Below are 144,179 nucleotides of genomic sequence, written 5' to 3'. Positions count from 1 at the left end.
TATACTCTTTAAAAAAAGAAACGCAAAACCAGATTTGTGTGAGGTAGGAAAATATATTTATATGAATAACTGTACAAGGCATTGAGCCAAAATGTTGTGGAGAGAACACTTGGTGATTGTAGTCATCTCAGTTATCGGTACATAGGAAACGTCCAAGGTGAAGGTCAACTTCCATCAATAACGCGTATGTCCCCCGTTGGAATCGATAGCGGCCTGACATCTCCTGCCCATGGAAGAGACGAGTATGCGAATCACATCCTGGGGAATGGTAGCCCACTCGGCCTGCAAAGCAAAAGCCAGCTGCAGCTGCAACGTCTGGGGTTGTGGTTGACGTCGGCGTAGCCGTCTATCCAATTCGTTCCACAGGTGCTCTATCAGGTTCAAATCCGGGGATCTGGAGGGCCAAGGGAGAACATCAGCGTTGTTGTTGTGTAGACAGGCTCTTGTGATCCGTGCTGTATGCGGTCGAGCGTTTTCCTGCTGGAATACACCGTTGCCGTTGGCTGCAACTGGGAGGACGTGTGGGAGGAATATTTCGTTGATGTATCGGTTAGCCGTAAGATTGCCCTGGATATGGACCAAACCTGTCCTGCCATGATGAGAGATAGCCTTCCACATCATAACGCTACCCCCACCAAACTGTCAAATTCCTGTACGCGGTTTCCGGCGTAACGTTATCCCGGGCGTCTGTAGACCCGTGCTCTTCTATCCCCTCGAGTGAGGAGAAATCTTGATACGTCGCTGAACCAGACATCTCTCCGTTGCAGTTGAGGCCATATTCTGTTTTGACGACACCAATGCATTCGTTGTTGACGATGTTGTCGACTCATGTATGACGCGTCGAACAGGACGTCTTGCTCATAGCTAGTTTTTCTTCTGACGCACATTTTCCTAAGATCGGAAAAGTGAAGGTGTTGTGCGAGAATTGCGCTCACGCGGCACTGGATCTACCTCTGGTTATAAAATTACGCAGAGGTGGAGAATATTAAATTTCCTGTTTGATGGTGTACATTTCACTGAAAATATTAAACACTTCTAAGAATTTATTCTGCGTTGAAAAACATTGATTTTCTCCGTTTTTTATCATACACCGATAAAAGTACTGTGCGACGATTTTTTTTATTTAGACGCTCTACGGAAAGTGTGAGCGAACAAAACACTGCCTAATACCTGAACGACATAAGTCTATATCAGTTTGAGTTATATGCGTATGTATAACGACATACATTCAATGCTAAAAATAGCATGCCGTAAATAACGAAAACTGATTTTTTTCTCTGACGTCATGGGCGACAGAGAGGTTACACACGTACAAAGAAAAGGGACATAGCTCCGCTATGCTTAGCACTGGTTTATTGTAACTCATGTCACTTGGTGAGAATTAGCTGTGGGTAAGGACAATATATTTTCGCGGTGATTTTTTCACGAGGAACCAAACTATTCTAACACAAATATCCATAATGAAACTGTATACGTTTAGTTATATAAAACAACATAAGAAATGATGAAATCGTACTTCTTAAAAAGAGGTAATAGAGAAATGAATGGCCCTATCTAACATTTAACTAAGTCCTTAGATTCCAACATTCTCCTAAATGTGTGAGTGTAATCTGACTAATGTTGCACTATCATTAATTGAACACTAGCCTTATCATCAAATGTAATGAACTACCAAAAAGATAACACCATTCTATTTGACGTCATGACTGGTTTTATGTCTTTGATAACGTCGGAGAAAGACGACACTGGTATTTTGATTAATATATATCTCTCCTGGAAAATCGCGATGTGTAAAACGGAATTTGTCGTTTTTTTCGACACAACATAAAATAACTGCTTTCACCAAGTAAATAATGTCTTGAATATCTAATCAATTGGATATTTTATCGTGTATCTTAATTTGACAAGACACACACCTGTTTGTCATCAATTAACGTAATACAATACTCCAAAAGAATATTTCAAAACAACCAAAATTACATTCAGTATTGTACATATATTTGTTCATTATTATGTTATTATTTCTCATCATTTCGTCTTAGAATTACACAACAAAAGATGCAAAGAAAGCTCTATTGGTATAAAATTATCAAGATAATCGTACATGTATAAAGTTGAACCAACGGGGTACATGGCATGGGTTTTATTTTTATATTTTCTACAGTTCCTGGAGAAATAAAGTAAACAGTCTAATATCCTGTGATCACGATATTGAAAAAAGAATGAACCATTGATTATACAATGCAAAACGAGAGGAATAATTCGTAAATTGTTTGTGACTATGGCGCACCTGTCGAATCGTCAGATATCAAACGACATAAAAACAATTCCAAGACCAAGACAATTCTTTCAGAAATATGTGCATATATTTTAACGAAAAATATTATCCATTTTGTTAAAGTAAAAATTCAGTTTTAAAATGAAACGACTTTTCATGGAATTTGGTGATATGAACTTATAATATTGACTATAACACATCCCGAGAAATACGTACATGCTGCGGTTATATTTACACTTCATCTTGTAACACTTGTCCAAAGGACAGAAATATCGTATTCGACACTATATAAACCTATCAATTCTGATGTAAACAATGTTCAAACAAACAGGAGATTATCAAAGGTTCGTTCATACATATTGCGGCCTATATTTACGTATGATATCATTTTGAACATTGACAAATATCCAAAGTGAAATTAATTGTGTTAAAATATGCATATAAAAGATATGCAAAATCTACATCATAACTGAAACTGTTTACAGCATGGTACAATGATAGTGTGCACTCTCATTCAAGGACCTTCACCTCAAAGAAATTACCAGATATGTACAACAATGTTGACGTATGACTTCACGACCGGTGACCGACTTTTACAAAATAACGTTTTCACTATCAACAGTACGCGGGATTTTACGAGGGGACTTTCGTTGATTCAGGGATCGTATATACATAAGTGTGACATGTAAGTAATCAGAAACATTCTGACAATCAGTGTACTGTTATTTGTTGTTATATTTTTCATTGAAACCAACGGAAATAGTCAGAAATTACGATAAATACCATTGTCGTTGTGCGTCAGTCATGGCGTCACACAGGACGGTAACTTTGACAATTTCTGTTGCCATTTATACAAATTCTCTTTCACCTTAAATTCCACGATCAAATTTATTCAAGAACATTCAGTAATCTGTTTTGCATACACTTATTTAAACACGTACTAGTCGACTAAGAACAAATTAAGAAGAATTTAACACCACCGGGTGACATCTTACACAAAATATCCTTTATTGTTTATAAAACATTAGTTGCCTAAAAACACAACCAGGAGCTGCGCTTCTGCTCGGTCTATTTTTGTCCTTTGAAAAAACCTTGTAATCAAATAAAGCGATAAAACCCTTCAATATACAATAGCACAGTACTAGTAAGTTAAGTATTTTAATGCTTCTGTTGAGTACGAGACGCTCCCTAGTTCACAGACCCGTGAAGATTCCGGGGTAGAATAGGTCTTCATTAATGCCATGCTTGTCCCCCGTGAAGATTCCGGGGTAGAATAGGTCTTCAGCAACGTATCCTTGCCGTAAAAGGTGACTATGCTTGTCGTAAAAGGCGACTAACGGGATCGGGTGGTCAGGCTCGCTGACTTGGTTGATGAATGTAATCGATCCCAATTGGGTGGATCGATGCTCATTACATCAATCACTGGATTGTCTGGTCCAGACTCGATTATTTACAGACCGCCGTCATATAGCTGGAATATTGCTGCGTGCGGCGTTAAACAACCAACCAAACCAAACCTGTTGAGTACGAGAAGCTCCCTGGTTCACACAATGTGTTGTCATGAAAATGTGACCTGTGATTTTGCCGTGTACGTTCTGGGATCTGGGAATTTCAAACGGCCTTGTTCTCTACTCAAAAATGGGTAATAAGATTGATCTGGCTTTGATCTTTGACACAAAGAAATGTGTTAAAACGCACGTTGATGCCATCACTGGAATTTTCCTCGGGATAGAAGATGGATTTCCTTGATCCTATCAATTGATAAATTTGGTCGAATTTATAAAGCAAGTTAACTTAATTAATTGTTGAAAATCTGTTAGTTACCATTTACAGCTGACGACGCAACCCCAATTGCAATCGCAGTACATGTGCCTAATCCCATCAGTTAGCTTAACGTTGTAACGAGCAAAACGGAAACGCAGTATTTGTGTAATTACTCTGATTTTGGCCGCGGATACTTCAGCGGCATTAGTTTATAACTAAGATGTTTGATGTATATTCCAGCGACCTGGAAAGATCAACCAAAGGTTGATATTATGAACACGTAATCAATCAAGTCACCGAGTCTGACCCCTAGTTGGTACTTTGTCCCTAATTACGCCAAGCAGGGCATAAAAATGACCGAACTGATCGGGTTGGTAGTACAATTAGTAGCAGTAGTGGTAGTAGTGGTGGTGGTTGTGGTAGTAGCAGTAGTAGAAGTAGTAGCACTGATGGTAGTAGATTGAGTGACGTTTTACGCCGCTTTTAGCAATATCACAGCGGGCGACACCAGAAATAGGCTTCACACTTGTACCCATGTCGAGAATCGAACCCGGGTCTTCGGTGTGACGAGCGAACGCTTTAACCACATTGCTACCCGACCGCCCCTGATAGTAGGAGAACCAGTAGTTGTAAAAACAGTTCGATGCACCTTTAAGACCAGCAAAACATACAGAGTGTATGAATAATACACTATATCAATCCTACCGACCATGCCCTAATATATTATTGATCCCTTTAATTAAGTAAGATAAATAATGAAGGCGACGATGGTGCTGCTGCTGCTGCTGACTGCGATAATAGTTATGATACATTGATGATGAAAGTAATTGATGTTGCTGCTGTTGCTGCCGAGTGAGTGAACACGGTTTTACGCCGCTTTTAGTAATATCCAAGCAATATCACATCGGGGGACACCAAATATGGGTTTCACACATTGAATCCATGTGGGGAATCGAACCCAGGTCTTCATCGTGACGAGCGAACGCTTAAACCACTCAGCTCCCCCGCCTCCTCTGATGTCGGCCTACTGGTTTAAGCGTGCGCTTGTCACTGGGATGCCGAGTTCGAATCCCTGTTTAGCTTCAATATTTGACACCAATCACTGACGTAACCCGTCGTAAATTGGCTTGAATATTTCAAAACTCCAATACATACTCACTCTTGACAACAAGGTATTGCTGGCATGGAAGCTTTCCCCTACATAAGTGATATTATGAAACCAAACATCGTCACTGATAAGACGAGAAAAGCGCGCTCTTTAAGAATGTATCGTGTATCTCTAATCTTCAATGGGCTTGACATACATATTCTCTGGCGTTCTATTTCATTCTGCTTTAAGTGAGCAGTAGCCTTTCACAACACGCGAGGACGAAAATCATTAAACAGGCTCCGATTTCACTTTCACATTGCTAATTCTCAGTGAACAATGGTTTTACCCAAGTAAAGACAAGGAGCCAGCGCCGTAGCGGTAGCGTCTTACTTGCAAAGTGCTCTCTCGTGATGGGCCATGCAACCCGATAATCAATGCTGGATTGAATTAACGGAGAGTAAGTACTGCTACCTCGCAAATGTGGGATACATCCACAGAAAAACCGGCAAGAGACTGATGACGATAATGGAAATTCAATGATAATGATCATAACAATACTGATGTTTGTGATGATGATGATGATGATGGTGATGATGATGCAATCATGAGCTGTTAAAATGAAATGCTATGTCTAAGGACTCAACCACGTTCCCCATTTTTTCATCATCATCATCATCATCTTCATCATCATCACCATCACCTTCACCATCATCATAGTGAGTGAGTATTGTTTTACACAACTGTTAGCAATATTCCAGCAATATTACACAGGGGACACCAGAAATGGGTTTCACGGCTTGCAACCGTGTGGGTAATCGAACCTAGGTATTCGGCGTGACGCGGGAACGCTTTCAACACAAGGCTACCCCACCGGCACCGATGACAATTGTATTAATGGTAGTGATGGAGATGACGGAATGGTGAACCACGATAAATATCTTGCACCCCTATTGAACGAACCGGACCCATTTCTGGAAAACAAAATGGATTGTTGCAGTAACAGGCACACAATAACCACAAGATGATAAAAACAATAATTATTAAATATTGTGAATAAAGGCACCTTTGACATGACATGTTTATGTGGTGGGGGTGGATGAGGGGTGGCGTGAGTGGGGGTGGGTTTTTTGTTTGTTTGTTTGTTTTTTCTTGTTGTTTTGTTTGTTTGTTTGTTGTTGTTATTTTATTTATTTTATTTTATTTTTAATATTTATTTATTTATGTTTTAAAATTGTGTGTGTGTGTGTGGGGGGGGGGGGGGGGGGGGGGCGTGTAATCAGTAGTCCGTTGTAAGACAGCTGTATTTCCTTTACACTTTAAACAATTAATTCTTAAATCGTTTGTTTCTAACACGAACAATGTCAAGTTTCTTTTCTGGCAAAACATGCTGTTGATTGACATATCAGACTATCAGAAATAGACTGTCCCCTGTTAGATTGACTGTGCTGGTACGTTCAAGCACAGATGTTGTAGACTGAGCGGGCAATGTGCCGATCGTTAACATTGTTCTCAAACCTTCTTTCTACAAATAGAAATTGGTAACGCTGTCGTAGCCAGAAGAAATGGCTGGTGATTTGTATACAAACACAAGGGCCACCTACCCGGGATTCGCGTTACACTAGGTCTTCATCAAGCATGCTGGTCGAAAGAGTCGACTGTGGTGTCGAAACAGGCGACTAACGGGATAGTTGGCCAGGGCGACTAACGGGATAGATGATCAGGGCGACTAACGGGATAGATGGTCAGGGCGACTAACGGGATAGATGGTCAGGGCGACTAACGGGATAAGATGGTCAGGGCGACTAACGGGATAGATGGTCAGGGCGACTAACGGGATAGATGGTCAGGGCGCGTAACGAGAGAGATGGCCAGGGCGACTAACGGGATAGATGGTCAGGGCGACTAACGGGATAGATGATCAGGGCGACTAACGGGATAGATGGTCAGGGCGACTAACGGGACAGATGGTCAGGGCGACTAACGGGATAGTTGGTCAGGGCGACTACTGGGATAGATGGTCAGGGCGACTAACGGGATAGATGGCCAGGGCGACTAACGGGATAGATGGTCAGGGCGACTAACGGGATAGATGGCCAGGGCGACTAACGGGATAGATGGTCAGGGCGACTAACGGGATAGATGGTCAGGATGACTAACGGGATAGATGGTCAGGGCGACTAACGGGATATACAGCCAAGCCAACTGACGTGTTACCTATCATCGTATATCATTTGTGTAGATCGATGCTCATGACGTCAATCACTCGATTGTTTGGATCAGATTTATATAGCATATAGCTGGAATATACTTGAGTGCGGCGTTAAACAACAAACAAACATAACGTAACAAATGTTATATTTTGGATGTTCATTACAAACAAACACACAAACAAACAAAACAGACACAACGGTCACCTGATGCAATGGTCAACAGGCAGGCGTCAACAAAGAGCATGGTCTCAGCATAGGAATTGAAGGTTCCGATTAAATGTATGAACATGTGTGTCTTTTTTACATTCAAACAAGTACAAATACACGCACACTGCGTCATTATATCAATTAGAACTTTTTTCCGTCAATAACGCTTGGGCACTAATTGGTGGCTAACCTTTATGGTAGAGTATTAAGTGGTCTCTTTAGAACCTAACATACAGTCGTACATAACTAAATAAGGAAGATAATGCATTGAAGCGAAGTGAAAGTACCTTGTCCTTTTAATGCCAAAGGACACATTCACACCAACAACAAACGCTAATAACTTCGCAAAGCTTACTTGCTGTCGTAATCTCTTTGTATTTCTGATTTTTTATCATTATTCATACAAGTGCAGTCATTATATATAACTGCGATCTTCAGTTGACCTCCTTTGACGTATATGAAGGCATATCAGTTGTTGTTTGTTTGTTTGTTTGTTGTTTAACGCCGCACTCAGCAATATTCCAGCTATATGACGGCGGTCTGTAAAATAATCGAGTCTGGACCAGACAATCCAGTGATTGAAATCAAGCGCATCGATCCACGCCAATTGGATCGATGACATGCAACAACCAAGTCAGCGAGCCTGACCATCCGATCCCGTTCGTCGCCTCTTACGACAAGTATAGTCGCCTTTTTCGGCAAGTAAGGGTTGCTGAAGACCTATTCTACCCTGTATTTTCACGGATCGCCTCATGTAAAGAAGGGGCGGCAGAGTAGCCTAGTGGTTAAAGCGTTAGCTCGTCACACCGAATACCCGGGTTCGATTCCTGACATGGGTACAATGTGTGAAGCCCATTTCTGGTGTCTCCCGACGTGATTTGGCTGGAATATTGCTAAAAGCGGCGTAAAACCATACTCACTCACTCACTTACTCCTGCAAAGAAGATTACGTCCATAAATTCTCTCTGTTCTGTCTTTTGGCACGTTATTATAACTACAGCGTGTAAACTGTTTGGGGAGTTGGAGCGGCGAATTCTATGCCTACAGCAGACAGGGTCACAGGGCCAACTGATAGTGTGACTCAGTGCCGACTTGCCCGCAGATACACTTGCAATGGTATGTGGTGTCACTGCGGGCGTCTAGCTTTGATCGAAAGTTAATTTTTTAAAGCAACTAAAAAATGAATACCCAGTAGGAAATAAAAGTCACGTGACAGTCAGCGCTCAACGATGCAGGACTTGTATTCTCCCAAAGGAGTCGAAAAAGACGATACGTCGTGTGCAATACCAGGGCTTGTGCTGTAGCGGAGTAGCAGGGTAGCAATGCTATTATTCAACAACAAACCAACAAGCAGATAATCGATGATACGCAATTAACAAATACAGTTTGTAGTAAAAATAGAATAATTCACACAGGAATTATATCATGTGTTTTTGTTGGACTACATGATGAGATGCGTCATGTTAACGCTTGTCCTGCATAAACAATCACTTCACAATTCAAAGTTGCAGTTTGTAATTAAAGTGAAGGCACGCCTTCTCAGACTTTGAAAATCCTTCCTATTAAACCCATTGACCCTGCCTCCTGTTTCTGTCGTTTGACGAACCATCTTATTGACCTCGGTTGTCAAGCCAGTATTAACGTCCGGAACCACCGATAATAATTATTTTAATCGGTTTATATCGTCAAATAATCGATTAGATTTGAGCATTGTAAATAACAGCATAAAAAGCAATCAGTTATTACAGATTCAATGGTGTTTTGTTTGTTATATCATATTTTCCTTAAATTGTATAAATTCAGCATGACGTTTACATCAGAGTCCGGTCCAATAGTAGATATTTACAATTATAACATTGCTAACTATCATAATAGGGACAAACTGAATCAAATATACCCGTAAATTAAGTTTGTGAAAGGGGGATTGATTTGGAGAGACACATAGAAATATAGATGATTGAATTTAAGACGATGCCGATGAAGTGTTTCCGGACGGAGTGTCAAAGAGCGAGACGGCCTGACAAATGAAGTGTTATTATTTTCTATTCTTACTGCAACAATTGCGTTAAGGGAGACAAGCAGACGTAGGAACGTAGACAAACGTGTTTATGTTATGCGGCAGATCTGACAAACACGGTCAGCAGTATTAAGATGATAAATTACCCCCAGAACAGCATCGTCAACCGAATAGAACTCCTGGCACAGTGAGCGAGCTGATATTTCATTTTATGTTTTGAGTGAGTTGGTGATTTTGGTTCGCGCCGCTTAGAATTGTAGTTCGGTTATGTCCCGGCGGGTCACCGAATGCAGGTGAAAACCCAACGGGAGATTGATAGACATTAATCACTTTCGAAAGCCCCAAAGAGGATGTGGTACTGGCAAAGCAATCATCTAAGGCGCCGCGATTCGCTGTGCAGAGTTGCGTCCCGTGGGGACGCCAGAAACCTATGGTTGTGGGTTCGAATCCCGGTTCGCCCCGATTATGTTTCTAGGTTTGTCAGCACCGTACCCGTGCTCGTGGGTTTTACCGAAGTGGTAAACATCTGACACCTGCATCAATCTGGGCTTTCCTCCCACATTAAGCTGACATGCCGTGATATAACTGGAATAATGTTAAAAGCGGCGTTAAACCCAACTCACTCTAATATACGACTCCAGTTTATGCATTCGGATATTTCCCTGATAAACAGGTCCGATAGTGTATACGCAGAGATGACGACTTAACGGTGGACAAGGTGAAGGTCCCGAGTATAGGGGTTAGTTGAATGTTTATAATCCATCATTATCAAAATATCTACATAGATTACAAGTATGGAGTTGTTTGTTTCATTAGCTATAATGCAATAACCGATATTGATTTCGTCTGAACAATAATCTGCATTATGAGTTAATAAAAGGTCCCGAGGTGATGTGAATGTGTACATATCCTGCGGGTATCGAATAAACCAAACATAGTAACATGCATTAAACACAACAGGTTTAAGTTTGCAACTAACTGAAGCATCATTATCATCAAAGAGCAGCGGCAATATTCTTTTTATGCGCAAAAATGAAGGAGAATCCTTTGACCATCCTAAGTCGATATTTGTGAATCTGCTGGTGATTCAGACTCTTATTATTTATTCATTTTCATTATCCCAACACATCAAGCGAACATCAACCAAAATATTGATACAAGCATTTTGTCATTTACAGCCATTCCATAACCCCGTTTTGAGACAATGTTCTGAGAGCCATCACTTATTACTTATACACAAGCTCAGATCCAAAATTGACCAAACGATTCCAATTCCCCCTAGAATTAGACGTGGCATTTTCATAACTACAATCAAAGTAACGAAAAACACGACATGTGAACATCTCACACCCATAACTTCATTTCAGCAGATGTCCCTTCATCACCGTATTCTAACCATGTAGCAATCCAAAGCGTTCGACTGCTTCTTAATTGCAAAGGTTCCCGAGTTCTGTTGGTGACATGAAATTGGTAATTCTTGTAGACAGCTGGAATCCCTATACAGAGGTAGGTGTATTCCCAGGATGTCTCCACGTCACGCTTCCAATCTCCATTGTCCTGAATAATAATCAGCGCAAGTATTGAAACCTTTTTGGTATATGCCACTAAGTGATGCAGACGCTACAAGCTTGCATGCAGGTGATAAATAGGCTTGGAGTTCTATAGGAAATGAACCTCGCCATTCCACGGTCTTCCTTACGACACTGTGCCGTTGCTCTAAAAAGTTCGCCTTCGTGAGCAGGGTAATAAACGCGTTAACGCTCCTCTCTAAATGGTAACGAAATAAGCCCCATCGCCATGCCCTTGTTCTGTATAAGAACAATTTGCCCATCCGTCAGTGCAATTTACTCCTACAACCAACGAGCACTTTACGATGAACATTTTTAAGATCTTTCTAACATTAGCTCTTAAGGTAATGAATAATGCATCGTTTTTTCAACTTCATTTCGGAGTCTTTTAGGACAGAAAAAAACACAAATATTCCTTTTGATGGATTTATGCTAAATACCTGAAGCAGATGATGTTAATAACTCTTCTTATAACTACTTGATTGTTGCATATCAAATAGGCTGTTTGAACGACGTTTGTGCAGGAACACATTAAAGTTTTTTAACATGGGGTGTTATGACATATAGTGTATCCGATTCATATGCATGACCGAGAACACGAAATGTATTCATGGGTCGTTTCATGTAAATTCAGAAACAGACTGAGATTGATATTGCACCGTCATGCGAACCATTAATTCAGTATGCCAATACCGTGGATATCTACACGTACTGTATGCCAGTATGCCACTTTCGGAATATCTACATGTACAGTATGCTAATGACAAGATTCCTACACGTACGGTAAGCCCGTGTCAGGATGCCTACACGTACAGTAAACCAATGTCAGGATGCCTACACGTACAGTATGCCAATGTCAGGATGCCTACATGTACAGTATGCCAATGTCAGGATGCCTACACGTAGAGTATGCCAATGTCAGTATGCCTACACGTACAGTAAACCAATGACAGGATGCCTACATGTACAGTAAACCAAAGACAGGATGCCTACATGTACAGTATGCCAATTACAAGATGCCTACACGTACGGTAAGCCCGTGTCAGGATGCCTACACGCACAGTATGCCAATGTCAGGATGCCTACATGTACAGTATGCCAATGACAGTATGCCTACATGTACAGTTTGCCAATGACAAGATGCCTACACACACAGTATGCCAATGACAAGATGCCTACATGTACAGTTTGTCAATGTCAGGATGCCTACACGTACAGTAAGCCAATGTCAGGAAGCCTAATGTACAGTAAGCCAATGTGAAGATGCCTACACGTACAGTATGCCGATGTCAGGATGCCTACACGTAGAGTATGCCAACGACAGGATGCCTATATGTAAAGTATGCCAATGTCAGGAATCCCTACATGTTCAGTATGCCAATGTCAGGATGCCTACACGTACAGTATGCCAATATCAGGATGCCTACATGTACAGTATGCCAATATCAGGATGCCTACATGTACAGTATGCCATTGTCAGAACATCTACAAGTACATTATGCCAATATGTCTGTAACAGGTTGGGTAAAATATGATTTGCGATTTTTTATGTAAAATAACATTTAAGAAATGTCAATGCCAATATGCATGTGACAGAGGGCTGACTGACGGAAAATGTGACGTCACGCCGGGATTCTTGCGAGCTCAAAATTATAGCATTCAGTTCAGCGTTCAGTGTTCCGAGGTAAGTGATCTAATATGCTCAGCAGAAACGAATGGATACAGTTAAAGACCGACAAATAAGCGTATATATCTGTGTTTGTGGTGATAGTGTTTAACGGCTATCCTTATCAACCAGTTGATCGAGGTAAGAATCGAGAAAGGTGCAATCTACGCATTGAGGAAGACAAGATAATATCAATTGGTCGCGATCGGTCCCTGACGTCACGTACATGTTATCATGAACGAATTCCAAATCATCTTCCATAAAATAAAGTACTCTGTTTATTAACACATTGCCCATTATAAACCAGACCAGTGAGAATATTAGAATTGATAACAATTTCATAACAGAGTTATTACAAGCTAAAAGCGGAATGAATTAATAAAATATTGCACATGCCCACACACAAAAACACGCACGCACGCACGCATGTACACAATAACAGCTTTCAAAACGTTTTATAGTAGATATGTAGGGTACATTCAGTGACAAACATACGTCCGATGCAATTCCCTATTTTGTACCTCTGTTGCTGTTTTTTAGTTAGGTGAAGAGTTGTCTGCTTTTTTGCATGTGGTTGTGACAGGATGTGCTTAACATCTTGCGAGCACCTGGTATCATCACTATCTGATAGTGTTTCATAAATACAGGCTCATGATATAGTCGGAATCGTACAATGGACTTTTTTGTTAGCAAAGAAGGTTCAAAAACATGGAAATGGTTTTGTCGCTTAGATCGAAGATGCGAAAGTAGATCGATTTGACATTATATGTACGCATGAGCAAGTAGATTTATGTAATCGTATCATGTCGGCTTGGAACGTTGTTCATACTATCAATCACTGTTTTGTTTGATCCAGGCAGGAATATTTTCAGACCGCTGCGATAAAGCTGGAGTAGTATTGTCTCCGGCGTAAAACAACATTCCACTCACTCACACAAATAAGCAATATTTAAGATGGTGAGGTGAGGTGAAATGGGGTTTACAGTCACGTCCAAGATTATTGCACTTATATAGCAACGTGCATGCACGTGTGTGTGTGGCTGCTTGTACTAGTCTGGACTGATACCGATTAATAGTGCTAGCTCACTGAGATACCATGCCGCAGTTTAACATGAATACCCCACTCAGACACAGTATACTGACCCCGAGCCGACCAGTCCTTGTTTTAGCCCCTTAATGCCGAGCGCAAAACAGGGTAACAACAAGTACCATCTTTTAACGTCTTTTGGTATGACGCGTCCGGGGATCGAACCCCGGACCTTCCGCTCTTCGGGCGGACGCTCTACCACTAGACCAATGAGGCGGTCGAATATGTAAGAAATTGCAGCAACGTGAGTGAGTGTGGGTGAATATGGGTTTACACAGCTTTCAGCAATAATCCAAAACTATCTTTGGGCTTCGAACCTCGGCCTCCAGCGTGAGGATCGGACGCTTTAGCCACACGACTACTCCACCACCCCAGCAACGACTGAGTGTGCCTGCATCAGATTCCATGTAATTGACCATTAGCCTCACAGTCGAACAACGCGATCTCAAATATCGGTCCTCACAGGGGGCCCGCAGTCCATATTTTCTGCGAGACCCGGACAGACCTCGGACACGGAAATCACGAGAACACATCGTTAAGTCATCAAGTGTGAACACGGCAGTATTGGGCAATCATTGATGGTAATGAAGTCTCTCATGACACGTCATCATGTTTGTTTGTCAGTGTGGAATGGGATGGTATCAGGTGATCACACTAAACTGACTTCAGGTGAACTTGTGTTTCTAATTAAGTGTTATTTACATGCGACAGAGCTGTAATAAAAAAGCATTCACAGAACACTTTAAAAATTGATTGTATTTTCTATTCAAAAATTGCTTGGCATTTCTAGCCATCTCATAAAAATATATAGCTTTCTGGCGAATTTGGATGCGCGTTCAGTTAAGGAGACTGCAATGGTTGACATTTTCAGTATTTTACGTTTTTTGGTGTTCGCAAAAAATTAATTTATAAAAGCAAGGAAATATTTCAGAGTAATTGCCCATACCTAATTTCACATTTTTATTTTGAGGCAGAAAAGCATATACCGATGCAGATTAAAAATCAAATATTAAAACATTTAAACAGACCGCGTTGCTTCAAATATAACGCCATGTTTCAAACCAGCATGGTTGCAATTAGTGTCAGAAAGAAAAGTAATAACATGGCTCCATTACCAGAGTTCGTCACCCTGTCAGCACACGCTGTCTAAAAAGGTGTGAAAAGCGTATATTGGCTATTTGGAAGGTGTTTGACGAACAAATGAGAAACCCCCTCACAACACACGACTCGCCCGCCGTTGATGGGGAAACCTAATTAGTGATTTACTCCATCACAAATCTCAATGTGGAACCGTGACTAGAAACAATGAAGACAAGCTTAATATGAAAACAAAGTGACAGATCGTTACGTTGTCATGGTAACCATAGGATGCACTATGACAATTCCTTCTATTGGTAAACGCCACTATTTGACTGTTTACTTAATGTGTTCAAACTGTCTAATTGATGTAACGGTTGGAATTAGTCAACAGTAGACTTTGGTGCTTAATCGATAAAACTGTCTATTGTTAATGGACTCAAGGAAGTGTTTTATTGTGTGTTTTGTGGTTTTTAACTTGTTTCAAGGCTGTAGATTGTGGTTTAATCGATATATCTATTATTAATGTTACTGGGTAAGGTCTTCGTTTGGAATGCACTTCCGATTCTTGGAATATTGATTGCCTTATCTGTATACGGTATCTGAAGATAAGAGTTCTTCTCTTATCACATTATTGGCCATGATCTAGTGCGAGGGTCAATGAACAAACATAAATGAACTTCCAAGTGCTGGTAGAGAGTTTAATAACGAATGTCAAGGCACTGCTTTCCTGTGGCTGTACTTTTCATTGAGTCTTTGTGTGATCAATTATGATCATAGTTGTCATGTTTTAGCAATAAGATGGATAGCCTAGTGGTTACCGTGTTGGCTCGTTGAATACCAAGGTTCAGGACCCCACCTGGACGACATATAAGAAGGCAGTTCAAGGTCATCCGTTGCCAACAATGAAAACTGCCAACAATAAAAATTCAAATTGTATACAACATACAGTTACATGGAGCAGAAAGGAGCCAGAAAGGGATGCTGGGGTTATAAGGATCAAATGCTGGTTAATTTTACCAAAAACCTTCTCCAAGACAGCAGTAAAACCTATGATTCCGTTCCTCACGAATGGACTTTGAGGTCACTGGAATGTATTGACCTCCCCGAGCGACTGCTTGTTTTACTCAAGTCTTTAATGAATTGCCGGTCAACTCAACTTGAGATGTATTTGCAGGGGCAGTTGTTCACTCTGGAACACATTTGTATGTGAAGGGAAATATTTCAGGGCCATTCTTTTAGTCCTTTGCCTTTCTGTTTGTCATTAAATATTTTAAGCTTTTTGCTTAGCAAAGAGGAAGGTTATCATCCTGGACCTCCTCAGCGCAGATCCCAAACAGCCCATATTTTCTGCGAGACCCGGACAGACCTCGGACACGGAAATCACGAGAACACATCGTTAAGTCATCAAGTGTGAACACGGCAGTATTGGGCAATCATTGATGGTAATGAAGTCTCTCATGACACGTCATCATGTTTGTTTGTCAGTGTGGAATGGGATGGTATCAGGTGATCACACTAAACTGACTTCAGGTGAACTTGTGTTTCTAATTAAGTGTTATTTACATGCGACAGAGCTGTAATAAAAAAGCATTCACAGAACACTTTAAAAATTGATTGTATTTTCTATTCAAAAATTGCTTGGCATTTCTAGCCATCTCATAAAAATATATAGCTTTCTGGCGAATTTGGATGCGCGTTCAGTTAAGGAGACTGCAATGGTTGACATTTTCAGTATTTTACGTTTTTTGGTGTTCGCAAAAAATTAATTTATAAAAGCAAGGAAATATTTCAGAGTAATTGCCCATACCTAATTTCACATTTTTATTTTGAGGCAGAAAAGCATATACCGATGCAGATTAAAAATCAAATATTAAAACATTTAAACAGACCGCGTTGCTTCAAATATAACGCCATGTTTCAAACCAGCATGGTTGCAATTAGTGTCAGAAAGAAAAGTAATAACATGGCTCCATTACCAGAGTTCGTCACCCTGTCAGCACACGCTGTCTAAAAAGGTGTGAAAAGCGTATATTGGCTATTTGGAAGGTGTTTGACGAACAAATGAGAAACCCCCTCACAACACACGACTCGCCCGCCGTTGATGGGGAAACCTAATTAGTGATTTACTCCATCACAAATCTCAATGTGGAACCGTGACTAGAAACAATGAAGACAAGCTTAATATGAAAACAAAGTGACAGATCGTTACGTTGTCATGGTAACCATAGGATGCACTATGACAATTCCTTCTATTGGTAAACGCCACTATTTGACTGTTTACTTAATGTGTTCAAACTGTCTAATTGATGTAACGGTTGGAATTAGTCAACAGTAGACTTTGGTGCTTAATCGATAAAACTGTCTATTGTTAATGGACTCAAGGAAGTGTTTTATTGTGTGTTTTGTGGTTTTTAACTTGTTTCAAGGCTGTAGATTGTGGTTTAATCGATATATCTATTATTAATGTTACTGGGTAAGGTCTTCGTTTGGAATGCACTTCCGATTCTTGGAATATTGATTGCCTTATCTGTATACGGTATCTGAAGATAAGAGTTCTTCTCTTATCACATTATTGGCCATGATCTAGTGCGAGGGTCAATGAACAAACATAAATGAACTTCCAAGTGCTGGTAGAGAGTTTAATAACGAATGTCAAGGCACTGCTTTCCTGTGGCTGTACTTTTCATTGAGTCTTTGTGTGATCAATTATGATCATAGTTGTCATGTTTTAGCAATAAGATGGATAGCCTAGTGGTTACCGTGTTGGCTCGTTGAATACCAAGGTTCAGGACCCCACCTGGACGACATATAAGAAGGCAGTTCAAGGTCAACTGCTGCCAACAATGAAAACTGCCAACAATGAAAATTCAAATTGTATACAACATACAGTTACATGGAGCAGAAAGGAGCCAGAAAGGGATGTTGGGGTTATTAGGATCAAATGCTGGTTAATTTGACCAAAAACCTTCTCCAAGACAGCAGTAAAACCTATGATTCCGTTCCTCACGACTTTGAAGTCACTGGAATGAATTGAACCGCCCCCCCCCCCCCCCCCCCCCTCTCATTTTCAAATGATATTGCCATGTCCTTTTGACTCGACAAATGCAACATTCTTCATCTGAAACGTGGCAAGGTAGAAGAGGGGGGATCAGTGAGTTTACTTCGGGGAGGAGTTATTGACCATCTCGTAGAAGGTCAGGCCTACACGTACTTAGGGATGCAGGTTAGAGACAAACTCCAGAATGCCCATATCAAGGGAAAAAAAGAAATGTAGACTTTAGAAAATCTGGAGATCAGAGCTGAACGTTCGCAACAAAGTCAAAGCCACTAATATGTATGCTGTACCCGCACTTTAGTATTCTTTTGGTGTTGTTGATTGGACGAAACAAGACATTCATGGTTTTGACACTCTCACACGAAGACTCATGTCCTGTAATAGATTGATTAACGTGGAGGCTCTTCATTATAGAATTGTATTGTGCTTTTTTGCACACACGTACATGCCTGATGATCTTCTTTGAAAGCATGTCAAGACTCATGATGAAAATATGGCATCCACACTTTTCGTAAAAGAGTCGTGTATGACGGAGAATTAGCTAATGCTAAATGCTGACATGACCGAAGCAATGACTATTGGACCTTCTTATCTATGGTAAAAGGTCCAGGAAGCTTTTTTGAACATAGATAATGCGGATGTCAAGTTTTGTACCCGTTGTCAAAAGTCTTGGAGTGCGTCTAGATGCGTCTCTCCATTTGAAAAAGACAGGTCAGTGATATAGTGAGCAAGTGTTATTTTGACCTGAGAAACATTGGTTCTTTTCGGAACCGCAATATCCTCTACAACAGCAACGCTTATGAGATTGCTCTTATGAAGGCTTGATTATTGTAACTGTCTCCTGGTTGCGGCATGACCACAACAAATAACACAAACGATCCTAAATAATGCTGCACGGACTGTAAGCTGACATCTAAATACTGTCATGTTACACCCCTTTTAAATTCACTTCACAGTTTGCCTATCAGACAGAGAATGAACTTCACTCTCACAGTGTCTTCAAGGAACACCCCCTGCCCCTCTGTGAGACCTCGTCAACAAATTTCGCCCTGCACGTTGTCTCAGATCAAACTCTAAATTCAAACTGAACTTAGGATATTTGGATCTCGAATGTCTCTGTCGACCAGTGGAATTCCCTTACGAGCATATGTTGTATATTTATTGCGCTTTAAACATATTATACATATATACATATATATTAGTAATAATTAAATAAGTGGAGTAAGATTGAACACAGTTTTAATTGGTTAGCGCTTTCAACTCGTACCAAGTAGGCCATGTACATAGAGGTTATCACGCGAGTGTGTTTGGGGATGGTAAATATCCTGCATTAGGAATAAACATTGTATTTAGCGAGCCTTGTTGTGTATTTGTTGTGAATTGAGCATACATTGTATATTTGTCTTGCTTTGAGCATAGGTTGCTTATATATTGTGCTTTCATCATACGTTGTATATTTGTTGCTCTTTGCGCAAATGTTGTATATTTGTCGTGAATTGAGCATACGTTGTATATTTGTTGCACTTTGAGCATACGTTGTATATTTGTTGCACTTTGAGCATACGTTGTATATGTGTTTAACTTTCAGCATACGTTGCATATTTGTTGCACTTTCAGCATACGTTGTATATTTGTTGCACTTTCAGCATACGTTGTATATTTGTTGCACTTTGAGCATACGTTGTATATTTGTTGCACTTTCAGCATACGTTGTATATGTGTTTAACTTTCAGCATACGTTGTATATTTGTTGCACTTTCAGCATACGTTGTATATTTGTTGCACTTTCAGCATACGTTGTATATTTGTTGAACTTTCAGCATACGTTGTATATTTGTTGAACTTTCAGCATACGTTGTATATTTGTTGAACTTTAAGAATACGTTGTATATGTGTTTAACTTTCAGCATACGTTGTATATTTGTTGCACTTTTAGCATACGCTGTATATTTGTTGCACTTTAAGCATACGTTGTATATTTGTTTAACGTTCAGCATATGTTGTATATTTGTTGAACTTTCAGCATACGTTGTATATTTGTTTAACTTTCAGTATAGGTTGTATATTTGTTTAACTTTCAGCATACGTTGTATATTTGTTGCACTTTGAGCATATGTTGTATATTTGTTTAACTTTCAGCATACGTTGTATATTTGTTGCACTTTCAGCATACGTTGTATATTTGTTGCACTTTGAGCATACGTTGTGTATGTGTTGAACTTTCAGCATACGTTGTATAGTTGTTGTTTCTTTAGCATACATGTACGTCGTATATTTGTTACGCTTTGAGCATACATTGTGTATGTGTTGCACACTGAACATACACAACTGCTTAGAAGTTCATTCCCCTTTCACGCATGGGCCACGTGTGACGCAACCCGTGTGCACCCCTCGTGTCACTCGTGTGCAACGCGTGACACACTCATTACAGAGGGAACAGACTTTTTAAGGAGAACCCATGATAAGCTGAAATTAAAACACAATTTATGATATATACAAGCTGATGTGTCCGTTTTAGATGTTATTTTTTAGGAAGATATGAGCACCGTTGTGATCAATCAGATCCATCTGATTTATGCGACGATTGGCTTCTGCGTGATCTATTGCGATTGTGTTAAGCGAATACGTAATTATGTAAATGTTGTTGTCATTGAAAGTTTGTATGATTTGACATCCAACGTCTGTAGTACGACTTCTCATATATTTATGAGGTTTGGTGGAGCATTGTTTTTATTTGACCCTAATCACTTTATGATGGTTGGGTCTCTTTGTCTCAGTTCGGGAGCCGTGACGATGAGAAAGAGCAGCATTTTACTTAATGAGAGTAGGTTATATCACGGAGGATACATCTGAGGGAGAGGATTCTATTCATTGACGTAACGCAGGCAGAGACTTGTTGACGTGAACGCGGGGTTGTGTATAAGACGGCCGTTGCGTAAGGCCGCCAGGAGAGGTAAAAATTGAGCTTGACAATGTCTTCTTGCGTTACTGTCACTACATCTTCCACTCGATCCTTGATACACCATTGTGGCAGTTACAGAATATATATATATATATGTGTGTGTGTGTGTGTGTGTGTGTGTGTGTGTGTGTGTATGTATGTATGTATGTATGTACATGTATATATATATATATATATATATATATATATATATAAACTTGAATATTCTTATCCCTGAACAAGCTGGTTTTAGACATGGATTTCAAACACTGGACAACATCTTTGTTTTAGATACATTGATTGCTAAATACTTTGCTTTGTATAAAGGTCGATTATATTGTTGTTTTATTGACCTTAAAGCTGCATTTGATTCAATTAATAGAAAAAGTATGTTATATAAGATTTGGTTGTACAACATAAAAGGAAGTGTTTTTCACCTTATTAGAAATATGTATTCCAATGTTCAGTCATGTATTTCACTGCAGGGTGGTTTTACTGATTTTTTCAACTGCTTAAACGGTGTGAAACAGGGATGCCAACTATCTCCATTACTTTTTTCATTGTATATTAATGATATTATAGATTTTTTGAATGTAGATGAGGACAGATGTATAGAACTGGGTATTTGTAATATTTTTATGTTACTATTTGCAGATGACATGGCACTCTTCGATAGTACAGTAAAGGGTCTACAAAAAAGACTTGACAAACTATCTGTTTATTGTAAAAAATGGAGCCTCTGTGTTAATGTTGAGAAAACAAAAGTAGTTGTTTTTAGAAAAGGTGGTAGACTTAGGAAATATGAAAAGTTTTATCTTGACAATAGACCATTAGAAATAGTTCCTTCCTATAAATATTTAGGTGTTCAGTTCTCTAGCAGTGGTTCCTGGTATAAAACACAGAAAACTCTGTCTTTTCAAATGTCCAAGGTTTTGAATACAATGCGCTCCCAATGTAATAATTTTAGAAATTTATCATTGCCAGTATTGCTGTATATTTTTGATGTTAAATTGTTTCCAGTGTTGACTTATGGATCTGAAATTTGGGGTTTTCATCCATCGCCAGACGCAACCCGTGTTTATGATACTTACTTTAAGCAATTACTCTGTCTTGGTAGAAACACACCAAATGTTGTTGCTAGAGGTGAAGTTGGATATTGTTCATTAAAAGCTAAGATGTACATCAAAATAATTAAGTATTGGCTGAGATTAATTTATCAACAAGATAATGTGATTTTACAGCAGGCATATTCTTTTCAATATAGGTTAGCTGAATTAGATAAGAGTTGTTGGGCATATAATGTTAAAATGCTTTTATTTAAGTACGGTTTTGGATTTGTTTGGAAAAATCAAAATGTTAATTGTATCACTTCCTTTTTGTCAGAGTTTGAAGAGCGTTGTAAAGAGATTGATTACCAAATGTGGTTTGAGGATTTGTCAAAATATTCTAAATTGAAAATGTACCAGTCTGTTAAGACTGTCTTTAAATTCGAAGAATACCTATCACTTGTCATTGTACATCCTTATAGAAATGCTCTGATTAAATTTAGATGTTCAAACCATAAACTTATGATTGAATACGGACGTACACTTGGTATAAGTGCGAATGAAAGATTCTGTCCATTGTGTATCGTACCTTGTGTCGAAACTGAATACCATTTTTGTATGATATGCCCATTCTATAATGATATAAGAAGTCTATTACCGAAATACTATGTACAAAACCCAACTCTTCTTAAATTCCAACAACTACTGTCATCACAAAATGCCTACACTGTAAATGTCTTAGCGAAATATATTTTCCTGTCAATGAAAAAAAGATGTAAACAACTCAAAATTAATTAATTGTCACTTTGATTGACCAATGTATAATATTGTATGGCGCTCAATTGAATTGAAAAATTAATGAAATATGTATTGTATAATGGGCCGGTGGCCCCTTTACTGCAATAAACTCTCTCTCTCTATAAACTTGAATATTGTCGTACATACGTTGTGTATTTGTTGCCCTTTTCTGCATGCGTTGTATATTTGATGTGTTTTGAAACATACTTAATATATCTGTTGTGCTTTGAGCATACATGGTATATTTGTTGTGCTTTGAACATACGTTGTATATTTGTTGTGCTTTGAGCATACATTGTATATGAGTTGCACTTTCAACATACATTGTATGTTTGTTGTGCTTTAAGCATACATTGTATATTTGTTGCACTTTGAGCATACATTGTATGTTTGTTGCACTTTGAACATACGTTGTATATTTGTTGCGCTTTTAGCATAGGATGATCATATGTTGCACTTTTAGAATACGATGTCTGGAGTAAAGCGATGTACGAGTAACCTCATTATCATGATAATGGCTCTCGTGGAGGTTAGAATCCATGGTTGTAAAGATTACTTGAAAATGCAAAAGATTGGAGAAAGGTAATACAAGAAAATGTCTTTTCCGAGGCCTTCAAATATTCATGGTAGTTCCGCCTCTCGTGACAAACCATAAATGATGGGACACACAGGGACAGGAGTAATTCACCTCCCTTCTGGCGCAGCGTATACAATGAGAATGTATTAAGGTAGTTATTGATTAGTGGTTTGAACAAAACGGATGATGCACTAAACATTTATTAACGTAACAGTTTCTTGTTTAGTATCATCCTCTGGCAAGCTGAAAACCGTCAATAGAGTGGGCTTCGTGATTGGTTAAAAAACATGTTCAATCTTGCCCGTTCTGTTGATGAACGTGTGCTCGGAGATTGGTTCATAAACATGGAAATATTTCAGCCGTTACGAGCACTGAACGCACTCTTCATAATCAGTATGAGCTAAGGGAATGCGACAAGGTACAGTGCGGTTGCGTCATGTTGGAGAGTTCATTAAATGAGTTAAAGCCTGTATACGATGAGCCTAACTTCTATAAAAAATATCGTTTATCTTGAGCACCCTTTCATATAGTTCAATTTAAATTAGTCATTTTGTTTTAAATAGATTCCGGTATCAATTGTTAAAAGAGACATATCTGTTTCCTTTCACAAAATGACATCATGTTGCTAAACAAATCAAAGCCCATCAAATGATGACGTCTTTTGTAACTTGCTTTTCGTCATATGATATGACGTCATGTGGTTTGACGAACCTGTAGAAACATGGTGCTGCTGTACCGACCTTTCATAACCTTTAAGTTGTATCTTAGACAATATGTGAAGCCTATTTCTGTTGTTCCCCTCTGTAATTTGGAGAAACTTTTTGTTGTCGTACCGACCTTTCATGACGTATAAGTTGTATCTTAGACAATATGTGAAGCCCATTTCTGTTGTTCCCCTCCTTTGGGATATAGCTAAAAGGGGCGTAAAACCATACTCACCCACAGTTTAACGTGAGGTCAATGCCATTTGTTGATATTGTCAAAGGATACAAGGACGTTCGGGAAGTAGGAAAATAAATGCATCTGTTTAGACACAAATTGATAGGAAGAGTGCTTTTTCTGGCCAACAAGATGCCATTGATCCCCGGTGCCTAGGTGTATAACCACCAATAGGATTATCAGTGCATTAGTATTGATCATCGTACCCGTGAAGATGGTCGAATAAGTCTTCAGGAACCCAAGGCATGCTTGTCGTAAGAGGCGACTAACGGGATCCGGTGGTCAGGCTCGCTGACTTGGTTGATACATGTCATCGATCCCAATTGCGTTGATCGAGGCTCATGATGTCAATCATTGGATTGTTTGAGACTCTATTATTTACAGACGGCCGTTATATAGCTGGAACATTGCTAGCGTTGAACAACAGACAAACAAAACAAATGTTAATATTCGAGTCTGGACCAAACAATCCAGTGATTGGCATCGTGAGCAACGGTCAATTCTGACGGGTTACCATGATACTCAGTCAACCAGCTCACCGAGCTTGATCAATTTAGTCGCCTCATACGATCAGTATGGTTTGCTTGGACCTATGCTAACCCAGATTCAAGAAGGGGGCTTAGATCGTGAACCCTATTTGTAAAGAGAGAGGACATGATCTAATTGCTGTGAACGAATTCGTCATTATTGAACTACTTTGTTCGTTGTCATGTTCGGGGATGGTAATATTTAAATATTGGCCCTTAACTAGTATAGGCTTAATACTTAAGTCAATTCATTGGGCTAGCCCAGTCACGTGAAAACGTATTGACTCAACGCGAACAGAAGGGCGATGGCGTAGCCTGGTGGTTAAAGCGTTCGCTCGTCAGACCCGGGTTCTATTCCCTACATGGTATAATGTGTGAAGGCAGTTTCTGGTGTCCCCCTCCGTGATATTGCTGGAATATTGCCCGAACCGCCGAAAAGTTCTTAGTCACTCATTCAGACCGGAATCCCCACAGTAAAGTGAGTGAGTTAAAGTTTAACGTCACATCGGAGACGATTACGAAGTGTAAACCTATATATATCACGCTTAATTCGTCCAATGATTTGTTTGTGGTTCTTCCCCGTTTCGCCTCTGAGTGGGTGAGTTAGAGAGATTTAATGCCGCTTTTATCAATACAGTGCAACATGTCGACAAAACGTGTGCTCGAAATGTAAGTCAACATATGGCCAGCTTCCATTCACTGTAGCCTACAACGCAGCTTAATCGCGACCAGGGTCGAGGGTGTGAAACGACTGTGATATAATTATCACTTTTCAATGTATTGAGTTTCAATTAACACGTTAACAGTACATTTGAATGCAGCCGACACCCTAATGGTAATACTCTGAGAATACTCCCTTGGGAGCTGAGATTGCTAATGAATATTCACGGATTCGTTGACTGAAGCAATCATTGTAGGCGATATGAGCATGCGTTATTATTATACAGAATAATGATTATAATAAAACACGCAGCAAAGAGGGCTTGGGTGATCCTGGCAGTCAGGCTGGTTAGGCTCATCATCAGCTCAGGGCCCTTGCCCCTCTACACGCAGCCCAGACAGCGAATGGGACTTCTCCCGGAAGAGCTGCCTAGTCGAACCCACGAAAACGTTTCGGAGATTTTGGAGGTACGAAACCTAGGCACCGAGAACAATTGGGTGTCGGACAACTTGGTACTTAGAATGTAAGCGTGACATTTAGTAAGCGAGGCCATGTTTTTCCCGTATCTTGTCAATCACATCAGTGTCAAAAGGGACAGAAAATTCAGTGATAAAACTGATTTCATTGGATTTATCAAACCGGTAAAGATCAGGTTTGCTGGCCTTGATACGTCTGAGGCTGTATACGGCCCTATTCCAAAGAATTTTAGAATCATCATTTTCCATGACGCACTCTGCATTTTCTGGGTCGTTCCATGGATGGACCTCTGTGTCAAAACCACAAGCATGGCGGGGATGGTTATAAAATGATCCCGCCACTCCATCCTGTCGCAAAACAGATGCTGTGTTTGCGTGAAAGGTGGGCCTCCGCTGACAATGTGTTCGGAAGTTTCATTAAATTCATTGAATATTCTACATTTCATCCCTACATTTTGATGCAAAATCACTCACTGACGTTTTCGCGTGGGAAGTGACAGAAAGCCTTCCGTTTCACGTTTCTTGCCAGTCGACTTCATCCAAGCGAAGGACTCTGGAGGCTTTGCTGAATTATTAGGTCTCCGAGCCGAAAGGCTTCAAGCCCTATTGTAATCGGCCGATATATTTATTATTATTATTCCGCCGATTTTTGTACAAGAGCTTGCAAAGTTACCAGTGGCTCGATTATGTTGAAAATCTGTATGTGTATGAAGTTCTAGATACAACAAAAATTCCAAAGCCGTAGGCCCAACGACCAAGGGCAGATAACTAATGTTTTTGGATGTATATTTTGCCCGATTGCTCCACAACTTGCACACTTTAAGTGCCTGACATTTAATTTTTTTAACTTTGGTAATTGGCTAGGTGGTTTGGCAGCCATATTGGATTCAAGGTTTCCACAGTGTTGTTTGGGTACATGTCTTCAAATTCATACTCCTCTGAATCCACTGTATGAAATGCTTCAAAACTTTCTGAGAATTGTCTCCATACATAACACATCAAGCCCTGTCAGCTGTTTCCGGATATCTATTTTTGTTGTAGCCATATTGGGTTTTGATTTTTATCCTTTTTTTCTTATAAATGTCACTTTAAATATCATATCTTGTAAGGTTCTTCATAGACAGTATTGACAGTTTGCATGAAGTTTTGATGCTATGTGTACCTAATTTTTGCCTGGTTTGCATGCTGAAAGTACCACCGCTTGGTGGTAATATTTGATTTTAGTCAAAAATAGATTCGAGTACAAATGCTGAAGAAAGGGCCCCAGAAATCAACGATAAACCCCCATTCACTGGCTTTCCCGAGACCCAAGCGTTCTTACACAGTCTTGTTGCAAGTGTCTTCAGCATTCTGTACATGTATAATACACTTGACGATCAGGGTTAGAATTGGTCTTCAGGAATTCATGCTTGTCTTAAAAGGCAACCGTGCTTGTCATAAGAGACAATTAATGGGATCGGGTGGTCAGACAATTTCGTAGCGGCGATGTCCTGCAAACGTCTTTTGACGGAGTTGGTAGATGCAAACCCTTTGAGGATTCGAAAATGGTCGAGGTCGGAAATAGGTTTATACATCCTTTGACACTCCAACACACGCCAACTTCGTAGCGACGATATCCCGAAAGCGGTGCCTACATTTGCATGCGTTGGACCAAGCAAACCATGTAAGGATTCCAATATGGTCGAAGTCGGATATGGGTTAAGAACACCCTAGGACTCTCTGGCACGCGCCAATTTCGTAGCAGCGATGTCCTGCGAGCCGTGACTATCTTTTGACGGTTTTGGTACAAGCAAACCTTTTGATGATTCGAACATTATTATTATTGGTATTATTTTTAACGATGATACTCAGGAGCGCGTCAATGACAATAGGATGCACTTTTGCTGACAGGATTAACGCTATAAAGACACTATTCTAACAAAGTAAGGTGGATTCATTGTGTTAGGTTTAACTTGGCTTTAAACTGTGTAACGTGTCAGCTTGTGGGCGCATAGCCAATAAAACAAATATATTTCGGGTTTTTCAAGCTGGTTAAAACGGGCATGGTGCTAAAACAATCGGGACGATTCTCACCTATAATCAGCAGAACCTGGCAAGGCTAAGGGAAGCAACTCTGCATAACTTAAAAATGATATCGCAGGCGCATTTAACTGAAGATGCATTGAACAAATATTTCATGTACAACTGAGAACCTCCACTTTAATTTGTGGGACACTATCTGGCATTATATCGCGATCGTGGTTAACGATGGCGTCTTTGTTTATACAACAATTTTGATTTAGTATATAGTATGTTGTTCTACGAACAACAAACCCTCTGACGCCTGTTTTAGCAACATTCTAGCAATATGTTAAGAACGTTTCTGAAATATCACTTTAATACGAATATTCTTGACACTCTGTGCCACTGTTGGGAATCGAACCCGATTCAAACCATTAGCCTACCTCATCGGCCATTTCACATTACCTTAAGTACGCTAACTATTATTAAGGTCTACCAAAACTACCACGTACGTTTCTCAAAAATATTTCTGATTTCATATTAAGCAAACTATACATATACTGTCTGCCAAAAGAAAGTACACACTTGAAAGAAAGTTTTGCTCGACAAATTACAAACGTTACCAAAACGTTACTAGACTGAAACCAGTCGCCAAAACACCGCAAACCTTAACGCCAAAAAATCAATTATAACATCCGTATAAAGCACACCGCGATAGAATAACCATTTCTTGCTTGTTTCATTTTTAGTCACCATCAAACATGGGCGAATACTTTCTTTTGTTAACCAATTATATGGAGTTACCTCTCATCAAGATCCGGGGTAGAATAGGTCTTCAGCAACCCATGCTTGCCGTAAAAGGCGACTATGCTTGTCGTAAGAGGCTACTAACGGGATCGGGTGGTCAGGCTCGCTGACTTTGTTGATGCATGTCATCGTATCCCAATTGCGTGGATCGATGCTCATGATATCAATCACTGGATTGTCTGGTCCAGACTCGATTATTTACAGACCACCTTCATATAGCTGGAATATTTGCGGCGTTAAACAACAAACAAACGAAGAAAGATTTCTCAAAACGCAAAACTATTTTACGTAAGCGTATGGTTCTGGTGGTGTACTTCAATCGTCAAAACATTGACATCGATCATTATACCGTAGTCCTCAAAAGAGGGAGACTGGCGTGATCTGTAAATATATCCAACGATTCACATCATATGATGTCAGGGGCAGTTTCTACGTATTTTGTGTAGATTATCATAAATAGATACCACTTAGAACACAGCATGCGAGCTGGTAAGCCTAGATTCATACTCGTATGTACTGTTACATGCACGTAATAGTCCCAACAAATGCAATTACCCCGCCAGGGTCTCAGCCTCCACGGACTCTCCGCAGGACCAACTCCAAGCCGTCCGCGAGTCATTGGATTCCTTGTCTTTTCGCCACCTCCTCATGACAAATTAATCGTTAATTTTTCATACCCGAGAAACAGTGACGTCCTATCATGTATGTAATCATACAGCCAAATTCTAGCCTTTGAACTGTTTTATTACCGGTTGTGCTGAATTCGCATGGCTGAAGCTGTGATGCTTTAGTTCATCATCCTCAACGAAGCATTCTCTGCAATCAGGACGGCAACTGAAGTTATGAATTATTTCAACTGCACAGCCAGGGCAATGCCAGGCCTGAGCTAGGCTATACCACAGTTCCGCAGGTGTTCCGCGAAGGCTCCCGTCATATACTCGTGTGATATTAATTACCTTTATCTGCCCCTGCGAATCCACCAGTCACTTTAGTGCCGCTCTCAGGTGCAGGGACGGAAGCCCTAATCAGTTTACAGTAAGATAATGCAAGCATCTTCAGGAGTGATTAGAGGTCGCTTGTGACGGTACGCCTTCGGGCTGCGCTGTCTTTGGCCACACAGGACCTCGCAGATATTGGTCACATGTTGACAGGCTTGATGGATCGTCAGTCACGGAGTACACAAAGGACGTTCTCGCGTCTAGCCACAGCAACCTGAAGACGATGCTAATTTTGGGAAGTTTCAGTTTGGGCCAAAGTACAGAGTTAGGTTATCTTTCGACGAGTGTGTTTTTAAAAAAAAAATTAATTTCATGGCCCGTTGGGTGTATTGAAGATTGAGTACCTTCTCGCGCCTAGCAACAGCACCTTGGATGATGATGTAAAATGTGGGGCGGTTTCAGTAAGGGTCAGTGTACTTTACTCTTGGTATGGGTGGAATCTTTTGAAACAATTTTGTTTGTTTGTTTAACGCGGCACTCGGGAATATTCAAGCTATTTGACGGCGGTCTGTAAATAATCGAATCAGGACCAGACAACACAGTGATGGATATCATTATCATCGATCCACGCAATTGGGATACGAAGACATGCATCAACAAAGTCAGCGAGCCTGACCACCCTGTCTCGTCTGTTGCCTCTTACGACAAGCATAGTCGCCTTTTACGGCAAGCATGGGTTGCTGAAGACCTATTCTACCCAGGATCTTCACGGGTCTGTAAACCAGTTGTTGGCAAGAGTCGTCTACGTTACCTCAATTTGTCTCGCAATGTTGTGTTACTCAACCATGCCAGGAAAGGTTGATCATGGATTCAGAGCCTCAATTATCCCCGTTTATGCTCCTTGGTGTGTATATGCCATATTATCCAATACGCCACTCCCCTGACACCAGTAGTGAATGGGTACCCGGTAGGATTAGATGGTAAAGTGGTGGTGTTAGCAGTAGTAGTGGTGTTGGTAATGGTGCTGATTGTAGTTGTGGTAGTAGTGGTGGTGGTGGTGGTAGCGGTAGTGTTAGTGGCGGTAGTAGTAGACGTGGTGGTGGTGATAGTAGTAGTGGTGGTGGCAGTGGTGTTGGTAGTAGTTGTTGTAGTGGTGCTATCAGTGGTAGTGGTGGTAATGGTAGTAGCAGTAGTAGTAGTAGTAGTAGTAGTGGTAGTTGTGAAAATAAATTGTGTCGGTGGTAGTGATGGCGGTGGTCATGATGTTGATGGTGTTAGTGGTGGTAGTAGTGTTGGCAGTAATAGTAGTCCTCGTCGTAGAGGTAGTGGTAGTGGTATCAGTAATGGTAGTCCTAGTCGTAGAGGTAGTGGGAGCCTTGTCAATAATGGTAGTTCCAGTCCTAGTGGTAGTGGTAGTGGTATCAGTAATGGTAGTCCAAGAGGTAGTGGTAGTGGTATCAGTAATGGTAGTCCAAGAGGTAGTGGTAGTGGTATCAGTAATGGTAGTCCAAGAGGTAGTGGTAGTGGTATCAGTAATAGTAGTCCAAGAGGTAGTGGTAGTGGTATCAGTAATAGTAGTCCAAGAGGTAGTGGTAGTGGTATCAGTAATAGTAGTCCCAGAGGTAGTGGTAGTGGTATCAGTAATAGTAGTCCCAGAGGTAGTGGTAGTGGTATCAGTAATAGTAGTCCCAGAGGTAGTGGTAGTGGTATCAGTAATAGTAGTCCAAGAGGTAGTGGTACGGATGAGTGTGTAAAACAACATGCACTCCACGTTCTACGATCAATGCGACTGCTTTTCATTCACTTCTACTGCTCTGCCCACCCCTCCTCCATCTACAACGTCATCCCCATGCAACGTTATCAACGACGACATCCATGGCGACAACCAGTAACTATCTTGGCTCAATGATGTAGCTTAAAAAATCATCCATGAATGTAAACGACGTTTTATTTCTTGGTTTGGCTTCCATCGGGGTCTGCCGTCAATTGCTTGTTCCCCCACCCAAGGAATCCCCTCGTTGAAAGTGTGGTTTAAAATGCCAGCAGGAGAAGGTACAGCCATCATTTTAAATATTTAAATTTTAAATCACGATTGAAATACCTACGAGACAAGGAAATTTCCATCCAAGCCATGAAACTCGACATTATTCCCATTTTTATACGGATGGGTTTAATACTCAAGAATTCGATTTAATTTTCTTAGTGAACAAATTTAACTTCAGTTGTTAAGTAAAAGACAAAGTAATATTTATGAACGCATTGCATATTGCCATTACGATTACAACTCTTCAATCTGTAGGATGTTTTATTTCTTGTCTAGAATGACAATTTTTCTTAATATTATATGGTACTGAGAGTAATGCAATACACTCCTTCACTCTTGTAATTGTGATTGAGGAAGCGTATGGGTTGGGGTTGGGGTCGGAGTTTGGGGTGGGGGTGGGTGAGGGGGTGAGGTAGGGGAGAGGGGGGTGAGGGTTTAAGCGTGTGTGTGTAGGTGTGTGTGTGTGTGTGGGGGGGGGGGGGGGGGAGTAAGCATCTGTTTAATAAGATCGCATGTTCTTCGGAATAATTTACGTTACCCACAAAGCAAATATAATTGTTGACCTTATCTCGAAATCACTGTAGATGTGATGGACAGTGACGTCATAGTAAATGGCGACGTCAAACAAGATCATCGTCGACGTTATATTATTAGAAAGTTAATTATTTAAACCATGTGTGTACAATCTTGGGTTTGAGAAACCCTGCCAAAAGTCATGAAGTCATTACTTAAATTTGCAATCATTTTAAATATGTATAGCAGATACAACAGTGCTTCAACCTGAGGGGGCATGGGTGGCCCAGTCATCTAAGGCGCGGCGATTCGCTGTGCAGAGTTGCGTCCCTTGGGCACGCCAGAAACCTATGATTGTGGGTTCGAATACCGGTTCGCCCCGATTATTTTTCTGGTTATGTCAGCACCATACCAGTGCTCGTGGGTTTCACCGAAGTGGTAAACGTCTGAGACCTGCATCACTTCGGGTTTTCCTCCCATATTAAACTGACACGCCGCGATATAACTTAAACCCAACGTTAAACACAACTCACTGAAACAAGGATCAGTATGCTGTGTCTGAGAGGGGTATTCATGTTAAACTGCGGCATGGTATCTCAGTGAGCTAGCACTATAAATCGGCATCAGTCAGGACTAGTACAGGCAGCCACACACACACACACACACACACACACACACACACACACACACGTACATGCACGTCGCTGTATAAGCGCAATAATCTTGGACGCGACGTTAAACCCAATTTCACCTCCCCTCACCATTCTCTAATTATTGTGAACGCTTTAAGCTAGTCTCCTAGCATCTCCACAGAAACTGTTAATCCCCTGCAGTATGATGGCAAAGTGGGGATAAAGCACACGCATGCACACATACACACGCACGCACGCACGCACACATACACACATACGCACGCACGCACACATACACACATACACACATACGCACGCACGCACGCACGCACTTACCCTCTGGATGCGCCTATGAATGAAGGTTATAACCTGAATTTCATTGTGAATGTTCTGTTTTCGAATACAGCACTGGTAGGACAACCCTTTTCCACATTTCGAAGCAACTCATGTGCTGAAACGTCCTAATTCTGTAATATATGGAGTTGAAGTAGGCGTCTGTCCTGGCTTACCTGACTCCCTGCTCTTAAAGCTGTGTTCCCTGAAGCATTTGCATAAATATTCAATTACTTGACTTCCAATAACAGTTAACAATTCTGGAAAGAGGTTGTTTAAAATGAAACTCTTTCAAAATGGCAAAAGGGGACGTGCTACTTTAGCAAAGAAACATTAATACTCATTCATAAATCTTATAATACATTCATCACCGATTGAGAGAGTTTGATTATAATACTAAGACCGACATTGAATTACTCGTGCGCTTATTCAGTACTTCCTTGTGTTTTGCCAGTACTCTTAAAACACATCTATGACGTCATTCTATTGTTTGAACGCTCCATTATTTTTCAGGAATTGAGTGTTGTTTGTCAACTGTACATTATCTTGACATTTGAATTAATTCCCACTTGGAATTGACCGAACTATTTTTAACATTTTTTGACATCTGAATAATTTTTTTTTTTTCCGAAAACATGAGTCGCCAGAGGGGTTCGAACAGGCATCGTTTGATTTAAGAACGTGTAATTGTCAACCTCAGCTTCGGCGGCACATGGAGGTATTATATGGAATTAACTATTAAATATTTCCATAATTTTGCATAACGTTTAAAGCTCAAAGTAATATGTATATATTTTGTGTCAGAGTAGGTTACCCACAACAATGTTCGTATTAATAGCAATTAGATAAACCTTTGACGAGAAAAAACAAATCAGGTAAAATATATATCCTTGTTCGGGGCTCTAAATTTCCTATTATTCCCGTCAGCATGTATTAACAATGTGGAAGCGATTGATAAATACTAGTTTAGGACCCAACGAAATTATGAAGAGCCGTGAACCATGCATTGTTAATGACAGCTGGCGACGGAGCTTGGCGCACGTGCAACAGCGGCAGAGAACGCATTCCTCGTGCATCACGCAAGGGCGACTCACGCAGTGTAAATACAGACAACAGAAGCTTCTGGTTTGTTTTTTAAATATTTTCCACAACAGAGCAGTTTGTCAAAGTGTAAAAGTTGGGATGGGTTTTAAGTAGAGGAATATCCTTGTAACTCTCCATTCCTTTAAAATAATGGGCCACGGCACCTGCTCCGTTTTTTTAAGGAATGGAGAGTTACTGGGACATTCACCACAACGTAAACTTGGTTTGATGAAGCTGTTCGTCATTCGATATTTGAACTTTATGACCTTCGGACTGAAATCAGCACAACCTGTTAACTATTGATGGTATCTACTGATGATTGCTTTTTAACCTCATATGATAGGCGGAATACTGTGGTAGCGGTAATGAAATTTCCGAAAGGCCAATTGACCCAAATTGAGGTGGAGAGTTATAGAAACAACTATAGACTCCCAAAGGATTTAGTTTTGGAATTGCCATTTGTTGCGAAGGAATAGCTAGTTACAGAAGGACCTCGCATTGTCATTATAGTGCCCTGGTCGCAAAACGAAAGACCTCGTGGTTCCAGACAAATGGTAAAATGGTAAATTCCCACAACAAACTGCATGTTAACATGTTAACGTATAGCTCTTCCTCTCTTTTATGTGTATCCGACGGCGATCTCTGAATACCAAAGGTGGCAAAACCATTTCCATATCCATACGATATCGCCATTGTAGGGTTTCGATAATATATGGCATTAGCATGTGTTTATCAATCAAAAACTCAGTATATTCCCAACAATATCTACCCGTGAAGATCACTCACTCATTGTCGTTAGAGGCGACTAACGGGATCGGGTGGTCAGGCTCGCTGACTTGGTTGATGCATGTCATCGATCCCAATTGCGTGGATCGATGCTCATGATATTAATCACTGGATTATTTACAGACTGACGTCATATAGCTGGAATATTGCTGAGTGCGGCGTTAAACAACGAACCAAAACCAAAATCAATCAAAATATATAAGTGATGGTACCAGGTATTTGGATAAAGTTGCACGTGGTGTGATAGTTGTAATTTTACAGTGATTGGTTCATTTTTGTACAAAAGATATGACCCGTGAAGATCCGGGAGGGAATAGGTCTTCAGCAACCTATGCTTGCCTTAAAATGCGACTATGCTTGTCGTAAAAGGCGACTGACGGGATCGGGTGGTCAGGCTCGCTGACCTTGTTGATGCATGTCATCGGTCCCAATTGCGTGGATCGATGCTCATGATGTCAATCACTAGATTGTCTGGTCCAGACTCGATTATTTACAGACCGCCGTCATATAGCTTGAATATTGCTGAGTGCGGCGTTAAACAACAAATAAACAAAACAAACAAACAAAAGATATACTCGTAATAAACAATCAAAAATCAGTTTCGCTTACCCACACGGAGGCAGAGGGGGTTATCTTGTGGGTAAAGCGTTGACTCGTATCAAGGATCCAGGTTCGATTTCCAACATTGGAACAATATGTGAAACTTATTTTCGTCGGGTTTTTTTTCATCGAGATACGGCTGACATGATGAAATGTGCGGCGTCAAATAACACTCACTCAAACTACCGCGACCGCACCGCCTGGAGAGCGGATGGTCGGTAGCGTCATACCAACAGACGCTGAATGATGGTACTTGTTGTTTCCAGGGCTTAGGTAATGTAACAGGAACTTAGTATACCGAGTGTCTGAGTGGGGTGTCCATTTAAATTGCGAAATGGTATCACAGCAAGCATCATCACCACACGCACACACACACACACACACACACACACACACACGCAGGTGCATTCACGTCGCTATGTAAGTGCAATTTTACTTTATTTTACCTCACCACACCCAACGAGACATCATCATCATCATCATCATCATCATGATAACAATAACAACAACAACAATAATAACAATAACAATTATTATTATTATTATTATTATTATTATTATTATTATTATTATCATCATAAGTGCATTTTTAATGCGCCAGATTCCATTCACCAAGTGGATGCTCATAGCGCTACACTACTATTACTCCGGTCAATGGATCAGTGAGCATTTGATTTTCATTCTCATCTCCCTGGGGAGTATACAACCCAAGCTGCCTGTGAGGCGCTAGATGGTTAACAGCCATCCTACCGGGTATCCTACCGGGTACCCACTCACTGCTGGGTGAACAGAGGCACATTTCGAACAAAGTCACTTGCCTAAGGAGACACCACATGTGGTACATGTGCTTCAGTGTGGGGCAGGACCGAAGCCCTAGAAACTCTCAGGAGTCAAGCTGCTTAAACGCGGTCACCCATCCAACTACTCTCCGAGACCGACGTTGCTTAATTTCACCTTTATGTTACTTAAACAGGTGTCCGGATTAAAGGAGTCGGGTGTAACGAGGTTTAACTGGTTTTTTGGTCTACTTTACAATCCAAACTTAATCGTATACAACGAATCGCTTTCGACAAATCGGTAAGAACGACCAAGCTTTCATATTGTTATCCGCCCACAAACGAACCACACAGCTCCATCGTCGAAACAGATGTTCAAGACACCACTCTCTCTAGAATTAATACCATACCCTTTGGAACTATGAGCGAACTTTTCTGCGTCGTGATCTTTTATACCATGCAAAAAGTATGGAATTGTCCATGATCGAAGATATGGGAAAATCCCATTTGGATACAACACTTTTTTATTTGTCGTCAGATAAAACACCTCTCTCCGAGTTCAATTAATGCGTTTTCACTTCCTTGTGTAATGGAATATACGATTCCCAGAACGGGTGGTGTCATATTATTCACTGAGATGAACGTAAATAAATCGCCATTTCTGGGGAAAATATTCATCCCTCGCTTTGATCGGCTGGGATAATGGCGGACTCTCTGGGGGCAGCTTTATAAATACAGGTTTTATTCCGGTCATCCAGAATTGAGAACAGGGAAATGTAATCAGTTTCCTGTCTGCGAGGGGGATTTGAGGATGCATTGAAGCCCAGATTTGTTCTGTGGGATTTAGGCTGCACTTTTAGGTATTTATTGGGCCCATTTGGGAAATAAATGAAACAAAATTAATTCCCTTATTCTTCTTTTTTCATCTTTTAGTATAACGTTCATGAACATTAACGCAACCATGAACGCAAAATGACACGTTCACATGCTTGCAAATGCACGCCCAGCCGTAATATTATATAACACTAATTAATAGTTTTCTCATGAAAAAAATGTATATCATATTCTTTGGCTTTTTCTAATAATATTTATAACAGATGCACTCCCCACACCCATCCATTTGTCGTGAAATATTGTGGCGGCGGTCTGTAAATAATCGAGTCTGGACCAGATAATCCAGTGATTGACATCATGAGCATCGATCCACACAATTGGGATACGATGACATGCATCAACCAAGTCAACGAGTCTGACCACCCGATGACGTTAGCCGCCTCTTGCGACAAGCATAGTCGCCTTTTAAGGCAAGCATGGGTTGCTGAAGATCTATTCTACCCCGAATCTCCAGGGTTCCGGTATTTGACATTTACCAATTTGTTGATGGGAGGAGGTGAAGACGTAACACACAAAGATGCTAGCTCATATTTCGGGCAGAACTTTCGTTTGTTAACCAAACATTAGTCCATTAATTTTGTGTTTTTATTAAAAATGAGCGGGTGAGTGCGTTTGGTTAAACGGCTTATAGAGTATGGTGCTGACAAACTTGGACTTACCGGGATTCGAACCAAATTCAATAAATAAATAGTTATGAATGATTTAATTATATAAACTGAAGGGCAAAAGAAAGCACACACCCTTGTTTGATGGTGGCTAAAATGGGAAAAAAAGAAAAAGAAATGGTTATTCCTTGGTGATGTTTGTATTTCACTCCTGTATCATCCTGTATCAATTTGCGGTGTTTCGGCAACTGTTTTCAACCTAGTGACGTTTTGATAACATTTGTAATTTTTGGTTCGAATCCAATTTTCAAGTGTGTACTTTCTTTTGTCCGGTCCTTTACTTTTTATAGGGGTTGATTGGAAGGGTTGATGGGTGGGTGGGTGGTTGCGCCCCAGCCGAATCCAGACATAAAGCTCAAGTCCTATTGCGCCTTTGTTAAGGGAGCAGCTTCAGCATTCGCCATCAACTGATAACATCATCTTTACAGTAGGCAGCACTGCTGCAGCTCGTCCATCCCTTTAATCAAGGTCCGTACCATCTCTTAACCTCATTAATCTAAACCTGTGACACCGAGTAGAAAGATGACCACTGTTTGTTTGCGGTGAGACCGGCAAACCTAATATACTGTTCCTCTGTTGTGACAGGGGTAATGATATGGGAGGATGGAGATGACCTTAATATGTTTCCTGACCATCTCATGTGGTCAACGCCGATAATGAAACTAATAAGTGAACAGACTGACCACTTGCGTCTTGGTCAATCTCTCGGTAATTGGTTATAGTGGACAGAGCTGCCTCGGTATGATAGCGTTATATTATTTTGAGATAACCCATTCTTCTTTGTCATGATGGCAACGGGTTTCTGGTTTGTCTCATTGCGATGTATGAAAGGGAATAACGATATTCGCGCTTAAAAGCTTAAGTTCGTGCAACTCACAGGACTTAATTGATAATAGGCTTGAGGAAACGTGTATTTTTGGAGAAATATTGATTTTTGCATGTCTTGGAGCTTAACAGAATTACTGTATGTTATCCGTGGAAACATTTTGGATTGTTATGTTTAGTGTTTAGGGGTTTCCATTGTAAGGTTTCTTTACAGATGAGATGACGAGGACATGCATACATCAAACCCTGTTTAGATATCAATTTAATTTTTGTTTACAATGATTGGGATTTGTATTCATTTTGTTGTCTCTGACTCAAAACATACAGCTTTTTCTGAAAGATTTTTTTACAGTTTTGCCCGTTCAAAACGTGAACATATTTTTGAAATATTCATTTTCTAGAAGAAACTATTCTAAATGCTAGACGTCACACACGCCCCTATAGGGCATAATGCTGTGTGGAGATTCTGTTTAAAACTCTACAGTGGTAACTAGAAGTCGTTATCAAGACGCAAGTGGGTATCGATGCCTTTGTGATGACTAATACACAAACAGATATACCTCCAATAGGTAAATCGCAAATACATTGTACGTCCTCGGTAACACTGCGCAAGGTGAGCCCCAGTACCTCTCTAGGTTCATTCGGAACATCTTTTTACCAACGTTTTTGCAACGGTTCCTCGGTATTGCTGTCATACGTTCGCCATTCCGGACGGAATATGAGCCATTCTTTGAATTCTGTTGAAATCGATATTACAATGCACTCTTCTTGTGAAGGTAAAATAACACTCTAAATATAGAACCACTTTCAAAACAGGCTAACATCATATGAGTAATTTTCAACAAAATATCGCTTCTGATTTATTACATTCTATTCACTTCACAGGTTTCTCGAGCAACCATAATTACGGCAGCGAATCAAGGCTACCAAGAGCCAGATGTGACCACTATGCTACGACCGGGTGAGCGTATTTAGACTCATTTTCACTTTAATTCAATAATTTTTCTAATATCTAATATTTAATGATTTATAATACTGCTCATCGCACGCTTACGCTTAAGTGGACAATGTATGGGAGGCTGGTGGAAACATAATCATTCATTAACCTTCTCAGAAATATTTCGAAATTTCATTGGGCACGCTTTGTTTCACGGGCCTCCAAGATAGCCATTAGTTTTCACCGAGATGAAAGCGCGGTGATATGGTGTAAGCCCGCGGATGCAGACGCAGAGAGGCTGCTGATGCTGGTAGACGAGACTCTTTAATCTGTAATATATAGACCACGATTCCAGTCAGCTAGAGCTTCCCAGTATGGAAGACGGACACTGGGGATTACACCTATACACATTCACTATTCCTATCGAATTGTATAGAGAAATTACACTCGTGCTTCTCTCCCCAGAAGAAAAGTCCTGTCGATATCGGCTAACTTAAAGCTATCGGATTGAAACGGAGCTATCGGGATGGGTGCCGATCAGACAACTCTCGTTTAAGACGAGATATTTGGACGAGACCGGCGGTGGGGAATCGATGGAGGCACAACTCTCCAGTAATCAATGAGTAAACAAAGCAGGGGAGGTAACAATGGATCAAACCACGGCCACGTTTGGTGAAGCTACTCCAAAATAGGTGACTACTTCAAAGCGAGCTTCCATCGATTTAGGAGTGTTTATTCTGTCAAAATATGCCCCATTACAACTCCCTATTGAAAGAATCGCTTCCGAACGGACAGATTTACCGATCATGGTTCGTTTCAGTTGCCCATTGCCTCCCGTCTGTCTTTTTACAAATATTTGCTACAGAGCTCTGGTTGAAGACGATAAAGACCCAATGGCCCTAGATTGTAACATGGTGCATGAACGCGGAAAATGCCATCCCTACAATTATGTTGGTTAATTCGTCGTAAAATTTCCATTAAATGACGTTTTAAGCGGCAGCATCGTTGTAAGCGGATTGGACAAATGATGGACCGTTGGGGAACCGCATCAAAACACTGAAAGCACTTGGACAAAGCCAGTAAGATGAGTCTATGATTACGCATGGTTCATCCCTTCATTTTGTCTCACTTCTAAAAGGAAAAAATATATTGAAATGAATGTTCCGTGGTGCCGTTCGTGATAGATGACGTGCTATTTTCTGATGCTCTTGTACCAAGTTGCTCGGATGAAGATGATGTATGGGCCTTTCCATTTTCCCCTGTACCGTCTGACTTCAGTAACACTTGCAACACTTCTTAGAAAGAAGCCCAACATGACTGGCTGAGACGGAAATCTCCTGGCGTTCACTCGAAGTCGTTAATCTTACAAATAGCCTTGTACAATTTCGTATGAATATATTAAATATAACTGCAACATCATTTCCATATTTATCATATTGAAACTCATATTTGGCATAATGTTACCGAGCGTTCGATACGTTTTGAAATATAAATACATTCATTTCTTATTCATGCAAATTTTCTTCCTGCTTTTGAAACTAATACCATGCTCCAGACCTATATGACACAAAACAGATTTATGGAGAGCTGGTGTGCATGTGTTTGTGAATTGCTAAGACACACTCTTTCTTTCCTCAGCAAACAGTGGTTTTATAACGGACCATGCGTTCAACTCATGCACTGTTGCGACATTCCGTTGAATTTTTATCCTTATTTAATCATCCCCAGGATTATAAATATGTCAACGGAGGCAGTTAACTAGTGAAAACCTGCAGGAATATGATGGAAAGATACAATTGTAGGATGGTTACGATCAAACTGATGATATGCTTTGTCCAAATGTGGACGTGATTTCGTAAATCGATATCGATTCGGAGTCAGTATTCGCATTTTGTATTTGTTGTCCAGTACAAATAAAATCACACAATTAAGCTCACGGCAGCGTATTCCCTACCCTGGTTTACATAAAACTGAAACTCATGGCAACACGCTTGTACAGATTCCGTACATTCTTTTTCTTTCCAATCGGTCATTTTGACGTTTTCCTTGACCTTGACCCGTTCATTTAGTAGATGACGTAGAGAAGACACCAATCGCGTGCATAAAATTGTCTATAGCCAATCAGTTCGCGTGCAGTTATTTCAGTGCGAGGCCCAAATCCTCTGAGGCGGTCTGAGCATGTCAAAACGCCGACTGACAAGAAGAAATGTACGGAAACTATACAAACGCGATGCCAAGAGTTTTATTGACGCTTATGTAATTGTCGCAACCGTTAAATGGATTCATATCATGATTATGTTGAGGGTTTTGCCTCTTTTATTCACTGAGTAACTATTTCTTTAATTGGTCACCAACGCTACTTTTCCCTTCAACAAATATCAATCTGTGAACCTGACATGTTCACAACTGCACACTTCTACAACGAATTCGTGACCAACTCGTGTTATTCCGGAACAAGCATGGCGAGTGTAAAAGGCTATTTCCATTCGTCACCACTCGCCTTTCCGTAACCTGCAAGAAGTCGCTATTCGGCTTTTCCCGGAATAACACGAGCTGGTCACGAATGGGCTATTTCTTGCGACCGGGTTCCGTCTTAGCGCAAACGGGCATAGCTAAAACAATTGTCAACTCGTTGCGTAATGGTTTACATATATTTCCCTGTATATTATATATATTTCAGATGCAGTTTAAAGCTATCTGGACATGCAGATTTATACAGTATGATTGAACACGTTTAACTGTGTCTTGGGTATATTTTAAGATGCAATACATATGTAAAATCAAAAATTATTTGTGAGGGATTTGATGAACAACTTGAAATCATACGAGCATTCTGATTGGTTTGTCGTATTTTCGCACATAACATTCACCGATAGGGGGGAGAGTCTTCTTGCAGGTTACGGAAAGGGGCGAGTGGTGACGAATGTCCTACAAAGAAGTTATCACCCCTGTTCTGAAAGCTTTACATTGGCTACCTGTAAAAGCCAGGTTAGACAACAAAACTATCTGTGTGACTTTTCAATGCCAGACTGGAATTGCTTCGACAACCTCGTGGAGCTCGTCAACCCATACATTCCACCCAGAAGGCTTCAGAGCATTAACACCTGCTAACAGTGCCTATTAAGAAACCCAGGTCCAATGGTCACAGAAGAGTCGCCCATGCAGCGGCTTTACTTTGGAATTCTCTCCCTGCCGACATCAAGTGGTCTCCATCTTCCATCCTCTTCAGACGTCACTGCTTCTACATCCCATCAGTTCTTACCCTCTAGCTCTGCTTAAATGTTTTATGTACACTCGTGGTGAGATATGGGGAAATAGAATTGTCTATAATTATCATCATTATTTTTAATTTTTATTATTGTTATAATTTTTATTATCATTATAACTTACTTTATTGCTTTTTATTTCCGCAAAGTACATTGAACGCGACACTACCTCGAATCTATCGCGGTCTATCGCAATACTGCTTCCTTCCTTACAATCTCTTATAGTGTATTGAATACTGCCGGGGCCATAGTTGAATGTCAACAAGGCCACACACATGAGAAGGAAAAGCCAGTTTACCGGGTTCACTGTTGAAAGCTGGTTTATGCAATTTATAGTGTGATAGTTACGTTTTTCTCAATCAATAAGGGGGCGATTGTGGCCCAGTGGTCTATGGCACCGAATTCGTTGTGCAGAGTTGCGTCCCTTGGACGCTCCAGAAACCTATGATCGTGAGTTTGAATCCCCGTTCGACCGATTATGTTTCTAGGTTAGACAGCACCATACCGCGCCCGTGGCTTCACCACGTCTGATACCCGCAGAACGGGCTTTCTTCCCACATCAAGGAGATACGCTGTGATATTACTGGAATATTGTTTAAAGCGGCGATAAACCCATCTCACTCACACCCAGTAAATGAATAGTTAGTTGGCTATCTACTTAGAACAACCTGGAAATATAATGGCGCAACTTGGTGATACCAAACGTTAAGTAGGCTGTGGCCGCTGTAGGTCATCTAGCTTCCATTTTATTATCGTGAAGATCCCAGGGTAGAATAGGTCTTCAGCAACCCATCCTTGCCGTAAAAGGCGACGATGCTTGTCGTAAAAGGCGACTAACGGGATCGGGTGGTCAGGCTCGCTGACTTGGTTGATGCATGTCATCGATCCCAATTGCGTGGATCAATGCTCATGATATTAATCACTGGATTGTCTGGTCCAGACTCGATTATTTACAGACCGCCGTCATATAGCTGGAATATTGCTGAGTGCGGCTTTAAACAACAAACCAACCAACCAACCATTTTATTATGTTCTATGCGTCAGTAGTATATATACACTTATATTTTCCAAGTGGTATCATTGTGACGTTATTATGTAAGTATTAACTATCCCCGCACTATCAGCAGATTGTGATTGTTGTATCAGGCATTTCTTGGTCGTTAATGTCAGTGTCTATATATACTTTAAGGCAAAAGTTATAATGACGTAAGTTTGTTAGTGAAAAGAATCCACGTCAAGAGAACTTTTGTCTTTGAGTATATTATCTCTGCTCTTTGGCTATGCGAGTACCATGATTCATTACCCGTGAAGATTCCGTGATTCGATGCTCATGATGTTAATCACTGGATTGTCTGGTCCAGACTCGATTATTTACAGACCGCCGTCATATAGCTGGAATATTGCTGAGTGCGGCGTTAAACAACAAACCAACCAACCAACCATGCTTCATACTCTAAACAAGTACCATTGGCTCGCTACAAATAAACAACTACACTTCCTTCGCGAAATCAAACATTTCATGCCCCGGACGTTTAAGAAAGGACATCATTTGTACACTCATACTCAAAAGAAAATTGCCACAATCACGACCGATATTTCCATTTGTTGTATGCAATATTATATCCCTAGGCTCATTTACACTGTTCGAAAGCTTAAAATGATGTGTACATGAAGCCTGCACTGCGGCAACTAATTGTAAACTAGTATCCCCACAAGTGCCATTGTGAACATCTTGCTCATACTTTGTCATTCTCAGTCAAAATGGATTCTTCAACCATGTCTGACATGCGTCCCGTGAGGTGCCGCTTCACACGTATATCACATCATGACAACTTGGTAGAATGTACTGAATTAGATTACGTGTTCATTACAGGATAATTGAACTTGACACAGAAGATTAGTAGAAGACTTTGTGCAAGCAACACCACGTTCAACACATGGAAGGACTTATACGATTGATGAATGTGTCTTTATTCCCATCACTGCAGTTTCAATCAGATAAAAAAAGTATGTTACTTACTTAATCGACGTTTTTCTTATACATATGTAATATTAGTTTTTTTGTTTGTTGTTTAACGCCGCATTCAACAATATTCCAGCGATATGACGGCGGTCTGTAAATAATCGAATCGACCAGACAATCCAGTGACTGACATCATGAGCATTGATAATAGACCCAAATTAATATATATAATGAATGCCATGTTTTTTCAAAGGACATGGATGATACGAATCTTTTGACCCTCGAGGCATGGAGAAGCGTCAATAAACGAGGAAAAGGTTTAAAAATCATCATGAAACTTATCAGATGTGTTCATATGAATTGGAATTACACTATATTAATCTCAGACATTGCATATTTGGGACTTATAACAACTCCAAATGCATAGGTACGGTCAAAAAGTTCATTTGAGTGGTTTTCAGGTAGTATTTGTCTCATATGTGAACATTATGAAGTCTTTGACCCACTCTGATTTTCTCAGATGCGTGTGATAATCGTACAAGCATATGCTTACATTCATATTTCGTCACGGATAAGATCATGCTTAGATTTATTCACTTGGACAGTTAAAACAAAATAGGCCTTTCTTACGAATGCCTAATGGTACCATTTTGTAGGCATAATTTCAATTATTTCTCGAAAGTTCGATTATTTTCTCGTAATTTCGATTTTTTTCTCGCAATTCATTTTTTTTATCAAAAACTCGACATTTCGTCATCTTTCTCCTTGCTTCGATTATGTTCTCGTTTTTTTCAATTATTTTCTCAAAATTGCGTGTTCTTTCTCGTACTTTCTCAAAATTTTATCAAAAACTCGAAATTTCGAATATTTTCTTGTTATTTTAATTAGTTTCTCGTAATTACGATTTTTTACCGTTATTTCGAGTTGACATGAAAAATAAGATGAAAATAATTAAGATTACGAAAATATGATCGGAGTAACGAGAAAAGGCTGTGCTTCCAAAGTGGCACCATTAGGCTTTCGTACTTTTATCCTCATTTTATACAATGTCATGAACTTGGTGATGCTAGAAGTACCAAACTGGCACGCGGTACAAGAAAAGACGGCTTGTTGTCAACCATTTAGGAATGTTTGGAGAAACGACGTCATCGGTCGATGTGTATATTGGAATGGCTGAACGCCGCGGTATAACTGGAATACTGTTAAAAGCGGCGTTAAACCCAACTCACTCACTCACTCACTCACTGGAATGGATGATCTTGTTTAAACCAATATTAAGCCAACAAAATAGAAAATTCAAAATATTCTTAGGAACATTGACGCCATTGCAATAACTGTGCATGGTTACCATAGGGTATAACTTCCAACAACATCCGATTACTGCACGACACCATATGTCTGCTACTCTTGAACGCGCATTAAAATCCACTTCACCTCACCACACCTGGAACAAAAAGACAATGATACATGAATCATTTTCACAACACATTTCACATAATACAAATTTGTCGTTAACATTTGACAAATTGTTTTTCTAACCCCGTAAACCAAAAAATATATCTATTGTGCAGACATGTAGTTGGTCACGGCCAGGATAAATGTAGGATTCGAGCTCAGGATCAGTTGCCATAGGTCAAAACATGTACGTTGAGGAGAAACCATTGATGCCCCTAAATGAGTGCGATAGTCACCACAAGTTTTAACAAACATTATTTCATGTTTTGGGTAACCTAGTGGTTAAAGCATTCGTTCGTCCCGCCGACGGCCCGGGTTCAATTCCGCACATCGGTATATTCTGCGGAACCCCTTTTCTGGTGTCCCCCGCCGTGTTATTGCTGGAACATTGCTAAAAGCAATAAAAACCACATTCATTCATTCACTCATTTCATGTTTCTGAAGTAACTCCGAAAAGCAAGGACTCGTTGGGTTTGTGACAGTGGTATAATGTTAACACCCTGTTTAGATGCTCTTCGCATTTAATCTTTAATTATGTTTATGATAAAACCGTGTTTTTCCGTAGTACCTGCATGCGATGTGATTTATATTGCCTTCCAGCGTCTGAAACATTCGACATATTAAAATCTTGACTGAGTAGCGAACTACCGCCTTGTCTGAGATCCTTCGGATTAAGGAACAATGCCTAAAATTCCACTCATCCGGCGTAGTCCGGATATTGATGTGTAACAATGCATCTTAATACCTGATTTGCATATATCGATATTCTTCAAGCTTTGAAAAGCTACTAATCAAATTATCAACCACGGAAATATTCTGTTTCCCGTGATATAGTTTATCCCGAAGCTAAAGAGCAGGACCTTTGTTTCTGCAGTCCAGAAGACAATGGCTGCATTTGATATTGTCATGAATTTGACTTGGATGTCCGGGGCATTTGGACTATTTCCTGTGCGCCGCCAGACAAAAGAGCTTAGCAGTTATTAGAGTGGTCTGATCACTCCTTCTCTCGTCTCCATCCGCCATAAGGCCATGTAATCGAGAAATTATTAGTGTCATTTAAATCGGTTATGTACCACGATGTCTGAGGTATTGACATGAAATAACTTACCACGTCTAATGATAGTATTGATTAAAGAGCAACCGACGGGGTCGAGACCGTCCATCTCCATATTTGTGTATTCTTTAGTCCAGGCTGCATGGTGATGCTGGATAGGTACCTTGAAATGACCCCGCTGCACTTATCGTGAAGTATCGCACACATAAATATAATAAGTTAACCAACAAGTCACGTGAATGTCAACCAGGTTAGTACGCGTGTGATTTCATTTTGGTTAAAGTGCTTCGTTCTGTTTTCACACTGGACTGGTGTTATTTAATGGAATTATTTTTAGACAGCCGGGTTATTGTTTTCAGTGAATAATGCGAATGCTTGGACACTGTTTGTACTTTGCTAAATGCTATTGCAATTGAACAATAGTAAGATAACGCGTTGGGGTGAAGTGGAGATTGGAAAAGGAGATTTCAGTGCTGTCTAACGTTGGTAAATATGCTCATCTGAATTTGATGTGTCAGTCAATATCACAGCCTGAAACTATAATGAAAGGTCACTGATCTTTCATTCTGCACCCATGGCTTCCTTTGCCTGTTATCCTCTCCCATCCTGGAACCACAGCTAGCGATTCTCGTTACGGGCTCACATGCTGCAATCACAGCTGGCGATTCTCGTTACAGTCTCACATCCTACAACCACTGCTGGCGATTCTCGTTACAGTCTCACATCCTACAACCACTGCTGGCGATTCTCGTTACAGTCTCACATCCTACAACCACTGCTGGCGATTCTCGTTACAGTCTCACATCCTACAACCACTGCTGGCGATTCTCGTCACAGTCTCACATCCTACAACCACTGCTGGCGTTTCTCATTATAGTCTCACATCCTACAACGACTGCTGCCGAAACTCGTTACAGTCTCACATTCTGCAACCACACCTGGCGATGCCCGTTACACTCTCACATCTACAACCACACCTGGCGATTCTCGTTACACTCTCACATCCTACGACTACAGGTGGCGATGCCCGTTACGCTCTAACATTCTACAACCACAGATGACGATGGCCGTTACACTCTCACTTCTACAACCACAGATGACGATGGCCGTTACACTCTCGCATTCTACAACCACAGATGACGATGGCCGTTACACTCTCGCATTCTACAACCACAGATGACGATGCCCGTTACACTCTCACATTCTACAACCACAGATGCCGATGCCCGTTACACTCTCACATTCTACAACCACAGATGACGATGCCCGTTACACTCACACATTCTACAACCACAGATGACGATGCCCGTTACACTCTCACATTCTACAACCACAGATGACGATGCCCGTTACACTCTCACATTCTACAACCACAGCATGCGATGCCTGTTACACTCACACATTCTACAACCACAGCTGGCGATGCCTGTTACACTCACACATTCTACAACCACAGCTGGCGATGCCTGTTACACTCACACATTCTACAACCACAGCATGCGATGCCTGTTACACTCACACATTCTACAACCACAGCATGCGATGCCTGTTACACTCACACATTCTACAACCACAGCATGCGATGCCTGTTACACTCACACATTCTACAACCACAGCTGGCGATGCCTGTTACACTCACACATTCTACAACCACAGCATGCGATGCCTGTTATACTCTAACATTCTACAACCACAGCATGCGATGCCTGTTACACTCACACATTCTACAACCACAGCATGCGATGCCTGTTACACTCTAACATTCTACAACCACAGCATGCGATGCCTGTTACACTCTCACATCCACAACCACAGCTGGCGATGCCTGTTACACTCACACATTCTACAACCACAGCATGCGATGCCCGTTACACTCACACATTCTACAACCACAGCTGGCGATGCCTGTTACACTCTCACATTCTACAACCACAGATGACGATGCCCGTTACACTCACACATTCTACAACCACAGCAGGCGATGCCTGTTACACTCTCACATTCTACAACCACAGCAGGCGATGCCTGTTACACTCTAACATTCTACAACCACAGCATGCAATGCCCGTTACACTCACACATTCTACAACCACAGCTGGCGATGCCTGTTACACTCACACATTCTACAACCACAGCAGGCAATGCCTGTTACACTCTCACCTTCTACAGTCACAACGAACAAGCAAAGACCCTTTACACTCTCACATTCTATAACCACGGTTGTCGATGCCTGTTACACTCTCACACTCTACAGCCACAACTAATTTGCAAGGCCTGTTACATTCGCAGTGTCGCCATGTCTCACTCTCACACACAACAATCACAGATACCAGTGTCTCCCTGTCTCATTCTCTAACACTTCAACCACAAATACCAGTGTCTGTCTGTCACACTCTCACACACTACAACCACTGATAGCAGCGTCTGTCTGTCACACTCTCACACACTACAACCACAGGTACCAGTGTCTGTCTGTCACACTCTCACACACTACAGCCACAGATAGCAGCATCTGTCTGTCACACTCTCACACACTACAACCACAGATACCAGTGTCTGTCTGTCACACTCTCACACACTACAACCACTGATAGCAGCGTCTGTCTGTCACACTCTCACACACTACAACCACTGATAGCAGCGTCTGTCTGTCACACTCTCACACACTACAACCACTGATAGCAGCATCTGTCTGTCACACTCTCACAAACTACAACCACAGATAGCAGTGTCTCCCTGTCTCATTCTCTAACACTACAACCACAGAGAGCAGCGTCTGTCTGTCACACTCTCACACACTACGGCCACAGATAGCAGTGTCTGTCTGTCACATACTCACACACTAACACTACAACCACAGATAGCAGCGTCTGTCTGTCACGCTCTCACACACTACAACCACAGATACCAGTGTCTGTCTTTCACACTCTCGCACACTACAACCACAGATAGCAGTGTCTGTCTGTCTCATTCGCTAACACTACAACCACTGATAGCAGCGTCTGTCTGTCACACTATCACACACACTACAGCCACAGATAGCAGTGTCTGTCTGTCACACTCTCACACACTACAACCACAGATACCAGTGTCTGTCTGTCACACTCTCACACACTAGAACCACAGATAGCAGTGTCTCCAAGTCTCACTCTCACACACTACAGCCACAGATAGCAGTGTCTGTCTGTCACATACTCACACACTAACACTACAACCACAGATAGCAGCGTCTGTCTGTGACACTCTCACACACTACAACCACAGATAGCAGTGTCTGTCTGTCACACTCTCACACACTACAACCACAGATAGCAGTGTCTGTCTGTCTCATTCGCTAACACTACAACCACTGATAGCAGCGTCTGTCTGTCACACTATCACACACACTACAGCCACAGATAGCAGTGTCTGTCTGTCACACTCTCACACACTACAACCACAGATACCAGTGTCTGTCTGTCACACTCTCACACACTAGAACCACAGATAGCAGTGTCTCCAAGTCTCACTCTCACACACTACAGCCACAGATAGCAGTGTCTGTCTGTCACATACTCACACACTAACACTACAACCACAGATAGCAGCGTCTGTCTGTGACACTCTCACACACTACAACCACAGATAGCAGTGTCTGTCTGTCACACTCTCACACACTACAACCACAGATAGCAGTGTCTGTCTGTCTCATTCGCTAACACTACAACCACAGATAGCAGCGTCTTTCTGTCACACTCTCACTCACGAAAACCACAGATACCAGTGTCTGTCTGTCAAACACTCACACACTCTCACACACTACAATCAGAGCTACCAGTCTCTGTCTGTCACACACTCACACACCGGAGCAACAGATACCAGTGTCTGCCTGTCACACTCTTACTCACGAGAACCACATATACCAGTGTCTGTCTGTCTCACTCTCACACACTACAATCAAAGATACTAGTGTCTGTCAGTCACACTCTCACTCACTACAACCACAGATACCAGTGTCTCTCTGTCACACACTCACACACTACAATCACAGATACTAGCGTCTGTCTGTCACACTCTCACACACTACAACCACAGATACCAGTGTCTGTCAGTCACACACTCACACACTTCAACCACAGATTCCATGGCCAGTGTCTTTCTGTCACACTCTCGCAGACTACAGCCACAGATACAAGTGTCTTATTCTCACATTCTGTAACCACAGATAGCAGTCTCTCCATGTCTCACTCTCTAACACTGCAACCACAGATACCAGTGTCTCCATGTCTCACTCTCTAACCCTGCAACCACAGATAGCAGTGTCTCCATGTCTCACTCTCTAACACTGCAACCACAGATAGCAGTGTCTCCATGTCTCACTCTCTAACACTACAACCACAGATAGCAGTGTCTCCCCGTCTCACACTCTAACACTACAACCACAGACAGCAGTGTCTCCCCGTCTCACACTCTAACACTAAAACCACAGATAGCAGTGTCTCCATGTCCCACTCTCAAATACTGCAACCTCAGATAGCAGTGTCTCCATGTCCCACTCTCAAATACTGCAACCTCAGATAGCAGTATCTGCATGTCTCACTCTCTAACACTGCAACCCCAGATAGCAGTATCTCCATGTCTCACTCTCTAACACTGCAACCTCAGATAGCAGTATCTGCATGTCTCACTCTCACACACTACAACCTCAGATACCAGTGTATCCCTGTCTCACTCTCTAACTCTAAAACCACAGATAGCAGTGTCTCCATGTCTCACTCTCACACACTGCAAGCTCAGATAGCAGTGTCTCCATGTCTCACTCTCACACACTGCAACCTCAGATAGCAGTGTCTCCATGTCTCACTCTCTAACACTAAAACCACAGATAGCAGTGTCTCCATGTCTCACTCTCACACACTGCAACCACAGATAGCAGTGTCTCCATGTCTCATTCTCACACACTACAACCTCAGATAGCAGTGTCTCCATGTCTCACTCTCAAACACTACAACCTCAGATACCAGTGTCTCCATGTCTCACTCTCACACACTGCATCCTCAGATACCAGTGTCTCCATGTCTCACTCTCTAACACTGCAACCACAGATAGCAGTGTCTCCATGTCTCACTCTCACACACTACAACCTCAGATAGCAGTGTCTCCATGTCTCACTCTCACACACTGCAACCTCAGATAGCAGTGTCTCCATGTTTCACTCTCTAACACTGCAACCACAGATAGCAGTGTCTCCATGTCTCACTCTCACACACTACAACCACAGATACCAGTGTCTCCATGTCTCACTCTCACACACTACAACCTCAGATAGCAGTGTCTCCATGTCTCACTCTCACACACTACAACCTCAGATAGCAGTGTCTGCATGTCTCACTCTCAAACACTACAACCACAGATAGCAGTGTCTGCATGTCTCACTCTCACACACTACATCCACAGATAGCAGTGTCTCCATGTCTCACTCTCACACACTGCAAGCTCAGATAGCAGTGTCTCCATGTCTCACTCTCACACACTGCAAGCTCAGATAGCAGTGTCTCCATGTCTCACTCTCACACACTACAACCTCAGATACCAGTGTCTCCATGTCTCACTCTCACACACTGCAACCTCAGATAGCAGTGTCTCCATGTCTCACTCTCAAACACTGCAACCTCAGATAGCAGTGTCTCCATGTCTCACTCTCACACACTACAACCTCAGATAACAGTGTCTGCATGTCTCACTCTCACACACTACAACCACAGATAGCAGTGTCTGCATGTCTCACTCTCACACACTACAACCACAGATAGCAGTGTCTCCATGTCGCACTCTCAAACACTACAACCTCAGATAGCAGTGTCTGCATGTCTCACTCTCACACACTGCAACCTCAGATAGCAGTGTCTGCATGTCTCACTCTCAAACACTACAACCACAGATAGCAGTATCTCCATGTCTCACTCTCACACACTGCAACCACAGATAGCAGTGTCTCCATGTCTCACTCTCTAACACTGCAACCACAGATCCAGTGTCTGCATGTCTCACTCTCACACACTACAACCACATATAACATTGTGTATCGGTCTCACTCTAACTCATTACATCTAGAAATAACCGGGTCTTCCTCTCTCTCACAGACACACAACAACCAAGCGAGCGAATGGTCCTAAAAACGCAAGTAACCGGTTTGGAATTCAAATGGAAATGACATTAAAGGTGTGCCAGAAACAAACAACGTGGCACGTTAAGATCGCTGTCCAACCGGCTTAGACATTGTCAGTGTATATGTAAGCGTCATTAATATTTATTCGACGTCCTTAAAAGTCAGAACAACTAAATCAAACATCCGATAAATATTGAAATTTAAACCAGAAAATGGTTTTGTTCACCGTCTCAGACCACCGTTTTCAAAATACATGTAATCTGACATGACATCCACGGGAATGATGGTAATTGATATGGAGAAACGCGGGGCTGATTGAACAGTAATCAAAGGCTTCCATGTGATTGTGAAGTAGACTTGAAACATGTTATGTTTTGATAGGCATTTAGAAGAATACACGACGCTTTTTTTGATAGTAACTTCTTTTATTCTTTGTCACGACGTTTCAGAGTTACTTCTTGTCGCTTCATCAAGCATTCACCTGATGAAGAAGCAAGAAGTTCCATAAGGGGCGGTCGGGTAGCCTAGTGGTTAAAGCGTTCGCTCGTCACGCCGAAGACCCGGGTTCGATTCCCGACATGGGTACAATGTGTGAAGCCCATTTCTGGTGTCCCCCGCCGTGATGTTGCTGGAATATTGCTAAAAGCGGCGTAAAACCATACGTACTTACTCACTCACTCTTCCATAAAAAGCGTCGTGTATTCATGTAATGTCTTAGTGTCCGTTTCATGATTCCACACCACAAGGTTTGTGGTGGTAAGAATATCTAAGGTTCTCTTCAACTTGTAGCCACACGATGATACTCGCGAATCCAAATTAACTTGACAATGATCTTCCTCTTTACAGCTGACCCTCGTTTAACCGACACGGTCATATTTTTAAAAACGAAATACTTTTAACGAACATAGTTGTACTCCCAAAATAACGGCCTTGATGTATGTATTCCGCTGGGGGCAAGGGTACCCCAGTCGTCTAAGGTGTCGCAATTCGCTGTGCAGAGTTACGTCCCTTGAGCACTCCAGGAACCTATGAGTGTGGCTTCGCATACCGTTTCGTTCGTAAACGTTCTTGGTTTTTCAGCATCCTACCCTTTCTCGTTGGTATATGTTTCACAAAGGTGGTAAACAGTTCTGAGACACGCATCACTTTGGGACCCGTCAAGATCTGGGGTAGAATTGGTCTTCAGCAACCCATGCTTGCCGTAAAAGGCGACTGTGCTTGTCGTAAAAGGCGACTAACGGGATCGGGTGGTCAGGCTCACTGACTTGGTTGATGCATGTCATTGCAAGGATCGATGCGCATGCTGTCAGTCACTGGATTGTCTGGTCCAGACTCGATTTTTTACAGAGCACCGTCATATAGCTGGAATATTGCTGAGTGCGGCGTTAAACAACAAACCACCAACAACAACATCACTGTGGGTTTTCCTCCCACATTAAGCTGACAGCGGCTTAATTCCAGCTCATTCTTTGACTGTGTTTCGCTATGTTCTGGCCTAGCTTATGTTCATCAACACGGTTCCGTTCTATTAATTTCGGGTCTCTGAATCTTGATTAAAATACACAAAATAATGCGAAAAATATCTTCCTTGCACACATTTGACCTGACCTACGTTCGCAAAAGGTCTAGTTGAAATTTTCAGGCCTGGTTACATTTCTTCTTTCAGTGGCATTTAGAAGTTGGTGTGATGAGTGAGTGAGTGAGTTGGGTTTAACGCCGCTTTAAACCGTGTTCCAGTTATATTGCGGCGTGTCAGCTTCATGTGTGAGGAAAGCCCGAAGTGATGCAGGTCTGAGACGTTTACCGCTTCGGTGAAACCCACGAGCACGGGTATGGTGCTGACAAACCTAGAAACATAACCAGGTCGAACCGCGATTCGAACCCACAATTATAGGTTTCTGGCATGCCCAAGGGACGCAACTCTGCACAGCGAATTGCGGCGCCTTAGACGACTGGGCCACCCGTGCCCCCTGGTGTGATGAAGTAAGACGAGTAGTTGGTGTGATGAAGTAAGACGAGGTTAAATTTGTTTCCGTTTATTTGTCTAACTGACATCACGTCCTGAAAGGCACCATTCGTGACGGGGCTTATTTCTTCAGTCACATACAGACAAATACGCATCACATTGTAGATACGTATCTTATGTCAGTATAAATTCTCATAAGTTTCATCTATGAATCGATAGTCAGAGTATTGGTGTGGGTTTTTGGCGGGTGTTGTTTTGTGTTTTGTTGTGTTTTGTTATGCCATGTTGTATCGTGTGTAAAATATGGGCTTTGTTGTGTTTGTGTGCGTCCGCGATGTAGTGGGAAGGTTGGGTAGGGGTGGGAGATAGTTGCGAAGTGTTTTGTGTGGTTGCGTCTCAAATGTAAACGATACCAGGTATTCTCTGTTCGTCGAAAGTAAGTATATACTTTTTCTTTTTGGCTTTGTCCGTGGTGTGTATATATGGTACATTGTTAGCATAAAAACTCAAAATATCCATATTAAAAAAACTTTCACTTTTGTGTGCGGTATGTTATTAAAGGGAGATAACGCTTGTTGCTTTGCGCTTCAAACACTTTTGACTCATCACAATGGTATACGCTGTCCAGGTCGCTGTCGGGTCTGGGGGCCATCGTTGAGGGGATTGAAGGTAACGTACTAGAATTTTACACAAGTCTACATGTACACGATTGGGCAAGCTGCGCATCGGTTCCCAGTGAATGTTTTCAAGGGTAAGAGTGTCGTACACAAGACATTTATTAAAATTATTGCTTCATCTACTACAAAAAAAATTTAAATTGCAAGTAATTCCGTGATTACTGAATGGCTAAGCGAGAAAGATACTGTGCGTTTTTATTTACATAAACCGAAAAAGAATTAAGCCACGCCCATTCATGCACCACTGTTTCGTGATTGGCTAATAAATATAATGTTCGGGATTGTGTTGTATTCTAGTAGTGAACGATGTCACTGACTACGTATTGGTGTCTACAGTTTAGTAAATACATTTTTGTGACTCTACACACTCATGGGTCTTTTAATATTACATGCAATATTTTAAGGAGATTTTAAATTGAATAACATGGAAAAATAACTATACATAAGTGAAGATTGGTGATATGAAGGTAAGATCGGAGGACCCGAGTGTATCCGGAGCTGCTGGGTCAGCCCAAACCGTTTCCACAGCAAAACAGTTGTCGGTGACGTAAGCTATAGGGTCAGAGTGAGTGAGTTGGGTTTAACGCCGCTTTTAACACTATTCCAGTTATATCACGGCGTGTCAGCTTAATGTGGGAGGAAAGCCCGAAGTGATGCAGGTCTGAGACGTCTACCACTTCGGTGAAACCCACGAGCACGGGTATGGTGCTGACAAACCCAGAAACATAATCGGGGCGAACAGGGATTCGAACCCACAATCATAGGTTTCTGGCGTGCCCAAGGGACGCAACTCTGCACAGCGAATCGCGGTGCCTTAGATGACTGGGCCACCCGTGCCCCCTAAAGGGTAAGAGAAGAACGAAACATTTTATTCCCTCGGTCATAATCGTATTGAAAACATGGTTGATATGGTTTAATGGAGAGTTAAATTGTATAGTAGTGATATGGTTTCAGATCGCAATGGTGTGCACAAAGGGTTGTTTTGACTGAATGTCATATTTACATAATAGGGATAATTTGTTGTGCAGCCCTTCAGCAGAATCATTACGTAGGCATTGGTGATTTATAAGTCCTTACGATTGTGATAATATGAGTAAGTGAGTTGGGTTTAACGCCGCTTTTAACAGTATTCCAGCTATATCACGGCGTGTCAGCTTAATGTGGGAGGAAAGCCCGAAGTGATGCAGGTTTCGGACGTCTAGCATTTCGGTGAAACCCATGAGCACGGGTATGGTGCTGACAGACCTAGAAACATAATCGGGGCGAACCGGGATTTGAACCCACAATCATAGGTTTCTGGCGTCCCCAAGGGACGCAACTCAGCACAGCGAATAGCCTGAGACGACTGGGTCACCCGTGCCCCCTGTGATAATATGAAGAAGGTGACTTCTATGAACGAACAAAATGAAGGGATTGTGTGTGTAGAAATACTTGATGATCCAGTGTATAATACCTCGTTTGTTATTATTTATTCTATCTTATATTAAGATACTCATTTCTGATGACCTGAATATACCCTGCTGAGAAATGCCTAACTTCTCACCGATGCGAATACAATAATATGACCATATTATCTCGACACTGAACATCAAATTCAGTTTAAATAGCGAAATTAACAGAGCAAAGCCGATTGCAACTCTTGTCTGCCACATGAATCCATACTGACGAAGACATTTGGACAAACAGGCGACAATTATGCCGGTAGGATAAATTCGTTGTCATATAAATATCCAGTTCTGTTTTATATTTTCGTACTTTGTCTCACCGCTTTCCCGATAAGAAATTGATCAATTGACCAATTAATCTCCATCTTCCCTAGGCAAGGGAGTTAACTGACTTTAAACGTCTAGTTTCCAACCGTTTATCAAACTGAAGCAAGAGACATCTTCCAGAGGCAAAAGAGTTAACTGAGTATAAAAGACTAGTGTCCACATCTTCCCGAGGCAACAGAATTAACTGACTATAACAGTCCAGTTTCCACCCTTGTCTTTTACGGCAAGCATGGGCTGCTAAGGACCTGTTCTACCAAGGATCTTCACGGGTCTGGCTGGACTCTTGTCGACCGCAGCGTAAAACAAACGGAACATGTGCAGTGCTTTGTATTGTTATCATCCTTGATGGTGTCCCATGATGGCGTTCACGACCAGTCGTACCATCCATGGCGTGACATGCCTGTACTGCTACATATTGTCCTGGCTGTACAGCATCCCTGCAACATACGGTTGTGATGCGTTAAGTTAAAAGTGATCGTTCTTGATTTATCAAAATGTTTCTTGTCTTTTCGCGTACACGTCATCTTGTCATATATTTCTCAGGTACATTAAGGAATTATTTAACGTAAATATATTGCAAGTGGAAGTTGATTGGTTAACCAAGCAATTTTACCATAAACCGAAAAACATTTGGCCACACCCACTATCGGAATACTGGTTCCTGAATGGCTGATAATAAAATGGGCGTGCTGTTGTATCGTTTCACATATTGCGTGCTGTAGTCTGTGTTCATGATTAAATAAGCAGTCTGTGAAGCTAATATTGCTGACGTAAACATTTGTAAAAATAAGATTCAGTGAGTTTTTTGCGCTTAACGTATCATCGTTTTAAGCGATGTGCGCGCTTTGTGTAAATAGGTAACGCAATGTCTTTAGTAATGTAGATACGAGAACTTACAGTTTATATCGTGCAACAATCCGCAGAACGACTTTGTACTTTCAATATATTTTACGTTAGCTTCATTAAACAGTAATAATGGTGACAGCGTTCTTGAAATAATATGTTTGTTTGTTTGTTCATCTGTTGTTTAACGCCACACAAAGCAATATTACAGCTATATGACGACCCTCTGTAAATAAACGAGTCTGGGCCAGAAAATCCAGTGATTGACATTGTGAGCATCGATCTACGCAATTGGGAAAGGACATGCATCAACCAAGTCAGCGGGCCAGACCACTCGATCCCGTTAGTCGTATCTTACGACAAGCATGGGTTACTGGAGACCAATTCTTACACGGATCTTCACAGATCCTTGAAATTATGGACATGTGTGTAATTGGGATTAACTAATAAGTGGAATTATAGTATCTTAATGATTCAAACACTAATTATATTGGGGCACGGGTGGTCAAGTCGTCTGAGGCGCCGCGGTTCGCAGTTCAGAGTTGCGTCCCTTGGGCACGCAAGAAACCCCAATTATGCTTCTTGGTTTGTCAGCACCATACCCGTGCCCGTGGGTTTCACCGAAGTAGTAAACGTCTGAGACCTGCATCACTTCGGACACGCCGTGATATAACTGGAATACTGTTAAAAGCGGCGATAAGTCCAACTCACTCACTCACTCACTCACTCACTCACTTACTAATTATATTAAGTTAGATCTTGCATTTGTAGGGCGTTTTCAAAATTAAAACTGCTCAAAAGCTCTCAGACCAAAATGAGTCTGGTCAAATGCTTACTTGAAGAGAGAAGTCTTTAATGTTTTTTTCAAAGTTGTGAACTTAACTAATTCTCTGATTTCTGATGACACTGGGCCTGAGGGGTGAAATGACCTGTCCCAATACAATCTTCAAAAAAAGAAACGCTTAGGTAGTATGTACTTCATTGAACCTAACTAAACAAAAAACGGTATATAAATTGAATAGATGCTATTGGAAAATATTGGTGGCCTGGTATTCGACAAACGGAGCGTCAAAATGCAGCCATTGTCGATTTGCAATGTCTTAAACGGCATTGTTTGCACACTTTTTAAAAAATGTCATGGAGGAAACAGTAACGCAAAATGCACGTGCAAGTTATGGCATTCTTTACTCGTGGTAGTGGCTATAAAAAAGACAAGCATAAGCCAATAATTTGTCATTCAATTGTCAACATTATTCAAGCTCGAAAATGCCGAGACTCAGCGCTGCCGATCGGAACATCACCATAGGACGTATCCAAAGGGGGGAATCGCATCTTCAATTGCACGCCACTTCAACGTCCACCACAGCACCATTTGCGGCCTTTGGGACCGACACACACAGTTCAATTCCACTGCAGACCGTCCGAGAAGAAGAGTTACCACCCCTGCACAGGATTGCCACATTCGACTGTTCAAACCTACGTCATCGCAATGCTACAGCTACAGAGACTGCAGGACGCATCCCTGGTTTGAGGAGGATATCGGACCAAACTGTCAGGAACCATTTTCGCGAGGCTGGAATCCGACCCAGAAGACCAGTTATCGTCCCTTTTTTGCAACGGATCCATCGATAGCGACGCTTGCGTTGGTGCCATACCTTACAGCCTTGGAATTTGAGAAACTGGAGACAAGTGTGGTTTACCGATGGTGGTTTACAGAATTTCTTCTTCAACGGCGAGATGGAAGACAACTTGTTTCCGTCATCAAAATGAGCGCTTTGTCCCACATTGTGTATGTGAATTCGACAAATTCGGTGGCGGTAGTGTCATGGTTTTGGGGTTATATCCTACACCACGAGATCTGACTTGGTTGTGGTTCAGGGAAATGTGACAGCAGATCGCTACATGAATCAATTCAAATTGTTCAACCTCACCTTCTTCCAATCATTGACCGCCAGAGGGAGCTGTTTCAACAGGACAACGCTCCACTGCATACAGCTCGTGTCACGGTAGACTACCTTCATAATGCCAACATCAACGACTTGCCGTTGCCGTCGAGATCTCCAACTCTGGGATAAATTCGATCGACGTGTACGTCAACGTCAGAACATGCTACAGATACTCCCACTACTGTCCAATGGTTCAGAATTCAGCAGGACAGAACTCGTACACTTATCCAGTCAGTGCCGGGGAGATACGTACGGACACGAGATACTAAGTTCAGTGCAACCTTGTGGCCTTATGTGACATGACAATTAACAGTTTTCAATGCATTATACAGCGACAACATGTGACTATCGAGCACCAACATTTCATTTTTGTATCTATGATGTTAAATTAAATATATTGGACTTTATTAGGTACAATAAATTTACTAAAAATCTTCCTTTGCGTTTCATTTTTTTAAGAGTGTATATTTTGGTATGTGACCTTGGAACCGTCAGCTGGGGATCTTCAGATTGGAATGAGCGTGGGGGTTTCACACTGACCTTCACATTTTTTAAAGATAAGCGCTCCTTGTCACGATAAACGTGTTGCACATGCAACACTGACAACTGCTGGTCGTGTCTTCCGTATAAGGGGCCAAACAACTTAAGCGATTGTATTGGACAGATGTTGAACAACAATCGGTTGATAACATAGATAAAACCACTCATTTATGATGTTTATAACTCGCATCCACGCCCGATGCAGCTTGTAAATTAAATAAGTTAAAACTTTGGGACGTGTTTTATATTCCATGTTTCCCATCCTGCCTTACCTGTGATGCACGCCGTCATGAGGCAAGTTTTTTGCTCAGTACTGTAATGCTGCATTGTCAAAGCCTGTACACACCTGGACACCCTATCTAACCTGCGATGCACGCCGTCATTAGGCAAGGAGTTTGCTCAGAACTTTGATGCTACGTTGTCAAGGCCTATACACACCTTGACACGCCATCTTACCTGCAATGCACGCCGTCATGAAGCAGGCTATCTGGCCAGTGATGCTAGCTCTGACGACATACTTGCTGATGACATCCTTCCTGCTAGGTGCCAGGGCAGTGAGGACGCCCATAGTGACGCCCACAGCACCCAGGTGGTTCAGACCACACATGGCATACGTGCCTATAACCTCAGACCGCCTCTGAAATACGGATCGTGTGTTGACGGAAGCCAGGTTCGTTTATATCCATAAATGGTGGTATATTAATGTAAAATCATAATGGATTAGAGACAACTGCAAGATCGGTAGTTAGGATTGAAAAAACTCTATATGTGAGTATAGTTTTATGCCGCTTTAGTCAATTTTCCAGTACTATCACATTAGTGACAATAGTAGTTTTATGAAACATTTCAGATGCGATCGGTCAAGATATACTCAAAGTGAGCATTCCTTTGTACAGGGCTCTGTTGATCCAACTATACCGCGAGTAGTCCTTTGTACAGGGCTCTGTTGGTCAAGATATACTCACTTTGAGTATTCCTTTATGCAGGGCTCTGTTGGTCAAGATAAACTCACTGTGAGTATTCCTCCAATCAAAGTCCTGTTGGTCGAATCCAGGATGACGTCGCCCCCTTCCCAATGCCAGCTTCCGTTTGTTGATGTCACGTACTCCTCCAGATCGACACGGTTCAGCACCAGTTTACCAAACTCACGAAATCCCACAAATGAATTTGCGAATATCTTGATTCCCAGCAGTTCGCCCATCTTGAAGAGATCTGAGCTCGAGAACCCCATGAGGTAGGTCAGTGGGTAGAAGAGGTAGGAACAAATCAGCTGAAACGCAGACAGATATAACAGCTGTGTACGTGGTTAGCTAAAACATAGATAGATAAGCATCTGTATTTGCATACAACATGTTATCACCATCGGTTACAGCATCTGGAAGCATGTCGCCGTCTTCTGAAAGTAAGCTGGCTGAAGAGAAAGTAAAGGTGAATTGCGATTCTTTTGCGAATATCAATTTTCCTAAATAGATTAAGTAAAATCCCGACAGTGAAAAATCACAACATTGGTAGAAAGTATTTTAATGTCCAAGGGAAAAGGCTGAAATCACAGACTCCGTAATTGGATTCCAAAACAGCAGTGCAGCGGTGCATGACAAATGTTTTCATTGGCTGATACGTAGATTTAGTTGCAGTGTCTATCTACTGCATATGAGGTGAAATGGTGATTAACGTCGCGTTCAAGATTATTGTACTAATATGCGGCGTGGCTGACGGACTGTTTGGCTGCATGTACTTGTCCGGACTAATGACAGTTGCATAGTACTAGCCCATTGAGATAACGCAGTTTAACGTGGATGTCCGATTTCCATCATATATGATAAACCTCAGAGGTGTGTTATTAACAAGAGTAAAGCAACACATTGGTTTCCTTCACAAAGAGGTGCCAGACAAGGATGCCCTTTAAGCCCTTATATTTTTTAAATATTTTTTGCTGAAGTGATAAATATTAAAGTTAGAAATACTTTGGTTATTCGGGCAGTCAGAATAGGGGGAAAGGAATTGAAAGGAGTTTAATTTGCAGATTATACAAATTTGACAGTTAAGATTGTGAGCTCAGTAACGAAAGCAGTTGAATTTTATAATAACTCGCAAAACATAACAAGCTTGAAGATAAATTTGAAAAAGAGTTACTGTAGTATTATGCCCATTCAGAATCCCATCATATCAACAGGAGTAAATGGAATTAGTACACTGGCAACTGAAGGTCTTAGACCTCAAATTATAAAAATAAAGAGAAAAAATCCAAATTTAATCATCAAGGAATTTATCACATTTTGGAAGAATCTAAAGGGGAAGGTTGTTCAAAAATAGTTTACCAAAGTAGCATGATGTAAGTGCCATCAAAATTATGGAAAGATATCCATTTTGTATTTATTTGGAATTACAAAAAAGAAAAACTGAAACGAACAACAATGATAAAGTCAAAGAAGTGTGGTGGAGCTGTGGCTTTAGAGTTTACATGTTAGAGTAAGGCACCTTGTTTAGCCTGGATTCTTTTCTTCCCGCTGCTTTCGGAAGTTGATACCAGATTTGTGTTTCAATAAAGTGGGAGGACTTCCATTTCCTTTGAGATGTAATTATGATGTTAATAACCTAATTATGTCTGTACTATCATTTTGAATTGCAGAAATAGAAAATGATTTTTAACCATGAATCTGGAATTGTGAGAGATTTGTTAGATGATAGTTGAAGGTTAATGACACGACCAGAACTGCAAGAGGCATATAATCTGAATATTACCAATAGATATTATAATAATATTACAAGGGTTTTTCAAAGATGAAGTGGGTGCAATATGTATTACCCTTATAGACAACGAATTCGGTTTTTGTTTGATGCTCCCCCAGAGCTGCAGGGCAAGATCATAAACGAACATATAAAGTCTAAACATTCTTATTCAATTCTGATGGAAAAGAAAATAACTATGCCTTATAAGTTTGTTGACTCATCAAAGGTCGGCAAGATATATGCTTTATTATAGATCTGCCATTATAAGCTGAAGGAATTGCAGTTTAAGATTAAACGTTGCATTGTTTCGTGGATTTTAAGCTCATAATAAGTGAAACACCAGATGATGATGTTCGTGAAACAGAAGATGATATGATCCATTACTCTTTTGGCTGCAGTAATGTTGCTGAAATGATGAAAATAGTATGACACATTCCTTAATAAGTATACAAAACAACCTCTTTCGATCAATTAATAATTGTGTTTTTTTATTAGATAATATTGATCCTGTATTTGAATTTCTGAACCTTCGTGTAAAATATTTTATATCTTTACTATATTTTTAGTCTCTGAATACACAATTCCATTTAGAAAGTGGGCAAATGTAACAAATGGTATATTTGGGATAACACTTTCTTAGTAAAGTACAGATTCTCGTACTTTTTTGGGTTGAGTCTCGTCCCTTACTCTGGCAAGTGTGGGTTCGAATCCCGGACGGGACTCAACCCTAAAAAGGCATTCAAATGAATTACCGTAAATGAGACGTCATGGACACCGGCCCTTTCTCCGAGCCACATCAAGGCCGTGTCAATGAACTGTATGACCGCGATGAAGATGATCTGGTTGACCACGATGGTGGCGACAAGCTTTATGCCATCAACTGCTCCCACTGACAAAGCCTCCACCACGTTCCGGAACTTGCTAAAAAAGTTAATAACGTTGTGGTCTATCGGTATCTTAAAAAAACGGCAAATGTGTGTTTGTGTGTATAGCGTAACGACCCAACAATACTCCTGTCATACGACGGTAGAGAAATGCATGAAAACTCAATGCGGACGTCGGAGCAGCATCACACATAACAATTTGCTCTCACGCATCACAAAGCAGGGGATTCATCTACCTTGTCTTGATAGTGTAGGCATCCTTGGGCTTAATCTTGGTCCAGCGCGTCTCAGGTACCGTGAGTTTGGCCATGGCCAGAGCAGCCGGAGCAGACATGATGGAAGCAGCAAGAAGATGATTTGCCGGAGCCTGGAGACACAGAACAACAGGAACACCGTGGAACAACGTAAGGCCATTTGCTGACATTTGAACAAATAAATACAGTAGTAAATGCAATATATGGCGACAAAATAGCTACTGTGATACAATGACTTCCACATTGTCGTATTATCGAGGTCAAAATGCAGAGAGTCATTTTTATGACATTTGAAAGCAGTAGTAAACATCACATTGAATATTACGACTAAAACTACATAGGTTTCATGTCCTAATTGGCATCATTAGACAACGAAATACGGACACTTTGATAGTTGTTTTATGGCTACAAAGCTGTTAACATTGTCGAGGTTAAACTGTCTGTTTTTAGTGATATACACAAATTATTAAGCATTATAAGTGAGGTCCATTTATTGTGTCTCCCGTCGTCATATTGAAGGGACATTGCTGGAAGCTGCTTCACTCACTCATTCACTCACTCACTCACTCACTCACTCACTCTCTCACTCATTCACAGTTAGTGCAAAAGAAGTTGCTGAAGATATCCTTGGTCAGACTATTAAGAAGAGTCCAAGTACATCGTTAGTCTCCAGCATCAGTTATGCCAGCTGTTGTTTAACGCAGCACACAGCAATATTCCAGCTATATGACGGCCGTCTGTAAATAATCGAGTCTGGACCAGACAATCCCGTGATTAATATCATGAGCATCAATCCATGCAATTGGGATACGATGACATGCTTCAACCAAATCAACGAGCCTGACTACCTGATCCCGTTAGTTACGACAAGCATAGTCGCCATTTACGGCAGGAATGGGTTGCTGAAGACCTATTCTAACCCGGATCTTCCATTCTCAAGCTCAACATGAATTTGGAGAAGGAGCATACCTTTCCATCTTATTATGCCCGCCACGAAGTGGTACGGGGAATAAAGGAACGGAGTTCGAAGTGATGCTAGCAATGGAGCGTTGCTGCTGAATTCCTTCATGAGACCTCACAGTGCTGCCATGAAGGACAAGTTTGATCAAGCGTACATCTTTTGTTTTGTTTGTTTGTTGTTTAACGCCGTAACGGTATGTACATAATTGAGTCTGGACCAGTCAATCCAGTGATTGGCATTATGAACTTCGATCCACGCAAATGGGATACGATGACATGCATGAACCAAGTCAGCGAGCCTGACCACCCGATCCAATTAATCGCCTCTTACGACAAGCATAGTCGCTTTTTACGCCAAGCATGGGTCGCTGAAGACCGATTCTTCCCCGGATCTTCACAGGTCAAGCGTACGTCTATATTTTGTGGTATGACAGTTTTATTTAAACATTTACACAGTTCTAAATGCAACAATGTGTTTAATTCTATTTCAAAGGTGGGTGTTCCATCTCTGAAAAAGTTCGAGTAATTAGCAAGGTAACATGTGAATATTAGGAATCGTTTTTGCTGTTAGGGATAATGTACCTTCATATATGAAAATGATTTGCAGATATATGACGTCAACCCCAGAGAATAACCAGTATCGATTATCCACCGAAACAGATAATTCCATTATTGAAAATCAATGATGACACCAGGTGTTCGCGAAACGGGGAAGCTTGTCCTTCCCTAAAGAATAACTTGCGGTTTTGATAATTATACTTTCGTATTCAATTTTTTTTTCTGTAGTTTGGATTTAATATCATATCCCAATCCGAACATTTACGAAGTGATCACTATCAACTCCACGCATTAGTCTGACAATGTCCTTTTATTAAATCTTCCCAAAAATATGATTTTGTTTCATCGGCATTGAAAATACAAAAGTTAAAATCAGCCACATGGATATCGCTGTGTTTGTTTGTTTTTTTGTTTAACGCCGCACTCAGCAATATTCCAGCTATATGATGGCGGTCTGTAAAATAATCGAGTCTGGACCAGACTATCCAGTGATTAATATCATGAGCATCGATCCACGCAATTGGGATCGATGACATTCATCAACCAAGTCAGCGAGTCTGACCACCCGATCCCGTTAGTCGCCTCTTACGACAAGCATAGTCTCCTTTTACGGCAAGCATGGGTTGCTAAAGACTATAGCTGTGACATATTTGGGAGAATGATGATGTGTCAATGAAACGTAATGACGTAATGGTATCATATGGTTAAACGACAATCGAATCGCGTTGTTACAAGGAATTGTAAAACGCGTTATAACCTTTGTGTCTATTGAAGCCCGAATATTACGGTTTTCAAATCTAGGACGAGCTTAAAACTGTGCCTTATCACGTTCATGCCGACCACGGTTCTACTTACGCCAAAGCTTGTAAGCATCCCAAACACGCTCCCAGCAATACTAGAAAACCCTGCCACCATGATGGCGTGCATCTCGGATGGCGTCATGATGCTCAGGAATGGTTTCACGGGTATGGGTGCTTCTGGCTGCAATACAGTGGAACAAACAAACCTCAACCCAAACCAATCCAACATTCCTCATTTGATATTCTGCCAAGCCTGTGTCAGGAAAGTAAATTAAAATGAGACAACCCTTCATATAGTCATCAGACATCCTTGCTAAACGAGAGTTCTATATACGATTCCAAACGTACTATAAGTATGTGTTTATGAATCACTGTCGAGAAGTGATGATAAAAGTTGTTCGCGAAAAGGTGAACGTATCTTGACCCACAGGGGAACAACCACAATGTCATGAAAAGAAGGCAAGTCAACGGTTCATCTGAAAACACAGGCCGCACTCAGCAATATTCCAGCTATATGACGGCGGTCTGTAAATAATCGAGTCTGGACCAGACAATCCAGTGATTAATATCATGAGCATCGATCCACACAACTGGGATATGATGACATGATGCCATGCATCAATCAAGTCAGTGAGCCTGACCACCCGATCCCTTTAGTCGCTTCTTACGACAAGCATAGTCGCCTTTTACGGTAGGCATGGGTACATCTGCGCTGTTAATTGTCGTTACAGTTGAATGTATAATATAGAGGCATGGGCAGGATTATATGGTAATGTGACTGTTAAACTTTCTATTGCCTCCTAGGCACCTTTGGCTGTATACTCCCCAGGGAGCTGAAAATGAAATTCGAGTGCACACTGATCCATTCACCCAGCTAATTATAATGTAGCGTCCTGAGCATTCATATGTTCATGGATTCTGACGCATCAGTTATGTACTTATTATCATGAATATAACAAACAGCATCAAACTCACGGGACCAAGAAAAATGTTGAATGCAGCGTTCACGGATTCAATAGGACTTGTGCCGAGACAGGAGGTCAGGAACCATCCGAAGTTGGCCACAAAAGCCTGGAGAACCCCGTAGTGGTACAACACATTCACTGTGGCGCTCATTGTGATCACCAGCGGCATTGCCTGAAAAAAGCCATTAATTAGCAACGGTTAGCCCCCCGATGTCGTTAGTCATTGTTATCAGTGGGTTAATCAATGCACATTGTAACAAGTGCATTGGAGAATTAGTGATGTCATGTGATGTTTGTTGTTTAACGCCACATTCAGCAATATTCCAGCTTTATGACGGCGGTCTGTAAATAATCGAGTCTGGATCAGACAATCCAGTGATTAATATCATGAGCATCGATCCACGCAATTGGAATACGACGCCATGCATCAACCAACCATCGAACCAAGGTCTTCGGTTTGTCGAGAGAATATTTTAACCACTTGGCTACCCCACCGCCAGGGATGTTCGATGACTGTCATGCAATCAAACTGACGAGTTCAAATATGTGCAAAAACATTTACTTCAAGATTAAACTTATGGTCAGAACAACGTTCCTGTATTTATTCGTGCGAGAAAACTCCCAGGGATTGCTCAGGGATGTTGAAGTAGTTCCTCAATGTTTGCGTCACTTCAAGAATGCTTTCCTGTCAAAATCGTATGAACGCCAACATGTATCGTCCAAAAGAAAAGCCGTATTTTGTGTAAGCTTCACATTAAAACATTTCCTACGTTTATCATACCTCGACGCAATGGATGCAGGGTCCCTCCTCTTCCCCGAAATAAAACAAGGTCAGGTATGGGAGATGAAAGCAAAGATGGTAAATGTTAGATATTAAGTTTACATCTGAGACTAAGATGTTGAAGAAGGTGGAACTATTTTGAGTAGAAATAAAACTACTCTATACTCACTGCAAACACAAACTTATGGTCTCTGTAGGATTGACCAAACACAAACACAGAGCCCTTGTCTGTATGTTTCAAAAATTCTTCAATTCTTTCTCCAAGCCAGTAGAATATCCTGTAGCCTGAACTTGTTCGTAATATCAAAAAGGCAAAGAGGAACTGAGTGCCAATTCCCCAGAACACAGCATGCCAGTTAACCTGAACAGACAGAAATAAGTGAGTGAGTATCGTTTTACGCCGCTTTTAGCAATAGTCCGGCAGTATCACGGCGGAGGACACAAGAAATGAGCTTCACACTTTGTACACATGCAGGGAATCGAACCCAGGACGACGGCGTGACGAGCGAACGCTTTAACCGCTCGGCTACCACACCTCCCCAGACACAAAAAAGCAATTTAACGCAAGTTGTTGCTGAAATTGGTCCAGTTGTTCGATGTGCGGGATGATGATCCGTGACCGTATACTTAACGAGATATACTTAAAGTTGCCATAGGTTTCATCCAACGTCACAATAAACGTCACATGGATTTCAATTCATACCGTTCTTCACACAATTATCACATAAATTCATTTTTGCGTTAGTTCAAACATTACAAAAATTGAAGTAGCCGCTCAAAGAGATTATCACAAAATGGTGTAATTGTTAATTAAGAAGCTGATAAAGGAGGCGCTATAATAATTTTGAACATTATCTATTACCAAAAGCTCTCATTAGATATCTTAAAAGATGAATCTCACCTTACTTATAACATATTTAGTGATGAAAGGCTATATTCATCTCCAACAACTACAGGTAAATAGTACTTCGATTTCATGCCGGAATTTCTATCAGTCTAGCTTAATGACAGTGTGATTTTCAGAGTAAGATCATGAAGATGATATAAGAAAATTGAACTAAAATGACATATTTATCATTTCTTGTGACCTGACCTCATCCACTCGATCAGGAACATGCTCTATGAATATGTGGCAGTGAATCGTCTGAATTGAATTACTTACTCTATCCGGATGCTTTGAGATGATGAAGCCAACGACGATGAAGAAGGCGAGACCTCCCACCGATATGAGGTTCCTTGGACAGGACTGGACCGCCATATAGGATGCAACAAATGTCACCATAGCAACATATAGCATCCTGAAGAAGAAGATATCCAGAAAATCACATTTTCCTTGGCTATGTTGTGATCTGAATTTGTCATTTGAGTATTCGATTTGATATGTGCAAACGAACGCAGAATATGACATAAACACGCTGCCTTTTACAACATCGGGCGTTGACAATATACAAAAAGATTCTTACATGAGACAGGTGGACGTCGGACGAGATGACAACAGGAATCCGTCTTTGAACACAATACACTCCCGCACAAATATAAGCAAGTATGCAAAGGACTTCTTTGCGGCGTTCTACGCATCGGTCACTTACATTGAACACAAACAACCATATATTCTGCAGGGAGCTTTGCAGTCGTTACGAACTTTTTTTATACATTTATCACGGTTTAGACAAATTATATTTATGAATATACAACAGACCACTGGCAAATGCAAGCCACTTCAATGTGACGTAAAGGAGGGACCATTTTGATTTTGGGCGGGGATGGGTGTTCTGCGGAGGTCCTAATAGGGAACGGTTGAGTTGCAGTATCTTGTGATGTGATCATGTGGTTTTAGATAAATTGATCATTCAGTTCATTTAAAAAAACAACATTAACATCTTGTGATAGAAGTGATGGGAACACATTTGGTGAGCCCATTAATACTACTGTAAATTTGACAAGGTGCCCTACGTACCTGAGGAAATAACATGATACCATCCTATTCTTCTTGTCAAGACCTGTGCAAAGAGTGGGAAAAACATACCACCTTATTCGTTTTGGTTTTGGTTTGGTTTGTTGTTTTGCGCCGCACTCAGCAATAGTCCAGCTGTATAACGGCGGTCTGTAATTAATCGAGTCTGGACCAGACAATCCAGTGATTGGTTTCATGAGCATCGATCCACGCAATTTGGATCGATGACATGCTTCAACCCAATCAACGAGCCTGACTACCTGATCCCGTTAGTTACGACTAGCATAGTCGCCATTTACGTCAGGAATGGGTTGCTGAAGACCTATTCTACCCCGGATCTTCCTTTGTCAAGCCAAACATGAATGTGTAGAAGGTGCATACCTTTCCATCTTATTATACCCCGCCACGAAGTGGTACGGGGAATAAAGGAACGGAGTTCGTCCGTTCACCCGCCCGTCCTCAAAGGCGACAGACTTTCTTGGAAACTATTTAGATTCAAGAAATAAAATTTTACAAACTTATAGCACTGGTCATGATTTTTAAATGAGTTTGGAAAATTGGTGCCTTAAATTCATTTTTAACATGTTATGGCCCTTGCGTTGTGCTTTTCAACTAAGGGCATAGTGTCTGCAATGAGGATAAGTTTTGTCACAAACTACTAATGTTACATTACTGAAACATTACAAGGTTATCTAAGAGATACTTGTTCAACTTGCTTCAAAAATTGGTGCCGTAAACTATATTTGCCATTTTTAATTCCCTTGCTACATGTTTTTAGCAAACACAGTTACGACACTTGATCAATGTTGTTTTACACAGTGCAGTGTCTGCAATGGGAACACGTTTTCTCAGACACTACTGAAGTTTGTTTATCTAAGAGATACTTATCAAGACTGAGTTCGAGAATTGATGCCATAATTTTTTTTCCAGAGCAGGGGTCTTTTGTGTGTATTAGTTTCACATTAAATCATTTTTTCTGATACCATAAAGCGACCATGGTCCCGATCTCTTCTTAATGTTTTATAGGACACTTTTTATATAACTACAAACTATATTCAACAAACAGAATTCTAATACGGGGATAGTGATAACGCTGGTTTTTTTGCTCCTCTTGTCAAACCCTTTGACGAGAAAGTTAGAAGTATACGAATTTATTCATCTTGACAAGCCCAATGTAGAGTAGAGGAGAAGAGTATCATGTTATTCCTCTTGACGAGCCCAATAGAGAGAAAGTGAGAGGCTTACCGTCTTATTTCTCTTGTCAAACTTTATGTCGAGAGGATGAGAGGCGTACCATCTTATTTATCATCATGTCAAGCCTTATGGAGAGAAGGTGTGACACTTTCCGTCTTATTTCTCATGTCAAGCTCTATGTAGAGAAGATAAGAGGCTTACCGTCCTATTTCTGATGTCAATCCCTATGTAAAGAAGTTGAAAGGCTTACCATCCTATTTCTCATGTTAAGCCTTTTGTAGAGACGTTGAAAGGCTTACCATCCTATTTCTCATGTCAAGCCTTATGTAGAGAAGTTGAAAGGCTTACCATCCTATTTCTCATGTCAAGCCTTATATTGAGAAGTTGAAAGGCTTACCATCCTATTTCTCATGTCAAGCCTTATGTAGAGAAGTTGAAAGGCTTACCATCCTATTTCTCATGTCAAGCCTTATGAAGAGAAGGTGAGACCCTTACCATCTTATACCTCTTGTCAAGCAGGGATACGTCTGAAAGCTGTCATGTCCTTTCTTTGGACATACATTGAGGCACTGACGTATCCGTGTCCAGAAGTTCACTTTAACGATGACAAGAAGAAGGAATATTGTTCCTATCAGCAACCTCACTGATCCTTCGTCACCGAAGGAGTGGTACATACTGAAGCCGAAGTAGATGAGGTATGTCATCAATAACACAGCATATAGTATAGCTTTCAGCAGCCTTTTCTGCCTTATAATCCTTGCCCACAACGATAACCTGCAGCGATTAATCACTCCGCCACTTTCTAGGTAATACTCGCGATATTCTTCTTCATCGTTGTTGACGTCATTACTGACGTCATTGTTGACGTCAATGGGGAATGTTGACAGCGTTGTTTCCTCCAGGTCATCATATTCGTGGTTCTGAAACTAGAGATGTATGTACTGAGTGTGTGGTTCTTGTTTAACGCCCCACTCAGCAATATTTAACGTACGATGACGGAGGTCTGCGTATGTTCGTGACTGATATTATGAGCAAGGATCCACAACGTCAGGGTTCGATTGCACGCTATCAAGTCACCGAACCAGACCACCCGATTCATAAAGTCACCTCAAACGCCCAGCTGACCTTGCTGGGGACCTTTTATTGAATGAGGAGATGTAATCATGTATATTTAATGTACTTGCTTTACGGATATTTAACAGGAAAATACCTGTCGGTTTGTGGGGACAAAAAGCAATTCAATTTCCTTTTTTTGTAGTTTTCTCCTTAAACTATAGGTTGACGCGTATAAAAATAATATTAATTGTTTAATGGTGGAGGAGATCCTGCAACACTGTTGCTGCTCCAGGTAAAGCAGACCCGGCGAATCAAGGGGGAATACTGTTGTGCATCTGTGCATCCTACCAATTTATGCAACAACAAACTATATTTTCACTCCCCAGTTTAAGAACCGTGACGATCCAGGATAGAATAGGTCTTCAGCAACCCATGCTTGCCGTAAAAGGCGACTATGCATGTCGTGAGAGGCGACTAACGGGATCGGGTGGTCAGGCTCGCTGACTTGGTTGATGCATGTCATCGTATCCCAATTGCGTAGGTCGATGTTCATGATGTCAATCACTGTATTGTCTCGTCCAGACAATGTACAGACCGCCGTCATATACCTGTCATATTGCTGAGTGCGGCGTTAAAGAAACAAACAAACAAAATCACTGACATTCCAAGCATTCTGATTAACTGTTATTGCTATCATTTTCCAATGAAAGTGAAAAGTTAAGCCACGCGAACTAAGCTACTTTCACCATGACGGAATGTCGGGGAATCCCAATTACAGTCAAGGTAATTCCCTTTCGGCTTAAATGAATCATCGTTCAAAGGACGTTCTACCGAAATTCGTGCATATTCATCGTCCAAACCATTTTTCTAGGCAGTAGGACGAGAAGAGTGAGTGAGTGAGTTGGGTTTAACGCCGCTTTTAACATTATTCCAGTTATATCACGGCGTGTTAGCTTAATGTGGGAGGAAAGCCCGAAGTGATGCAGATCTCAGACGTTTACCACTTCTTTGAAACCCACGAGCACGGGTATGGTGCCGACAAACCTAGAAACATAATTGGGGCGAACCGGGATTCGAACCCACAATCATAGGTTCCTGGCGTGCCCAAGGGACGCAACTCTGCACAGCGAATTGCGGCGCATTAGACGACTGGGCCACCCGTACCCCCCGGACGAGAAGAAATAAAATAGCAAGCTTGTGCAAGCGACTTTTTTTCGCTCGCCTCGGTTCCCCAAATTTCAAGTCTTCGGATTTTATTTCTAACCCGTATTTTTCCGACTTAGTCTTCCCGTTCTAAGTGAAATAATTTTTTAATCTGGCGGTTATAATTACTGACGATGTCATTTGAGACAGCCGCATTCTCACTGACATATTTGTTCCGGTTCGTTACAGTCTGACTGTTGCAGTTCTTCTTGTCTCTTGTCTTGATTGACAGGTCCAATGGCCGTTGTTTAATTCAACTCTTGTTGATTGGCTGGTGACTTTGTGGGAGTGTCAAATTATGTGCATAAATTAAACAATCACCTCTGTCATGTCACGCCACAGTATGTGTTCCCTCCACCACGTGGGCCTACAGAAATATACATGAAATAGACATGTGTCATCACGCATAGCATGACTTTTTGTTGAAAAAAAAGAATAATGTGTTCGTGAAATTAGTCAATAAACAAATTATGTTTTACAAAAACTGTCCCTGACAGATACATGTTGAATAAAATAATGTTGCGAAGACATGTGTCAGCCGAAATGTGAGCAAAATTATCATAATGAATATTCATGAACAATTCATTCGCAACTCGGTTGATTTGCGGGTTAAGAAATAATATTTATACACTGTCGTTTGATTTTAACAAGGACCTGGGACTGGTCTCAAACCCACTTATGTCCTCGCGTATTTGGGTGACTAGGTGTGTACTTGTAGTGAATTTCTCTATATGTTTGTTCATGAGCGTTTTCATGTAAATCTTCGTGCGAGTGTCTGTGTACGTGTGCACGCGTGTGTGTACGTGTGCGCGCGTGTGTGTACGTGTGCGTGCGTGTGTGTACGTGTTCGCGCGTTTGTGCACGTGTGCGCGCGTGTGGGTTCGTGTGCACGCGTGTGTGTACGTGTGCGTGCGTGTGTACGTGTTCGCGCGTATGTGCACGTGTTCGCGCGTGTGGGTACGTGTTCGCGCGTGTGCATGTCCATTGTCGTGACCCTGTCCGTGATGGTTCGTGAACGTGTTCTTATCTTGCGCGTGCATCTACTTTCATTTGTGAGTTGGGACTACACAAATCTCCCTTCTCTCCAATCTCTCATATCTTACACGCCCAGGTTAATCTTGGCCCGGATCTGTCCCCGGTCATGAGGAAGACTGAATGTGCAATAACAATAAAATTCAATCCAAACTGACTTTCACATACATATTCTTGTTCCAGCTTACCTTGTGTTTGTCGGAGTTTCCTGTGTGAAGTTCATTGTCTCCTTCAGCTATGGACATATTGACATAAGCACGTGGGGCTCCTATATCCACAGGATGAGAGATGCGTTAGCCTACATGTATTAGTGTAGTAAGGGTTACGTTTTGGCGCTTGTTTTTCTACGTTATTGAGAGGTGATTTCACAAGAACAGGAGATGTTTGAAATAATATAACGTACTATGTATTTGATTACTCAATAATATTTTTTTCCTGAAAGCCAATTGGAATTTAGTTATTATTTCGTGTATCTTTAAAAGTACACGATGTGTCTATCATCTTATATTATAAATCATCTGTGATGATGGATAGGAGCAAAACATATATTAATGTAGCAGTAATGTACATGACTGAGTTTTAGAAACTGAAAAGGTATATGGCCTTATATTTGCGCACTTTGAAACTCTAAGATAGGATAGCAGATGCGGATCCAGGGTATTGGATTGGACACACACTCAACCAAAGTCACTAAGTTTGTTATTTCTTTGTTGTTTAACGCCGCACTCAGCAATATTCCAGCTTTATGACTGCGGTCTGTAAATAATCGAGTCTGGACCAGACAATCCAGTGATCAACATCATGAGCATCGATCCACGCAATTTAAATACGATGACATGAATTAACCAAGCCTGACCACCCGACCCGTTAGTTGCCTCTTACAACAAGTATAGTCGCCTTTTTCGGCAAGGATGGGTTGCTGAAGACCTATTCTACCGCAAGTCACTAAGAGAACATAAACATATGAAATGTTAAGATCATCGTGGTAGGTGTTTGGACCAGGATACGCTCTACAACTTGTACCACGTGTAAACCTGACACGCGTGACATGTAACACGAAATGTCTGTCATTTCATAATGCTTTAGTGGGCTGACATTTATGACCCGCAAATGATGCCATGTCTCGAAAGAGGATCCCTAGACAATGCTGGTAGACATGTGATTGGCAACACAACCAGAGCGTGCATAACATGACACCAGCTATACAGCTTCGTCATTCCGATATGACAGTCACCTCTAGCCTTACTTCAAGTCTGTACTGAATGGTGAGTCCATTGGTGTATAGTAATTCTATCCTAGTAATAGGCAAGTTTAGATAAGTGGACAGTACAAGGACGCCAGTTCTTTTTTTTTGGAACAACCTGTTGTTATTATTTATATAATCAAGAAATTATGATTTAAACTAATATTTTTTGCCTTAGAGCCCTTTGGAAGTCTAGCCTCAGTCTTATGACAGACATCTTCCCAAGGCAAGAGAGTTAACTGACTTTAAAAGTCCAGTTTCCACCCTTGCCGAACTAGGCTGGAATTCCCGGGCTCAATCGTAGCGCCACCAGTGGCTATTACTAGTTATGTCCCTTCTAAGCCTCTCCTATGGCCCCATCAGATTCCACCTCTCGTATCACTTGCGTTTGCTTCACACAAAATGGTGGCGCCCAGTCAAAACGATCTGATCAATAATCAAGATCTATATTGTGATAAAACGGGTCTTACATCGCGAAATGCATCAAATCACGTGAGCACCTTGAAAAAAAAACATGAAAAGATTTGGAAAATATCTGCTGGCAACGAGTTGGCGGTGCACATGTTTTGCAAATGTTGCAATCGACCGAAATCTGCACGACAGTTTCCGAATCGGATTTCGATTTCGGTGCGCGAATTTGATTGGACTATGCATAGACTCGTTAGTCCAGCCAAAATGTAACTCCATAATACCAGCTAAGTTCAGCAAGGGTGGAAACTGGACTTGCAAAGTCAGTTAACTCTCTTGCCTCGGGAAAATGTATGACAGAACGTCTACCCAGAGAGTACAGCATCACGCTTTGCTAGGGCGTACAGCTATGGTTGGATGATGTGATCCAGACTCACACAGTAATTAAAACTGCCTATGTTTTATATACTTAGACCTGTCCTTGTTAACATCATTACTTGTGTGGATATTTTTAAAGTAAGGGACAGTTGCTGAAAAACTGCGGTTGGTGTGTTTCGCTACCTGTACTCGAATATTGTGCTGAGGAGTGAGTGAGTCGGTGAATTTGATGAGCATTTAGCAATATACGGCGGGGGACACCAGAAATGGGCTTCACACATTGTACCCATGTCGGAAATCGAACCCGGGTCTTCGGCGTGACGAGCGAACGGTTAAACCACAAGGCCACCCGACCGCCCCTCGTGCTGAGGAGGATATATAAATAATGTTTTTTGTCCAGCTTGTTCCCACATGTACATTAAATGCCTGTTGAATGCCCATTATTTTTTTAGAAAAATATAACATTACTATAAGAATCTGTTGGAAAACATTTGGTTGAGTGTAACGATAAGGTTCCACTACAAACTACAAGGCGATCCACTAAAGCAGTACCGTTTCACCGGTGTGTTAATAATGAATAAGATACAGTTGATACCAGGAGAGAGTTCAGATAAAGTGCTTGCAGAAAACGAACGATAATCGGAGACAGAAAAAGATCTTCGTCTTGTAATTTGGCAAATAACGTTCAGTAATATTTTATAAAAATATTATCCTGAAGTTGGTCAGTTGTTCTTTACGTCAGATACGCCCGATCACGAATTAGTTTGTGTAATTGGCCGCCGAACCATGTTGCCTTTAATGTTCGAAGTAGAGGCACTGCCCTGAAAGTCAGTTTGTCAAGGCAACTAGTCAAATTGACTTTCAGGATCATTTTCTGGACAATCAATACAAATATGAATAGTTTACCTTTTCGGTTTTTCGCTTTAACTGCGAGTCATCGTACGAAGAAAGAGTGCACTTCCTGACCCACGGTCGATTGTTATCGCCTCGCTGGGGTAGTGCCAACCTAGGCGTAAAACAACATTCACCCATTTGCACTGAATATGTAAAGAAAAAGTAAGAAATACGATTTTATAAATACTGGGTATACGTTCCTCCTGTACGCCGTTATCGCGGATTTGGAACAAAATACAGTAAACTACGGTTATAACGAACACGCTTATAACGAACTAACGGATATATCGAACTAACTTTTTAGTCCCGACTATATGCTGCAGTTATGCTGTATAGATGCTTATAACGAATTACGGTTATAACGAACAAAAACTAGTAGTCCCTTTGAGTTCGTTATAACCGTAGTTTACCGATGGAAATGGATAAGGGGGCACTTAGTTGATCACCAGGTAATTATCTGGCCTCAAGTGACCGAGCCATAGTGATCTTTGACGTCCCTGAGCCCAGGTGCAAGACGTAATGTCGCCATCTGGCGTCCGTGCACAGTGATATTGAAAATTATTTGGCAAAACATCTGCGTGACATGAATAAGTTGATGGTTTTATCCTTGAAAGTCGACATACAGGTGTGTCCCCTTCTTTGTGGAACTTTGGATACAAATCTCGGAAAAAAGGCGGACAGAAATAATTACAGATGTATTTCTCTATGAAACTTTCGCTGTGCAGAGTTGCGTCCCTTGGGCACGCCAGAAACCTATGATTGATTCAAGTGCTTATTGAAATATTTAAGCGGCGAGTGAAAGATATCTTTGCACAAAGCTGGTATGAAACTGTTTCTTCCTCCCATTATCTTAGGCATTATAGTAAATAAAAGTCCCATCTTCAACCTGAAATGTATTTATCTGTATTTCATTAAAATTCAATGTAAATATGTGTCGTAAATCTAAAGATATTGATGCTGTTAATAGTGAATTACACGTCTTATGTAAAGTGTAACATGTATTCCAAGTTAAGATCTCCACATCTTTCTTTCTTGAATAACGACCAAGAATCTGAAATGTTACTGACATATGTTATCCACTCACACATTCAACATGTTATCCTTTCAGTAGCTAGTCATACAACACACGCTTTTAATATAAGATTCCAGAAGATGTAATTTCTCAATATTCACGTGGCTATATGTCATGCGTTAGTATCAATTGTACGTTAGGCCATATGGCGATAACACTGAATACACCTTTGAATCTGTCTGTTTATCCATGACCATGTGTGTATGTGTGCCTATGCCTGCTTGCTTGGGTGTGTATGTGTGCGTGTGTGTTTCCCCATTATCAACACAATCATTTAAAACGGTATGCATGTGTACTACGATAAAGACAATATATTTGAATGTAGAAAGCAATTATTGTATGCTTAAAGTTTCACCTAAGGCGCAAAACTAGCAGTATTTGTAACATTGCAAACACGAAGCCGTCGTTTGTTCAGTTTATGGGCATTTGACGTTTTTGTAGACGTTTTCTAAGCGTCGTTTTTCCATCGAGAATCGATCGTTTGACATCGGAATTTACTGCGTGAGAACGATTTATTCAAGCTCCTCCCTTTGCTAGATTGACATTATCAATCGAGCTTCAGCGTGCTCTGGCATTTCTATTTGTCGAACTTTCATTGGCCAGCACTGGCGTGTTAGATTGCGACAATGGTGAATGTGAGAACAAAGGTTTAAGTGTTGCCCACACTATATACTTTACTGTCTTCATCAACAGTAACGGTGGTTATTGATGAGTTTCCATTCTATAAAGGATAGTATTAATTACATTTTTAAATAATATTAATGTCAGTATAAATAATGTTTCGTATCTGCTTGCTACTTCTCAAGAAAATATAGGGACAATTTTCCGCTTGTCACTCATACAGACCCTGGAACAAAACTATCCGAAAAAAAACAAGCAAGACTACAATGCTTTGGCAAGTCTATATGTCTTACGTTTCAGTCTAAAAAGGAAGACATTCTCGTGGCTACTGTCTTGTGTATGGTAACAGATAATGTGTCCAAAATTAAACACAGATTACGGGTGTTGTGTAACGTGCTTGTTCTATTTTGGGGCTGCTGGATAGATAAGATATAAATTATAGATATTAAGTAATAGCCCCCAGATAGATAAGACATACATATACTAGAGTCAGGTTTGCAGGCACCAGTGTTTGGTCAAAGGTATCGAGAAGGTAAGATGTATCAGCGCGCTTTGTCGATTCTGAACAATGACATTCTCCGTGTAGTTTATGTGGCGCGATTGGGTAGCCCAGTGGATACAGTGGTCGGCCGTCACCTTCGGGTCCCCCAACTGGGAGGTTAAGTGAGGTGAAAAGGTGTTTAACGTCGCGTCCAAGAATTTTGCACTTATATAGCGATGTGCATGCACGTGTATGTGTGTGTGGCTGCTTGTACTAGTCCGGACTGATGTCAATTTATAGTGCTAGCACACTGAGATAGCATGCCGCAGTTTAACATGTATACCCCACTCAGACCCAGTATACTGATTCCGAGCCGACCAGTCCTTGTTTTAGCCCCTTAATGCCGAGCGCCAGACAGGGTAACAACAAGTACCATCTTTGGTATGACGCGGCTGGGGATCGAACCCCGGACATTCCGCTCTCCGGGCGGACGCTCTACCATTAGACCACGGAGGCGGTCCTCCCAACTGGTTGTAATAAATCGACCCAAACATACTGGTTCACTTTCTGCAAATATATGTACTCTATGTTGTGTTATGTATGCCCTATTCAACAATAATCCAGCTGTATTCAACGTATTCCGGGCACAATAATGTATATACCCATGTTTGATGGTGGCTAAAAATGAAACAAACACGAAATTTTAGGATGAGAATTCATGGATGTCAACTTCTTTATCATGAGGAACACAACGTTTTGGAGTATATACGTACTCCTTCATCAGGTCATATTCGCAAAACACCTGCCTTCCGTTTGTCCCGGGGGGCACTGGTGGCCCAGTCGTCTAAGGCGACGCGATTTGTTGTGTAGAGTTGCGTCCCTTTGGACACGCCAGAAACCTATGATTTTGGGTTCGAATCCCGGTTCGCCCCGATTATGTTTCTAGGTTTGTCAGCACCCTACCCGTGCTCGTTGGTTTCACCGAAGTGGTAAACGTCTGAGACCTGCATCACTTCAGGCTTTCCTCCAACATTAAGCTGACACGCCGTGTTGTAACTGGAATACTGTTAAAAGCGGCGTTAAACCCTACTCACTCACTCACTCACTCCGTTTGTCTCGAAATGCGGATAACTCTTATGTTCCGTAATTCTTATCACTTTAAGATCAGGAAATGTAACTGGATGAAAAAATATTCTATCCGACAATAAGCAGGCTGCAACCGATAGATGAATGGTTTCATAGCAGACTTGATCTGTGACACGAAATAAAAAAAAGGAATGAAAATTGGCAAATGCACTTCTTTGTCATATAAAGGTGTACTGAATTCAATATCAACGTTACACTCATCTTGCAGATAGCCATGGGGGTATTCACTCTTACCATCGGGCTCTTAGCTATTGGAACCGTCGCAGGTGCGTTGCTTCGAAACACATGTGTAATTTCCGTTATGATGATGATGATGATGATGTTTATGATTATGATTATTGTTGTTGTTGTTATTATCATTATTATTAAGTACTTTGAATGATGCTATTGTTAAGTTTCCACAATTTACCCTTTAACAAATTTGGTATTGAATAGTATACAGTGACTGACTGAATGTTGTTTTATGCGGAATGAACATTATTCAAGCTCTATCGCGGTGGTATATAATCGATTGTCGTCCAGACAATTCAGTGGTTGCTATAATGATCACTGCCCTCAACACCGTCGGGGTACGATGACACGCAATCAACCAAGTAGAGTATGATCAGAGTCTAGAATTTAGTCGCCTGCTTTGAGCTGAAGGTGTTGGCGGAGATCTGTTCCAACCCGGAATCCTTTTGAATTGTCGAAAACACCTCGACAGACCATCCGATCTGGTTACTTCTACTCCGGACTCTTCACAAGGACGGTACGTGGTGGGTAGGCAGATGGTCAATGGTGAGGTGAGGTCAGGTGAGGTGAGGTCAGGTGAGGTGAGGTGGGGTTTAACGTCGCGTACAAAATTATTGCACTTATATAGCGACGTGCATGCAAGTGTGTGTGTGTGTGGCTGCTTGTACTAGTCCGGATTTATATTGCTAGTACACTGAGATACCATGCCGCAGGACAGGGTAACAACAAGTACCATCTTTTAACGTCTTTTGGAACTTTGGGGGATCGAACCCCGGACCTTACGCTCTCCAGGCGGACGCTCTACCACTAGACCACGGAGGCGGGCCTGGACATGTCACTGTTGATACGCTTATCTGCAGATATATGTTTTAAGTATTCAATTGAATGTTTCCACGTCCTGTGTGCTTCGTGTGTTAGGTGGCAGCGAGTTCCATAAGATAATATCACGTTTTGCAAAGGAACGAGTCCAAACATGCTCGTCTTGGTTGATGGTACCTCCGGGAGACGGCGATCACTGCTTGTGCTAGTCCGGACTAATGCCGATTTTATAGTCCTAGCCCACTGAGATACCATGCCGCAATTTAACACTCAGACACAGTATACTGACTCCGGGGAGACTCGTCCATGTTTTAGCCCCTTAATGCCTCACATAACCTTAATAGTCTCACATAACCTTGCTGACCTTTGGGATCAAGTTTGACAGTGTTCTATCAATGCGATTTTTGTACACTTGATTATGAATTGATACTTTCTGTATGGAATACTGTAAGGGACATTCTCGCAATCTCGCATTCTTGCGATCTCGATATCAAAACGAGCTTAATATGCCCAAAACATGAGAACGCGAGATTTGGCCAAAATATCGCGTTCTTGCGATCTCGCATTCTAGTGTTTTTGGTACATAGTACTTTTTGTCAAAAGTCGCCAACGTGAGAATTCGACATTTGGACATGATATAAAATCTCGCAATCTCGCAATCTCGACTTATCAAGTTAGGTAGCCGCTACAAAAACACGAAATCGAGAGAACGCGAGAATGCGACATTACATTTTCTCGTTCTCGCGTTCTGGCCATATTCAGGTCGTTTCCATAGGTCGAGATCGCGAGAATGCGAAATTGCGAGGGTGACCCTTACAGTATTCCATATTTCTGAGAATATTTCAATTGAAATTCATTTTATTTGTGCTTTGCTTTTTCCACTACTATAAAGACACATGCAAACCCACGAGTTTCAGCTGACCACCTGACCATCGTCCGTGCCAGGGTGACCTTTGATGACGCGGAGAACAGGTGTAAGGCTTTGGGTGGCCATCTGGCGTCCATAAACAGCGATGTCGAGAATGACCTGGCTCACAGACTGTGTGATCTGAGTAAGTTGCTTGTCTTTCAAAATCGACACATCAATGTGTGCGTGCGTGCGCGCATGCGTCCATGCGTGAGTGTGTATACACGTGTGCCTATGAGTGCACGTGTTTTCTTATTATAAATATATTCTAAATGGTATGCATGTGACATCGAGGAAGAGTGAGTGAGCATTGTTTTTCGCAATATTCCAGCAAAATCACCGTGGGGGACACCAGAAATGGCCATGGGCTTCACACATTGTTCCCATGTCGGGAATCGAACACGGGTCTTTGACGTGACGAACGAACGCTTTAACCGCTAGGCTACCCTACCGCCCCACATCGAGCAAGAAAACACAAAGGGGTTTTCACCTCTGTTTGTAATACTCCAATTTCGAATCTCGAATCTCGAATTGGGAATGTGGAATGAGGAATGTGGAAACAAATCCATAAGTGGTGCGGCAGCACGGGTGGCCCAGTCCTCTAAGGCGGCGTTATTCGCTGTGCAGAGTTGCGTTCCTTGAGTATGCCCGACATCAAGCTCCTTCCCAGCGCGTGACATCTTCGTTACACTCTCGGTAACATCGCCACCAGTGTGGGCCATTACAAGAAATTTGCCCTCTAACCCCAAATGTTGTAACGTTTATACTTTTGTTTATGTCTTTGGGAATGCCATCATATTTCATTTTGAAAAGGTTTACGACTGACCATGTTTTCCAGATGAATTTACTTTCTTTTGTTTTAATAATCAGATTGGTTCGAGATTGCAGACTAACGGAAACTCTCCCTTACATTTTTACCATATCAATTACACGATAAATGATGTAATGATTTAATTAAACAGAATTCAAATTGACAAACATAGAAAGTAATTTAGCAGCGATATGTGTATTCGCCGTCACGACACTCGTCACTTGTTTGTAAACATAACGGTCATTCGGTTGCGAGTTCAACCTATCACAGTGGGGAGCTATGACTGGCGGCAGCGAGAGTATAGAGAGCTCCGCGAACGGGCTATCACTGTGAGGAGCTTGTGTCCGACATCTATGAAGATGGGATCTCGCTGATAATGTTCCGTGGTTTGTCAGCGCAACACCTGCTCATGGGTTCACCCTTTTGGTAAACGTCTAAGACCTGCATCCCTCCGGGTCTCCTCCCATATCAAGCTGACACGCCTTGGTATAACCGACATACTGTAACCTGTTACCTGTAACTGTTAAACGGCGTTAAAACCAAACGCACTCACTAACATAAGTAACGCAAAAAATGTCATATGTGGGATAACACTTAGTAAAGTACAAATTCTTGTACTTGGTTTGGTTGAGTCCCATCCGGAACCTACCTTGAGTGAGGCACCTCGCCAACACACAGAGTCAGCACTCAAACCCACTCAGCCACCGAGGCTTCCACAAAATGAAATGTACCCCTCTGACAAGTGTAAATTGGCACGGCTCCCATGGCCGAAAGCTATGAACACACAATGTCATTCAGAAAGTGGTCAAATGTCAAATGTTCTATTAAGATAACACTTTATGAGTAAAGTACAGATTCTCGTAATTTGTGCGCTGGCGATTAGGTGCCTCACTCTGGCGGTGTGGGTTCGATTCCCAGACGGGATTCAACCGTATACTTATTAAGGAATGTTTCATACTATTTTCATCATTTCAGCAACATCACTGCAGCCAAAAGAGTAATGGATCATATCATCTTCTGTTTCACAAACATCACAAATCTGGTGTTTCACTTATTATGAGCTTAAAAGACACTTTTTACATGAAACAATACTACCGTACATATAATCTTAAACTGCAATTCCATCAGCTTATAGAGGCAATTCTATAATAAAAGCATATTTCTTGCCGACATTTGATGAGTCAACAAACTTATAAGGCATAGTGATTTTCGGGAATCTGTACTTAACTAAGAAAGAGTTATTCTAATATAACATTTGTTACATTTGACCTCTTTCAAGATGGCATTGTGTATTCATAAAGAACACAGGTCGTAAATGTTAAACACATGAACACACTTAGAATCACAATTAGCCATACCAGGATCCGCTGGTTACGGAGCCATGCCTTTGTCCTTTAGGGCTATTGCTGTTTTCTAGGGTTTCACCAAAGCAATAATGCCAAAATAGTAACTCTCACGTTAAGGTGCCAAGCGCTATACGCTTTTACAATTTCTTGAAAATCTTTGAAGTAGCCTTAGGAATATTACGTTGTTGGAGGACATGTTTGTTTGCTAAAACATAAACTTTTACTCGAATCCCTTTTTAGATATGCAGGGAACTAGTATGAGTGACACTGGTACGTCATAATCAAAGGGAGACAACGCTTTACTGTATGGTTCTGGAGATGAATTTGGCAGTATGCGTAAAATGTTCATATGTTTTCAGAGCTTGCCATTTCCGATATGAGAAAATGATATATTTGTAGTTATAGTTGATTTACATGTTTTCATATCAGAAAGTTGTTTTTGTTTACGTCTCCCCTTTAAACTTTTGCTAAGTAAACATACTGTTGCCTTTGTTCAGCTAACGGCGACTGCTGGCTGGGTTATCGACGGGTGGGCACCTCTGGCAACGTCTTCGCCTGGATAGATGGGTCAAACCAGGCATACACCAATTTTCATTCAGGTCAGTGAAATGTCACAGGTCACACGATACATACCATATATGTATACTACGGAACAAAATAGTGAGTGAGTGATTATGAATTAAGCCACTTTTAGCAATATTCCAGCATTATCACGGCGGGGGGCACCAGAAATGGGCTTCACACATTGTACCCATGTCTTCGGCGTGACGATCGAACGCTTTAACCACTAGGCTACCCGACCGCCCCCGGATCAAAGTAAGGCAACATTGATAGAAAAATATTTGACAAGAGAATGCAACGACATGCTAATTATAGTTCAATAAGTGCATTCTAAAGTTCACCAGTCATCCTTTTATCCTGATCACAGGCCAGATGTGTGTCACTGCCCGTCCTTCGCGAACTCACCAGCATCGATGGAACTTGATATTTATTTCATTAAACGCCTCTCTCTATCAATCATGGTCCGCCTACCATGGTCTTAGGACATGGATAACGTTAAATATGTTAATGTATATCACATGTTAACGGACCGACGATCCTTACCAGGGTGAATCTTGGCTTCGAACCCGCACCAAGCGAAGCGATCGGTTTGTTTGTTAGTTATTTAACGCCGCAATAAGCAATTTCCAGCTCTAAACCTCGGTCTGTTAATAAGCGAGTCTAGACCAGAGAGTCCAGTGATTGGCATTACGAACCTCGATTACGAACCTGACCACCTGATTCCGTTAGTCGCCTCTTACGACAAACATGGGTTTCTGGTCAATTCTAACCCTCATCTTCACGGGTGAAGCGATCAGTGCACTTAGGGTAAAGGTGAAAAATTACAGACCTATCACCCTGCTAAGTTGTTTTGATAAACCTTTTACAGCAGTTTTAAATAAGCGTTTACAAACATTCATCGTAACGAACTCCATACTGTCGGAAGCTCAGGCAGGTTTCAGAAAGGGTTATTCTACCTGTGATGACATTGCTCTATATAACCTCATGGAATAAAATGAATTTACTTTTCAATAATTCACGAGTAGGAACATTGAGGAAACTGTCCAAATTCTGTAAAATCACCATGTCATTGTTTTAACCTATCAAGTAACTCTCCCTCTTATTGAATTGCACATATATTGCTACCCTAGTAAATCTGTATAAATATGCATGGATGCTCGGCAAACATGTTTTTGTATCTATTCTGTATTTATATGTATATGTATTATGTTGTTGAAATAATGTTGTACCTCTGATGTCGCTGATAGCGGCCTGAGTATACATAAAGTTCAGTTTAGTTCAGACGGACTTTACAGTCGATAGAAAACGGCGGCCTTGTCCTGGATATGAATGAAGGCGTTATCTTTCTGTTTCGTAATGCTTGTAAACAGCACCGTGAGACCTTTTAGACATTTCTGTCTGTAGTAAGAGCACAGGTGTTTATCTATACCCAGATATAAAAGAGGCCATGTTCTTACCAGGCCCTAATAAGAGGATTGTATACACATGCTTAACTCATAGATACAGTTAGGCGGAAGAGTACTCATCACTGCATAGATTTTCTTAATCTGAAATGATGAGCAAAACAAGTTATTTTGTATTATTATTTACAGACTAAAATAAAAACTGCAGCAAAGAGGGTTTGGGTGATCCTTGCACAGTCAGGCTGGTTAGGCTCATCATCAGCTCAGGGCCCTTGCCCCCTCTATACGCAGCCCAGACAGCGAATGGGACTTCTCCCAGGAAGCGCTGCCTAGTCAAACTTTTCGGAGAATATGAAGACTCCCCAACACTGCCGCCTTCTGCATTACCCAGATTGTCAGAAGGGCTGTATTCCTGGTACTCTCCCGATGTCAGTCAACAGATTGGGAGGTACCAAACCTAAGGCACCGAGAACAATGGGGAGTCGGACAACTTGGTACTTGGGGTGCAAGCGGGTCATTTTAAAAGCGAGGTCTGCATATTTGCCATGTTTTCCTCAATTTTGTCAATCAGTTTAGTGTCAAAGGGGACTGCAAATTCAATGATATAAATGATTTAATTGGATTCATCAAAAAAGGACAAGATCAGGTTTGTTGGCCTGGATAGGTCTGAGGATGTATACGGGCCTATTCCAAAGAATTCCGTATTTATCATTTTCCATGATTCCCTCTACATATTCGAGGTCGTACGTATACCATGGATCGACCTCTGAGTCATAACCACATGCACGGCGAAGACGGTAATAAAATGATCAAGCCACTCCATCATGTTGCTTAGAAAAGCCAGTCTCATTAAATTCATTGCATAATCTACATTTCATATTTACATCTTGATACCAAATCACACATTGACGGCTTCAAATGGGAGGTTACTAGTCCTGGACAGCACACGCAGTGTCACACTAATTATGACGAAATTCGTGTATGTATTAATCTCATGGAAAGAAACAAGGAACTTGTTTATTCTTTCCTTGTTTATTCTCAACGGATTTTAACTTAACACTGTTGCCTTGACCTTTGACTTTGTTGATGGTAGGTGAACCTGACAACTGGAACCACGTGGAGGGATGTGTCCAGCTCCTCTTGAAGTACAGCCTGGGAACATGGAGTGACCAGGACTGTGACGCCAGCTACGACCACGCCTACCCCATCTGTAGGGTCAAGGACAGTAACGTTACCTTGACCGCCCCTGAACTAACGACCTCCAACACGGGATCAACGAACCCCGGAGGTAGTATCGTTTAAGCAAGTTAGATGATATTTCATATACATTTATTTCCGCTGTTTCAATAATTGTTATGAAGAATATCCATTGTGATTTGCCAAAGGGGGTAATTGTTACAAGATTCCTCCGGACACAGGAGAACTGAAGATCTACCTTTTCGTTGTCCGATATTCTAATTGACCTTCCTAAATACACACCCTCTACCGATAAGGTTTTTCCAGAAAGGTGGAAAAGCAGGTAGAAGGAACTGACAATGTGTCTAAACTTGTATTTCTAAATGGCCCTCGAGAAATTGTCAGAACACGTAGATTAGTGACTATACGCCGCTTTTAGCAATATCACGAGGGACACCAAACACGGCCACCTCACATGTAGCAATGGCAACGAGAAGTAACACAATGTCATGGATTTCCTTATATCTATCTGCTATAATTTTTTTACTCTGCAGTGATTTCGCAGTTCAGTTTCACATATTGTTTGAGACAAATCTTGTTAAAGATTCCGGGGTAGAATAGGTCTTCAGCAACCCATGCTTGCCGTAAAAGACGACTATGTTAGTCGTAAGAGGCTACTAACGGGATCGGGTGGTCAGGCTCGCTGACTTGGTTGATACATGTCATCGGTCCCAATTGCGTGGATCGATGCTCATGATATTAAGCACTGGGTTGTCTGGTCCAGACTCGATTATTTACATAACGCTGTCATATTTCTGTAATATTGCTGAGAGCGGCGTTAAACAACAAACCAACCAACCAATATTGTTTGAATATCTGTGTATTCTGTGTATTGTACAATGATATTGTTTGACATCTGGAGGCAGGAAGACACCACATGTGTCACCTGTGCATCAGTGTGGGACAGGACCAAAGCCCTAGAAACTGTCAGGAGCCATGCTGCTTAACGTGGTCACCCATCCAACTACGCTCCGCAACCGACGTTGCTTAACGTCACGTCATTTGTGACCCGCGTGCTGTGCGTAGAACCACGTGACACCACAACAACTACTACTACTACTACTACTACTACCACCACTACTACTACCAGCAACACTACTTTTTCTATACTATCCTTCTTCAGATTTCAATGTACAACTCGTAAATGTGAAAATGACCTTTAAGCAAGCGGAAGACGTGTGTGTTGGGTATGGCGGCCATCTTGTCTCTATTCACAGCAGGGCGGAGAATGATCAGGTCAACCAACTTTGTCGAAAAGGTAATCATTCCTTTACTCAAACTAGAAAACAATAATGAGCACTCAAACAGGGACTTTATAAAAGTTCTGTTCCTTCACACTTCAAAATCCTTCCTCTTGTCTCAATATTTGTTTAATATAAATTCATCAATAAAGATTTTATACTGTACCAAGATTCCGTTGTTAATACTTTAGAATGAATCTAGTATATTGTTTTAATGCTCTGATTTTCAATCCACAGTTGTCCATGGATAATACGTAAATTTGATAATCTTATGTAGTTATATTGAAGATTGTTTTGGCTCCTATCCTTGAAGATCTGGGTTGGAATAGGTCTTCAGTCACACATGTTTGTCGTAAGAGGCGTCTAACGGGAATCAAAGTTTTGTTGAGTTCGCATTAACTGACTATTTCCAGCTGGCGGGTCCTGCTGGATTGGTTTGTCTCTTGGTACTTCCTGGACCTGGACCGATGGATCTGCCGTGAAGTACTGGTACTTTCACACAGGTCAGTATCACTTCATGACGACTCTTCCCAATCTCAGAACGACCTTTCCCGTTCTCTGACCGACCAATGAAATGACTAACAAGAAGTCGACTTTGGCTAATCAGAAAGCAGTTTCCTCAAGCCAAACGGGACAAGTCTTTTATCTGGTGACATCTATTCCAGATTACGTTTTGAAAATATTGATTTAAATTTTGAAAACTGAACAAAAGAAAATGTTGGAATGTCTAATAGATGGCCTAAGTTGAGAGGCAGTAATTCCCACGGGCTATGGAAAGTCTCTTCGATTCATTCCATCTATCATAGATTCGTAACTGTAGTTCGGAATACCTCGTGTTAACCACTTCGAGGTTGCATGATTAGAAAACACATCCCGACTGTTACTTTCCAGATCTGGTAATCAACGCTCTGATTGTTCGGATAAGAGGCCGTTCTAACGTGATCTGTTATGGGATGTCCTCAGTATATTGTTTTGAGGTAGTAAAACCTAAGCTCTTATCTTTAGGAGATTGGATCTTTCTGTTGAGGCCAGACCGCAGTTGTTTCTGTGAGTTACTTCCCTTTGGTATGTCAGAAACCTATGATCATGGGTATTCGTGTAGACTGTGTTTCAAGATTTGCAAGCACCATCCCCATGCTCGTAGGTTTCACCGAACGGCCTGTATGGTCAATTGGGGCTTTTCTCCCACGTCAACATGGCAAGCAGTGATTTAACTGAAAGATTGTTACGTCAACCTCAGTCATGTTTATAAATCATTCAGGTGAGCCCGACAACTGGAATGGAGTGGAGAAATGTGCCCAAATGATGGCCAAGTTTTCCCAAGGCGTGTGGAGTGACCAGGATTGTGACGCAGCCTACGACAACGCATTCCCCGTATGTAAGTTTCCCGCGGGGAGCCACCCCGTCATCACCACCCCCGCACCCACTACGCCCGCCCCCCACAGCAACAACAATAATGGCGGGCAAGGTTCAAAGCCGTCCCAGGCACCACAGAGTTCTCAGAAGTGCCCGGATGGAGTCACAGAAACTATTGATTATGGAAATTTAAACACATCTGGCCCAGGTAATTATTTTCAAAGCCTACGTCAATATCTCTCGATTGTATACTTTGCTTATATCAACCATCTTTGAAACGAAACTATTCCTGCAATAATTCGGAGTATTCCCTTCTTAATTCCAGTCATATATCCTACTCATGTCATAAATAGTTTATCCACCGCTGATACCGTTGTATGTACAACTTTATGCCAGGACGGAAGCTTCAGATCAAAGGGAAGCACTTCTACATCAACGACAAAAAGGTGTTTCTGTCGGGAGCCAATCAGGCGTGGGTTGCCTATGGTTACGATTTCGGGAATAACCAATACGAATACAGGAAGACTCAATTTGAATGTTTCCTCAGGAAAGTACATCAAGCTGGAGGAAACTCAATGAGTAAGTATGGCGTAAGTCATTTGAACCCAATAAGAACAAGGAAACGTAATACCCGAACCCCGTAGTCATTAAAAAAAATAATTCTAATAATTAACGAAATATTAATTTTATTGATTTCATGATTCATACTTATTCAGAGCCTATATTTATTTATGCTGACCGCATTGTTTTTTTTTCGTTGATTGGGCTCGGGTAGCCCAGAGGCAAAATACCACCTATCAGAGGATGGTTGTTTGGTCGAATCCTACAATCTGTCAGCGCCGTATCCAATTGCAAACTCGTAGGCATGTCTGATTTTGTAACCGGTGTTTCCTCCACGGCTTCTTCCACCCGTGAAGATCAAAGTGAGAGCCCATGGTTTTCGTAAGAGGCGACTAACGGTATCGGGTGGTCAGGCTCGGTGAATTTGATGCATGTCACCATACCCCAATTCTGTAGATCGATGCACATGATGGATTCAGCGGATTGTGTGGTCCTGATCCGATTATTTACAGACTGCCGTCATAAAGCTGGAATAATGCTGAGTTCGGCGTTAAACAACCAACAAACAAATCAAACAAACTCTGTCTTCTTCATACCTTTAACTGTCATGATAGTCTATGAGCGTAAAACGCACTCACTGACCTCCATGTTTCTTGTATAGGAACTTGGATCCATGTAAGTGGACAAACGACTCCCGAATTTGGCGCTTCTGGTCACGTGGTCAGCCTTGATAAAGAAGGAACGTTCATCAGCGATATAAAGAAGTACCTCAGAACTGCTGCCAAATACAACATCGTGATATTCTTGACTCTGTGGAATGGTGCCCTGCATAACAGCAAAATGGACGGCTTGGTGAAGGATGAATCCATTTTACAGTCCTACATCGACAATGGACTCATCCCATTGGCAAAAGCCATCAAGGATGAACCTGGTTTGGGCGGATATGACATCATCAACGAGATCGAAGGTCTCGTGATACCCGACGAGACTAACTCGGAGCCATGCTTCGACACGAATATCCTTCACAAGTCAGGTGCTGGTTGGGCGCAGAGGGCATTCTCCATGCAAGACTTTTTAAGGTAGTTCTAAGCTCTGTATATGTTTTAGATTATTCTATGTTCCCACAAATAGGAGGAGTGATACGAGAGGGTAAACATGATAACGGTGGTATAACGGTTTCCGATTGTTTTTCGTTTGTTTGTTGTTTAACGCCGCACTCAGCAATATCCAAGCTATATGACGGCGGTCTGTAAATGTTCGAATCTGAACCAGACTATCCAGTGATTAATATCATAAACATCGATCCACGCAATTGGGGTAAAATGACATGAATCAACCAAGTCAGCGAGCCTGACCACCAAATCCCGTTAGTCGCCTCTTACGCCATAGTCACCTTTTACACCAATAATGGGTTATTGAAGACCTATTCTAACCCGGATTTCCACGGGTGCTAACCGATTCAGATTGTAGCTGCCAGTGTGATGCCCCTTTGGAGATTCAGAGGTAGATGTTCCTAAGTTCTTCATTCAAATACTTTGCTATGTGGATCAAACAATGCCATGTTAAATTTAAACTCACTGACATATCAAACGATAACAGTCGAATACTAACACGATATGAATCCACTTGCACAAAGCAATATCAGTGCTAAAATGGTCGTAGCGCTAAGATGACTTTGTGCAAGTGGGCCTGGGGGCATTCATTCAACAGAGGCCCATCTTGCCGAGGCAAGGGAGTTAACTGACTGTAAAAGTCCAGTTTCCACCCTTGCCGAACTAGGATATATGGAGTTATATTTTATCTAGACTAACGAGTCCATGTGTAGTCCAATGAATATTGCGTGTCGAAATCGAAAGCCGGTTCGTAAAATGACGTGGAAAATGCGGTCGATTGCAGGATTTGCATGTGTACCGCCAATTCGGCGTCAACAGATATTTTCCAAATCTTTTCTTAAGTTTAATCAAGGTGCTTACGTGATTTGATGCTCTTTGCGAAGTAAGGCCCGTTTTATTGCAAATTAGATATTGATTATCGATCAGATCGTCCTGACTGGGCACCGCCTTTTTTGTTTGAAGCAAATGCAAGTGATGTGAGATGTGGAATCCGATTGGTCAATAGAGGGGACATAGAAGGGACATAACTCGTAATAGCCACTGATGGCGCTATGAGCAGGCCCAGAAATTCCAGTCCAGTTCGGCAAGGGTGGAAACTGGACTTTTACAGTCATATAACTCCCTTGCCTCGCGAAGATGACAAAGGACGCGTTCCTCCGTCAGTTACTCCTGCCAATAAGGACCAGTTTCGGTTTCATGTAAGCCCCCATGTTTGAAATGTCAGTCACTGTAAACAAGGAGGAGATGTTTACATCATAATACCAGACTTATTGTACGACGTACCCGGTGTTACTCATTATATTAACCACTGGTTGTCTCGCGTTATTGTAGGCCGCAGGGATCAAGCTTAAATATCGCTCACTCATTCGTTATATATGTGGTAAAGTTTTCGTCACAGTGACTGGAATTCTAGATACGTTTTAGGGCCAACAGTTCTTTTTGAGGAACCAGAGCAGATGCCGCTAATATACTGACATCATCGACGACGTATTGTTCAAGCACACTCCGCCACAGTGGTGACTCAGCATAACACCACTGCAACAGGCTAATTTGCATATCACGTGACCGGACTTTCCTCTTGTTTGTAAACAAACTCGCTTTTTCAGAAATCAGTATAGAACGGACTAATACAAGTATTTGGCATATGCTTTACATATTGTTTTGCATAATTATATAGATATGCTACCACAACTGCGACAGTGAGTTGCATGACAATATATATTTATACATCAAAGTGACCGTATCGCTAGCTCTCCGTAGGGCTTCGATGACAGCACGGGGAGCCGTACAACCAATGTAAACAAAGGATAACTACGCAAAAGCAAGTGGATTTAAACGTTTTAGGATACTTGCTAAATGAACCGTAACCATTCTTTACATTCGTTTATCACATGTGAACCTTGTGCTAGCTAACTGAGATACCATGCCGCAGTTTAACATGAATACCCCACTCAGACACAGTATACTGACTCCGAGCCAACCAGTCCTTGTTTTAGCCCCTTAATGCCGAGCGCCAGGCAGGGTAACAGCAAGGTAACGAGTTTAACGTCTTTTGGTATGACGCGGCCTATACGTATACCACTAGACCACGGAGGCGGTCAATGTTAACGTTCAAGGGAATACAGTGTATCCATGGTGAAGTATCGGCGATGCTTGAGATATGTAACAAAGACGTGTTCATGTGTTCGTTTATTCCAGGTTTATTTCCCGACAAGCTGACGCTATCCGAAACGTAGATCCGACCACGCCTATCACAGCTGGGTCGTGGAACGTGCGGTCTAACACAGATCAGTTCAAGTTCTTTAACTACTATAAAGACGAGTGTATGAAGAAGGCTGGCGGAAAGCCCCAGGTATGTCCAACTTCTTGGGTCACGGAGATGAGCAGAAATAAAACGTTGCTTTGTCAACGTCCAAGAGTGCAATATATTTGCATCTGGGATGAATCATTTTATGCCCACATTGACTGTTACTTGTCATTTATTGCACGTGCAAGGGATGGTGTTTGGGGTTGCTTTTTCCTCCACCTTCATTCTGGAACTTTTCATTGTTTTTAAGAGAGATGACTTCAACTTTCCCTTCATGTCAAGCAATATTCCAGCAGCTCCAGCCTTTGGTGTTTCCAAGGGGCGGTCGGGTAGCCTAGTGGTTAAAGGATTCGCTCGTCACGCCGAAGACCCGGGTTCGATTCCCGACATGGGTACAATGTGTGAAGCCCATTTCTGGTGTCCCCCGCAGTGATATTGCTGGAATATTGTTAAAGCGGCGTAAAACCAAACTCACTGACTCACTCCATATCACAACTTCTGAGATACAATCGAGCATGCTGTTTCCATCAAGATTTCAAAAAGCGTCATACGACTCTTGCTCAGAAGTTGTTTCATCAAGGTTACAACATTCAAGGCCACAGTAAAGCTTTCAAAGGTTTGATTGTAGACATGTGGAGGACATTTCCAAATTTTACGCATCAATGATAAAAATTGTGTCCGATGCAATTCCCTTTTTTCACTTGTACCATATGTTCCCATGTTTTTTCAGATGAAAAATTGACTTGCCATTCCATGCCGTTTCGCGAACACCTGTATCATTTCTATTTGATAGTGAGTCATAAACACACGCTCGTGATATAGTCGGAATCGTAGAATCGACTCTGCTTTATGCAGAGATATCTATTGAATATGCAAGGGTTTTCTCGCTTTATTTAATGGTCGTCCATTTTTTAAAATTTAGTTAAAGCATGCAATCAGTGTGACACAGTTACAGACAATATGTATGGCAGCTGTTAATCACATTGTCAGCATTCTCAGCCCTTTTGATGCTTGTCGGCATATGCTCATGTTCGACATCCTACATACCAAGGCCACATCATACTTCCTTCGTATGGTGCTCATACTATCAATCACTAGTATGTCTTATTCAACCTTGCTTATGTATATGCACTTGATGTATGTGTTTAAGCCTCACATATCAATGTTTTTTCTCCTGAATGTTATTCGTACAATACCCACACATGGTCACAGGCTTTATAAAAAAACAAAGCGATTTGCACTGGCTATAATTATTCTCAGACGGGATTATATTAGATATATGAGTGTTAATCCTTTGCACCGGGTGCAGAAAGATCAAGCACTACCGTTCCTCAAAGAATCTGTCTAGGCATATCAGCCGTAACCATTCTTTACATTTGTTTATCACAATGTGAAACCTTGTCAAAAATGAAACGGATAAACAGCATATGCAATATCTTGAATGGACTGTGAAAGATGTGACGAACCGTCACATGGCGCTAGCCTGTGGCAGAGGTACTATGCTGGCTGGCTGCCTGCCGCAAGGAACTCTGGGTAGGAGAGTGCCGTTCAAGATCATTTAATATGTCAGTAACATCCAGTCTGTTGAGGTACTTCGTCGACACGTTCTCCCCCAGACGTGAATACAAGACTAACGCTCAGACTCTGAAAATATATAATTCCCATAGAATGAAAGAATTCCATTTAAATTGGAAAGGAGATGAATGAATCTGGGTAAAATCTAGATTTGCTTCTTATCGGACTGTGGCACTACTTTAAGAGTTAGGGAAGGGGGAATATGGTTCAGGGACTTGAGATTTGCACTGGCTATAATTATTCTCAGACGGGATTAGATATATGAGTTTTAATCTTTTGCATCGGGTGCAGAATAATCAAGCACTACCGTTCCTCAAAGAATCTATCCAGGCATATCAGCCACCTACGATGCAGTGATCGCCGTCTCCTGGAGATACCATCAACCAAGATGAGCATGTTTGGAATCGTTCCTTTGCAAAACGTGATATTATCTAATGGAACTCTCTGCCACCTAAAACACGAAGCACACAGGACGTGGAAACATTCATTACTTAAATCATATATCTGCAGATAAGCGTATCTTCAGTGATATATGTCCAGGACCGCCTCCGTGGTCTAGTGGTAGAGCGTCCGCCTGGAGAGCGGAAGGTCCGGGGTTCGATCCCCAGACGCGTCATACCAAAAGACCTTAAAAGATGGTACTTGTTGTTACCCTGTCTGGCGCTCGGCATTAAAGGACTAAAGGACTGGTCGGCTCGGAGTCAGTATACTGTGTCTGAGTGGGGTATTCATGTTGCAGTATTGCAGTAATCTTGGACGCGACGTTAAACCCCATTTCACCTCACCTGATAGGTCTAGCATAACCAAGAGTTCTCACAAGCGCTTCTTGGCAGTTTTTAACTGGAGTTTAGCTTTCATAAATGTACCTCCGACCTGAGGCGATTAGAGTTTGTCATCTGTATTAAACTGACTCTCCATGGCACATCTGAAATACGTGTAGTGTGATAGGCTCGCGGGGTGAGTGAGATTTTACGCCGCTTTTAGCAATATTCCAGCAATATCACGGCGAGGGACACCACAAATGGGCTTCACACATTGTGCCCATGTCGGGAATCGAACCCGGGTGTTTGGCGTGACGAGCGAATGCTTTAACCACTAGGCTACCCGACCGCCCCTGATAGGCACAAGGGCCTTGCTGACTTGTTGTGTATATGTGTTAATAGAATGGCTTCTACTTTCAGGGGCATCTTACGTTTTATTCAACTCACACCTATGATAATAAAACGTTGTTCGACGACTGGGCCCCATTCCTGGTAAGTAATTATGATAATGTTTATGGTCTTTAAAATATGGTTACTAGCAATTCCATCTGGAAAACGTTGGGGTAATCAGGATTGGGAATAGAAAATAATTCGTTCCCGAAAGTCATAGAAAAGATTATATTGGTTAAGATTTTAACCAAAAGCATAAATTTTCCCTTGATGCCATGCCATTGTTCGGTGATCCTAAAATATGTGTTTGCCTCCTCATTTAAAAAAATAGATTTGTCTTGAAGGATAAGGAAAAATACTATGTGTCTTGTGTAATATGTATGATATATCAGATGTACGTTTCATTGTTCTAATAGGAATTATACTAATAATAACATGATTATCATATCGTGGAATCGTATAATGAAATCGTACAATGGAGATATGTTTTATGATCTTGGAAAGTGATCAAAGTATTTATATAGTATTACTTATCATACTGTTGTATGCAAAAAAAATCCGAATTACATTGTGAAGGAGCAGCGTTGACTATGGACATGCACTGCAACAAAATAGAACTGCTATACTAGTGCACGGGTGGTTTCAAATTAGTTACAGCTATTGACATTAAGCTTTTCTTGTCAATCGTATGGTCGTTCCGTGTCTTATCATACTTAACTCTGAAACCGTTCCTCGAGGCATAATGACCTAGAACCACTGATACACACATCTACAGTAGGATTTAATGTTTTAGCACAATGCTTCGGAGTACCAACTGGATAAACCACTTGTCATCGCTGAGTTCAATCAAGTTCGAGGAGCGGGAATGACGTCACAGGACCAGTTCAAGTGGTCTTATTTCCATGGTTACGACGGTGCCTGGAGTTGGTATGCCATGGCCCAGTCCAGTCCAACAGACACCCTTGCAACACAGATGCTGGGCATGGAGTCCATTAAGGCAGAAACAGACGAGAAGGCAGGAGGACTTGTTGCGTTCTCGTTAACGTAAAAATAAAACCAGTGACGTTAACGTAAAAATACAACCAGTGACGTTAACGTAAAATACAACCAGTGACAGAAGATACTTTGTAAAATCGCACACTTGAGATAAACGTTGCTTTCATAGATTTTTTTTTATCTTTACCAAGAGATACCTGCAATGTTGAAGAGATTTGCCATGATTATGATTATGGCTGCGCTTTTTTCGTGCTCTTGGGTATCAGCAAAGTGGTAAACGTCTCTCGCATGATACTGACACTGAAATTGTGTTCAAAGCCGGGAAAAAAATCACTCAATCAATCACTCACGAATCAATCCATCGATTTAATCAATCGATTCAATCAATTGATTCAATCAATCGATTAATCGATCAATCAATCAATGGACACATATTCTTATGAGGTGGGCAGACATTGGTTCCGACAGAAGTTTCTTCGATTTGTGTATTTCAGCCAAATACATCAAAATACATAGTAAATATTATTTACGGCCAGTTGTGATACATTTAGAACGAACCCATTTCACCCTGACTTTGATGGTGTTTCGTGTGAGTGGTGAAACATGTTTGTTTCCTTAATATGTTTCAATCTACACAATGTTTGAATGTGCATAACATATGCTTGGTGACTTGGTTCATCGGTGCTCATAGTATCAACCACTGGTTTATCAGGTAGCCGTGATATAGCCGACATACTTCTGCCTTTCAAATTGGCTTTAAACAATCAACGAATACACAGTTGTAATCAATATATTATTTACTTGATTACTTTGGAATTTTATCTCAGATTGATTTACTTAATCTTACATTATTAAGGTGATATATTTGTAATTGCATTACCACCTTATCCCTTATTACAATCAGTGTTATCGAAACACTCACTCACTCATAATTACCCTTGTTACAACGGCATTGCTATATCCGGATATGACGACATCGGTCAAACATTAGAATCACACACCATATGAACAAGAGACGAAATACGAAGAAGTGACATCATGATTTCATATTTTCAATGTCAATCAACAAATTAGGACCAAGCGATGTAGGGGTATAAAGTGATGTACCTTCAACCTTCACCAGCCGCATCATAACGGTTTACTGACTGTTGGTTTACTGACGTGACTCAATTGAATTAACAACGCTTTAACAGTAGTTTGGATATATCAAGGCGTGTCAGCTGCCATGGAACGAAATTCACTAGTGTGGTATGGCAGTGTAAAGACTGCTACTGTATTACGGTGCTTTTTTGAGATTCAGTAGAAGTTTATTGCATTGTATTCGGACAATGATTAGTTGTCAGGAATGTAAAACTATTTCATGTAAACAGTTGTGATAGAATTATTATATATATATGCTAATATTATCTGTAAACGTCCGGAGTAGCAGGGATGGATGTCAAGCGTTAAAGAAACATGTGGAATGAGATGTTCTAGTGACATTGGGCTGCTCTGGCACTTTGTGGAAAGTGTTGGGAGCTAGTTAGACTATAAATAGTGCAGCGGGCGCGTCCTTGTCTCATCTAATATTTCATCTCACATTTCATCTGACATTACATCAAGACCAGTTTTCGTGTCAAGATCACTTTTCACCCTGGGGCTCAGCCTGGTCCTATCTCGGAATGGACCACTGTTGCTGCGAGGGGATTATCTTTCTTGTCAATGTCATTTCCACTGCTCTCACATTTTATACTGCCATTGAATATTGTACTTTTACTTTATTGTGTACTGCTGTTGCAATTGCTGTGCAGTAATTTGTATTGATTTATATAAACCTCGTTGATTTTGAAATATAATTGCTGATTGTATACCATTGGTTGTTGGTTTCACACTCAATTCTGTTACGTACACGATTTCTGCGTTGACATAGTGTTTCACTTTGAGAATCGACACGTAACACAAGTACGATGTTGTTAAAACGCAAAGTGTAAATTCAATGGACAAAAGACATAATTATGTCAACATGTGTTGCCTTTTGGTCACAAATACCCAGACATGACACCGAACAGACGTATTGATTTTAAATCAATAAGCATCACAGCGACGCCTCCATGAAGCTGGGATGCTGCACACGTGTTCCCCGGTCGATGGCGAAAGTGATTCATCATCTCCACGCTATCCACACATGTAAAGACGACCTGCCTGTCTAGCCCGAAGATCATGGGACCAGGATTGTGCAGGTAATGGATGAACGTGTCCTGTGTGTATAGTTTTAGAAATCAGGGTTTGGATTTACATGCTGTGGAACAAGGTACGGTGTAGCTTGTATGTATAGTGTCAGGAACAAGGGTTTTGGATATACAGGTAATCTATTACGGTAGCTCTGTGTGCATAGTTTTAGGAATAAGGGTTTTTGATATACAGGTAATGGATTACGGTAGCTTGTGTGTATATTTTTAGGAATAAGGGTTTTGAAAATACAGGTAATGTATTACGGTAGATTGTGTGTATATTTTTAGGAATAAAGGTCTGGTTATACATGTAATGGAATAACCTAGCTTATGTGTATAGTTTGAGGAATAAGGGTTTTGGCTATACAGGTAATGGATTATGGTAGCTTGTGTGTATAGTTTGAGGAATAAGGGTTTTTGGATATACAGGTAATCTATTACGGTAGCTCTGTGTGTATAGTTTGAGGAATAGGGGTTTTGGATATACAGGTAATGGATTACGGTAGCTTGTGTGTATATCTTCAGGAATAACGGTTTGGATGTACAGGTAATGGAACACTGTAGCATGAATGTATAGTTTTAGGAATAAGGGTTTGGGATATACAGGTAATGGATTGCGATAGCTTGTGTGTAAACTTTTAGGTATAAGGGTTTGAATATGCAAGGACTGGATGAAGATCGTTATCGTAGGAGGGATGCAGGTCTCGAATGTATAGGCAGCGGATGAAGAGTATGGATGTATAGTTTAATCAATATGGGTCTCGGATATGAGTGAGTGTGAGTGAGTTTGGTTTAACGCTTTCAACAGTATTCCAGCGTGTCAGCTTAATGTGGGAGGAAAGCCCGATGTGATGCAGGTCTCAGGCCTTTACCACTTCGGTGAAACCCACAGGCACGGATATGGTGCTGACAAACCTAGAAACATAATCAGGGCGAACCGGGATTCGAATCCACAATCATAGGTTTCTGGCGTGCCCAAGGGACGCAACTCTGCGCAGCGAATCGCGGCGCCTTAGACGACTGGAACATCAGTGCCCCCCCCCCCCCCCCCCCCCCCCTCAGATATGAAGGTAATGGATGAAGATGACGTGTAATGAGATCTTAGCAACTGGTACATTCAAGGGAGGGAAAAGATGTCTGATGTTCATTTATTACGGAACATGTACATGCAGTATCCTTTATTATAGCTAAAATGGATAGAATTATGATTAAACTGCCTGCATGTTATCAGAAATGAGCCGGCCACTGTAACTTGATAATGCCCTCATGAATATTGCTTGAGGACGGGCCATTATCACGCCCGTTGATAGGTGACGTCATAGGATAGGTGACGTCACGTTCAATAGAGACGTCATCTGGTTTGTTCTATGACTTTTCCATATTTGTAAAAGTGGGTCAGTGACATTCGTGTTGATTGCAGTAAATGTTTCAAAACCGATATTGTTGTGTTTTTTTTATTTGATCAAAAATTCCATCCATTTTAGCTATAATAACGGTAACGCTATTTTTCAGGGCATTATCATTTGCAGAAGCCCTCGGTCTTTTCAACTGCCCTTCTTTGTCGGGCAGTTAATGGAAGACCTCGGGCTTCTGCAAATGATAATGCCCTGAAAAATAGCGTTACCCTTATAATATTCTGGTTGTAAACTGTAGGTGTTTTTTGCTGTAGTAACAATAATGTAAATGTGTGTGAAATATCGAGACAATATAATCGACACTACCTTATGAATATACATATGAATGAGCAGAATAAATCAGTATAGTGTTATATTTACAACATCAGGTATTGAGAATTTGATCTCACAGGTACTTTAGTGTACCGACACTGAACATTGCCTTGGGGTCGGTTGAGAAGAAGTGGTCAACGATTTGCACTAGAAAGTCCTGGGGTCACCACCGTGTTTCCCCGTCGCGAAATTTGCTGGAATGTTGTTGAAAGCAATAAAACAACGTCCCAGTCAATCGCTCGCTCACTCACTCACTCACTCACTCACTCACTCACTCACTCACACACTCACTCACTCACTCACTCACATTTCCGGGAGAAACCAACGGGATACTGAAAAACATTTACACTTCTTTTCGATATTTGGTCATGATGTGGGTGGTCGAAACGAAATTAAGAATTTGCAAATATATTTCCTTAAATAATCATTTAACGGGTTACAGACTTATCCCAATTCTCCTTTCATACTAAAAATATTTCAGTTTTTATTTTACATGTACATTCGTACATTTTGTTTGAAATTTCTTTAGGGAAAATTCTAGCAGTTATTTTTATTTTACATAAGTAACTGTTTTTGAAATTCTTTAATGAAATTGTTAATTTTGTCCTGTCACGTTTCCTCATCAGCACTTGATTTACTGCTGGCACCAGTATCATGAGCCTGTCGTTCCACATTACAGTAAGTCATAATTCCCCAAAACTACATTATATATTTTACTTAAAACATATTTGTTGATTAGAATGTGAGACACCTCCAGCACAGCTTTTGTGCTAAAAATAAGCTGTCGCTATTCCTTTGGTCTTAAAAATGTCATACATCACTTTCTTCATTTTTTCAGAAATTACCATTCAAAACGTGTTCGTGCGGTCATAACAAGATTTACGTTTCTTGCAGATTCGCGTTCCAAGATGAGGAAACTGTATAAATGTAGGCATGCGTCGGTCAAGCTGGGACATTTCTGTGCTGGATTCCTGTTAGGTATCAGCACCGGTTTAATCAAAGTTGCACTGCACGAAGGACAAAATACTCAAAAGTCAGCTCCCATACACGCGGAAGCTGATTTTACGAAGATCATTCGGAAACTGACTGGTAATGTCTACTACTTGGCTAAACGAGCAAATTTTTAAAGTACATTCATCAATGGTTAGCACTTGAAGTACGTGCATAAATGCATATTTCATTTGAACTGAAAATACATTAAAATACATACTCATCCCAATTAAAGGTGAACTGGGTTAAAATAAATTGGCCGTCCCAGTTAGTATGATTCATGTTGTTGAAACACATGTTTGCTAACACCCATATTACAGTAAACTACGTTTATAACGAAAACGCTTATAACGAACTTACCGATATAACGAACTTTTGTTTTAGTCCCGACCAGTACATATGCTGTATGTATGCTTATAACGAACTACGGTTATTACGAACTAAAATTATTGGTCCCCTCGAGTTCGTTATAACCGTAGTTTACTGTATAGTATAAATCTTGCATTTATTAAATAAACTAATTTCACATGGACAGTGCCTCAGTTTCACAAAGTCTTAGTTTCACATAGGGACGCCAGACCATGGGACATAATCACACGGAACAACATATAATATCTATATATTATGTACGTTTCAGACATCAACACTAAACTTGAGCTGAAGAACTCCCGGGTGATGTGCATCTTTTACAAAAAGAGGACAGTTAATATTTTACACCAACTGCGGATTGCGAGGCGATCCTGGACGAACAAATGCACGTCGGTGTTAGTCTTCATTGACATCTATAACAGAACGATACCAGCTGTGTCCTTCGACAGACTCCCTGATTGGGTTAAAATAAGCCAATCAAATCTCATAACAGGATTGCGATATGTGTTTGGAAATCATTTCCATGATGCTGATTGGTTCTTCATATCACGTGGTATCCCTTACGTCATTATGGAAAACCTACGTCACTTCCTGTCAAACCAAGATAACAACAATGCCGTTTATTGGGGACATAAATTGAAAAGGAGGACATTTGTCAAAGAAGTCATATACCCTGATGATTTTGCAGGAATTGCCTTGAGCAAACAGGCTTTGTATCGTCTTGGAACAAGGGGGCAGTATAAAAGGGTATGTAATGAAGTAGACACTGAAGAAGGAATAATGTTTTCAATGTGTATGGCGGGCCTTGGGATACGGTTTGGAGACACACGTGACGGAGAGAACAAGAGCAGATTTCTCCTGTACAGTCCAGGATCCTATCTGGATGACAACCTACCATTAACACCATGGCTCGAGGATCTGGAACTTGGATCATGGAGGGTGAGTGAGTGAATGAGTATGGTTTTACGCCGCTTTTAGCAATATTCCAGCAATATCACGGCTAGGGACACCAGAATTTGGCTCCACACATTGTACCCATGTCGGGAGTCGAACCTGGGTGTTCGGCGTGACGGGCGAACGCTTTAACCACTAGGCTACCCGACCGCCTCTGATATGATTGACGTTATGAGGCGGTGGGGTAGTCTTGTGGCTCATGCGTTTCCCTCGTCACGCTGAAGACCCTGTTCTATTCTCCACAGGGGTACAGTGTGTGAAGCCCATTTCTGATGTCCCCCGCCGTGATATTGCTGGAATACTGCTAAACCAACACTCACCCAGGCCAGTTAGTGGTATTTGGCTGTACATTAGCCTCGCCCGTGGGGAAGGCGTCAACTCATCACGGTGAAGACGGCGGTTCGATTCTCACAATGGGTATAGACTTGCAGAACTTCATTGAATAAAGTGAGTGAGTGAGTTAGGGTTAACGCCGCTTTTAACAGTATTCCAGTTATGCTTAATGTAGGAGCACTTAGGTGAAACCCACGACCACGGTTGTGGTACTGACAAACCTATAAACATAATCGGGGCGAACCGGGATTCGAACCCACAATCATATGTTTCTGGCGTGCCCAAGGGACGCAACTCTGCACATCGAATCGCGGCGCCTTAGACGACTGGGCCACCAGTGCCCCCTTCATTAAACAAAGAATATTGTTAATGTTCACTCCGGATCTTGTTTCAGCCGTCAACCCTGATAAGCAGCAGTTTGATTTCATTCGGCAGGGCTCCCGTGTCCCGCTACCCTGGTTATACCTATACCATCCACAATCTGATCACAATCAGCAACGAAACATGACTCTCACATCAGGATGAGTGGATGTTGTTTTCTGCCACACAACAACATAGTAGTTATATGTTACGGATGTCTTCAAATAATCAGAACAGATCCAGACTTCCAGTGCCATCATCAGCAAGGATCCACGCAAGCGTATCCTGCACCACTGGTGGCACCCATCACAAATACATGCAAAGACAAGACAAGTTTATTCCTGAACAAACACGCCACAATAGTCACGGACCCCTGAATATCAGGAGTAGAATAGGTCTTCAGCAACTCATGCTTGTCTTAAGAGGCGACTAACGGTTGGTCAGGCTCGCTGTCTTGATGCATGTCGTCGTATCCCAATTGAGTGGATCGATGTTCATGATGTCAACCACTAGATTGTCTGGTCCAGACTCGATTATATACAGACCGCCGTCATATAGCTGGAATATTGCGTTGTGTATTATTGTGTAAAGGCCATCGTGTTGCCTGTATGGATGTATGGATGGATGGATGGATGTAAGTACCTTCAGCGCCCCACCTTCCTTTGTGGACGATAAAGTAAGTTGCCCCAAACAAGGAAATCTTTGGTGAAACAGGCCGTAGTAATATTTTTGTAGTCCGCGAATTAAGGGTTATTAAGTATTTGATTAAGTTACTTAGAATGATGCCCGATAGATACCCATGGTGTTACAAATGTTAAAGGTACGTGATGATAAATTATGGTAAAAATATTTGGGTTTCAGGTGTCAGAGATCTAGTGTTTGTAAGCGGCTTATCAAATGTATGGATTTCACAAGATCTTGGAGATCCACAGTTAATTATAAGGACTAAAGGATATAATTTTTTTCAACAGTGGCACCAAAATATTTCTGTATACATGTAACTTTGTCGTAGCAATTACAGTAAAGTAAAATCATTGTTACAAACTGAAAGATATTTACCTCGTTAATCAGAGCTTATTATAAACTTAGAATTTCTTTGCACAATGTAAATGTATGTTGTAGGTCCAAAGACGGTGATATTGTGAACTCTATTTGAACAAAATATTTCCAAGGTTTGCCCCAAAACATCAATACATCAATTTTGATGAAATATCTAACGAGCAACAAAAGAATACTATCCTATACATTAATTATGGTTTACGACTTCGCAACCGTCTTTGTACAAATGATGTTTAATTATTCTTGAGGTTATTTGCCTTTATTAATCAAATGCTTTAATCTCTTCTTCTTGTGTTGTGATGCGATTTATTTTTCACAAAATTGTATACGTGCACATCTCTGTGCATATAAGTCTGCATGTTTATACTTGTACATGTACAAACTTGTATATATATAATGTTATTGTATGTATATGGGCCTGTGTACAATAAATGATGATGATGATGATGATGATTTGTACAAACTGTTCACCTGGAGAAGTAGAGGATGAAAACCATGTCTTATTTGTGTAACGTATTCCCAATTAAGCATAAATTCTCCCTGTGTTGCAAGGTATTTTTAAAGACATCCGTTAATGATAATTCTGCTGAACTCTGAAAATCCCGATATGATCCATGCTGTTTATGTATTTATAATGAGAAAGGTGTAATTTGATTTAAAATTTAATCATGTTCATCACGTGACAAATGTTAATATGCAATCTGCATTGTACTATGGGCCTTAATGCCTCCATTACTGAATGAACTGTCTGTCTGATATGGTTCACCGCTCGCAAATGTACCGATTCACACTACCAACAACCGAAAGGCAATCTGTACTGTTGACACGCTACTATCGCTATAACGATCAACGCCAACGTGACGATACCCCGTAACCTTTGATATTTGACCAGTGATAACAGATATATGATAATTCTTTCCCAGTGTACATCTCAGTAGCCTGATTAGAAACTGTTTACTTCAAAAATGTATCGGACTGTTGTTTTGCTGTGGGTTGTGTTCGCTGTCTGTGAGTCACAAGTGGTAGCCAACTTGAAACAAACCGGACCATGCAGTTGCCAATCAGATGCAGGAGTTGTCGATTTGACCCCACTTGCTCTGAATAACGGGACACCTGCGTGAGTACCGTTACATTGAATATTTGTTTGTTTGTTTGTTGTTTAACGCCGCACTCAGCAATATTCCAGCTTTATGACAGCGGTCTGTAAATAATCGAATCTGGACCACACAATTTAGTGATTGACATCATGAACATCGATCCACGCAATTGAGATACGATGACATGCATCAACCGAGTCAGCGCGCCTGACCACCCGACCCTGTTAGTCGCCTCGTACGACAAGCATAGTCGCCTTTTACAAGCATGGGTTGCTGAAGATTTATTTTACTCCGGATCTTCACGAGTCCTTTACATTAAATAACATGTACTGAACGTACACGTACAAACATTAAACAGAGGAGTGGGTTCTCAGAGTCGATAATTATCCTTTAAAGTACTATAAACGTGTTCGTAGATTTTAAATATTTAGTATGCGTCGTCGACCTATGAATTTTCATCACCCTGACGTGGAACAGCTGCAATACTGCTCACAGGCACATTAAACCCAACACACTCACTTATGACTTACGTAAGGTGTGTTGTTATCACAAGCCGTCAATAGGTCACCAGCAATCCACGCTGGTCGTGAGAGACGACCAAATAGAGCGTCTGATCGGGTTCGGTGACTTGGATGATAGAATGTCATTGTTATCAGACAGATCGTTGTTCACAATATCAATCCCTGATTGTCTGCTCCAGACCTTGATTACAGGCTACAGATTGCAGTCACATAGCTATATAATTGCTGAGTGTGGTGTGTGATGTGTAAGTGAGTTAGGTTTAACGCCACAGCGTTTCAGATATACCACGGCGTGTCAGCTTGATGTGGGAGGAAAGTTCGATGAGATCAGATCTTAGACGTTTACCACTTCGGCGAAACCCACGAGCATGGGTGTGTTGGTTTCAAATCAAGAAACATAACCAGCGAAATCAGCGGGATGCGAGTCCACGATCACAGGTTTCTGGTACACCTAAGGGACGCAACTCTGCACATCGAATTGCGACGCTTTAAACGAACGACCGAACCACCCGTGACCTAGCATGTGATGAGTTATTGATTATCAGTTGGATAGAGCTTTCGCTTATCACACTAACGTGAAGGCCTGACACTAAACAGCTTGTTCCTGCTGTATGTGCGTGACCACCTCCGTGGTCTAGTGGATGAAGCATCTGCCCGGAGAGCGGAAGGTGCGGGGTTCGATTCCCGGCCGCTTCAAACCAAATTACGTTAACAGATGATGCTTGTTGTTACACTCCCTGTGCTCGGCATCAAGGGGCCTGGTCGGCTTGGAGTTAGTATACTGTGTCTGAGTGTGTTATTCAGGTTAAACTACGGAAAAGTATATCCGTTGTGTAGCACTATAAAATTACAAAAGTAGAAGCAGCAACACACACACAAACACACACACACACACACACACACACACACACTGTATCACCTTATTCAGACTTATTTTCCATGATAATTGACGTTGTATCCCACCCGTTATACATTTAATTTGTTACAGTTTAACTCCGGCAGTACTCCCCCGGAATGTGTGGGTTCAGGTGTTGGATCCGGGCTGCCTGTTTTTTTGTAAAGTTCTTCCTGAAGTATTACTCTGTGCCACTGTACAGTGGAAGCCTTTTTTGGGCCATTTGTTTATTTTGTTTTTTTGTCTTGAAATTTCAAGATACGAAGTTGAAATTTCTGGATACATACTTAGTTGAAATTTGAAGGTAATGATCTTGAAATTTCAAGAAAAAAAGTTAAAATTTCAAGATAAAAAGTTGAAATTTCAACTTATGTATATTGAAATTTCAACATAGCATCTTACATTTCAACATAGGATCTTGAAATTTCAAGGTATTATCTTGAAATTTCAACTTAGTATATATCTTGAAATTTTAACTTAGTGCCTCGTTTATACGGACACTTGCGTCATTTCACAATTCGTCCGTATAAACGAATTTCCGTATAACTGAAACCAGCTTCTTACTGGAAGAGTTACTTCCCTTCAATTATGCAACTCATGACAAAATTCCTTATACATATTGTTTTTATTAATTTCGGCGAAATCGTGTGTGAAGCGATCGTAAGATCGCACAACTCACCGTTATTAACAGCAACTACGGTCAGAATACCGCTATTGACGCCTTGAAACGAACTTTAGTTGACAGAGAATGGATACATATATCATAAATGACATACTTTGACTCGTTAAAAGTCATATTTGTTTTTGTTTGACGATTCTATGTCAACATGAAATTCTCGCGATCACGCGATCACGTGCGCGTGAGCCTTGACGGTGACTGGTCAGACTGGTTCCATGTAAAATATAATACCCGAGAATATAGATCAGCTGCTTCGCTTAGGGTTATTATTATTTTAAATATGTTTAGTAAAGGCTGCATATAATTAAGAAAATAATGGAATATATTATTCCTGATAAAAAAAAATAGTTTCAGATACAATTGTTGATCCTTGCATTAAAAATCCTATAAAGTTATATCATTGGGTGTGTCTTTACCGAATCACCGGTCGATTCCAAGAAAACGTGTGTACAGCTGATTGCTGTTTCCGGCTTAGTTTACGAGAAAATACACAAGGTAATCTTAATCCCTAGATATAAAACAATGCCTCGTAATACAAAATTCAACCCAAGGTCCAACAAAAGCCAAACTGATACTCAAATGAAAGGAAAATTGAAACTGCTATCTCACGCCTCTGACTTGGTCACTAAAAGCACTATGACAAGGTTTGTTCATCTTGCAATCAGGCTGAAACCACTGACCACCTGTTACTAGAATGTCAAGACCATGCCCCAGCCCGGGCTAGGTTAAAACAAGAATTGCAGTTAGATCCGCTATCTGTCATAGATCTCCTAAAGCCAAGAGATGCAATAGCGAAGGCCAAACTAACTCTATTTCTGAGAGATGGACAGCTGCTCGAACGTATATAAACAGAGCAGCCAAGGATAAAAATGAAATCATATCAATATAAGAAAATAGAAATCATATCAATGCAAAAACAGAAATTATGTGAACACCGAAATCACAATAGATATGTGAACCCGTCTCACACACAGGAGTCCCAAAGAGGGACAGGTCAGCCGAAATTGCCTAGGCAGAATAGCAACACGTAATGAAGTTCAACTTTGACCTCTGACCTCCACAGACGCCATATTTATCGAAGGGGATTACATGTACAATAAACAAGCTCGTCTCAAACGTAACTCAGTGTCACTTGGTTAATTGACTTCTCACGAATCAAAGATATTACCACCAGCGGAAGTGTACTGTGCGGATAAGTGAGACAATTTTGAGTGCATTTCAGTGTTTTGTATATGAAAATGACCGTCCGGTTCCGGAAACTGAATTTCCGGATATACGGGTAAATTTATATAGTAATTATTTCGTTTTGAATGAAAATCGTCCGGGAACCGAGGTTTCCGGATATCTGAAGTCCGTATAAGCGGGGCACGAGTGTATCTTGAAATTTTAACATCATAAAATAACCCTGAACGGCTTCCGTAGGTAGCACTAGAGTCACTAACACATCACATGATATAACTGGCCTTTGAGATCAAGATATGCGTGTATTCGAAATAATTGTTTTCTTGAAAAAATGTTCCTGTGTAAAGAAACAACATTCCTTTATTGTGCAACTTTTGAGATTCAATCGAGCATGCTCTTTCTACCAGGATTTCAAAGAACGTCATACGACTCTTGCTCAGAAGTTGTTTGATCAAGGTTACAACCTTGACGGCCTCAGTAAAGCTTTCAAAATGTTTTATGGTAGATATGTGGAGGACATTTCCAAATTCGACGCATCAATGACAAAAATGATGTCCGATGCAATTCCCTTTTTTCACTTGAACCATATGTTCCCATGTTTTTTCACGTGAACAATTGACTTGCCTTTGCATGTGTTTGTGACGGGTGCCATCGGTTGGGCAGGCTACGCTCACGTTTTCGCGCCACCTGGTATCATCACTATTTGATAGTGATTCATAAACACTTGCTCGTAATATAGTCGGAATTGTACAATCGACTCTGCTTTATGCTAAGATTTCTATTGGTTATGGAAAGGGTTTTATCGCTTAAGCTATATAGTAACCCTGTATTTTCAACCGCTATTCCAAAAAAGTAATGTAATTACACGTAAAAGAGAGAGAGAATATCGAGATATGACTGAAACAGAAGGTACCAGGACCCACTTGCACAAAGCGATCTTAGCGCTAAGTGAGCTCGAGTGTGTGAGTTGGGTTTAACGACGCATTTAACATTATTCCAGTTATATCGCGGCGTGTCAGCTTAATGTGGGAGGAAAGCCCGAAGTGATGCAGGTTTCAGACGTTTACCACTTCGATGAAACCCACGAGCACGGGTATGGTGCTGACAAACCTAGAAACATAATTGGGGCGAACCGGGATTCGAGCCCACAATAGGTTTCTGGCGTGCCCAAGGGACGATACTCTGCACAGCGATTCCCACACTGTGACATCTCAGCTTGTTGATGAAACTACCGTCATGCAGAGCGGCCCTTCGTGTAATGTAAAAATCGCAGACAACACAGTCAGCGGTCTCAAATAATGAATGTTTCTGGTGGTGTCAGCTGGCAACATTACTGGCGGAAACACAACGTTTAATCTCGTGAAACCCGGTTCCACTCAAAAGGAGCCGGATTGTCATTGAAAGTGATAGTGACACCGACTAATGCATCTACTCTAACCTCACCTCCGCGAGACATTCTTCAAGTGAGAGAGCGGTTTGATTGGAAAGTATATATAATTGAAGTTACACCAGGGATATAATCAGATTACACAGAATCGTTGTTGTTACCGTTATTAAAGTTTCAATTATTCTGCAAATGTCTGTTCAAGTATTATGTTTAAAATAATCCGAGGAACTTTTTTCTCAGCGAAGGAATATGCCATAAAGGGGTGAAGAGGTTGTTTATTTTACATCACAGTAACTTCACACGGCTATGGAAAACATGTATCACTACGCACGATCTATACGTAAGATTTGCTGATGTTAATGATAATGCATTTATTCCTTAAAAGGGAAACAAAAATGTCAAAATGATAAATAGAATTCATCAGCAGTGTTTGTTTTTTTAATATGGGAAATATCAACCTCGTCCGGTTAATCGGTATTTGCCTTGCAAAAGACCCGATTAATATTTCCCATATTAAAAAACACTGGTGATGAAACCTCTATGTATGTTATGATGCAATGTATCTGATGAGGAAATGTTCGAGAAGGAGTGTTCCAGATGTAGGACAGTTTCCGATTTAGAAAGGTACCCCATGTAGGAATTTGTCAGAATGCATATGTAGGATTTGTCAGTTGTAGGAATGCATCACACATACAGTAAACTACGGTTATAACGAACTCAAAGGGACCACTAAATTTAGTTCGTAATAACCGTAGTTCGTTATATGCATATATACAGCATATATTCATTAAATGGCCGGGACTAAAAAATAAGTTCGTTATATCGGTCAGTTCGTTATAAGGGGGTTCGTTATAAACGTAGTTTACTGTATTTTGTTGTCAGATTTAACCACCTCCACGATCTTCTCGGACATGATCTGTTCTCCTGGAACCCATGCGTCCCGTTCACACAAGCTGCGTGCAAGGACGCGGCCGTCTGTCGATACAGTGGCACCCAGCCAGGGATCGTTGTCGGCACCCAGCAGAGCGCCAGGTTCGTCTCCAACAAGGTGGAAGGCTTGTCCCTTGAATACTCGCTTGGAGAAGTGTAAGTGTAATCTTCTGGTTGTGGTTGACAAGCATTATTAGTTTAATATATTTTATGACTTTGATGTTCAGTTATCCATTCGTATATTTTTCACCGCAATTTTGCCTTTTATGCCCAATGGAACTTGCATGGGCGGATAATCGAGATTGATCACTTTCTGATATTTTGATGATACTTCAAAGCAAGTTGTACAAAAAATTGTTCCACTGTGCACGGTGTGGCGTGTTGTGTTGCGTGTTGTGTTGTGTTGTGTTGTGTTGTGTGGCGTTGCGTGACGTGAGTTGGGGTTAGGAGGCGTGGCGTGGCGTGGCTTGGCGTGGCGTGGCGTGGCGTGGCGTGGCGTAAACGTCTTAGGCCTGCATTACTTCGAATTTTCCACTCACACACGCCCCACAAGTGTATGTCAGATTAGATTATCGTGGTGTTTTGTTGAGTATGGGATAGTGATGTAGCAATTTATCTTATTAAGCTCAGTGTTGTGTATCAAATCATAATATAGCGTAGCTCCCTCTCTGTTCTATTAAGGCGTTAAATACTGTACTCGCTAACTCGCTACAGGGTCGTATCAATCAAGCTGAAGTGCAGCCAGGAAGCGAAACCGGATGCTCTCTGGATTACAGGACAGGTTTCCGGAACTGGTCCATATGTAAGTAAGAAGGTCTCTCGTAAGTCTAACTCAGACATATGATTACGTTGAACTACATATCCCCATATCGGTCGATAATTCCGAACGCTACCTCCATACAAACAAGGCCTTACTGTATTTTAACATGAATAACAAGACAATAGTGTTCATAAAATTCGGAACTGGGTTAGAACTTGTCTACAGCAACCCTTTCTTGTCATCAGAGGCGACTAACAGGATCGGGTGTCAGGCTCCCTGACTTGATTGATGCATGTCATCGTATCCCAATAGCGTAGATATATGCTCTTGGTGTCAATAACTGGATTCATAATTATATATTATTATAATAATTACAGTTGGAATATCACTGAGTATAGAGATAAACAACAAACAATATATTTCGGAAGGATATCATTTTTTTTAAATTGTGGATGCTGTATCAACTATCAACTGTATTGTAAAGAAATATAAAAACTGAAAAAAAGCTTTCCATAAATCATAATAAAGTTCAGCCCGAAAGCAGAGTCGAGTTAACGATTGCGACTATTTCATGAATATGTTTATGAATTGCTATGAAATAGTGAGCGTATCCTGCCCAACCGGTGGCACCCGTCACGAAGCTTATGTAAAATGAAATAGATAGAAGTGGAATATTGAATAGTGAGTGATTGAGTTGGGTTTAACGCCGCTTTTAACAGTACGGGCACGGGTATGGTGCTGACAAACCTAGAAAGATAATCGGGGCGAACCGGGATTCGAACCCACAATCATGGGTTTCTGGCATGCCCAAGGGACGCAACTCTGCACAGCGAATCGTGGCGCCTTAGACGACTGGGCCACCCGTGCACCCTGGAATATTGAATATACTGATGGTGAAGATAACCGGGGACAAAAGCTTTACTGGGGCCTTGCAGGTTGTAACCTTGATGAAACAACTTTTGACCAAGCGTGATATGCACTCTTGGAAATCTTCAAAGAAAGAGTATACTCGGTTGTATCGCAAATGTTTCATACAATTTTGTGGAGAGGTTTTTGTCACTCTGAATCTTTGTGCTCAGATCTAAATATGAAACAGACGAGGCGGTCGCTCTTGTCCCTTCTAGATCTAGTTCAGGTGGGTATGTCTGTGAAAGGGAATTGTTTATGTGTGTGAGTGAGTTGGGTTTAACGCCGCTTTTAACAGTATTCCAGTTATATCACGGCGTGTCAGCTTAATGTGGGAGGAAAGCCCGAAGTGATGTAGGTCCCAGACGTTTACCGCTTCGGTGAAACCCACGAGCACGTTTGGTGCTGACAAACCTGGAAACATATTCGGGGCGAACCGGGATTCGAACCCACAATCATAGGTTTTGGGCGTGCCCAAGGGACTCTTCACAGCGAATCGCGGCGCCTCAGACGACTGAGCCACCCTGGCTGTGTGATGGTTATTGAACGATATCAGATCATCGATAAACTTGAAGCTTAAGTCAAAGTTCTTGGCCGATTAAACAAACACGTCGGCAAGAAGGGGAGCACAATTGGTTCCCATGGGGATGTCTACCTGAATGTCTTGTCCCTAAATTTAACAATTTTATCAGTGAGGAAGTTCAGCATTTCACAAATCGCTTTCATTCTTGACAAATTATCCTGAACCCCAGACCGTAGAAATTAAATGTTTTGACACAATTGAACTTTGAATCCACATTGGTATTATGGCAACTTGTCTCAGCTACTTCCTGTGAATATAAAGAAAGCCCTTCCTTGATTGTATTAAGAATTATGGTTAATCTTTGAGACAGGGATTTGGTGAAACATTTGCTGGACCCAGCAATATATTTCTCGTTGTACGGATGTTTATGGAGCTTCGGAATCCAGTACAAAATAGGTATGGACATGTCTCCAGGTTTTAGAGTCAAGTCAAAAGTTGTTGGTACTGACGGATCGTTTTGGCAGATTTCTTCCTCAGTTAACATACTTAAATAAAATGTGGCATTGTTTGATTTGTAATGTGTACTAAGTTCTTTGATCAAACAATTAATGTAGTGATGCCTACATGTACATATACTCTTAAAAAAACCGAAACACAAAGCCAGATTTGTGTGCGGTGGGAAAATACATTTAGACGAGGGACCGTACAAGGTATTGAGCCAAAATGTTGTGGAGAGAACACTTGGTGATTGTAGTAATCTCAGTTATCGGTACATAAGAAAATCCAAGGTGAAGGTGAGCTACCATCAATAACGCATATGCCCCGTGTTGGAATCGATAGCGGCCGGATATCTCTAGCCCATGAAAGAGACGAGTATGCGAATCATATCCTGGGGAATGGTATCCCACTCGGCCTGCAGAGCAAAGGCCAACTGCTGCAACGTCTAGGGTTGTGGCTGACGTCGGCGTATCCAAAACATCCCACAGGTGCTCCATTGGTTTCAAATCAACGTTGTTGTTATATAGAAAGGCTCTTGTAATCCGTGCTGTATGCGGTCGAGCCGGGACCTGCTGGAATACACCGTTGCCGTTGGCTACAATTGGGAGGACGTTTGGTTGGAGAATTTCGTTCATGTATCATTAAGCCGTAAGATTGCTCTGGACACCAATGCCGTCGTTGTTGACGATGTTGTCGACTCAATATGACGCGTCGAGCAGGACGTCTTGCTCGAATCGTACGGATAATGGTTTGCATGTCCTTGTTGTGATCATTCCTATTTTGAACTGGGAAATGTGTGTGTGTGTGTGTGTGTGTGTGTGTGTGTGTGTGTGTGTGTGTGTGTGTGTGTGTGTGTGTGTGTGTGTGTTTGTGTGTGTGTGTGTGTGTGTGTGTGTGTGTGTGTGTGTGTGTGTGTGTGTGGCTGCTTGTACTAGTCCGGACTGATGCCGATTTATAGTGCTAGCTCACTGAGATACCATGCTGCACTTTAACAGGAATACCCCACTCAGACACAGTATACTGACACAGAGCCGACCAGTCCTATTAACGCCAAGGGAAAGACATGGAAACAAGTACTATGTTTAACGTGTTGTAGTATGACGCGGCCGGGGATCGAACCCCGGACCTTCCGCTCTCCGGGAACAAGACCACGGAGGCGGTCTGTCAACAACAGAGAAGTCACTGTGATTAGGAAAAATGCCATTTCAGATGCAGATAGATGTAAACCAGCGCCTAAGATATGGATTATCGTAAATAAAGCGATTTCAGGGCTTTGGATGTCGTAACCACTCTTCTTCAACACAGACGTCGCCCCAACACGACCCCAGCATTGTTGAGAGCGGCGCACCTACACTGTGGTTCTTTGTTACAGGTTATGACATTATTCAGTAGCCACGCTTGTCCAAGGCCAAGTGGCCTTGAGGGCGGCATGACAACTGGACCAGCACCTGGTGGTGACAACACAACGACGTTTCCGCCGTTCCCGACGTTCCCGACACCTGGTGCTGTTACTATAACAGCCAAGCCTACCAGTCTTAAGAATATCACACTGCTGATATCTGTGGAAGTGTAAGTATATGTGGACGACAAAACATGCTGAACAATGATGGGTTGGGGTCACTAACGGAATGATGACACTCTCAAAACTCCAGTTCCAGGTTAGGCCACATGAGCAATTTTCTTCTCATAATTCACAATGAAATTTGTATGTAAATCGAATTTTAATGTAAATTAAATTTCGATTTCCAAACCGCACCGACCTACCTTCACAAATCTACCAACACGCCACTCCAGGGTTTGAAATCATCCAACCTTTCCTGATTTGAAAACTTATGATCATGAATCGCATTGCTGGTCGTGAGGTGCGGTGAGGTGAGGTGAGGTGAGGTGAGATGAGGTGAGGTGAGGTGAGGTGAGGTGAGGTGAGGTGAGGTGAGGTGAGGTGAGGTGAGGTGAGGTGAGGTGAGATGAGGTGAGGTGAGGTGAGGTGAGGTGAGGTGAGATGAGGTGAGGTGAGGTGAGGTGAGGTGAGGTGAGGTGAGATGAGGTGAGGTGAGGTGAGGTGAGGTGCGGTGAGGTGAGGTGAGGTGAGGTGAGATGAGGTGAGATGAGGTGAGGTGAGGTGAGGTGAGGTGAGGTGAGGTGAGGTGAAATTCTTTTAACATCGCGTTCCTGATTATTTGACTTATATAGCGACGTAAGAGCATATGTGTGCTTGTCTGATTTTACCAGTCAGAACTAATGCCGGTTTAATATAGTGCTAGTCCACTCAGATACCAATAACATGAATACCAAACTCAGTATAGTGCACGTGCCGACCAGTCATTGTGTTGGCCCTTTAATGCCGACCTCCAGCTAAGCTAACAATCTACCATCTTTTAACGTCTTTTGGTATGATGCGGCTCGGAATCAAACCACAGAGCTCTCCAGGAAGACGCTATATCTACTGAATCACTAGACTGCTTTATAATCATCAATCATCGTACTTCCCAATTTCGTGTAGTTTTCTGTTTATTTCTTCCTTTCAGACTTGCTACAGTTCTTATTCTAATTGTTGCTGTGATTGGCCTTGTGATTCTCGTCAACCGGAAGTTACGTCAGAACCGGGCGTCTCCTCCTGCCTACGGCCAACTTCTGATAGGCAACGATGATGATGATGATGATGCCTTCTTGCTAAAATTATAGACGGCTCACTATTTATACACCAAATACGAGGGCTGGTCAAAAAGTTCTAAGCCTTACAAACAAACAAAACAATTGTGAAAGTGTTTTTAGTTTTCTTTTTCAATTTAATCTCCCTGCTTTTAAATACACTTCTCATATCAATAGTGAAGCTTTTCAATTCAAGTTAGGAAGAAGTTTTCTGAAGACACCCTGAAAGACAATGGAATAGCTAGGTCACATATCCTCCCACTCTTGTGACATGCGGTCATGAATGTCTTGGAGAGTACTTTTCTCTGAAGTAATAAAGTATATGACTGATTGGTACTCGTGTCCATTTGGACCCCTATCACGTTCAACTGGCTGTCACTAATATACAAACGGCCTCAACAGACCAAATACACTTGCAATGATCTACTCAAACAAGGTACTACATTGACTAATTTACTTCACTGTCATATCCCATAGTTGAAAATTAGTCAGGCTTGGAACTTTTGACCAGCCCTCGTACATTCTGTTGATTTTATATAATACCGAAAGAGCCAGACCCAGAATGATTACAAAAGGGTGGCGATTTATATTTCAAATAAAAGATTTAAATCAAAATGTTCCAGTATGACGTAATTTGTTAATACACATGAAAAACAATCAGTTTGTAATGCCAAGCTGCCTTTGGTCCAACACGTTGAGAAGAGGTTACCGTTATTATCATATGGTCGTAAGTGTATATATTCTTTTTGTTAAAAGAGGAAAAAGACATTTTTGTGTGAACAAAGACAGGCAGTGGTAAATCACTTTCATACGGAGGTGTCGTGGATGTTGATTTTGTGAAACGTTCTCTGATTGGACGATCAATAAGTGCAATAGTCTAGTCCAATCATATTCAGCACATAAAAGTGGACTTGATGTCGCAAGGGTGGAAGGTTGATAACACGGTTTGTAACGCACTTGACTCGGGAAGACGGGGGAGGGCAACCACCTGGCTCTCGACCAAATGGCAAAAGCGCTGTGACGGGGGAGGGGGAGGGGGATTGCTATCGCCTTTTCGGCGGAGAAAGGGCAGAACGAGACATTGTGAATGCATCACCTGGTATCACACATGTGTAGCTGCAAACACACACACACACAAACACACACACACAAACACACACACACAAACACACACGGCGTCTACTCCAGGAACGAGAGGCGGTGAGGTAGACCCGGGTTTGATCCCCGACATGGGTACAATGTGTGAATATTGCTAAAAGCGGCGTAAAACCGCACTCACTCACTTCATGAACGTAACCGCCATCTTTATAACCTCATGATTAATTGAAGCTTACGTAAAATATGTTAAACCATGTTAAAAGGTCAAAATTGCCCGGTAGAATCTGGCAAGTCGTTGCTGTTTTGTTAAATAATATTGCAATCCTATACAAACTGTTGCTGGTCATTGAACGTGCTAAACTGATGATTTAACTGGACATAGCCCAAATCTATTGTCAGATTAATACATCGTTTTCAATCTTTAAATGTCTAACTACTTCAAGTGGCATTCAAGGATGGTATAATCAACAATGGAGTTCTATGAGTAAGTGAGTGAGTTGGGTTTAACGCCGCTTTTAACAGTATTCCAGTTATATCACGGCATGTCAGCTTAATGTGGGAGGAAAGCCCGAAGTGATGCAGGTCTAAGACGTTTACCACTTCGGTGAAACCCACGAGCACGGGTATGGTGCTGACAAACCTAGAAACATAATCGGGGCGAACCGGGATTCGAACCCACAATCAAAGGTTTCTGGCATGCCCAAGGGACACAACTCTGCACAGCGAATCGCGGCGACTGGGCCACCCGTGCCCCCGTTCTCATAAGGAAGAGAATTTATGGATGTCAACTTTTGATGAAGGAGTTAGCATATACTCCGAAACGTTGTGTTCCTCATAATAAAGACGTTGACATCCATAAATTCTCTTCCTTATGTGTATCACTTCTAAATGCCTTTCAAAGACTTAATCATTGTCATCTTAATACTGTCTTCCAATCCACTTGTCCATACCAGTCAGTGTATGATTGTTACTGTCATGCCTTGTCAATCCCATTTGTTCTAATATGTACATCATCGGATTTCTTACTTCAACCTTATCTCTTGTATAAACCCATCTATCATCATTTAATCGCGTATAATCATCCTTTATCCCCATGTACACAACCTTTCTACTCCACATTCTGAACATTACTTGCTTCCTAGCGGCGTTAATGTCTACACCGAAACGTCGCATTCATTGCAAAAATGAAGCTGTTTATCCATAGAACTATCTCCCTTTAATGTCTACTCTTAAATTTGCTTCTTCCTCTTCTTTTTGTTATATGATCTTCTTCTTCACTTTATTCAGTTCTTGTCTGTCACGGGCCGTTTTGTACACATGAAATACAATTTAGGTGCAAACAGTATAAAATATAGCACATGCCTTTGCTATTTTTAACAAAAGCAGTTTTAACATTATTGAATATTATCAAGTTGGAGTATTTGTTTTCTTACTGCATTGGCATTAAAGTGCAAGTATTTTGCTGTATTCATATTGACAATAGGGTCTTGTGATGACAGTAGTGTAATACTATTAAGCTTCAGAATATTTGGAAAGATGTAAAATGTTGATATTATATAACTTTCCTATAAGATGGCTATAAGTTGGACAAATTAACAAAAAGTGATATTCGTTTTCCATGTGGTTTAAGTTACAAACTTTAAATTTTCTAAATTCAGGACGAATATGATATATATGTATAGACACAAATGTGTAGTTGTTGTGATCCCCAGCAGTAACGACCCAGCAGTGATGTGTGGTTTCACCCTTTCCCACTTGCTTGGATCGATGCTCATCATGTCTACCACAGTATTGTCTTGTCACGATTCGATTATTTGCAGGCCGCCGTCCAACAGCTGGCAAATTGATGAGTGAGGCGTTAAAGAACAGCAAACAAAAAACATGTTTTCAGACGGTCTAAGCAGGAATTGCCATCAGACGTCGAACAGGAAAAAAATACGCTAGATTGTCTGGTCTACTGCTGAATTTGGCTAAATGGCTGTCCTGTTTTCTACACTCACATCAAGTAAATATGCACTCATTGCAGAGTTTTGCTTAACTGCTCAGTAACGTCCTCAAATTGTTGCCGTGGCGGTCGGGTAGCCTGGTGGTTAAAGCGTTCGCTCGTCACGCCGAAGACCCGGGTTCGATTTCCCGACACAGGTACAATGTGTACAGACATATCTGGTACCCCCCGCTGTGATATTGCTGTAATGTTGCTAAAAGCGGCGTAAAAAAACATGCTCAAGGTAGTGTTTACAATCATATTGACTGTGACCCTGATACTGTGTAAATCGATAAAATAAAAATTACTATTGCATGGCAATGAATGCACTAAAATAGTTTTACGTTTGAGAAAGTATGCGGTGATTATTGTTCAATATATTATGTTCTGAACGAATGTATGAAATAAACAAAAGAAACGGAAAAAAGACTTGGATGCGTCCGACGTATTCTTTTTACTATATATCCCGGTAAAACGGTACTACTACTACTACTACTACTACGTCCGACTTATTATTTGTACGGTATATCCCGGTATAACGGTAATACTACTACTAATAATAATAATACTAATACTAATACTAATACTATTAATAAAAACCAAAGTTTTTTTCAGGGAGAGGCTATCTGAACGACCACTGCATCAAATATCTGTTCAGTGTATTGAAAAGATCAGAAACCTTGCAGAGACCTTCGTTTGGATGAAATGTGAAACTCATAATGCGATTCCACATGCCAGTGTACTATTTCACGTCCTGTCGACCGCAATTTGTCTATTGGAGTGTCTGCCCAGATAACGGAAGGTTGGTGGTTTGATCCCTGGGCGCGTCAAAACAAAACAGCTTGTACTGTTTGTTCCTTTTCTGACGCTCGGGAGGAAGGGGTAACAAGGACTGGTCGGCTCGGGGTCAGTATTCTGTTTCTATCGCTCTCTTGTGTGCAACTTGCGTGTATTTGTTTATTTGTTGTTTAATGTCGCACTCAGAAATATTCCAGCTGTAAATAGTCGAGTATGGGCCAGACAATCAAGTGATTGATATTATGAGCATCGATCCACACAATTGGGATACGATGACATGTATCAACCAAGTCAGTGAGTCTGACCACCCGATCCGGTTAGCCATATCTTACGACAAGCATAGTCACCTTTTGTGGCAAGCATGGGTTGCTGAAGACCAATTCTATCCCGGTTTTCGTCAACCCATGCTTGTCTAAAAGGTGACTACTGGATAGGATTGGTACAATGTTCAATGTTCTAGGATCGATAATTTCCATTCTGCTCTATGAAGTCGGACATCTAGGTCAGCAGAGGCACAGTTTAAGTTGACCTATTAATTTGACAGCCTGCCGTGAAGTGACACAGAATGACGTCCTGCTTAACCTGATTTAACCGGATTAGTTGACCGAGCTGGACTGCAACGCGACAGGCACCATGGATGGAGCCTATTAGCTGCGTCATCCTCTTTGCCCTTGTATTATCGATACTGCATATGCATTTATTCTTGTCACGCATGAAAAAGAAGTGAATCTGTCTTAATTGAAAGTACAAATTTCCCCTCAAAGTATAATCTGTTTGATGACACATGTACACAAAGAAAAAAGCTAAGCACACCCTTATATTTTTCATTATTGTTTGGTCCAAATATTTGTAACAGTCATGAAGAACTGTCTTCTCGTGATGATCAGTCATGCGTGACGAAAGCTCACGTGCCATGCATGGTATGCCCGTGCGGCATGCTACCCTCGAGTATCTCTAAGAGCAGTATATCCAAACGTTAAAATTTCTTTCTTAAGCTCGGTTTTAAACAGTTATTCCATGACATTGTGTGACCATGGCACGAAGGTGATTATCAAACGCCACAAGATGGCAAATAATCGGCGTGCATAACGCAGGAATGTCTTGTAATGCCATTGGTCGGAATTTGGGGTATCATGACACTGGCGTAAGCCGTTTAGTCGAGAAACATGCTCAGACCGGTGATGTACAGGACCGTCCCAGATCCGGAAGACCTCCTGTGACGACACATCACGAAGACAGGGGCCTTCTTCGTCTCATACGCCGAGTACAAGTACTCTGAAACAGCTGTGGTTGCCTAATCGTCGTTTCAGTACCAGAACCGTCAGGAACCGGCTGAAAGCAGCAGGACTGGGGGGTGGACGAGTCATAAAGCGTCCCTTGTTGAGAGATCGCCTTAAAGCTGCTCGTTTAGCATGGTGTATTGCGCGACAAAACTGGAATCTGAGAACCTGGAGACGGATCCATTGGTCAGACGAAAGTCGCTTTCTGCTCCACGTCACTGATGGAAGAACGAGAGTTTGGAGGCACCGGAACACGGCCTACACCTCCAGGAACATTAAATCAAATGTTGCATGGCGGGGGCTCGGTAATGGTTTGGGGTGTATCTCACATGATTGCAGGTTGGATTTGGTCACCATAAGGGGCAACTTAACAGGGGCTCAGTACATCCGGGACGTTTTGAGACAAGTCGTCGTTCCTCATTTTGACAACCACCCTCTTGCTACTCGACCTTAGTACATGGAGGACAATGCCAGGCCTCATCGTTCGCATGCAGTCGTGGATTACATGAGGGCCAATGCAATAACGACTCTTCCCTGGCCAGCAATAGGCCCTGATTTGAACCCCCTTGAACATGTTTGGGATAATCTGGGGCGGCGCATACAGGCACGAGATCCTCCTGTACAAGATTTACGCAAATTGGAAGCAGCATTGCATCGGGAGTGGTTGTTGTTGACCCACCAACAGATCCGACTGGAGGCATGAGACTTTGGCGGTTATACCCGCTACTGATCTGTTTCACGTGTCATGTCAAGTAGAGATTTTAAGGAACATCAAACGTAACTCGTTTACTTAATCCTGCAGCTCCATACTTTTTTTAGGTATTGTCAAAGGTCAAAAACAGTACCTTTGGTACTATGATGTTTTTGTCAGTAAATTTCAATCACAACTCACCAATATCTTCTTTATTTGTTGTCAAATTTTGTTCAATCCGATGACATTGTTATCGCCCAGCTCCTGTGGTCACTCATGATTTTTGCCATTTGTCATTTTTCAGAAATAGGGGTGTGCTTAACTTTTGTCTTTGTGTATATTTCCACCTCAACACCCGACTGGATTGTGCACGTGTATTTCAAAACATCAGCGCCAGAGAATAATCAGAGTCGAATATCTGCCCCCACTAGATTCCATTGGGTATACATGACAAGGTTGTGCTAACAGTTACATGAATAGATCGCTGAAAATCAATGATGACACCAGGCGTTCGCGAAATGAGTAAGCATGTCCACAGGCTTCCGTCAGTTTGAAAATGAACCCATTCTGTTAGTTTTTGTTTGTTTGTTGTTTAACGCCTTATTTAGCAATATAATAGGTATATGACGGCGGTCTGTAAATAATCGAGTCTGGGCCAGACAATCCAGTGATTGACATCATGAGCATCGATCCACGCAATTGGGATGCGATGACATGCATGAACCAAGTCAGGGTGCCTGACCAACCGGTCCCGTTAGCAGTTCTTAGTACAAGCATAGTTCTACACAACTAGGGTGCCAACGAACCTGACCACCCTATCCATTTAGCCGCCTCTTACGCCAAGGACAGGTTCATGGAGACCTATATTGTCATCCGGAATACCCACGTGTGTCACGACGTGTCAGCATGATGGTCGAGGAAAACCGACAGTGGCACTCGTTGGAGGCACTCTACCACTGAATGAAACCCATGAGCACGGAATTGGTGCTAAACATACCAAGGATCATGTCCTTGGACGGCTGATGGGGGTCACTGAGCACTTGGCGCAATGCTTTAGACGTCTTCGCCCATGTCAACGTAAACGGTATTGATCGTTTGTCCCCCGTAAATGGCTGCAGTCAGTCAACAGTGGCCGTGAATCGTAATTCTTCCTACTATTCTTTTCCCATGCATATTCTGAAAATATTTAGCCAATATATGCAACGAATAGGCGACTGGATAGCTCAAAAAATCTAAACAGAAGAAAATGCTTCACTGTGTAAAATCTGAATTTTGCTTTGTTTACATTTCAAACAAGTGCAGTTTTCCGAGCACAGCGTTCGTTTTCACACCTTCCTTCACTTCATAAAATGTAGTAGATATGATATTGGTATATTCTTCACAGAACTCTTTAACAGGCCATTAAAAACCGGAAAATCTCGTAACGACGAGATATTCGTGCGATTACCCAGACTCTTTGTGTTCAGATTGTATTCGGGGAGTCATCATTATTTAAATATGGGCAAATATTTTTGAGGCTTCTACATTTTAATGATTTACATCCTTAAAGAGGTTCTACAATGTTAAGATCTCATATCACAAAAATTAACGACTCATTATTGTACAATGAAACACAACAGAGATAAATAAACGACTCGGGTCTGGGTTTCACCGAAGTGGTAAACGTCTGAGTCCCGTATCACTTCGGCTTTCCTCCCACATTAATCTGACACGCCGTGATATAACTGGAATACTGTTAAAAGCGGCGTTAAACCCAACTCACTCACTCTCTCACTCACTTACTTTCGATATAACCCCTTTTGCATTATGGTTTGTTTAACATTTTTTTTAGCTGGGTCGTTTTACACAAACAGATGACGGATTCTACACCCAAGGGTTGGAGACCTACTCGTATCGTATCGTGCATAGACAAAAACTGCAAAAGAATGGACACGGAAACATTGTTAATTTCTCTCCAGTAAGTGAAGCTGAAATAAAGAATGAATCAAAGCCTCATATTGAAACTGAATGTCACTATGCTCTGTGTCAAGGTTCACCCATACGTGTATGTTGGGTCACTATTAAATGCTCAAAACGTCGCAGTTAGAACAATCGTTTTTCCCATCTGAAAATAGCCTGTGCTTGAATTCCATGAAACTTTATTATCATTGATGGCACCACATTTCACCTGTCCTCAAAACCCTCCACTAGCTGCCTCACAAACAGAGGATACATTTCCATACTCTGCTTCTCGCCCATAACTGTATCTACAGCGACAACCTGTCCATACTTGAGACATCAGATAAGTTAACATAAACATAGTCGTTCTCTCCGTTATAATATTTTTTTTATTTGAAGTTTACACGATATACGGTTTTTTCATTGGACGAGATGTCGGTCATGTGACAGCGAAATTGACATTCATAAGTGTAAGAACGACACAATTTGACGTTCATACGTTTTTCAAGAGACCGTGTTCTTGAAATGACGTAAACACTGACGGACTACTTCCACATTCATGGGGAAACCCCTGGAAACTCCCGAACACGAATACATACAGAAGCGATCTTTCTGATCATTTAGACCTTTTAATCGTGAACTCAGCGGTTAATATGCATTGAGAAACGTCAGAGGGTTTGACTGCATGATCGTTCACGAATGTCCTCGCTCCGACCCATCCTCGTGAACAAAACGAGGCAATACACAACATAATGATCGTAGTATCGACTCGATCCGTGTCTTGGCTGACAGTGACAGTCTACAGTAAGCTATGACTTTACCTTAGTGTCTATTTGACAGATCTTTCAATGATCGGCCAGTTTTTCAATGATGACTAAAACATGTAACCGCCACAGGTTCAAAAACAACTTCCTAAATCTCTCCGTCACGTTTATTGTGTCGGCCATTTTGACGATGTAAATGTATTACGACACGCTGTCATTGTGACTTTCTTACTGAGGTAGTTCTTTACACATCTTTCTCATCTAATGGGGATATTATTTGAAGACGTGTTGTGTAAGATGTTTCTGAGCAGTACGTTGTGCATACATACGCTCATGTCACCTCTCCTAACGAGGAACTATTTTATTCCGCGATACAGCTGGTTGTATGGCTGTCAGTGTAAACATGACGAAACACATACCAAATGAAATTGTGCATAGATCTCGGCCTACATCCTTTGATGTAAGAAATTGTGATAAAAATTAAAAACTCGCAAGCTCCGACGTTCATACAGTTTGGCCCTCACTCTATGAAGTTCATACTCATATGAACTCACACAAAGTGAAAGTCAATTCTTAAACTTGTACCAGCACCTACTGACATTACCAGGTCCTAACAGTAACAGCCATCAGCCATGTTTGGTGTTTGTTGCTTAACGCCGCACTAAGCAATATTCCAGCTATATGGCGGCGGTCTGTAAATAACAGAGGGCAAAGTATAAATTAAATAAAAACCAATCAATCAATTTCACTGCCTACGACAGCATTTTGAAAAGAGGGAGGGGGGGGGGATATCAAACACACACACACACCCCACACCCCACCCCCACCACCCGCCCCGCCAAATCCCCCCACACGCCCTATTCATGGAACTCAAGTTCTACGTGATTTCGTCGATCTGCTCACAAGCCAGCGGGCAAACCTGCCACACGTTATCCACTGCACGAACTAGCATATAATCCAGTTCAGCTGTCAAGTCGCTATCTTCTGAAGTTTGTTTGTATTAACAGCACATTCTGATCTCGGCCCATCTCGGCAAACTACGTGTCTATCAGGATGTCCGCTTCAAGATACACGGACACAGTCCGTCGACTCCACACGGTGCCAGTTCCATCAGGCAATAAAGACTCTCATCAAAGTCAGCGTCGATGTCCGCTATATATAATCTGCCGGCCGTTAAACGCGTTCCTGCTGATAACGGCAATTAACTGCTTTATTCCGGCTTTAATCGTTCCTGCCAATGAGAAGCACTGACGGAGATTTGATGCCGTTAACATACGCAGTGGTAAAAGACAAGACTAATACGTAGATTTCAGTACTTTTCGGTACTGCTTGACCCGACGGAAGTATTTGAGCGTCTGTAAACCTTTGATCATTTAGTGAATGGAAAGGAAGTGATACGTTTCCCTTACTATGTGGTATAGAAGAACTCGAATATGTCCATGGTGTAGGTACGAGTAAATACATGGACGGTGCTTCGGAAGTATTTCAGCTATCAAAAATAGACTTAAAAATATAAAAAAAGACTTAAGTTTAAGAAAAGTATTAATAGGACATAAACACCTGTCGACAAATGACATACATGACCTGTAACATGTCACGGATTTCATTTTTTTATGATAACATAAACAAATTCATCTATTACACATCGACACAAAATACATTTTTGGCCAGTAAGGTCATACTGAGGACGTTTTGTACATCTGGAGTCGATGGTGTACTTGCTGAAGTAAACGTGACAAGTGCCACGTACATGCTGTTTGTTTATTTGTTGTTTAACGCTGAACTCAATATTCCAACAAATATGACGGCGGTCTGTATTTAATGGAGTCTGGATCAGACAATCCAGCTATTGACACGAAACTGGGATACGATGACATGCATCAATCAAGTCAGCGAGCCTGACCATCCGATCCTGTTAGTCGCCTCTTACGACAAGCATAGTCGCCTTTTGCATCAAGCATGGGTTGCTGAGGTCCTATTCTGTACTGGAGCAGGTCCAGGTGAAACAATTCATCGATTTTCGTCGGCTTTTACAAATGAAGCAACGTTTCCGCGAACCAGTTCCGTCCCTAAATCTAAAAGGGCCACCGAAAAAGTGTTATAGTTTACATATTCTGTTTTGCAATGACGTGTTGCAATTGAGCGAGTGAGATTATGAAATGTTTTCTACTGCAATTTGTCCCCTGTAAAAAAAGCCACTAAATCATTTCCATAATCAAAAGAAATATCGATGCATTGTACGATTCCGACTGTATCATGAATCACTATCAAATAGTTATGAGTGAGTGAGTGAGTTTGGTTTTACGCCGCTTTTAGCAATTTTCCAGCAATATCACGGCCGGGGACACCAGAAATGGGCTTCACACATTGAACCCATGTTGGGAATCGAACCCGGGTCTTCGGCTTTAACGCTTAACGCTTTAACCACTAGGCTACCCGACCGCCCCTCAAATAGTTATGATATTAAGTGCCTGTGAAAAGGAGAACGTATTCTTCCAACAGGTAACACCCGTCACAAACACATGCAAATGCAAGTCAAGATTTCACCTGAAAAAAAGACGGAAGCGTATGGTAAAAGTCAACATTGGGAAGCAACGGCCATCATTTTTGTCACTGATGCATCAGATTGGAATGTCCTCCACATCTCTACCATAAACCTTTATTTAAACTTTGCTGATGACCTGTATGAAATAACCATGATCAAACAACTTCAGGAGCGGTCGGGTAGCCCAGTGGTTAAAGTGCTCGCTCGTCACGCCGAAGACCCGGGTTCGATTCCCGACATGGGTACAATGTGGGAAGCCCATTTCTGGTGTCCTCTCCCTATTGCTGAACTGTTGCTAAAAGCGCCGTAAAACCGTACTCACTCACGCAAACAACTTCTAAGCAAGAGTCGTATGACGTTTTTAATGAATTCATCGTAGAGAGTGCTTGTTAGATTTTAATTGCGTCTCAGATAGACATACAGACAGACAGACAAGGCCATCCCATAAGCAACGATGCGCTCCACACCAACCGGGTAGTTGACGCACTATCACGTATTGTCACCTCCCAGTTCCCATTGAGTGATTTTACGATACCGACGGCGTCCGATATTTCCTCGGGATCTCAACAAGGGTTTCATTGGGACTATAATAAGATCTCCGTGTGGTGCTTCCCATCGCCACAAAATCAAACTGACTAGTCGTGATGGTTAATCAACTAACACTAAACTCATCTCTCGGGTTCAAATGGAACACAGTTAACCTTTGTTGTTTCAGCTTCAAAGAACTGTTAACAGAAACCCATGGGACAACACGGCAAGTCAAGCATGACAACCCCCATATTACCCATCCCCTGATGCCACACGCGGTCAGAGGTACGCTCATCAAAATGGACGGGATTATGAACACAGCAATAGGGCGTCCCCGAACGACCACAGATAGCAGCAGGGCGCTGCCTTGCAGATACCATAATAACCACGCACACGACATGTCACAGCATTAATCCAATATGATCCCCGAATACAATGAAATGACTGTCGCCCCTTGTTTAAATATTTACAAGTAACGTTGGATACCGACGTTATGGTTGACGTCAGATTCCAAATGGTCGATCGTTTTTTATGTATCTTCTGGATGTTAGCTATTCCATCACCTTGTGTTTGTTGTTGTTTTTTAATGATGAGTAATTATTATGATGAAAGTAGGTCATCGCTTTCAGGTGAAAGTGATTTACATTGCATGTAATTGCAGTATTATTGAAAATATTGGAGACGTTGTCAGACAGTCATCCTTGTATATATTTTATACAAAGTCAACTTTCTAAAACTTTTTTCGAAAATGAAAATATGTTTTAAATGTCTTTAATTTTCTTATTTCCCTGACGTTTGATGTTTAATCAAGCGCCATCAACTACATATTATTATTTAATTAAACGCTTTATGCTATTGCTTCAAAGCAAACTTTTCCCATTGTTTCGCTTAAAAACAACAACGGACCCAAAATGTACCGATCCCTAAGTCGTTCTGCTGTGTTGCAAACATATTTGGTTACCATGAATTCTTGGTGGCCAATTAAGCACGAGCCTACGATCAGGTGAGTTAGTGAGTTGGGTTTAACGCCGCTTTTAACAGTATTCCAGTCACATCACGGCGTGTCAGCTTAATGTGGGAGGAAAGCCCGAAGTGATGCAGGTCTCAGGCGTTTACCACTTCGGTGAAACCCACGAGCACGGGTATGGTGCTGACAAACATAGAAACATAATCGGGGAGAACCGGGATTCGAACCCCAAGGGACGCAACTCTGCACAGCGAATCGCGGCGCCTTAGACGACTGGGCCACCCGTGCCCCCTACGATCAGGTGAGAATGGGTCATGTACATGTCTGTATATGTTAAATATATAATAATGTACACTTCTAAAACCACGACATAATGCCTTGCCGGAGATGACAAACATATGCAAAAAATAACTGCGCTCATCATCTTCTAGATACATTATTTGATTTATTCTAATATTTGTAAATCGTTCACGTTTATCATTGCACGCCTGACGTAACCTCATCTCTTTGCAATGTTCAGAATCATTTTTTGACACAACCTTTTCCCTGAAATATGGCCGCCTCCGTGGTCTAGTGGTAGAGCGTCCGCCCGGAGAGCGGAAGGTCCGGGCTTCGATCCCCGGCCGCGTCATACCAAAAGACGTTAAAAGATGATACTTGTTGTTACCCTGTCTGGCGCTCGGCATTAAGGGGCTAAAACAAGGACTGGTCGGCTCGGAGTCAGTATACTGAGTGGGGTATTCATGTTAAATTGCGGCATGGTATCTCAGTGAGCTAGCACTATAAATCGGCATCAGTCCGGACTAGTACAAGCAGCCACACACACACGTGCATGCACGTCGCTATATAAGTGCAATAATCTTGGACGCGACGTTAAACCCAATTTCACGTCACCTGAAATATGAACTAAAAACTAACATCGTTTTGATAAGAGAGCGATAGGCTGTCTCGTTCTTTGAAATCGGGCAGTCGTTTCATTAAAACGGTGGCGACAGCTCAATTGTTTTTGCATGTTATGGGGCATTCGAGACTATATAAACAGATTGATTATCATTAATCCTAACTGAATGTTTAAAATAATTATGTAACGACTATCGAGATGCTATTATTGAATCGAACCATCTGATTCCGATGTAGGTTGTTGATGCGATCAGAAGTATTGCCATCTCATGGGCGTCTTCAGCATGATGAGGACCGCCTCCGTGGTCTAGTGGTAGAGCGTCAGCCCTGAGAGCGTAATGTCTGTGGTTCGATCCCCGACCGCGTCATACCAAAAGACGTTAAGAGATGGTACTTGTTGTTACCCTGTCTAGCGCTTGGCATTAAGGGGCTAAAACAAGGACTGGGCGGCTCGGAGTCAGTATACTGTATCTGAGTGGGGTATTCATGTTAAACTGCGGCATGGTATCTCAGTGGGCTAGCACTATAAATCGGCATAAGTCCGGACAAGTACAAGCAGCCACACACACATGTGCATGCGCGTCGCTATATAAGTACAATAATCTTGGACGCGACGTTAAACCCCATTTCTCCTCACCTCAAACATCATGATTTTCAAAGGAGGTCGTCTCACTTTACCGGCATCTTATTGGTTAGAATTAGAATTAAACTTAGATCGGTTGATTGTCTCGTATCTTTTAGAGTTTGTGTCTGAATATTGTTTTGCGCCGCGTCAATATTCAAGTTACATCACCACGGCGTCTAACTAACGGAAGGACTGAATAATGTGTGTCATTGTACCGGTTGGTTGGTTGGTTGGTTTGTTGTTTAACGCCGCACTCAGCAGTATTCCAGCTATATGACGGCGGCCTGTAAATAATCGAGTCTGGACCAGACAATCCAGTGATTGATATCATGAGCATCGATCCACGTAATTGGGATCGATGACATGCATCAACCAAGTCAGCGAGCCTGACCACCCGATCCCGTTAGTCGCCTTTTACGACAAGCATAGTCACCTTTTACGGCAAGTATTGGTTGCCGAAGACCCATTCTATCCCGGAATCTTCACGGGTTCATTGTACCGGACAATAAGGTTCTTGGTCAGGCCGTTGACCACATGGAGTCAACTCGATGCATTCTGAGCGCTGATATCTTCATCGCTGAAATAATTCTGACTGACGTTAAATGCCTTTTCCAGATCAACTGAGAGGAAGCAGCAGAACTGGGCAGCTGGAAATAAAGTTGATTTGAATTTTCACGTGACTGCTTAATTTATTTGATTTTCAGCTGAAAGTGTTTGTCATAAGATCAGATAAACACGAGGAATTGATTATCACATTGTGTGACCTGATAGATGACATGTTATGGTACACTGACATATAGATCTTATAAGTGATGTGAAACTGGTACCGCCTTGATTGTTGCACTTATATTGTGTGTGTATATGTGTATGTGTGTGCGTGCGTGCGAGCATGCGTGCGTGTGCGTGTGCGTGTGCGTGTGTGCGTGCGTGCGTGAGTGTGTGCTTGTAAGAGTCTGAACTAATGCCGGTTTATTGTGCTAGCCCACTGAGATACCACGTCGACGGTTTAACACTGATACCCCACTCACAGAGTATAATGACTTCACGACGACCTTCTTCTAACATCTTTTCTGTGACTCGGCATCGAACCACCGACATTTTGCTCTCCAGGCAAACGCTCTATCGACTAGACAACGAGACTAGGTTTATAATCATCAATCGTCGAACTTGCCATTTTTCTCAAGTTCAAGTTTGAGTTTTTGTTGTCTTCTTCTGCTTGTCTGCTTACAGACTGACAACGGTTATTATTCTAATCGTGGCTGTGCTTGTCCTTCTGATTCGCTTCAAACGGAAGTTACGTCAGAATCGGACATCTCCCCTCAGATCTGACTTTCGCTCGCCTATTTTTCCATTGATCAAAGTCTTTTCGCTTATTTTCCTTCGGGTTCTAATATGACTGATCATTATTGGCAATCACTCGTTCCATGCTTTTAGACACTGCGACGCCAAAAACAATCATTCACGAATTCCCCTTCGCACTTTATTTTATGCATTTAAGAAATAAAGTTTGCTCTGATGTGGTTTTTTTGTTTGTTTGTTGTTTAACGCGACACACAGCAATATTCTAGCTAAATGACGGCGGACCAAACAATCCAGTGATTGACATCATGATCATCGATCCACGCAATTGGGATACGATGATATGCATTAACCAGTCAGCGATCCTGACCACCCGATCCCGATAGTTGCCTCTTACAACAAGCAAAATCGGCAACTCCCCCAATGTGTAGTGTCTTACAGTTAAAGATTTGACATTGTAATAGTTCAGGGCAAAACTATACTTTATTAGACTACACAAAGGGGTGGAACGAGCAACATACTAGCCTCCAAATTTATGATTAGCATTGGTTTTGTTACTACAGATGGGTTTAAAATGAAACCTGTAACGGGCGGTGCCTTAATTGAAAAGCCTTGAACAGGGCTAATTGATGGGTGATTCACCTAACTGCATGCACTCTGACGTTAAGAGACAAAGTACGTTATGAACAAAATAAAACACGACTAAAATTGGATATTTGTGGTGTATCTAAAAGGCATTTTATTCTCCGTTTAGAGAGTTATTATAATCCATAACCCAATGCATCAACAAGAAGGACTTCAAATTTAGGTTTTTATAATAATTTGCTTTGGTTCAATTTCCTGAAAACATTCAACAAGTGCATTGTGGTTGGTTTGGTTTGGTTTGTTGTTTAACGCCACACTCAGCAATATTCCAGCTATATGACGGCGGTCTGTAAATAATCGAGTCTGGACCAGACAATCCATTGATTTACATCATGAACATCGATCTACGCAATTGGGATCGATGACATGCATCAACCAAGTCAGCGAGCCTGACCACCCGATCCCGTTAGTCGCCTTACGGGATTGTGGTAACCGACTCAGTTACTTACACCTAGCTGACGTTTGGTGTCGATGGGTACTGTTAGTTGAGGTGTTTTCTGTCGTAAAAGTTACAACTTTGTTTCCATAACTGATGCTAGCAGACTGCAGCAACTGCAAGTCAAGGAATGCCGTTTTTATCGAGTTTGATATCGATAATGGCGTGAATAGACGGCCTTGGGCGTTATATGGCGTTACCGTAGGACGAACATGGCGGCGGAAGAGCAACAGGCCGTTTGGTTTGACTACTGTATTTTTCTAAATTCCTAAGACTGAGCAACAGGTGTACATGTGATTAGGAAACTCTTCAAGAAAAACTAATGCCTCTAGACAGCCTTAGTTCCTCGAGCACTAACGTCCGACACGGACCACTTTGTGGGTGTTGTTCCATGGACACATTGGTTTGTTTGTTTGTTTATTTGTTGTTTAACGCCGCACTCAACCAAGTCAGCGAGACCTATTTTAATTCGGTCTTCACGGGGTGACCTGTGTAGTTACATCCGCCAGTTTGTGTTGTGCATCAGACATATCTGCATCACCAACAACACAATCGTTGTCTCTCTCAGTAACCGTCACTCTGTAACCACGTGGTATAAGGCACTGAAACTCTCTGTCTGGAGTTGTTTCCCTTTAGTGTCCCAGGATCCGCTCTTCAGTGGTGCGATATCCTGTTTCACCTGGCTTATAAGGTCTGTAAGCACCATTCCGATGCCGATTCGTGAAGTCAAAGTCATAAACATTGAAGTTATGATAACTTTTGGAAGTTCATCCACATTATTCGTTCGTTTGTTTCTTTGTTGTTTAACACCGCGCTCAGTAATATTCATGATGGAGATCTGTAAATAATTGAGTCTGGACCAGGCAATCCAGAGATTGAAATCCTGAGCATCGATCCACGCAATTGGGATACGATGACACATTGGTATGAATATATTTGTGAAAACCCCGCTGCATTAGAGATGGTTGACACGTATTGCTGTATTTCTACTCGGGTAATAACATTCAAATATTCAACAAGTTTAAAGAATCTACATCATCGATTAATAATTGATGTACATGTAGAAGCGCCATCTTGCTTGCCACTGATGAAAGAACGATGTTACCAAAGGTTAGTTCATGGGGAGGTAATTGGAACAGCGCCGTGACGTCAGGCCAATATAACGCAACTTAGACTGTATACTTTATCGCAGGATTAAGTAGACTCGGCGCTTTTAGCGAAACATCTTGGAATGAACATATGTAAGACGTGCGTGAGTATCACTAAGGTACATAACGGGATCCGGGGTAGAATAGGTCTTCAGCAACCTATGCTTGGCGAGTATGGTAAAAGGCGAGTATGCTTGTCGTAAAAGGCGACTAACGGGATCGGGTGGTCAGGCTCGCTGACTTGGTTGATGCATGTCATCGTATCCCAATTGCGTGGATCGATGTTCATGATGTCAATCACTGGATTGTCTGGTCTAGATTCGATTATTTACAGACCGCCGTCATATAGCTGGAATATTGCTGAGTGCTGCGTTAACCAACAAACCAACCAATTGCAACCAACATAACGACGACTCACGCACAAGCTATAAGTTATATATATTCCATATAACCCATTACGGGCCTCAACCCAAAACGCACCCCTATCGAATGTATATAAACGCGGATGCGTTGTCAGTTGCATGCTGGGGCCAATGTGGTCTCTTCTGTAAAATGGCGGATGTTCATGCCTCAAGAATAAAGTAGTTGTACACAAAAATCTCTCGTCAATCGATATTATAGTCCACAACGCACATCTTACAAAAACAATTTAATGCCATTGTTTGGCGAGTGAAAGACAACATGTCACACGCAGTGCTCAAATCTCAAGTTTCATGTTTTGAAAGCCTTTGTAAAAATTGTGGGCAGACTTTTGACCTTTAACATTTTCAGAATCGACGCAAATGTTTGTTTTCTGTTTGCTTGTTGTTAAACGCCGCACTATATGACGGCGGTCTGTAAATAATCGAGTGTGCACCAGGCAATCCAGTGATTGACATCATGAGCATCGATCCGAGCAATCGAGATACGATGACATGCATCAAATCAAGTCAGCGAGCCTGACCACCCGATCCCGTTAGTCGCCTCTAACGACAAGCATAGTCGCCTTTTACGGCAAGCATGGGTTGCTGAAGACCTATTCTATCCCATATCTTCACAGGTCTCGACACAAATGAAAACAGTCCATATAGTTGGCTATAGCATCATGTTTGTAGCCTTCATACATCATCATAATTCCCGTGAAGATCCGGGGTAGAATAGGTCTTCAGCAACCCATGCTTGCCGTAAAAGGCGACTATGCTTGTCGTTAAAGGCGACTAATGGGATCGGGTGGTCAGGCTCGCTGGCTTGGTTGATGCATTGTGCGTATCCCAATTGCGTAGATGCTTATGATATCAATCACTGGATTATCTGGTCCAGACACGATTATTTACAGACAGCCGTCATACAGCTGGCATATTGCTGAGTGCGACGTTAAACAACAAACAAATAAACAAATCATTCATCATTATATATATTTTTAGTTCAGCGATACTCTCCAAAACATCATTCCGATTGTCACATTGGCCGGAGTGTGCTTAGGCCACACCTCCAGCTTACTTTCTTATCAGCTATTTTGTTAACACGTGAAGATACAGCCACAGGGTCGATGCGCAGGACCAAATTCTTCTGTTTTGTCCTGGAAAAGTGGGAAAAAAATAAAATCAGAACTTTTTCTGCAGTCAGTCATTAATATTTAAAACCCATTTTCACCTATTTTCGTTACAATCATCTTTCTTGTTGTCCAATTAAAGCGTTGTCATTTAATTATTAAGGAGGAAAATACGAACAACATTTACTTATATTTTGTCCAATTATTCAGTCTACATTTAACGACGGCAGCTGGTTAAAGGGTCACTGTATGAACTGTGTCTGAAATGTGTTTTGACCAGAGATAACTTTATACCCGAACATTTCCAGGCAGAGACGTCAGCCCAATGTGACTATATTGCTCTTTAAGACTTCAAAACAAGTCTTATTCAAATAATGAGCTTCTGAAACATGACAATGTTATAAATAAAAACACAGATATATGTTTTTAATTTACCGGATTTTTTATGGCCAGACTCGCGTATTGGTTTATCAGATTTGTTTTACCCACCCACTGGGGGCAGGTCTTTCTGTGGGGTATTAAATCAGTTTTGTTTTATCTACGCACCTGGGTGAGGTCTTACTATAGGTTTAACAGTAGGAATTAAGAGTTAAATCTCAGCTAGCGTGGGAAGGGGTAAGAACCACAGCAGGAAGATCTGGAATCAGCAAATTTGGGAGGGGTTAAGTCCAACTGCCGGAAGAACTTACAATGGTGGTAGAGGTCGTCACACTCTGCTAAAACCAATCAGGGTAGACACAAATTTATGGATAACAACTTCTTTAATACTGTGAAAAGCGACGTTTCGGTGTAGATCCTAAAACCGTTGTCAAGCAAGACTGAATGTGCTCTTACTTACTTATGTTGGAGAATTAACGTGCGCTTTCCGACTGCAATGTGTTTCCAAAAAGGGGAAGAGTGAGTTTGTGCAACCCAGGAGGGGGCTTTAGGGGTTACTTATATAGTAATTTTGAAATTTTGAGATTTGGAAAGAATGCCAAGAGTGGGTGGGGGACGAACTAAGGGAGCTGTGTGTGTTGGGTGGTTATCAAATAAGGTAGGTTTGGTTTTAATATTTTATTTGGGGTTTAAATGCGACTAATTAGTCCTGTTTTTATTAGGTATATGCCTAAGGCTTTGAATTTTTCTAATTTATTTTGTGGATTTAGGATTGATTCTAGTGTAAGTCCGGTTTTAAGATTTAGGGTGGTCTGTAGTGTTGTTCGGTGTGTTGGGTAGTGTGTGCAGTGAATGAGTACGTGTTCTGGTGTTTCTTGTTGTTTGCAATGTGGGCAGTTTCCTGTTGTGTGTAGTTTAGCTATTTTACGGTGATTATTTAGTTTGGTGTGGCCTGTTTGTAGTTTGGTAATTATTCTGTCGATTTTTTTGGATGGGTGTAGTATTTTGGGTTTATTTAGGGTTTTTTTGAGTACTTTCCTGATTTGGCTATTTGAGTTTTGGTATATATTTTGCCATTTTTTGTTAATTTTTTGTTTAGTGACACTTTTGATTTCTGATTTTGAGCTGGGTAAGTTTAAGCTTATTTCTGGGAGTTTAAGGGATAATTTTGCTGCTTTATCTGCCTTTTCATTTCCAAAGATTCCTACATGGGCGGGGATCCAAATGAACTCTATTTGTTTACCTACCTTAGTTAAGTTGTTTGAGCTATTGAGTATTTGATTTATTAGTTTGGGGCGGTTTTTAGTGTTTTTATTTTTGAGGGCTTGTAGTCCACTGAGGGAGTCGGTTAGGATGAGGATTTTTTGGTGTTTTTTAGATTGCTGATTGTGTAGTGCTGAGGCCATGCCCATTAGTTCGGCCGTGAATATGGATTGGTTGTTTGGGAGTCGGTAAGATTGTGTGTCTTTGGTTGGTTGTGCGATGTGGACTCCGAAACCTGTGTGTTTTGAGATCGGATCTGAGGATCCGTCTGTGTATATGTGACACCAATTTGGCCAATTTTCATGTATGTATGCTAGTGTGGTGGTTTTAGCGATGTTAGGATCGGTCTGTTTATTTAGTGTATCGGCTAGTGTTGTGTCTATTTTTGGTATTTTAAGTTTTGGAGTGAAGATATTGGATGATTTATTGTTTTGTTTAAGATTATTTATTTTGTGTTCGTTTAGGTAATTGGTTATTCTTTGGGAAATTGGAGTAAGTAGTGGATGTTTCCGGGCTAGGGCTTGGTTTCTAGGGCTAATATTTTGTTTTATTAAGTTTTCGATTAGTGGGTTTGATTGGGACGCGGCCCAGAAGTTTAGGGTAAGTTGTTCCCTACGTAGTTTAAGTGGCATTTCTCCTGTTAAGGCCTGGAGTGAGGTGGAAGAGGTGCCATGTTGAGTTCGTGTGATTAGTTTTAGGGCCTGATACTGGATTGAGTCTAGTTTTTTAATGAGAGAGTTATTTAAGGTGTCGTAAATGGCACTGCCATAGTCTAGTTTGGACCTAATTAGTGATATATAGAGTGAGAGGAGGGTGTTTTTAGAGGCCCCCCAGTTGGAGCCGGTTAGGCATCTTAACGTGTTTAGGTCTTTGCTGCATCTGGTTACAAGGTTTTTAATGTGAGCATCCCAGGTAAGATGTTCATCGAAGATTAATCCTAAGAATTTGGTTTGTTTTTGGAATTTGATTGGTTTGTTGTTTAGTTGGAGGTTTAGGGTGGCGGGTTGCATATTTTTGTGTTTAAATACTATTCCTGTGGTTTTTTCTGAGTTTAGGGAGAAGCCCCAATTGTCAGCCCATTTTTGTATTTTATTAAGAGATTTTTGTAGTAAGTTTTGGGCCATTTTAATGCTTTTAGTGCGGATCCAGAGGGCTCCATCATCCGCGAATTTTGATGTGTTTACTTTGGGGGATAGTCCCTCGAATAGATCGTTAATCATAATATTGAAGAGTGTTGGGCTTAGGATGCTGCCCTGGGGAGTGCCATTTTCTAGGGGACATTGGTCCGATAGCGTTTGGTCTATGCCCACGGTGATTTTGCGGTTTGTTAGGAAACTTTGGATGTAGTTAATTATTTGACCTTTAAGTCCTATTTTTTTTAGTTTTTGTATTAGCCCGTTATGCCAAACCATGTCGAATGCTTTGGAGAAGTCTAGAAAGATGCCTGTAGTATATTGTTTGTTAAGTTGGCCTGTTTTAATGTCCTGCTCTAGTCGGGCGAGGTTATCTAAGGTTGAGCGTCCAGGAGTGAAACCGCTTTGGTCTGGATTTATTATGTTGTTTTGTTCTAAGTAGTGTTGTAACCTGTTTTTGGCCATTGATTCCATTACTTTGCATAAGTTAGAAGTTAGGGAGATTGGTCTGTATGAATTAGCCTGGTCAGCTGGTGAATGTGGGACATAGTACAGAATATATATTGTAGATGGAGGATTAACAGTAGAGGATTAACAGTAACAACAATTGCATATATGAGTGGGATGACATTGGTAGGTGTTGACAACCAAGGGATAATCCTGTCACAACACGATGGACAGAGAACACATAGCTAGAAGCCAATAGGGCCATGAAGCCAATAAAACAGGATAAGTGATTATTGCTTGATGAGTTCATAGTAGGCGGATGGGATGAAATAGCCTTGATCTCTGTTGATTGATGGCTTGTGGCGGCGAATGTGGACTGCTTCTGTTAGTTTTCTTTAAGGGAAATCATGGAGGTTGTTGGCGAGGATTTGGACGTTGTCCCAGTTGATGTTGTGATTGGGACAGTTGCTGATATGGTCCGAGATGGCTGATTTGCTGTCGGATTTAATGGTGGAGGTTTTGTGCTCTTTCATTCCGGTGTTCATTGGGCGGGATGTTTCACCTACGTAAGATTGACCACAGTTGCAGTCAATGTTGTAAACTACACCTTCGCCTCGATTATGTTTCTAGGTTTGTCAGCACCATACCCGTGCTCGTGGGTTTCACCGAAGTGGTAAACGTCTGAGACCTGCATCACTTGGGGCTTTCCTTCCACATTAAGCTGACACGCCGTGATATAACTGGAATACTGTTAAAAGCGGCGTTAAACCCAACTCACTCAAGATATCTCACGAAATGAAACTGAGAAAGCTAGCTCACTCACCCACTCGCTTAAGCAGTGGTATCCTGACTTCGAGGTGCACCCCGTAATATTACTCACTAAATATTAGTCCTTCCATTTCTTACACTCACTCACTCAAGTTACATCCATATCAAGTTGCGAAAGGAATGCAGAGCAAAAGAATGCAATGAAACTATGCAAAACTAATTTCAAAGGAATTGCCTGAGCTTCATCTTTTAGTTACCAAGCGGTACTGATCAAAGACATCGAAATTCCAGTTCAGAGTTGTTTCCCTTTGTCGTGCCAGAATCCGTTAATCATGGGTTCGAATCCCAGAGTCGTCCTGGTGATGACCTTTCATATATCGTAATCAACACCATACATGTATTCTACAACCTATTTCACACCGGGTTGCCTTCCATGTTAAGCTGCTATCCTTTTTTAAACTCACTCACTCACTCACTCACTGTAGCCAAAAACAAATGATTGGAATACAACGGGTTTAATAAACTTGTATAACCAGCTTTTAGTAAAACTTTAATGAATCGATAAACCCCTTTCAATATTAATACGACATCGCTGCCAAAGGCAGAGTCAGTTTACGATTCCGACTCTTATCATGAGCATGTGGTTATGAATCACTATCAGATAGTGCTGGTACCATGTGTTCGCGAAAAGCTATTTTGAAACACCAATCATTAAGTTCCTGATACTCTACAAAACTGTTTTGGCCTACCTGTATAACTTGAGCCCGTCTCCTTCCCAACCATGCACGCAGAATATTAAAAAGTCAAATTACCGGAATAAATGTAAACGCGGAATTCGATGCATTTTTTCATTATCTAAATGTAAGGAGAGACTCTCTCACCTTTATCGAATTCTAGTGAAGGATTAGATTATTCTTTCAGCTTAAAATATTTTGTAATTGTTGTCAGTGATATTCCTTCAGACTGACTACGAAGTTCGTATTTCATGCCTGCTTTCATTTTTTATGGCATTAGTTGTTTTTTCAGGTTGTTAACTAATCAAAGCGAAATATTTGTCTACACAGAAAAGTGAACCAATTAATATTCCAGGGTGTTTTGTTTTCATATGATTTCCAGCTGCGGCACATGAGTCAAGTTAAAGTCGCTGATCAATTCATCTTGTCGACACTAACAGAACCACACGCTGGGCGACGTGAATCACCAGCAGGGAAAACCACACAAACGATTATGTCGTAGATAACCGCCTTGCAATGACCTCTGTCCAGTGTCAGACACAGCAAGGTGACCTGGCAGACTGATATT

At 41.4% G+C, this 144,179-nt stretch overlaps 3 protein-coding genes across 3 annotated transcripts; 2 read left to right on the top strand and 1 right to left on the bottom strand.

The window, feature by feature from the left end:
- Positions 1-58,480: 58,480 nt before the first annotated feature.
- Positions 58,481-76,067, bottom strand: LOC139470480 (solute carrier family 28 member 3-like). Its single transcript, XM_071252887.1, has 11 exons — positions 76,011-76,067; positions 73,027-73,451; positions 70,546-70,681; positions 69,553-69,744; positions 68,613-68,774; positions 67,693-67,818; positions 65,302-65,432; positions 64,934-65,102; positions 62,464-62,721; positions 61,908-62,088; positions 58,481-58,559 (listed from the first exon to the last, which is right to left on the bottom strand). The coding sequence occupies exons 1-11, from the start codon at positions 76,065-76,067 to the stop codon at positions 58,531-58,533; spliced, it is 1,866 nt and encodes a 621-aa protein (XP_071108988.1). The 3' UTR covers positions 58,481-58,530.
- Positions 76,068-82,236: 6,169 nt separating this feature from the next.
- On the top strand, positions 82,237-99,849 carry LOC139470322 (mannan endo-1,4-beta-mannosidase-like). Its single transcript, XM_071252693.1, has 12 exons — positions 82,237-82,331; positions 84,033-84,167; positions 86,677-86,778; positions 89,237-89,431; positions 90,503-90,637; positions 91,034-91,123; positions 91,882-92,184; positions 92,373-92,555; positions 93,199-93,616; positions 95,849-96,002; positions 98,714-98,785; positions 99,477-99,849. The coding sequence occupies exons 1-12, from the start codon at positions 82,280-82,282 to the stop codon at positions 99,729-99,731; spliced, it is 2,094 nt and encodes a 697-aa protein (XP_071108794.1). The 5' UTR covers positions 82,237-82,279; the 3' UTR covers positions 99,732-99,849.
- Positions 99,850-108,610: 8,761 nt separating this feature from the next.
- Positions 108,611-120,529, top strand: LOC139470197 (uncharacterized). Its single transcript, XM_071252511.1, has 5 exons — positions 108,611-108,798; positions 114,325-114,528; positions 115,087-115,174; positions 118,432-118,628; positions 119,588-120,529. Exons 1-5 carry the CDS (start codon positions 108,647-108,649, stop codon positions 119,742-119,744), a joined length of 798 nt encoding a protein of 265 aa, XP_071108612.1. The 5' UTR covers positions 108,611-108,646; the 3' UTR covers positions 119,745-120,529.
- Positions 120,530-144,179: the final 23,650 nt, after the last annotated feature.

This window comes from Haliotis cracherodii, unplaced genomic scaffold (genome assembly GCF_022045235.1).
Source record: "Haliotis cracherodii isolate W230 unplaced genomic scaffold, xgHalCrac1.p SCAF_20, whole genome shotgun sequence".
Lineage (NCBI taxonomy): Eukaryota > Metazoa > Mollusca > Gastropoda > Lepetellida > Haliotidae > Haliotis > Haliotis cracherodii.
This window is presented reverse-complemented; position numbering and strand designations above follow the sequence as displayed.

Excerpts from the sequence above, each read along its gene's own strand:
- LOC139470480 (XM_071252887.1), bottom strand. The coding sequence starts at position 76,067 with ATGTCCATAGCTGAAGGAGACAATGAACTTCACACAGGAAACTCCGAC. Across the intron at positions 67,819-68,612 it reads TCAACATTTTTCTTGGTCCC|CCAGAAGCACCCATACCCGT; the intron begins GTGAGTTTGATG and ends ACTGTATTGCAG. Across the intron at positions 65,433-67,692 it reads GGATGCTTACAAGCTTTGGC|GCTCCGGCAAATCATCTTCT; the intron begins GTAAGTAGAACC and ends CTGTGTCTCCAG.
- LOC139470197 (XM_071252511.1), top strand. The coding sequence starts at position 108,647 with ATGTATCGGACTGTTGTTTTGCTGTGGGTTGTGTTCGCTGTCTGTGAG. Across the intron at positions 114,529-115,086 it reads GAATACTCGCTTGGAGAAGT|GGTCGTATCAATCAAGCTGA; the intron begins GTAAGTGTAATC and ends AACTCGCTACAG. Across the intron at positions 115,175-118,431 it reads TTTCCGGAACTGGTCCATAT|GTTATGACATTATTCAGTAG; the intron begins GTAAGTAAGAAG and ends TCTTTGTTACAG.
- LOC139470322 (XM_071252693.1), top strand. The coding sequence starts at position 82,280 with ATGGGGGTATTCACTCTTACCATCGGGCTCTTAGCTATTGGAACCGTC. Across the intron at positions 90,638-91,033 it reads CAACCAACTTTGTCGAAAAG|CTGGCGGGTCCTGCTGGATT; the intron begins GTAATCATTCCT and ends GACTATTTCCAG. Across the intron at positions 98,786-99,476 it reads ACGACTGGGCCCCATTCCTG|CACAATGCTTCGGAGTACCA; the intron begins GTAAGTAATTAT and ends TTAATGTTTTAG.